The sequence below is a fragment of the Macaca thibetana genome, chromosome X, assembly GCF_024542745.1.
Source record: "Macaca thibetana thibetana isolate TM-01 chromosome X, ASM2454274v1, whole genome shotgun sequence".
In the NCBI taxonomy this organism is placed as follows: Eukaryota; Metazoa; Chordata; class Mammalia; order Primates; family Cercopithecidae; genus Macaca; species Macaca thibetana.
The window spans coordinates 36969636-37113814 of record NC_065598.1 but is presented as its reverse complement, the minus strand read 5'-3'; the positions used below and the strand labels follow the sequence as shown (position 1 = coordinate 37113814).

Sequence of the window (144179 nt, the reverse complement as noted above, 5' to 3'; positions counted from 1 at the left end):
TAGAGGAAGGTACAGGCAGTGGGGGATCAAATAAATGCATTTTAAAGAATCTAATAGGGTTTGTCCCTGAAACCTCAGCCCCTATACCGTAAAACCGGCTTAAAGAAGGGAACTGGCTTAGAAAAGGGAGAGAACTTTGAGGGTTTGAGATAATAACCTGCATAGAATTACACTGGTTTAGCTGACAGGAGGGAGGGAGGGCTGTCCTTCTAGTATAATGAATTTTATACTAAGAATTATACTATATAATGAATTTTATATTAATTCATTATACTATATAATGAATTTTATACTAGGTTTCAGGAAATTATAAAAACCAGTTGGGGCAGTCCATTCTTGCTCTTTAGTGGTCCACAGAATGTAGGACTAACTATGGCATAAAAGCTCTACACTGGGGAGCAAGACTCCTGGTTGACACTGGGATCTTTATCAAAATCTCCCCAGATTAAATGGTGCCAATTCACTAATGCCCAGTCTGAGGAGAGTCAGGAGGGACAGAGGTACTTTTCTGAAGTAGAGAGCTGTCTTTGACTTGGCAAGTCCCCACAGGGTATAACCAGGCAAGCATTAAATGCAAATAGTTTGAGGCAAAATTGACTTGGTTATGTTAATAACTAGATGGTCAGCAATAGAGCATAACTAGATGGTCAGCAATAGAGCAAGGAAAGAAGAAAGAGTAATAGAACAGATGAGAGTTAAATTTTTCTTAGCTTTAGTTTGGTAGGGTTTTTCCCTGGGACCATGGCCCACGACTCGGGAGGGGGCAACACTTTCTTGACTCGGGTGTGATGAGTCCATCCCCTTTCCACTGTACAAACAGCAGTCTCGGTAGTTAGCAGAACAAGGTAGGGTCCTTCCCAGACTGGCTTGAGTTTTCCTTCTTTCCACCCTTTGATGAGAACATGATCCTCAGGCTGGTGCTGGTTTACTGGAAATTCTAGGGGTGGTACATGTGCTAAAAGACTTTTAATTTTGAGGGAAAGGAAAGTGGAAGATAAACTAAGTATATAATTTCTAAGAAATTGATCTTTTGTTTTAAATGTGGGGACATCAGCAGTGGACTTTATAGCCCTTGGTGCTTTCTTATTGAGAAGTTTCCTTTAGCACCAATTTTTATTAGTTTTTAGACCAAAGAAAGCCAAACACCATTTTATATTTGACAGCGCTTCCTGTATGATCTTTATACCAGATAAGCTAAATTTCACCTTTACATTAGTGTGTTATTAATGTTAAACTCAATTTTAATAAAACCTTGTAGACATATTTATCCAATTTTAACATCTGACCATAAGGTAAGATTTCTATGGACTCTTTTCAACCTTTTATAATTTTTGTTAAAGAGCAAGTTAGTGCTTTAAGAAAAATCTGTTGTGCTTTTATTTTAATGTCCAGTTCACAGAAAAACCGGATGATACCTCTTTAACTTTAGCCAATATGTTTACACACAGAATTTCCTTTACAATTAATGTTTCAAAACTTGCTTAAACCTTTAAAACAATATATAGATATATTTTTAACCTTTTAATGTAGGTAAAAATCCACATTCTTATGCCTCCTTATAATCCTTTTACCAAAGGTATATTTTACTTTCCTTATACATCTTGCACATAAACTGTTTCTTCAATAGTTTTACATTCAGGAGGCCTAATTACTTTTAAATTATACAACATTTCTTGCATAAATTCCCTTTTATAACTTTTTTTCCCGACTTTCACAGATAATTCTTCAACATGTCTCAACTTTCTGACCTGTTGCAAACATCCCTTTCTTTAAACAACCAGTTGATTTATTTTAGGACAAGAATTTACCATATAACATTCTTTTTACATAAATTCTCCTCCTTTTTTTTTTTTTCCCCAAAGATGGTAACCATTCTTTTGCAAAGTGAACTTCCTTCATGTCTATGGACTAGACTGCCTAAGGCCACAAGATTAGAAGTTAGGATATTGTTACACTGTTAACTTTTAGCAAACTTTACTTTTTGTTGAAAACCTTGTAAGTTTGGGATTTCAATTATCCTTTGCTATTAATAAGATCTTGCTTAGTCCAACTTAAGTTATAATCGGTATAGATGGTTCCTTCCTGGTTCTGTAAGTACTTTAAGGCTTGGCTAAGTGCAAACAGCTCCCACGTTTGAGTAGACCAATTATTAGGCAATTTTCCTAATTCTGCTTTTACAAGAGTTTCCCTATTAATTACTGAATACCTATTGTGTCTTTTTCCCTCGATCACTCAGGAGGAACCATCTATCTTCCTGTCCTGAAGGGAGTTCCTCATAGGTCTGGTTGACCTTTGTATGGTAATTAATTAAGATTTAGATCCCCTGTTAAGAAACCTGCTGAGTTAAGGGAATTATCAGTGGTTAATTTTAAATCATCTTTTTCTAACAGAATAGCCCCATACTTTAAGATTTTTGAGTTAGTAGGATACCTTTTTGCTTTGTTTTTTTTCTTTCCCTTAGGATAGTTCTGAACTGGTGAGGTGTGCTCACAATGAGGTTTCCTCTAAAAGTTATTTTTCTACTTTCTACTTTCTTCTGCTACCAAAGCAGTTGCTGCTATAGATTGAATTCATTTGGGCCATCTGTTCGTTACTGGGTTAAGGATTTTTGATAGGAAGGCTACAGGTGTCAGTGGCCTCAGTGCTTTCGGGCTATGCCCTTGTTTACACTGACAACAGGTGGTATTGGAGTGTTATAGTGTCACAGAGAAGACCTTCAATTATCAATTGTAGGTTTTAAATTTACCCTGGCTTTTAAAGGAATAGGGTACATTGTTTTCTCTTTACTACTTCTCTCTCTCTTTCTTTCTTTCTCTCTGACTTTCTATTTCTCTCTCTCTCTCTGACTCCCTCTTTGTCTGCCTATCTCTTCCTCTCTCTCTCTGCCTCTCTCTCTCTCTCTCTCTGCCTCTCTCGCTCTCTCTTTCCTCTCTCTCTGTTTCCCCTCTCTCTCTCTCTCTCTCTCCCCCCTCTCTGCTGGTCTTTCCCTGCCTCTGCCAACCACTTATGCTGCTATTCTCCCCTCTCCCTTCCCTTTTACCCCGAGACTAAAAGTTCCTCTGAGGAGGAGACAACATTAGACCTTTAGACGGTGGGGAGGCGGGGGGAGGCGGGGGATGCCGGGGGGGTGGGCGTCAACAAACAGAGTAGTGAGCAGCCTATGAATCTACTAAAAAGGTGATAACCTCACGTTTAGGTCCCACCTCCAAATTTATCAAGGGCTCCTGGTGGGACTCAAGATAAAAGAGACAGAGCCCCTGACCCCTCTATTCTTCCTCGAAAGTTACGGGTGGAAGGGCTTCTTCTTTCTTAGTTCAGGACATCCTCTCTTGAAGTGGCCTTTTCTTCCACATCTATAGCACCTATCTTGTCCTTCCTCCCTCTTAGTTCTGGGATTATTTAACCCTGCTCCCCTATACTCTTTAGGGGGCCTGGTAGACGAGGACCTTGGTCCTCCAGGTGGAGGCTGGGGTCCTTTAAAAGAGGGTTCGGACCCTTTATAGTTTCTGGCTCCCTGGAAACTGTCTAGAAGTACCTGGGTTTGGAGCCATCTGTTGGAAGGTGGAAAACATAAGTTTTGTCTTTTGTTTCTGTTTTTCTTTGTCCCTTTTCATGTATACTCACGTATACTTTCTGAGCTTCCCTGAGAAGCTCACTTAGGGGACAGTCTTCCCAATTGTCTATCTTTTGTAATTTTTTTTGAAATGTCTGGCCAACTTTTAGTGACAAATTGGAGTTTCAACATTCCTTGCCCAAGGGGATCATCCAAATTGAGGCCTGCATATTGCCTCATTTGCTTCCTCAGTCTGTCTAGGAATCTCATAGGTCCTTCATCCTTTTCCTGTTGTGTATCAAATGCTTTAGAAAGATTTCTGGCTCCGGGTACTGATTCCAAATTACTTTTATTATTATCTCCCTTAGGTCCTGCATATTTTCCTGGTGATCTGCGTTGTTATTGTCCCACTGGGGGTCTCAGGCAGGGAATTTCTAGTCCATAATGGGAACGTTTTCACTGGGAGGGTGCTCCTGTTCCCAAACTACCATAGCAGTGCTACAAATCATACTCCTTTCTTCCCCTGAAAAGAGGATGCCCAAGATGGACATTAACTCGACCCAAGTGTATAACTGAGGTCCTAAGAATTGGCCAATTTGGTCTGCCACTCCATAAGTGTCATCTAGTAGTGGTTTAAGTTCCTTTTTAAAATTCTGGACTTCTGAACTGGTTAAGGGAGCATTTACAAAGCCAGTGCCCCCCCCCCCTTCTTTTCAAAGGGAAGAGGTCGGGGCTGACCTCTTAGGTACGGAGGGAAATGGGAAATTCTGAATATCTTTTTTACATTGTGCTACCTCACACTGGAGTCCTTTTAGAGAAGGGTCTTTAGGTTGGGAGGGAACGGGCTGGTGGGATGGTAATTCCCAAGAGTCACGGTTATAAGGAGGAGGGATAACGTGAGTAGAGAGGGAATTTGGAATGCGGTCTGAGGCGGCAGTGGCTGTCTGAGGGGAAAGATTGGGGACACTGAGTGGGGGAAGATAGTCTAGGGGAATCCCATGTGCTAGAGTCTTTAGCATGAGAGCTGGCTCCTCTGAGTTTTCATTTTGAGATGCCAGATTGGGTTCTTCTCTATTTGTTTTTAAGGGAAAAAGGAGGACAGGTCCTTGCCTCCAGCAAAGGGCATTCCTAGTTCTTCTTGAGACACTAGACTTTTATCATTAGCATATCAGATTAGAAGCTGACAGATTACATCCTTATTCGATCCAGACTTTGGCCAGAAGATTGAGGGTTTAAGGAAGGGTCCCTGAGTCCAAATAAAACAGCAATATTTTATCATTTGTTGCTTTTTCCTATGTTTAGTCCTTTCATTATCCTTCCAGTGTTTTAGCATGAGACCTAAGGGACTTTCTGGGGGGATATCTTTGTTATCATCTTTATCACCCCTTGCTCCCTCTCTTGCTTGGGGCATTTTCCATCTTGATGGTTTTGGGGTAAGGTTCAAGGTTCAATTTCCCTTACTGATAATTTCTCACCTTTTGGGGTGAGGCTCAATTTCCCCCACTGGAAATTTCTCGCCTTTTGGGGTGAGGCTCGATTTCCCCCACTGGAAATTTCTTGCCTTTTCTAATCCTGGAGGTTCGTGTGAGGTTCAATCCCCACCAATGGGGATGTCTCGCCTCTTTTTAACCTCTAAGCCACCCCGGCCAGGGAGTACTTCACCTCCCCCGCCCCCCCACCCAGTGGCTTTCTTACCTTGGTCCCGACCACCAACGGAATACTTTACTGGCTCCCGCGGCTTCTCCTTCCTTGGTCTGTGCACAGAGTCATTGCGGCAGTATGTGAGGATCCTTTAAGCTAGGTTGCTGGCCAGTTTTTTTTTTTTTTCTTCCACGTTGCTGAGAGCTCGGGTTATTCCTCGTACTGGGTGGGTCTTGATTTCTCACCCCTGAGGCCACCACAAGGGGGCAGGGCTTGCCTCCTCACGAGAGAGAACCAGAGACTGTCCCCAGAGGGGATTGTAATCACAGGCAAGCCCCCAAATTGTTATATATATAAAGCTTGGGTGCCGCAAAAGAAATAGCACTCGAATATAAAATTTGCTTTTAATTCTCAGCAAGGCAAGTTACTTCTATAGAAGGGTGCACCCTTACAGATGGAGCAATGGTTAACACACACTTGGACAAGGGAGAGGAAGGGGCTTTTATCCCTGACGCACGTGGCCCCTGCTGCTGTGTCATTCCCCCATTGGCGAGGATTAGACCACACAGGCTAAACTAACTCCGATTGGCTAATTTAAAGAGAGTGAGGGGGTGAGTGGTTTGGGGGGAAAATGGTTATGACAGAGCAGGTAATTGAAATAGTCAGGGTGGAGTAGGTAATCGGAATGAGGGTGGAGTAGGTAATCGGAATGAGTCAGGGTGGAACAGGTGATTGAAATGAGTCAGGGTGGAGCAGGTAATTGAAAAAAGTTGCTTTATGAGGAAGTTAAGTTTAAAAGTAGAAGGTAAAGAGTTGAACATACTGACATATTTATTCTTTGAAAAGAAATTTAGAACTCATACCTAACATAAAGTACTTTTTCAAGTTGCTTTTATGTTTGATGTGTTAAGGAAAGACAAAAAGAACTTGTAGGTTCCCTTTGTAAATATGAAGGTGTCTTTTGTGAAACTGATCCAGCCATAAATATATCCTAGGAATACTGATTCTTAAGAGTTTCATATTGCTGACCAAAGAAAACAAATCCTATATAAAGGAATGATGGAATGATTTTTTTTTTTTTTTTTTTTTTTTGAGACAGAGTCTCACTCTGTCGCCAGTCTGGAGTGCAGTGGAACGATCTTGGCTCACTGCAACCTCCACCTCCTGGGTTCAAGCCCCTAGATTCTGATGAGTCATATTTGCCAGTGGAAGACATCTCCCCACACCCAGTGAAAACAGTCTTCCCAACCTCAGCAGAAGTGGCATACCCACCCCCAGTGTCAATGACATCCTCACTGACAGTAGCATTAGCTTGTCCACCTTCAGTAGTATTGGACCTCCTATCTCAATCTGAGATTAACCCTGTATTGCCTGAGGAAACTATAATGGCCTCCCTCGAGGCAGTTGTCATGTAGACAATGCTGACTCTCCTTAGGCTCCACCTTCATCATTTATCTTTGCTTCTAGACCTATAACCAGACACAAGTCTCAGAACCCAGCAAAGGACAGTTACCCGTGAGGAGGTGTGATACAATCCAAATCACTACTTCTGTTTTCTAACTCATAGAGACAGAATCTGGGGAGCAGCTGTGGGAATAGATACTAAGGGTGTAGGATGATAGTGGAAGGACCATAAAGTTTGATCAGGTTAAATTTATTGCCATGGGCTCACAAAGCAGAGATTCTGCATTTAATGTTGCAGCTCATGGAATTAGAAAGGACTCTAATAGTTTGGCTAGTTGGTTAACTGAAATATGAATCAAAATATGGCCCAGAGCAAAGCTGAAATGCCTGTCTTGCCTTTGTGTAATGTAAAGGACCAGATTTAAAGTCTTAGAGAAATTGGAATATTATAGTGGATTTGTCATTCACCCACACTGGGAGGGTCCAGAAGACACACTTTTCACCTGTGGGGAAGAGCAAATTTTTCCCCTGTAGGTTTGACAAAAATGGGTCTATAAAACTAACTGATAATAGATTAATAACAGGTAAAAAGGGCATACAAATTTATTCACATGCATATGGGCATGGGAGTCACATAGAAAGTATGAAGCTCAAAGCAGAGATCAGTTGGTTGAAGGTTTTATATTATCCTGAGTTTACAGAAAGAATAGGGACTTGGAACTTGGCAAGACGGGTTATGGGAGGAAGACAAAAAGAAAGGCAAGAGGTAAACTCAGTTTTGTTATGCAGATGAATCCTCACAGGTAGCACCCCTCAGAAACAATAGATGGCAACCTGTGGTTGAATTAGTCTTCCCTATCTGTACAAGGGGAAGGGCCTCAGAGAAAGGCTGACTGTTTATTTCATTAATGTAGATTTTTCTCTACAGACGCAAATCTCCTCCACAAAAGATAGCTTTTCAGAAGTATCCCTGTCTGCATGCCTTCTGAATAACCATCTTGAAATATGTCACAGTATACTCTGGGGGTGAAATTTTTTTTGTTTCCTTTACACCAATTCTGTGATAAATTTTTATGAGGAGAACCCCAGCATACTTCAAGAGCTCCATGATTTCTCTTCTCTTTAGGCAATACATTACAGAGGGAGCTGCAATCACTGAGTTGGAAACTTAAATGCAATAGGAATAATTGGATCACAGGGTGGCAGGGGCCAAGTGGCAGTACTCCATTACCAAAGGCAAGGTGTACGTTGTTACCATAATGGACAACAGAGTCAAAGTCATAATCACAATAGTCTGATTTGCACAGAACTGTAGTGTTGGCTAATTGATCATGGTGCTCCTTGAAGTGAAATAGGTAGGAAGCCTACTAAATTCTTATTTGATCTGTGAAAATAGAAAAGTTCTAGCTTAAATAGACAAAAGCTTAACATGAATCATAAAAACAGAGACTCAGATTCCTCAATCAGTTTCCATACTGAAGCCAGTTTACAGACCCATAATCCCTTGAACGAAGAGGCCAGGTTTCCTTGAGGAAGGACCCCAGTTCACTACCAAAAATTTATACTTTTAGTTTTTCTCCCAGCCTTCCCCAAATGAATCTATGACCTTTTACCAGGCTAACTGTGCACTGGGGAAAAGGAAATAATCAGATCTTTCAGGGACTATTGTACACTGGCTCTGAACTGGCACTAGTTCCAGGAGACCCAAAACATCACTGTGGCTGACCAGTCAAAGTGGCGGCTTATGGAGCCCAGGTGATCAATGGAGTTTTAGCTCAGGTCCATCCCGCAATGGGGCTAGTGGGTCTCCAAAACCGTCCTGTGGTTGTTTTCCCATTTCCAGAATGCATAATTGGAATTGACATACTTGGTAGTCTGCGTAATCCCAACATTGGCTCTCTGACCTGTGAAGTGAGAACTCTTAGGGTTGGAAAGGTGAGGTAGAAGCCCCTAGAAATCCTCTACCAAGGAAAATAGTAAATCCAAAGCAATACTGCATTCCTGAAGGGATTGCAGAGATTAGTGCCACCATCAAGGACTTGAAAGAGGCAAAGGTGGTGGTAATTCCCACCACATCCCCATTCAACTTTTCTATTTGACCTGTATAGAACACAGAATGACAAGAGTACCAAAAGATTAACCAGGTGATGGTTTTAAAATCCAATTGTAGCTGCTTTACCAGATGTGGTTTCATTGCATCAGCAAACTAAAACATCATCTGGTCCCAGGTATGCATCTGGCTTGGTACGCATCTGGCAGATGTCTTTTATCTCCATCCTTGGTGTTGAACTAAAATAAGAGGCCGAGGCACAATAAATAATTTAAAGTGTTCACTTGAGCCAAAATGAAGACAGCTGCCAGGAAGACTGAGACACAAGTACACTTGGATATGAGCTCTGTCTGGCCTTTGTTGTAAGCAAATTTTTATTTTATTTTATTTATTTTTGTGAGTACATAGTATGTGTATATATTTGTGTAGTATATGAGATGTTTTGATACATGCATGCAATGTATAATAATCACATCATGGAGAATAGGGTATCTATCCTCTGAAGCATTTATATTTTGAGTTACAAGCAATCCAATTATACTCTTTTAGTTATTTTATAATATACAATTATTATTGACTATAGTCACATTGTTGTGAAATCAAATAGTATCTTATACATTTTTCTAACTATTTTTGTACCCATTAACCATCCCCACCTCCCCTCCAGACCCCAATACCCTTCCCAGACTCTGGTAACTATCCTTCTACTCTCTACGTCCATGAATTCAATTGTTTTGATTTTTGGATCCCACAAATAAGTGAGAATATGTGATGTTTCTCCTTCTGTGCCTGGCTTATTTCACTTAACATAATGATCTCCATTGTCTAGAGTGACACCCAGAGTTCTTGGTCTCACGGCCAAGGAAATCAAGGATGTGGACATACCAAAGATGAAGTTTAGAGCAGAAATTTAATAGGAGAAAGAGAACAGTTGTCTGGTACAGAGAAGGGCCCCGGAAAAAGGGTTGCCATCCCACAGTGAAATGCACGGCCTTTTACAGATGAGCTAGTGGGGAGGCGGTATCTGATCTACATAGGGCACGAAAAACCGGTTAGGACCATGTGTGCCATCTGCATAGGGTGGGAATCTCTGGCAGCCCCCACCCCAACCTTTTACTATGCAGGTGAGTCCTCAGCCTGAGCTAGCTACTCCATGTTACTTGTTTCTTACTGTGCATGTGCTAAAAAAGGGGCGGCGGAACTCCCATGGTGAACATGACTGGTCCCAGGTAGCCCCTTCTGTCTGTGCAGCTGCTGGCATACCCCTCAGTGCAAGCTTCCAGCCTCCTTATCCTTGCCTGCAGCCCAATCTTCCAGGCTGCTCTTTGTTAGAAAAGAAGTGATTTCTTGGGCTGCTTTTTGTTAGAAGGGAAGTTCTGCTGAGGACTATTTGCCCTCATTATCTGCCTAAATAATTTCTTTTTGCCTCCTGCATCATATGGATCACATTTACTTTATCCGTTCATCTGTTGATGGACACTAATGTTGCTTCCAAATCTTAGCTATTGTGAACAGTGCTGCACCAAACAAACATGCGAGTGCAGATATCTCTTTGCTATCCTGTTTTTTTCCCCTTTTGAGTATATACCCAGCACTAGAATTGCTGGATTACATGGTAGCTCTGAAAGGACACAAAGATAGATGTGTACCCGCCCCCCACCCGCTACACCCTTGTTCTGCTCTCTAATCTTTGCACATACCAGAGATTTCGTAAGTTCTGTGAGTACCTGGTTTTCTGCACGTACCAGAGATTTTGTTTTGCACATACCAGAGATTTTGTAAGTTCTGAGGCAAGGTCACAAGACGTGTTTAAGTAAGATAAACTCTTGCTGCCATAAACCTGCTCTCCCCGCCTCAAAGTTTGAACCAAAATATCAGAAATGGCAGGAACCAATCATAGTTAGCCAAATCGCCTTGTTCAAACACTAGCCAATCATATATCTGATTTGTATAATAACTCTATGCCCACTTTTCTTAGACTATATAACATTGTTCGGAGCTGAGTGGGGGAGCTCTCCTGCCCGTCTCGTTTCACGAGCGAGGGAGAGTTCCAGGTTCGAACCTGTAATAAAGATCCTTGCTGCTTAGCTTTGACTCTGGACTCTGGTGGTCTTCTTCGGGGAATAAACGGTCTGGGCATAACAGCTCTATTTTTAGTTTTTTGAGAAACTGCCAAACTGTTCTCCATAGTGGTTGTACTAATTTACATTCCCACCAACAGTGTAGGAGAGTTCCCTTTTCTCCACATCCTCACCAGCATTTGTTATTGCCTGTCTTTGGATATAAGCCATTTTAATTGGGGTGAGACGATATCTCGTTGTTTTGATATGCATTTCTCTGATGATCAGTGATGCTGAGCATCTTTTCATGTGCCTATTTGCCATTTGTATGTCTTCTTTTGAGAAATGACTATTCAAATCATTTGTGATTTTTTGATTTATGAGATTTTTTTTCCCTATAATGTGGGTTGAGCTCCTTATATCTTCTGGTTATTAATCCCTTGTCAGATGGGTAGTTTGCAAATGTTTTCTCCCATTCTGTAGGTTGTCTTTTCAACTTTGTTGATTGTTTCCTTTGCTGTGTAAAAACTTTTTAACTTGACATGATCCCATTTGTACATTTTTGCTTTGGTTGCCTGTGTACAAGCAGATTTTTAAAGGCAAAAAAGGGGGACAGAGACTGGGCTGATACAAAGTTGTTTGTCAGGAATTCTCTTTGGTTTATAGAAATAATATTGGGTAGTGATTGGCTATATATTGTTAATCTGTAAGGCTTGGGTTATCTTGTCTCGTGCAGTGTTGTTAGGTTCATTTATAGCTACTTGTGGCAATAGCAAGCAGTTTCTGTCATCAAATCCCAAAATTTAGGTTCATGTATTTAATACACAATAAGCCAAACTCTGACACATCCATGCTTAGGAGCAGAGGAAGGTTTATTCGATTTAGCCAAAGCAAGAGATCAGGACAGACAGTCTCTCAAATCTGATCTGCCTTTGAACATAATTGGAGGATTTTATGAATAAGGTAGGAATGTGGAAATTGGGATCATCAAACTTGTTTGTGCCCCTTGGACTCTAGATGTCATCAGTCCCGATCAAACTTTTGGATGCCATCAAGGAGGTCTGCATGACTTAAGGATCATTGTTCTTTAAAATAGAAACAGGTTCATCAATCTTGAGAGCAGGTCCAGGGTTCAGGATATGAAGTTAATCAATTACTAGTGATTACTCTCTACAGAAATGATTACGTACTAGCAAGCATGCATGGATGAGGAAAAGGACAAAGACAAAGAATAAGTAAAACAACCTGATACTTAAAATATAGGGCTTGGTTACAACATCCTCAATGTCATTGTTCCATTTCTCAATCTTGAGGAGTTGGTATGTTGATTCATTATAACTATTTGCTGCTGGTAAGGGACATTGCTAGGGGTCCAGGGAATGGCACTTATTTACCTGCAATTGAAAATATTCATGTGTTCCAGGACTTACAGAAGCAATTCTTTGTAATATCATTGAACAAGGTGTTAGGATCCTCTGAGAGAGGTGATTTTGAAATCTTATACATATAGTGCAGCAGCAATATAATCCACAACAAAGGAGTATGCCTATTCCTATAATCAAAGCTAGAATTATTTATTTTTTTTCCATCAAGAGAGTATTGAGTTGCACCAAGAAGATAACCATTGTTGTAGCAACATCATGGGGTCGGACATGGTATTAATTTGTTTGTGATATCTTTAAACTTTCCTGTATTGTCTGGGATATATACAAGACATTTGTTTTTGATTATGGCATAGGTTCCCCTTTGTGTAGCTGTGAGGACATTGAGGGTCATGTAGTTCTGCAAGATTGCCTTTCTCATCATGGTCATCTCAGAGGTCACTAAAGAGATGCCTGCAGGCCGGGTGCGGTGGCTCACACCTGTAATCCCAGCACTTTGGGAGGCTGAGGCGGGCGGATCACGAGGTCAGGAGATGGAGACCATCCTGGCTAACATGGTGAAACCCCGTCTCTGCTAAAAATACAAAAAATTAGCCAGGCGCGGTGGCAGGCGCCTGTAGTCCCAGCTACTCGGGAGGCTGAGACAGGAGAATGGCATGAACCCGGGAGGCGGAGCTTGCAGTGAGCCGAGATCGCACCACTGCACTCCAGCCTGGGCGATGAGCAAGACTCCATCTCAAAAAAAAAAAAAAAGAGATGCCTCTGAATGCATCCTTTAGCATATGCTGCACATAGTTTGTGAGGGTCCTGGTATGCCAGATAACATTTTCTAAACTAACTTAGGGAACAGAAATGGATAGGAAATGGTCATAACAGTGGAAACCAACCGGTCCATTGGTACAACACATATTGGAAATCTGCAGGCTGTCCATCTGTGTTTCCCAAATGAAACTGGACTGGACCCAGGGGAAACCCAGGGTGCACCATTCTATCCGTTCAATAAGGTAGTCAGGGCTAAAGATCAGTGTCACATAGCCATTTAGTTCCATGTGGGGCTAGTCATCGAATTCCTAGCCTCTGTGTCCAATCAGTAGAAAATCAGTCAGTTTGTTACAGCACTAGAGTATGCTGACATTGTTGTGGGGGCATCCAGCCCATATTATTAATATTTGGGCAATGATCATAAGAGTTATTTTTTTTTTGTTCCTTTTTGATTTAAGTAGCTGGTGGTGGGTGTCATCCAAAGGAAATCATCCCAAACTAAATAGAAACCTTCCTCAGTATAGTGAGGAAGGTTAATAGTTAACCTGTTAATAGTAAAAACTTTGGGGGTTGCCAAGGGAAACTCATTCAGGAGAGGAGCAGCATATTCAGAAGTTTGTCAAATAGTCTGATTTATAGTAAAAGGTTTTCTGTGACCTGGGTTTTGGAGGGTTACATTAATGACAGGCCATAACCTTTTATTTTCTTGTGTTAGAACACCAGGGACCTGATTTTCTTGTAAATAGTTTTTCATTAAGATTTGTAAATGTACTCAATCATTTTCTTGTAGAGGTGAGACCCACCAACGTAATCCAGAAATGCTAGATATAGGTAGCAGCCCACAAACCCCACAAGCTTCCTGTTGTAGGCTATCTGTATAATGCTGTGCCCATTGTAGGAAAAGATTGGTTTCAGGAGACACCATAAGCCCATATATTATTATGGGGATTAGCAAGAATCTCATAATTAAATGATAGAAGGCCTTACTTATTTGCAAAGTTTTTCTTAAAGAGCAGCTTCAAGTTTTCAGTTGGTTCACAGGTCCATTTAAGTTGATTACCTCATAAATCGAGCTGAGGGGGGACAGTCTTTACCTGTGGGTATAATGTACCCAAAGTTTAACCACAGCCAATTTGATAGATAAATGAGTGGTCAGGAGGACCTCATAGGGTCCTACCCATTGAGGGACCAGTTGATGATCCAGTCCAGTTTCCCTCCAGGTCTTGAGTAGGACTTGGTCTCTGGCCTGGAAAGGGTGAAGGGCACATCCATGGGGAAGGCCAACCTGTCAGAAGCAAACTCTTGAACAGAGGTTACTTTTTAATATGGCAATTTAATTTCAAAAGCACTCAGTTGGAGCCTACTTTAGGGAGCAACCTGAATTCTCAGCAGGGCAGAGGGCAGTACCTTGTCCCAAGTTAGATTGGTTTCTTGGCACATCTTAGCAATTGTTCGTTTTCTAGTATGATTCATTTTTTTCAGTCTTTCCTGTGGATTGTGGACACTATGCTGTTTAAAGCTTCTATTCACTATCTAGGATCTGAGACATTTCCTGTGCTACCTGAGAGACAAATGTTGTGTTGTTGTCACCCTGAATATCAAAGGGAGTCCATACCAGGGGATTATCTCTTTAAGTAAGCTGTGGGCCATTTTGGGTAGGGTATGCCTCCATCCATCCTGTAAATGTGTATACAAAAAAAAAAAAAAAAAGATATCTCTAGCCTTTGGGCACTCGCAGCATTGTTGTGAAATCAACTTGCCAATCCTCATATGGAGAATCTCCTCAAGAGTCCCTTGAACAGGGGGTAGGAGTCCAGTTTTAGGATGGTTTTGAGCACAGAGAGTGCATTGATGGATCATATTTTGGATTACCCATTGCATATTGGGACTAATCAAGTACTAATGTAGCCATTAAAGGGTTGCATCTTTTCTGTAATGGGTGCTTCGATGAAACTTGCTCACTATTATATATATATATATATATTTTTTTTTTTTTTTAAGGCAGAGTCCCGTTCTGTCACCCAGGATGGAGTGCAGTGGCGCAATCTCGGCTCACTGCAACCTCTGTCTCCCAGGTTCAAGTGATCTCACGCCTGGCTAGTGTTTTTGTATTTTTTGAAGAGACAGCGTTTCACCACGTTGGCCAGGCTGGTCTCGAACTCCTGGCCTTAAGTGATCCACCTGCATCGGCCTCCCAAAGTGCTGGTATCACAGGCGTGAGCCAATGCACCGGCCAACTCACTGTATCTTTAAGGAGGGCTCCAGAAACCAATATAATGCCTCCCAAATTGCATATCTAGCCTGGATGGCCTAGGGCTGGGGACGTAAATCCCCAATCCTTGGGCCACTTTAAATCTCCTTCAGTATAGCAAGGTTGAGACTTACTTAGTCAGATCAAACTGCGGTACAAACAGGGCTAAGAAGGCCTCAAGGTCCAGTGCTTTTACAGCCTGTTTTGCTGCCAGGTTGGCACAATGATTTCCCCTTTTTGATGGCTAGGATAGTGGATGATAGCCACCACTCTGGGGGCATTTACAGATTCTTATAAGGCCAAAATATCAGAGGCATATTTTATTTCCTTGTTATCACTAGTCAAAGGCCCTCTCTCATTCTAAATAGCCCCATGGGCATGTGCCATGGAGAAAGCATATTTAGAGTCTATATAAATATTCCCAATTTTATTCTCATCCAATTGGATGACAAGAGTAAGGCAATGAGCTCAGGCTGTTGAGTTGAGGTACTGAGGTGTCTGGCAATAAGGCTTTGGCTTTCACAGTGCCTTGTAAGGTACCGACCACACATACCCTGCATGATGACTTCCATGGTCCATGAAGCTGCTTTCATCTGTGAACAGTTTCAGGTCAGGATGTGCCAAGGGATGATACACCAGGTTTGGTCAGCTAGAAAAGATCTGCTCAATATTCTGAAGAAAATTATGTGTAGCCCTGGCAAAATTATAAACCACATAATGGTTTATAAACCACATAATGGTTTACCTTGTCTTATCTCCTGATAAGCTTGTCAGCAAGGTATAGGGATTAGGTATCACGGGGTGTATGTCCTGGACTAGTTCATGAATAACCCTGAAGTCTTGTGCAAGCCAGTAGTCATCTGAACAGGGCTTGTGAACTAGCAAGACAGGAGTGTTGTAGGGGAAGTGACAGGGCTGAATTAGTCCTTGTCCCAAAAAGGCTTTCAAGAGCAGCTGAATGCCCTTTCATGCTGCCTCCTTTAATGGATATTGTTTTAGCTTAGGTATTCTATGTCCCTCATTTATTTTTTACAGGTTTGGCTGTGACCATTCTCCCCAGCTTCCCTGAAGCCCAAATATCTTCCCTTACCCTTATGGGAATTTTCTCTGGAATGTCCTAAACTTCTGTATTTTCTGGTTGGAGCTGGAGCTTTTGAAACCTGCAAGCTTGTTCAGGAGGAACCCCCAGGTCTCTGGGGGAAAAGACAAATTGGGCACACAATTTGGCAAGCCAATCCAGGCCCAGGAGGGGCACTGGGAATCCAGGCACATACAAGAAACTATGTTTCAGGCTGGTCTCTCCTAAATGGCAATTTAAGGGTTGTAGAAAGGGGCAAGTAATGGCATCTTTCAATATCCCCATAACAATCTTGGTTTCTCCCATAATTGGGAAGAGCCAAGTGTTAATTACTGATCATGTGGCAACTTATCATTTAAGAAGTCAATCATTCTATTCCCCAATATCAATTGTATCTTGGGTTCCTGTGGGGATACATGTACTGGTCATGCAAAGGCTCAGGGACACCTTGGGCCATATCAACTTTCATCTCAGTCTTTTCCCCTTCCCATCATCTGATTCTGAGGAAGGGTTGTGCTTGACAGCCACTTTGGTCAGTTTGGGATGGCCCTTTTTCCGATGTCCTTCTTCCTTACAATAAGTGGACTGGTTCTTCCCTAAGGTGGGGTGGGACCCTCCTTTTGCTTTGATTTTTTTCATTTATTTTAGGTTGAAAGTCAAGCACCAGCACCAACATGGATACTTGTTGCTTTAACTTGTGCTTTTCCTGATCCTTATCCCAAGCATAGTACACCCTAAAAGCTAACTAGATTAATGTGAGTTTGGCAACACAATGGCTTCATCTATCTTTGGCAATTTTCTTTGAATATCAGGGACACTGTGACAGATGAAGCTCATATTAAATCATTCTCTGATTTTCCAGTTCCACCTGCAAAGTTTTGACATGTCTGGTAGTCTTTCCAAGAATTGCGAAGGCCTCATTTGGTTGCTGCTGTACCTCCTGTGCTTTACTAAGGCTCTTGGAGGGACCCCTTTCTTTAAACCTTCAAGGATACAATTTTAATAGTGCTCTAAGTGGGGAAGACCTCCATTATTTACATCCTAACTGGGTTCCATGGTGCGGACTGACTCCATTGGCTCAGGGAGATTATTTCCATCCTCAAGATGGAGCCAGGTTGCTTCCTCTTTAGTTTTTTTCTATGACAATGTACCTTTAATTTGCTGTGAGCAGTACATTTAACAAAGCCTGGATATCTGCCCATGTGGGATAATAGGTCAGACGTATGGATGAGAATTGTTCAGCCATTAACTTGGGGTCATCTTGATTGGAGGGATTATTGCTTTTCCAATTGAACAGATTTGAAGTGGGAAAAGTGGAGTGCACCCACATCATATCAGCCAAATGTTCATTCACATTATCCTAACAGAGGATTAGCAGAGAGGAAATTGTCCTACCTAGGGGCCTGTGGCTCCCTGGCCAAATTGTATTACCTGTCAGGTACAAGAAGAAGAATCCATAACAAATCCTGATTTTTCCCCCATGAGGGATTGGGGGTGTCCTCCTCCTGCTCCATATGTTCCATAAGGAGGGGGATGTGCTGGAGCCACAGGTGGCAGAGGAAAGGGCAGAGGAGCAGGATGATTATTTGGGGGTTTCAAGGTGCTCATCAGCACCTTGTCCTCTACATCTAATGGTGGAAAGTCTAAAACCTTAGGTTTGGGCTGTTCTTCCTTTTGCAGCATCAAGTTATACTACACCTCTTTTTTTTTTTTTTTTTTTTTTTTTTTTTTTTTGAGACGGAGTCTCGCTCTGCCGCCCAGGCTGGAGTGCAGTGGCCGGATCTCAGCTCACTGCAAGCTCCGCCTCCCGGGTTCACGCCATTCTCCTGCCTCAGCCTCCGGAGTAGCTGGGACTACAGGCGCCCGCCACCGCGCCCGGCTAGTTTTTTGTATTTTTTAGTAGAGACGGGGTTTCACCGTGTTAGCCAGGATGGTCTCGATCTCCTGACCTCGTGATCCGCCCATCTCGGCTTCCCAAAGTGCTGGGATTACAGGCTTGAGCCACCGCGCCCGGCCTACTACACCTCTTTTGAGCACGTTTGTTCTGACACAAAAGCATAAAAACCTGGACGTATGGGATCTCATCCCATTTTCTCTCCCTCTTACAAAACAGTTCTAGTTGCATTATAGTAACATAATTTAAAGACCCATTCACAAGCCACTTTACCCCAGAATCTAAGGCATATTGAGGCCAAGCAGTGTAATAATAATAATAATAATAATAATAATAATAATAATGAAAACATTTTCTTTTTCTTCATGGACTCCTAGCTGAAAGTGGCCCAATTCTGGAAAATACAGCCAAAGAGGGCCGCACTCTGAGATTGATCCTGAATTTCCCACATTCAATCCTTCCACACACACAAAAAACCAAACTACTGCAGGTACACAAACAAGCAAATCACTACAGGCTATCATTCTACTTACTCTCCAAATGGGCTCTCTTCAAAATACAAATGGAGAGAATGAGAGATTTGGTTGCGCATGTGTAACAACTTGCCCTTCAAATCAAAACTGAAAATTGAGGAAGCAGTCCAACGTTTCTCTGCTCCAAGCTTCTAGGGTGCCAAGGGCAGCTGATACCCACTGAGAAGGGTGACCCCAGGGCTTACCCCAAGCAACATACCCAGGCAGCTGTGTGGATGCCCATTCACCCAACCTGACTGGGACCTACAGGCCATGAGCACATGTGTCCCGCTGCAGTCACCAAAATCTGTTATCGATTCCTGAAATTTAGGCTCACATACCTGATGCACATTAAGCCAAACACTGACATATCAGCGCTTAGGAGCAGAGAAAGGTTTATTCAATTTGGCCAAAGTGAGACGGCAGGTGAGACAGTCTCAAATCTGACCTGCCTTTGAAATAACTGGGGACTTTTATGAGTAAGGTAAGAATGTAGGAGGTGGGATCCCCTGATGATCGAATCTCTTTGCACTCCCTGGAATCTAGATCTCATCAGTTCCAATCAAACTTCTGGATGTCATCAAGGAGGTCTGCATGACCTATGGATCACTGTTCTTTAAAAGAAAAACAAGTTCATTGATTCTGAGGGTAGCTCCTGGGGTCAGGATTTGAAGTTTATCAATAACTAGTGTCTACCCTCTATAGAAATGACTAGATACAAGCAAGCATGCACAGATGAGGGAAGAGGACAAAGAAAAAGGACAATAAATAAAACAAATATCTTATGATCTTTATAATAAGAGCTTGGTTACATTTCAAGAGATGAATACATAGCTCAGTGGGGGAAGTAGGATATGACTGCTGTCTCAATTTAATGCCTGTCTGGACCTGATAATTTAAAAGGGCTCACATTCCTCAGATAAAATTCCTTTTCTTTCTTCACTGTCCGTATGCCCACCAGAAGCAGTTTGCTTTCAGCTGGCAAGGCCAGCAATATACCTTCACTGTCCTAAATCACTATCAACTCTCTAACCCTATGTTATAATTTCATTCTCAGGGCTGTTGATTGCCTTTTCCTTCCACAAGATATCACACTTGTCCATTATATTGAGGACCTAGTGAGCACCAAGTAGCAACTACTCTAGGGTTATTGGTAAGAATTTTGTGTGCCAGTGGTTGGGAAACAAATCCAACTAAAATTCAGTGTCCTTTTACCTCAGTAAAATTTCTAGGGGTCCAGTGGTGTGGGACATGAAGATATTCTTTCTAAGGTAAGGGATAAGTTGTTGCATCTGGCCCCTAACACACGCAAATGATATTCCTCATTTGGGTGTGTTACTTCAACTCAATTACTGAGTGACCTAAAAAGCTGCTAGTTTTGAGTGAGGCCCAGAAAAGGAGAAGGCTCTGCCATAGATTCAGGCTGATCTGCAAACTACTCTGCTCTTGGGCCATATGATCCAGTAGATCCAATGGTGCTTGGTATCAGTGTCAGATAAAAATGCTGTTTGGATCCTTTGGCAGGCCTCTATGAGTGAAACACAGAGAAGACCCTTGGGATTTGGGGGCAAAACTCTGCTCTTTCACCCACTACTCTTTTAAAAGGAGAGTAGGTATCTACTCTCCTTTTGAAAAATAGCCCTCGGCCTGCTAGTGGGCCTTATTGGAAACTGAATATTTGACTATGGGTCACCAAGTGACCATGCGACATGAATTGCCTATCACAAACTGGGTGTTATCTGACCCACCAAGCCATAAAGTTGGGTGTGCACAGCAGCACTGCCTGCATCATCAGTTGGAAGTGGTATATATATGATTGAGCTGAATGGACTCTGAAGGCATAAGTAAGTTACATGAAGAAGTGGACCAAATGCCCATGTTCCTCACTCCTGCTACACTGCCTTCTCACTCTCAGCCTGCACTCATGGCCTCGTGGTGAATTCCTCACAATTAGTTGACAGAGGAAAAGAAGACTAGGCCAGGTTTATAGACGATTCTGCACAATATACAGGTACCACCCCAAACTGAACAGCTACAGGACTATAGCCCTTTTCTGGGATATTCCTGAAGGACACTCATGAAAAGAAATCCTCTTAGTCTGCAGAACTCCAAGCAACACACCTATTTGTTCACTTTGCTTAGAAAGAGAAATGTCCAGATGTGATTATATACTGATTTATTCTCTGTGGCCAATGGTCTAGTTGGATGATCAGAGATTGAAAGGAACATGATTGGAAAATTAATGACAAGAAAATTTGGAAAAGAGGTTATATGAATAAGCCTCTCTCAATGTGCAAGAAATGTGAAGATATTTTTGTCCCATGTGAATATTCACCAAAGGGTGACCTCAGCAGAGTAGGACGCAAATAATCAAGTGGATAGGATGACCTTTTCTATGGATACCACTCAGCCTCTTTCCCCAGCTGCCCCTGTCATTGCCCAGTGGGCTCATGAACAAAGTGGCCATAGTGATAGAGATGCAGGTTATACATGGGCTCAGCCATGTGGACTTCCACTCATCAAGGCTGACCTGGCTATAGCCATGACTGACAGCCCAATCTCCCAGCAGCAAACACTGAGCCCCTGGTTTGAAGCCACTTCCCAAGGTGATCATCCAGCTCCTTGGTACCAGGTTGATTACACTGGACCACTTCCACCAAGGAAGGAACAGCCTTTTGTTCTTACTGGAATAGCACTTACATTAGATATAGATTTGCTTCCATCCATGGATTTACAGAATGCTTTACACACTGCCATGGTTTCCACACAGCATTGCTTCTGATTTAGAACTTCACTTTGTAACAAAAGGAGTGTGGCAATGGGCCCGTGCTCATGAAATTCACTCCTATTACCATGTTCTCTATCATCCTGAAAGAGCTGATACAATGGTAGAATGGCCTTTTGAAGACTTCCTTACATTGCCAGCTAGGTGGCAATACCTTGAAGAGCTGAGGATAGGTTTTCCAGAAGGCCTCTACTCAGCATCCAATATATGCTGCTGTTTCTCCCATAGCCAAGATTCATGTCTCCAAGAATCAAGTCAAGGAAATGGGAGTAGCATGACTCACTATTACCAATAGTGACCTGCTAGCAACATTTTTGTCTCCTGTTTCCACCACCTTAACCCCTGCTAGCCTAGAGGTCTTAGTTCCAGAGGGAGAAATGCTTTCAACTGGAGACACAACAATGATACCACTGAACTGGGAGTTAAGAGTGCTTCCTGGCCACTTTGTGCTCCTCATTTCTCTGAATCTACAGGCAAAGAAGGGAGTTTCTGTGCTGGCTGAGGTGATTGATCCTGACTACCAAGGGCAAATTGGAGTACTACCCCACAATGGAAGTAAGGAAGAGTATGTCTGGAATGCAGGAGATGAAAATTACAACAGCCCAATTCAAGCAGGATTCCTAATGGCCCAGACACTTCAGGAATGAAGATTTGGTTTACCTTATCAGGTAAAATATGGCAACCAGAAGAGGTGGTTGTTGAAGGCAAAAGGAAAACAGAATGGGTAGTGGAAGAAGGTGGATATAAATATCATGCATAACCATGTGACCAGTTATAGCAATGAGGATTCTAATTGTCGTGAGTATTTTCTCCTTAGTTTGTTACAAATACATTTGTGTGTGTGTGTTTGTGTTAAGCAAATATCTTTGTTTTCTTTCCTCTCATTTCCTTATCGTGTAAGATGTATTATCTTTGTATCATAGCATTTAAGTATTGCTAATTTTATATCTTAGTATTTTAGTTATAGGATATCAGGGAGAAGAATAAATATCAATCAAGGATTTTGCCTCCTCTTTTGGGGAAGGGGTTATGGTATTTTTGGTTGTACCCAGTATAGTTGGATGTTAGATGGAATTATGACCTTGTTATTGTCTTTATTTAGAGAAAAACTATGGTTTAAGGAGATGTTTATGGGTGACACGCTGACAAGGGGTAAACTCAGTGATGATAGAAATGATATAAACAAAGAATCAGAACCATTAACATTCATGGTTCTTTCTTATATTAACATAATTATTACAGTGTATGTTGGTAGCCAGTGTGCTATGTTCTTGAGTCAGGAACAACTGGATTAAAAAGCACATTTTGAACCCCAAGCAGTATATTAGTGGAGGAGATTCTGAAGACTTTTTTGAAGTGTTAAGATGAGGAGCTAGGAAATTGGATACCAATAGGAGATGTTATATTACAGTGGCTTTTCAATTATGTTCATCCAATTTTACAATTTGGAGATGTGACTTGGACTGACTTGAAATAAGGAGAGTTGATGACAAAGGTCACAGATGGTGGGATTCAAGCTTCACACTTCTGTAGTCAACAACATTCCCATCTGTGTAATACATTAGAGTTCCATGAAAATTGTTTCAAAGTTAGGTCTCATCGCTAAAAACTTATAAAACTCGTAGCATAGACTAATAAAGATGTTAAGTACCATGAGACTTTAGGCAAGAAGAATCTCTGGGAGCTTAAGGTAAGACACCTAGTTAGAAGACTAGAAGGATACAATTTTCAGTCTGATTGAAAACTTCCCAAGGACAAAGGCTATAGACACTATTACTTTCTAATCTCAGTGTTTCACACAAAATAGGAATTTTATAAATATCTATCATCTGGACAGTAGAAAGAAACAAGGTTAGATAAACTCATGGTACAAGATTACAAAGGGTTTTGAAAATTACTGTCAGGCCTCTGAGCCCAAGCTAAGCCATCATATCCCCTGTGACCTGCACGTACACATCCAGATGGCCTGAAGCAAGTGAAGAATCACAAAAGAAGTGAAAAAGGCCGGTTCCTGCCTTAACTGATGACATTCCACCATTGTGATTTGTTCCTGCCCCACCTTGACTGAGTAATTAACCTTGTGAAATTCCTTCTCCTGGCTCAGAAGCTCCCCCACTGAGCACCTTGGGACCCCCACCCCTGCCCACCAGAGAACAGCCCCCTTTGACTGTAATTTTCCACTACCCACCCAATCCTATAAAATGGCCCCACTCTTATCTCCCTTTGCTGACTCTCTTTTCAGACCCAGACCGCCTGCACCCAGGTGATTAAAAAGCTTTATTGCTCACACAAAGCCTGTTTGGTGGTCTCTTCACGTGAACATGTGTGACATTTGGTGCCATGACTCAGCTCGGGGGACCAACCTTGGGAGACCAATCCCATCCTCCTGCTCTTTGCTCCATGAGAAACATCCACCTACGACCTTGGGAGACCAATCCCATCCTCCTGCTCTTTGCTCCATGAGAAACATCCACCTACGACCTTGGGTCCTCAGACCAACCAGCCCAAGGAACATGTCACCAATTTTAAATCAGGTAAGTGGCCTCTTTTTACTCTCTTCTCAAACCTCTCTCACTATCCCTCAACCTCTTTCTCCTTTCAATCTTGGTGCCACACTTTAATCTCTCCCTTCTGTTAATTTCAATTCCTTTCCTTTTCTGGTAGACACAGGAGACATGTTTTATCTGTGAACGCAAAACTCCAGCACTGGTCACGGACTCGGGAAGACAGTCTTCCCTTCGTGTTTAATCACTGCGAGGATGCCTGATTGATTATTCACCCAGGTTTCAGAGGTGTCTGATCACCGTGGGGACACCTGCCTTGATCCTTCACCCTTAGTGGCAAGCACCACTTTCCTGGGGGGCAAGCACCCTTTACCCCTTCTGTGTCTCTACCCTCTCTTTTCTCTGGGCTTGCCTCCTTCACTATAGGCAACCTTATACTCTCCATTCCTCCCTCTTCTCCCTTAGTCTGTGTTCTCAAAAACTTAAAACCTCTTCAACTCACACCTGACCTAAAACCTAAATGCCTTATTTTCTTCTGCAACACCGCTTGGCCCCAATACAAACTTGATAATGGCTCTAAATGGCCAGAAAATGGCACTTTCAATTTCTCCATCCGACAAGATCTAGATAATTCTTGTCATAAAATGGGCAAATGGTCTAAGGTGCCTGACGTCCAGGCTTTCTTTTACACATCAGCCCCTCCCTAGTCTCTATTCCCAATGCAACTTGTCCCAAGTCTTCCTTCTTTCCCTCCTGCCTGTCCCCTCAGTCCCAACCCCAAGCATCGCTGAGTCTTTTCAACCTTCCTTTTCTATAGACCCATCTGACCTCTCCCCTCCTTCCCAGTCTGCTCCTCCTCAGGTCACTGGTCACTCCCTGCCAGGTTGAATCAGGCTCCAATTCTTCCTCAGCCTCCGCTGCCCCCACCCTATAATCCTTCTATCACCTCCCCTCCTCACACCCGGTCTGGCTTACAGTTTGGTTCCACCACTAGCCCTCCCCAACCTGCCCAACAATTTCCTCTTAAAGAGGTGGCTGGAGCTAAAGACACAGTCAAGGTTAATGCTCCTTTTTCCTTATCCAACCTCTCCAAAATCGATTAGCATTTAGGCTCCTTTTCATCAAATGTAAAAACCCAGCCCAGTTCATGGCTCATTTGGCAGCAACCCTGAGATGCTTTACAATCCTAGACTGTGAAGGGTCAGGAGGCCATCTCATTCTAAATACACATTTTATCACAAAGTCGGCTCCTGACATTAGAAAAAAGCTTCAAAAATTAGAATCCGGCCCTCAAACCCCACAACAGGAATTAATCAACCTTGCCTTCAAGGTGTACAATAATAGGGAGGAGGCAGCCAGACAGCAATGCATTTCTGAGTTACAATTACTTGCCTCTGCTGTGAGACAAAACCCAGCCGCACCTCCAGCACACAAGAACTTCAAAATGCCTAAGCCACACATGCCTAAGCCGCAGCAGTCAAGCATTCCTACAGGACCTCCTCAATCAGGATCTTGCTTCAAGTGTCAGAAGTCTGGCCACTGGGCCAAGGAATGCCCAGAGCCTGGGATTCCTCCTAAGCCATGTCCCATATGTGCGGGATCCCACTGGAAACTGACTGTCCAATTTGCCCAGCAGCCACTCCCAGAGTCCCTGGAACTCTGGGCCAAGGCTCTCTGACTGACTCCTTCCCAGATTTCTTGGCTTAACAGCTGAAGACTGATGCTGCCTGATTGCCTTGGAAGCCCCTTGGACCATGACAGACGCTGAGCTTTGGGTAACTCTCACAGTGGAGGGTAAGTCCATCCCCTGTTTAATCAATATGGGGGCTACCCACTCCACATTACCTTCTTTTCAAGGGCCTGTTTCCCTTGCCCCCGAAACTGTTGTATTGACAGCCAAGCTTCAAAACCCCTTAAAACTCCCCCACTCTGGTGCCAACTTGGACAACATCCTTTTATGTACTCTTTTTCAGTTATCCCCATCTGCCCAGTTCCCTTATTAGGCCAAGACACTTTAACCAAATTATCTGCTTCCCTGACTATTCCTGGACTACAGCCACATCTCATTGCCATCCTTCTTCTAAACCCAAAACCTCCTTCACATCTTCCTCTCGTATCCCCCCTGCCCTTAACCCACAAGTATGGGACACCTCTACTCCCTCCTTGGCAACCGATCACATACCCATTACTATCCCATTAAAACCTAATCATCCTTACCCCACTCAATGCCAGTATCTCATCCCACAACAGGCTTTAAGGGGATTAAATCCTGTTATCACTTGCTCGCTACAGCATGGGCTTCTAAGACCTATACACTCTCCTTACAATTCCATTTTACCTGTTCAAAAATCGGACAAGTCTTGCAGGTTAGTTCAGGATCTGCACCTTATCAACCAAATTGTTTTGCCTATGCATCCCGTGGTGCCAAACTCATATACTCTCCTATCCTCAATACCTCCCTCCACAACCCATTATTCTGTTCTGGATCTCAAACATGCTTTCTTTACTATTCCTTTGCACCCTTCATCCCAGCCTTTCTTTGCTTTCACTTGGACTGATCCTGACACCCATCAGGCTCAGCAAATTACCTGGGCTGTACTTCTGCAAGGCTTCATGGAAAGCCCCCATTACTTGAGTCAAGCCCAAATTTCTTCCTCATCCATTACCTATCTTGGCATAATTCTTCATAAAAACACACATGCTCTCACTGCTGATGGTGTCCAGCTAATTTCCCAAACCCCAACCCTTTCTACAAAACAACAACTCCTTTCCTTCCTAGGCATGGTTAGGTACTTCCGCCTTTGGATACCTAGTTTTACCATCCTAACAAAACCATTATATAAACTCACAAAAGGAAACCTAGCTATCCCCATAGATCCTAAATCCTTTCCCCACTCATCTTTCCATTCCTTGAAAACAGCTTTAGAGACTGCTCCCACACTAGCTCTCTCTGACTCATCCCAACCCTTATCATTACACACAGCCAAAGTGCAGGGCTGTGCAGTCAGAATTCTTACACAAGGACTGGGATTGCGCCCTGTAGCCTTTTTGTCCAAACAACTTGACCTTACTGTTTTAGGCTGGCCATCATGTCTCTGTGCAGCAGGCACCACCGCCCTAATACTTTTTGAGGCCCTCAAAATCACAAACTATGCTCAACTCACTCTCTACAGTTCTTAAACTTCCAAAATCTATTTCCTTCCTCACACCTGATGCATATACTTTCTGCTCCCTGGCTCCTTCAGCTATACTCACTCTTTGTTGAGTCTCCCACAATTACCATTGTTCCTGGCCTGGACTTCAATCTGGCCTCCCACATTATTCCGGATACCACACCTGACCCCCATGACTGTATCTCTCTGATCCACCTGACATTCACTCCATTTCCCCATATTTCCTTCTTTCCTGTTCCCCACCCTGATCACACTTGGTTTATCAATGGCAGTTCCACCAGGCCTAATTGCCACTCACCAGCAAAGGCATGCTATGCTATAATATCTTCCACATCTATCACTGAGGCTACCACTCTGCTCTCCTCCTCTACCTCTCAGCAAGCTGAACTCATTGCCTTAACTTGAGCCCTCACTCTTGCAAAGGGACTACACGTCAGTATTTATACTGACTCTAAATATGCCTTCCATATCCTGCACCACCATGCTGTTACATGGGCTGAAAGAGGTTTCCTCACTACGCAAGGATCTTCCATCATTAATGCCTCTTTAATAAAAACTCTTCTCAAGGCCACTTTACTTCCAAAGGAAGCTGGAGTCATTCACTGCAAGGGCCATCAAAAGGCATCAGATCCCTTGGCTCAGGGCAATACTTATGCTGATAAGATAACTAAAGAAGCAGCTAGCATTCCAACTTCTTTCCCTCATGTCCAGTTTTTCTCCTTCTCATTGGTCACTCCCACCTACTCTCCCACTGAAACTTCCACCTATCAATCTCTTCCCACACAAGGCAAAGGGTTCTTAGACCAAGGGAAATATCTCCTTCCACCCTCACAGGCCCATTCTATTCTGTTGTCATTTCATAACCTCTTCCACATAGGTTACAAGCTGCTAGCCCACCTCTTAGAACCTTTCATTTCATTTCCATTGTGGAAATCTGTCCTCAAGGAAATCACTTCTCAGTGTTCCATCTGCTATTCTAATACCCCTCAGGGATTATTCAGGCCCCCTCCCTTCCCTACACATCAAGCTCGGGGTTTTGCCCCTGCCCAGGACTGGCAAATTTATTTACTCACATGCCCTGAGTCAAGAAACTAAAATACCTCTTGGTCTGGGTAGACATTTTCACTGAATGGGTAGAGGCCTTTCCCACAAGGTCTGAGAAGGCCTCCACGGTCATTTCTTCCCTTCTGTCAGACATAATTCCTCGGTTTGGCCTTCCCACCTCTATACAGCTCGATAATGGACCAGCCATTATTAGACAAATCACCCAAGCAGTTTCTCAGGCTCTTGGTCTTCAGTGGAATCTTCATACCCCTTGCCATCCTCAATCTTCAGGAAAGGTAAAACGGACTAATGGTCTTTTAAAAACACACCTCACCAAGCTCAGCCTCCAACTTAAAAAAGACTGGACAATACTTTTACCACTTGCCCTTCTCAGAATTTGGGCCTGTCCTCGGGATGCTACAGGATACAGCTCATTTGAGCTCCTGTATGGATACTCCTTTTTATTAGGCCCCAGTTTCATTCCAGACACCAGCCCAACTTGAACTACACCCCAAAGACTTGTCATCCCTACTATCTTCTGTCTAGTCATACTCCTATTCACCATTCTCAACTACTTGCAAATGCCCTGCCCTTGTTTACACTGCCAGTTTACACTTTTCCTTCAAACCATCATAACTGGTATCTCTTGGTTTTACCTCAAAGCGGCACCCTTAAGTCTCTCTTAAAGTGGATAAATGATCTTTACTGACAGGGTACACTCCAATACTTTCACCCTGAAGTCCTATTCTTTACTTTTATACTCACTCTTATTCTTGTTCCCGTTCTTATACCACCCTCTACCTCTCCCCAGCTATCTCCACCACACTATCAACCTCACTCACTCTCTCCTAGCTGTTTCTAATCCTTCTTTAACAAACAATTGCTGGCTTTGCATTTCTCTTTTCTCCAAAATCGCCAAGGCCTTGACTTACTCACTGCTAATAGGGACTCTGTATATTTTTAAATGAAGTGTTTTTACCTAAATCAATCTGGCCTGGTGTATGACAACATAGAAACACTCAAGGATAGAGCCCAAAAAAACTCACCAACCAAGCAAGTAATTATGCTGAACCCCCTTGGGCACTTTCTAATTGGATGTCCTGGGTCCTCCCAATTCTTAGTCCTTTAATACCTGTTTTTCTCCTTCTCTTATTCGGACCTTGTGTCTTCTGTTTAGTTTCCCAATTCATGTAAAACCGTATCCAGGCCATCACCAATCATTCTATGACAAATGTTTCTTCTAATAACCCCACAATATCACCCCTTAACACAAAATCTTCCTTCAGCTTAATTTCTCCCATTCTAGGTTCCCACACTGCCCCTAATCCCGCTCGAAGCAGCCCTAAGAAACATCACCCATTATCTCTCCATACTACCCCCCCAAAATTTTCGCTGCCCCAACACTTCAACACTATTTTATGTTATTTTTCTTATTAATATAAGAAGATAGGAATGTCAGGCCTCTGAGCCCAAGCTAAGCCATCATATCCCCTGTGGCCTGCACATATACATCCAGATGGCCTGAAGCAAGTGAAGAATCACAGAAGAAGTGAAAATGGCCAGTTCCTGCCTTAACTGATGACATTTCACCATTGTGATTTGTTCCTGCCCCACTTTGACTGAGCGATTAACCTTGTGAAATTTCTTTCCTGGCTTAGAAGCTCCCCCACTGAGCACCTTGGGACCCCCACCCCTGCCCACCAGAGAACAACCCCCTTTGACTGTAATTTTCCACTACTCACCCAAATCCTGTAAAACAGCCCCACCCCTATCTTCCTTTGCTGACTCTCTTTTCGGACTCAGCCCGCCTGCACCCAGGTGACTAGAAAGCTTTATTGCTCACACAAAGCCTGTTTGGTGGTCTCTTCACAGGGACGCATGTGACAGTTACAAGTTAACATAGAGGTAGATAAAGTAAATAAAATTACTGAGAACAGAATGTGATGACACAAAGTTTGAAGAAGTGGCAGGGGATAAGAATCACAGCAGAAATACAAGCATTGAGGCCAGCCAGAAAGCTAATGGTGTTTTGGTCGATTTGTAGGCAAAAAAAAAAAAAAAAAAAAAAAAAACAGCCCTCACTTTTTGATGTATTTAGGGGAGTTAAAAGGATTAAACACAAGTCTTGCCCTCAAAGAGCTTTAGGAATGTTGAAAAGTCTCAGAGAAAACAAATAGTTGAATTTAAGGAGGGCCGAGAGGTGGAAGAGCAGCTCTGGATCTTCGCTTGAACTTTTCTGAAATATGTTAAAAGAATTATTAAAAAAAAAAAAAAAAAAAAAGGCAAGTCCATATGGCCACAGCCAAGTATGAACTTTTAAAAAGTTATCTATTATGACAGATGTTAGAATCATGGTATCTTTAAGAAAGGGGAATGAGGAAGCCTTTTGGAGTGCTAGAAATTTCTTGATCTAGGTTTTGGGTTTTATGATTGTAGTCATCAATGTGTAAGTTATATAACTTTTAGAAATTGCTATAGATTTTTTAAAGTACCTTTTAAAGACTATTTGGACAACTCTTTGAGGACTTCTGCTTATTAAATGGATACTTAGGTTTGTAATTTATATTTAAAATTCATCCTTGAATATGGAGTAAATAATTTTAATTCTTTTTATCGTATCAACTCATATTCACATATGTTTGGTTAGTGATGTGACAAACCAGCTTTTTTTTTTTTTTTTTTTTTTTTTTTTGAGACGGAGTCTCGCTCTGTCGCCCAGGCTGGAGTGCAGTGGCCGGATCTCAGCTCACTGCAAGCTCCACCTCCCGGGTTCACGCCATTCTCCTGCCTCAGCCTCCCGAGTAGCTGGGACTACAGGCGCCCGCCACCTCGCCCGGCTAGTTTTTTGTATTTTTAGTAGAGACGGGGTTTCACCGGGTTAGCCAGGATGGTCTCGACCTCCTGACCTCGTGATCCGCCCGTCTCGGCCTCCCAAAGTGCTGGGATTACAGGCTTGAGCCACCGCGCCCGGCCGACAAAACAGCTTTTAATCTTTGAGGTAGCTCTACACATGGGAAGATGCCCTTTGGTCACAATGTTTTCATCTTGTGCTTTCTTTTCAAACACAAGCTGTTCTGCTAAGCAGGAAACAACTGGCTCCTTGGCATCTATAGACAACACTATTCCCAGGACTTGACAAACTACACTATGCAGGGAGCTCAGTCTATTCCTTTGGAGCAATTGCTTCCATTTTGTATCATGCCAAAATCATTCAAAAGTAGTATAGAAAATTCTATCTCGTGCTGAGAACACTCTGAGGTTTTGATCAGATGATTTCTGTTGTTTTACTGAGCTATATTCCCTAAATGTGTAAGAAAAAAGAAACATAAGCATTTTACCTTATTAAAAAGAACATAATTAATAAGAACATATGCAGCATATTTACCACCTAACCAAAATATGATTAACACATGGCAGAAAAAAACTCTTGGGTTTAAAAATAGCTTTATTTAGCATACCAAAAACACAGAAATATAAGAAAGACCCTACCTAGTATAAACATAAAAAGTTAAATACCATAATTTAATGTAAACCAAGCATCTTAAAATGTGAAATATTATAAGAAAATACATACTATTTACACAGAACCAAGTTAAAGCTACCTCCACAGTTACTGGATCAGATCATCAATCTTGAAGTCATCATTAAAAATGAAACAAACACAACATCTCTATCTGTACTGGTCAATAGGAAAAGAAGAAATCATTATATTTACTTTAAGCAAGTATAATTTATTGTGACATTTAGAGCAGAGAGGCAGAAAGTGCCAATTCTAGGATTCCAGACACAACTACTGCACATGCAGACGTGTAAACCATTCCACAAGAAGACCATTGAGCCTGTTCTTTTATTTAAATGCAAACTGGTTGATTCAATTCAGTTACTCCTTAAGAAAGGTACTAAATATATTCTGTAAAAATAAACTTTTAAAAAACAATCAAAGGTGAATGAAATATCAATCAGGTAAGAAAGGCAAAAGCATAAAAAATATATATTATTCCAAACAAACCCCTTAATTTTAACAAATGCTAAGAAACTTAGTTTATAAAACCAGATGGGGTAGCAAAAGGGATTTTAAAAAATATAAAAGCCAAATCAAACTCAAACCAAACAAACAAACCTAAGATAATGTTTCTTGAAGACAGTGGTATTTTGTTTATCCTATCATTATCATGCAGCAGCCACCATGAGATCTATGGCTGATAAAGCTGTTACTGTGAAGTAGTATGTTATTTGACCAACAGTCTAAAAAGCTATAGTCATTGATCAGTTTAAGCATTTGGCTTTTTGGCTTCAAACATCAACATTCATTCTGATACTGCAATTCAAGTGTCTCTAAAAGGCAGCATTATATCCAATATCAGGAGTTTAAAATGTAAAATAAAGTTGCAAGAAATCACACTTAGTAACAGAATATCCTTCTCCTATGTCTAATCCTGTAGCTCTAAAACTTTTGGTCTCTGGACCCCTTTATTCCCTTAACATTTATTGAGGATCTGGATGCCAAAGTGCTTTTGTTCATGAGGTTTATATCTATCAATATTTACCATACTAAAAAAAAAATGAAAAATTTTAAAGTATTAATTTATTTAAACATAATAAACCCATTACATGCTAACACAAATAACATTTTATGAAAAATAGCCATATTTTCAAAAACAGAAAAAGAGATTTGTGAGAAGATGGCAATGTTTTACATTTGCAACACTTTTTTTGAGATAGAGTGAAAAGCTAATGTCTTCACATTATAATAAAAATATTTTGATCTCATAGTCCCCCCTGAAAGGCTCTCAAGGAACCCAGGGGTCCACGGGCGATGCTTTGACAACTGCTGATCTAATCTAAAGCCTGACATTAAAGACAAAAAAATGTCCACACAAAAGGTGTCTTAATTTTTATTTAAAAATAAACAAAAAAATACCCCACACATACATACACAGTTCACTGGGTCAAACACTTCTACCTTTAGCTTTAAATAGAAGCCAAAGATTGATGTGTGCTCATGGCAAAACTAAAAATGCCATTTCTGAGACCAGGGTCAAGATATAATCAATCATTTTTAGTCCATGAAAGCTGCTAAACCTATTAACTAAGCACACATGCCTTAGTTCCCTTTCCAACATTTGCTTAAACCTGTTTGTGCTGCATGGGCTATCATCTTTCAGTTGGCACATTTTCAGAATAGACCAGAGCATGACAGGGATTCTCTAACAGCCCACTGAAAGATCTCATACAATTTAGGAAAACGGGAAAATTATCCTTGAAGCACAATAATAATAACATTACGAACTTAGTGTAGATAGCTCTTCACATTTTACAAATTTCTTACATATATACCATCTCATTTGATCCTTGTAAAGATGATATTATCCCCATTTTAGAGTTGAGGAGGTTGAGGGTCAGATATGGTTCTTGCTCAAGGTACAGTGGTGACAAGTATGTGATGGAGGAGATCTGAGTTCAGGTCATCTGACTCCTACTTCAGGATTCCCCTCAGTGTTACTCCTTCCTTTGGTTCCAGGGCAGGACTGGGGGAGGCGTCCGTAGGGATGGAGCTGGAAGCAGCAGGAAATGACACACCTGAAGCCTATATTCCTTCTGCCTGCCTCATCAATCATTTTATCCAACGCTGAAAAGGTTTGGAAGTGGTACAAACATTTCCCTTAACTGACCTAATGAATTTGCCATCAGTGCATACAAAATGAAACTTTATGATTCAACTGTCTTGTTTTCTTTTATTTCTCAGCCAGCTTATGTTGGCAACCCATTGACAGCCTGTTCTCTCTGCTCCAAGAAAAAAGTAAAAACCCTACAGTTAAAAAAATACCTGATGAAAATACAAAAGGAAGTCGCAACAATGATGAGATCTGTGTGGGGCTATTACTAGATTTATTGTGAACCTAGCATAACACGGACTTTGCAATCTTCTTATACCAATTGGAGAGCAATATAAAAATCACAGTTCATAATTTAATGGAAAATTACCTCTTAACAATCTTGAGGCAAAGACATCAGCCTATATAAAAATATTAAGAAAATAATTTCAAAAATTTTATTTTAACTAAACTCTTAAGGGCTTGAAAATTCTGTGGCAGTAGGAGAGAGTGTAGAACGTACAGTAAAAGGCAATAAAACAGTGAGAATAATTTTACCATTCATGAGTAAAGGAGTAATGGGTATCTACTGCCTATCATTAATCCACACATATATCCATTTTAGAAATTACTGCATTGCCTGGAAATCTGTCTCATCAAGATGTTAATATACACCACAGGAGATATTCAAGATGCTAAGAAAACACTGTTTAATTTTGGAAGTCGGGGGGGAGTGGTCAACCAAAAAGAAAATCCCTATTACAAAACAAGCGGAATGCTACCAAAGACCTTATTGCTATCTGCTGTAAGCAAGTTATCAGTAGCTTACGCATTATTGCTCACACACACTCTTTCTCTTTCTAACATCAAGAATGAGTATGTGTAATTTTTTTCTTTTTAAGGTAGATGAAGAATTATCAAGTTAACAAAAGCCAGTCAGAATTAGAAAACATGCTAAGTATATCCAGTTTGCAAAAATCTACAGCATGTCACTGGCTATTACACAAATTCTTGGTATCCTTGTTTTGCAATTTTGGTGAGTAATGCTCTCTTTCCAGGTGATTTAGGTAGAAGTTAATGGATTTTTAAGACAGTTTTACATATACTGTGTTGATACATACATATGTATATATGCCTATACACACATATATACACTTACATGTATGTCTCATCACATCACAGAAAGACCCCGTTAGTGTTTTCCCTCTTCATATATTTCCCCTAGCAAAAATGAGCATGGATAATGATTCTACAACAAGAAACAAAACTAAAGAAAATAAAACCAGAAAGTATGAAGTGGTATGCTGTAAGAGTCCAATAAAATAAGTCAATGAACATTTATGTAGTGGTAAAGTGCTAGAAAGTTCTTTCATTAGTATTTTAAAAATGATTAGAGTAAAAAGAAGTTTGCAGCTTCATTTGATGGTGGTGACCACAGGCACCATAGGAATGGCACTGGCTGAGTTGGAGTTGACTATGTCCTCATACTCCGGGGGTGGGTCTAAATGAGGTTCTGTTTCACTCCTCTGCAGGTTCACCTGGCCAGTGGCTTCCTCATAGGTTGGTGGGGGATCACAATTGGACAGGCGAGTAGAGACGGAATCTGAGCGCCCAACTACGTATCCCAGAAAGCCTGGAGACAATCCACTGCTGTCAAACACTTCATCTGGTGGGGGGGGTGGGGTGATAATATTAAGGTGCTGAGGGAAAGGAATGTGGCCTTCAGTCACTGTCTGTCTACGAGTTTTGTTTCTTAGGAAGCATCTCCAGATTAGGAAAATGACAAGGAGGATAATGAAGAGGCCAAAGATTAATGGAAAGGTAAGGTAAAATTGAAACCAGTCACTTCCTCGGTTACTCTCCCCTTGTTGCGCTTTTGTGTAGGTGCTCCAAAACTCCTTCTGAAAATACAATACAAAATAAATAGAAAATCAGTATGAATAAAAGATGGAAAATACCAGATGAATAAATGTCTGGGTTCAATGAACATAATGAACAAAAACCCAAAACCAAATTTGCTGAATCAAAGGACCTACAGTCTATATTTTCCATGTGACAAGAAATTACAAATACATTATTGTACTCATTCTGGATCCTCCATAAAATGGTCAATCAGAATCCAAGAGTGTTTTTTAAGACTTGGAGTTATTTATATTTTCAGCTATGACACTTTAGAGGGAAAAATAAGTAACGAGCGTTTTCCCCTTTACTAATTATACCAAATAATTTACTGTTAAAATATGTTAAATATCATCGCTCTCCATATCCAATTACAAGATTCTCATCTCATGATCCCTATAATCATTAACAGTATGTACAAGTTTAGGCTGTTGTAGTCTTTCAGTGCTCAAACACTCCAGAAACACCTTGTTTTCTAATGGTTCTGTTTAGGTCTTGCCACCAGACATTCCTCCTCAGCTCCCTCTCCGCCCCTAGAGTTTAGTACACAGATGGTGACTGAAGGTCAAAATTACATACTGTTCCTAGGAGAGACCTCAGGCTAGTGAAGAAACTGCATTAGGTTACTTCTAAACCTGGACCTTAATCCCAAATGAAAAGTAATCCAGTAGTTCAAGACTTTACCGTATGTAGGGGGAAGTATTTAAAAGATAAAAAAGAAACTTGACCCAATTACTAGTTATGAAACCTGGGCAAGTTACTCCTTTCAGCCTCGGTTTCCTCACTTGTAAAATGGTATAATACAAACCTACCTGATAGGTTGCCTGTGCATTAAGTGAGATAACATTTATAACACATCTAATTAAGCCCCTGGCATATAAATACTCAATACATATTAGTGATTATAATTAATTTTATATATTATAATCGAATCTCTGCTTCAAAATGACTGATTACCTATCCCTTACTTTGATACAAAGATCACCCACAATTGCAATGCTATTGACTCCATTTATCAAAGTGCTTTTCTCACAGTCATATTTATTCGCAGGTATTATGGGTCACTAATAATATTTGAAATGTCTTCCATTTCATATTATTTAATTATCTGGCATCAAGGGAGGGAGCCCTTGGAATGCAAATTGGAAAAAGAAGAGCTGAGGAGAGGAGTTAGCTCACTACACGAATGGACAAATGGAGTTGGATTACACCTGGAATTCTGAACTCAGATGTCCCATGGGGGCATGGAATTTAGATAAAACACCAAATCAGGTCCAAACTAATACTATGGGCACTAAAGCTGCTTGTTTTATAGTCATATATTTTACTTCACTTAGTCATATAACCTTTTAAAGAACCCTGTGGTCATAATAATGACTCCTGAATGAGATCTCTAAGGTACATTATTACTCCAACATTCTATAATTCTAAGAGGAACTGGACATGTTGTAAGAAATATTGTATGATTTACTAAAGGCTGTACAGGTTCGCAATGAATTTCACCTAAAAATCCAGATGAAAATATGCAAGATCCAATACTTTAAAAAGCCCAAAGAAGAAAAAGTAGAGTCTAGATACAGCAATCATCTCAGGAATAGTATGTAATAGCTGAAATTGTCAAAGGACTCATTTGTTTCACTAATATGGAAATATATTCACAGGTAAAAACTATTAAATATAGATATATGAAGACTTTTTACACAATAAATTTGCTCCTAAAATTGCACATCATTAACTTTTTATATAACTGTCACTTTTAGGATTGAAAAAAGTTAATTATATAAAACTTCACTCATGTAAAAACAGCAAAAATGGGGCCGGGTGTGGTGGCTCACGCTTGTAATCTCAGCACTTTGGGAGGCTGAGGCAGGCGGATCAACTGAGGTGAAGAGTTCAAGACCAGCCTGACCAACATGGAGAAACCTGGTCTCTACTAAAAATACAAAATTAGCCGGGCACAGTGGCGCATGCCTGTAGTTGCAGCTATTCGGGAGGCTGAGGCAGGAGAACTGCTTGAAACTGGGAGGCAGAGGTAGCGGGTGAGCTGAGATTGCGTCATTGCATTCCAGCCTGGGCAACAAGAGCGAAACTCTGTCTCAACAAAACAAAAACAGCAAAAATGAAAACAAATCACTTGTAGTTCCATCATAAAGATGTAAGCAGTATTAACATTTAGGTTTACATCATTTTAAAAATTGCTTTACATCTCTTTCTCCTGTACACTTGCCAATCACAGTTGCACTCCTAAAAAACAACAGACTCTTTTACAAATTTGGAATCAAACTGCACCAAATAAAATAAAATAAACTTATCAAGTATCTGATCCATAGTAAATTTTCCTTTATCTGCAGGTGAGACTTTAACCTCTCTCTTCCTAGCCTCTCAGGTCACCACTTTCTTTTACTCTATTTCAATTTATCCAAAAATACCAATAAATATATGTGATTTAAATAATTATATGATGCTAATCTTAGAAAAATATAATAAAATATGACTCTTTTATATTGTCCACATTACTTTGGAATACCCAAGGATTAATCTACATGAATCTTTTTTGCACGCTTGCTTGCATAATTCAATTTCTCTGTTTTTTGGCATTCTGGGAAATAAAATTTTAGTCTAATTCTTTCCACTTCGGAAAAAAATTACAGAAAAATAATCGGGCATTTATTTTCAATGGATAAAAACAAAGCTTAGGCAAAAACTGAATGAGTAAACCAGATTTTAATTTTACAGGTAGTAACTTACTTAATCCTTAACATATAAAATACTGTAGGCTCTGTTATCATCCTCACTTTGCAGATGAGGAAATGGAGGCTCAGAGAGGTTACATAATGATAAAGTCAAGGTCATTTAACATCTAAACATTGGAGCTGGGATTTCAACCTAAGAGGTCTGCCACCAGAGCAAACCAATAAGCAATCTGCTTTGATGTATAAGTAATTTGGAATCAGTTTGGCTACTTTCCTAAAATTCAGTCTTCCATCATTTTCAATGTGTAGTCAAAAGCAAGCTGCCTCATTTTACAGATTAAATGCTTTCAACTAAGTTAACAATGATCTAAATAAAAACACAATGACAGATTTATTTGGAAAAGAGACTGATATTATGTCCTTGAGGCCAGAGGGTCAGAAGAAAATTCATGTGAAATCAGCTCTAATAATTATCATTCAAACAAATAATTTCAAAGTATGTTTCTGTAAGCTATTTATACAGTTCTTTTTCTTTTCAAATCAGCAATAGATTTAGAATAAGCAAATGATTTCAAGACTTGGTAGAGCAGTGCTTTAGAAGGATTTAACATTAGTGGCAGGCAATAATGTGGCACAAACGTGTGTGCCTAAACAAGAATTACTATCATAATTGAATCATACTTTTATAGCAATCTTAAGCATGATGTAAAAGAGTGAATGAAGAAAAGAGTCATTATAGGGACTCTATAGTTTCAGCTCAGGAAAAAATTAAACAAGTGATAAACACAATCTGGAGCTGCCAGAGAGGTCCGACAACCGTTTCAGAGGGAAGAGTCGCAAGAGGTAGACGTTTCATCCTGTAAGCTGAGTGCTAGAACAAAATGCAGTAGGTGGAAGATTCTTACAAAGAATATTTGTTTCCCTTTTATAAAATGTGTGCTTTTTTGTTTTGAATGTTCTCATTGCCATTTACGAACAGAATTTGAGTGACTCAAGGCCTGACCTCAAGGCTTTCATAATTGGAAAGATAGTAGAGTGGGGCATGTTTTGCAATCTGATCAATCAGCTCAGAACCTACATAAAAAAGTTGGGAAGTGGATGATTTTCCCAGTGAGTTTGTATTGATGAGGAGGGCCTAGCAGCATTTATATACAGCTCTCCTACAGCTTCTCCCTATCCTTGAAAGAGAATGCCATTAAAGGGGAGGAAGGACCTTAGGAGACGAGGGACTAAAAACCAATCCTAACTCCAAAAGCTGCCTTGTTGAGAGTAGAAGGCAGAAATACACCCAACTTGGAAAATCCAAGCAAGTGTAGTCCAACGTTTTAAGATTCCTTACCAAAAGTGATACTCTAGGGAAAATGGCCGGACTTACAAGTCACTTAACATCTTCGGGTCAATTTCTTTGTCTCTAAGGTAGTTACATGTATATCTAAGCTATGAAAAAGTAGAAAAGGCAATTTTTAAATTGATACATAATGCGGAGGTGTGGTAGCACAAACCTGTACCCTCAGCTACTTCAGAGGCTGAGGTGTGAGGGTCCCTTGAACCCAGGAGTTAGAGACAAACCTGGGAAACATAGGGAGATTCCAGCTCTTTAAAAAGTATCTTAGGCCGGGCGCGGTGGCTCAAGCCTGTAATCCCAGCACTTTGGGAGGCCGAGGCGGGCGGATCACAAGGTCAGGAGATCGATACCACAGTGAAACCCCGTCTCTACTAAAAATACAAAAAATTAGCCGGGCGCGGTGGCGGGCGCCTGTAGTCCCAGCTACTCAGGAGGCTGAGGCAGGAGAATGGCGGGAACCCGGGAGGCGGAGCTTGCAGTGAGCCGAGATCGCGCCACTGCACTCCAGCCTGGGCAACAGCGTGAGACTCCGTCTCAAAAAAAAAAAAAAAAAAAAAAAAAAAAAAAAAAAAAAAAAAAAAAAGTATCTTAAAAGATATGTTTTGTGCCGGGCGCGGTGGCTCACGCCTGTAATCCCAGCACTTTGGGAGGCCGAGGTGGGCGGATCACAAGGTCAGGAGATCGAGACCACGGTGAAACCCCGTCTCTACTAAAAATACAAAAAACTAGCCGGGCGCGGTTGTGGGCGCCTGTAGTCCCAGCTACTCGGGAGGCTGAGGCAGGAGAATGGCGTGAACCCGGGAGGCGGAGCTTGCAGTGAGCCGAGATCGCGCCACTGCACTCCAGCCTGGGCGACAGAGCGAGACTCCGTCTCAAAAAAAAAAAAAAAGATATGTTTTGTATTCTTTTGTCAAAAAGTAAGGTATTATCTTGAAAACTGTCAGTAGAAGATGGTCAAGTTACTGGGAAACAATATTATGCTGGGCATGATAAGCATCAATTCAATTGACTACCAGTTGAAGATGATATGGCTGGGGGATGGAGAAGACCAAAGGTTGGTGGCATGCTGTTTCAATTAATTATGGGCACTATATTTTGCAAGGTGGCACACAGGTTACATAAAGAAAATTCTCATAATTTAGATGGAATTATTTGGAAATGGTTATGGTTTGGATTCAGGACACTTGAATGGAACTGAAGCAGGAGAATAGGGTCTGGAGACAAGGAGCTTTCACTTGAGCCTGTGACTGGTCACAGGCCAAGTCTTCATTTGCATAGGGTGTAACTCCACTTCAGCCTTCAATTGGTTGCAGGACAAGTCTTCATTTGCACAGGGTATAACTTCACTTCAGCCTCTGACTGGTCACAGGTCAGGTGTTCATTTACACAGGGTGTAACCAATAGGAAACCTCTAAAGGGTACTTAAACCCCAGAAGATTTTGCAACCGGTGCTCTTTAGCCACCTGTTTCTTCAGCTTCTGCTCTGTGGAGCGTACTTTTGCTTCGATACATCTATGCTTTTGTTGCTTCATTCTTTTGTTGCTTTGTTTGTGTGTTTTGTCCAATCCTCTGCTCAACACATCAAGAACCTAGATGACACGTCAAGACCCTACAATGGTAACGGAACCAAAGAAGTTGGGGGATTGGTACCTGTCCTGGTGTAATAAGCAAAAGGAGGAATCCCAAGTCCCAGAATATCACTAGTGACCAGTATGTAAATTGACTGCTGAAAACTCATTCTTTTATATCGTTAAGGAGAGAGACTAAGGTGCAGGATCCTGTGAATTATGTTACTATTTGGTATATATACATGCATGTGTACTTCTCCATAAAACAAAAGTTTGTAAGTGCTATAGTTTGGATGTGGTTTCTTCTTGCTAAAACTCATGTTGGTGTTGAACGTATCCAGGGATTTCTAAAGACATTATTGTTATGGCAAGCCAGACTTAAAAGTAATCGTCCTAGCTACTACATGTTTCCAAGATTTTTGCAACATATTGAAGAGAACATTATTAATGAAAACATTTTGAAAGAAATAAAATTAGAGATATTGTTGCATCTCACTTCTCTATCTCAAACTTGTAGCCATTTCTTTCCAGAAGAAAAATTTGAAACATTAAGGGAAAACAGTTGGGTAAAAGATGCATTTGCTTTTTGAAACCCTGAATCAATAATTGAGCTAAACTTGGTACCTGAAGAAGAGAATGAATTATTGCAGCTTAGTTCTTCATATACTTTGAAGAATGATTATGAGACCTTAAGTTTATCAGCATTTTTATGCTGGTTGAGATAGAATTGGTGGGGATTACCACAGAAAGCTATCACAACAAAACCTGCCTCCAGTCTTCAGCCTGTGTGTGGGACAGCAAAATCAGCCATGTACCCTCCTGAGTTCTGGTGGCACCTGACAACCAAACCAGGTTCTAAGGGTTTTCCCATCTCTGTATGCAGGGTGACATGATGGGTAGAAATGCAGTGCTAATGTATACAGTGAAGTCTTTCCCCCAAAGCATAAATAATACAAAGGATCTTAGAAGTGAGTGGAGGGTGATGATGGTGATTATGGTGGTAACTCACAGCTACCACATAATGTATTTATACCATGCCAGGCACTGCTGTAAGTGATTTACATACATTAACTTATTTAATATCAGCAACCCAATGAGGTTGATGCTTTTGTTATCTCTATTTTATATATGAAGAAACTGAGGCACAAAAAAATTTAATGACTTGAGCAAGTCAAGATGAATGGCTAAGCTGGGATTTGAACCCAGGCAATCTGAAATTAAGAAACCACTATAGCAAACTGTCTCTCCAAAGTACGAAAGTAAGAGATGAATTCTTTTAAAAATGTAAACAGTCATAAAGAGATGCTCACTTTGTTCTTCCTCATATCTAGGAGAGGAAATATATATATGATCTGAGACAAAGTCAGGGAGGGGAGAGATCCTCAAATCAGGCAGTAGATGACCCAACCAATTAAACATCATATTTCATTGATTCTTCAATCATTTATTCACATTTTAACTTCTCTGAAATTGAGGTGCAGTTTACATACTATGACATGGTATGGATTCATTGAAAGCAGTATTTTTTCCTTTTTTTTTTTCTTTTTGAGATGGGGTTTCGCTCTTATTGCCCAGGCTGGAGTGCAATGGCATGATCTCGGCTCACTGCAACCTCTGCCTCCCAGGTTCAAGTGATTGTCCTGCCTCAGCCTCCTAAGTAGCTGGGATTGAAAGTGCCCGCCACTATGACCAGCTAATTTTTGTATTTTTAGTAGAGACGAGGTTTCACCATGTTGGCCAGGCTGCTCTTGAACTCCTGACCTCAGGTGATCCACCCACCTCGGCCTCCCAAAGTGCTGGGATTACAGGCGTGAGCCACCATGCCCAGCCCTTTTCTCTTTTTTAATACATAAAAATGGTGTACTCTTTAATTTGTGCTATGTTATATTTGATAAAGTACAGCAACCAGTCATCACTGCTGCTCACTTCTCAGAGGTTTTGATCTGGATGGGGTGACTACTGTAATTCAATTATTGTTATAGTGGGTATCTGCTCATTTCCTTAGTAACGGGGTTTCACTAGTTCTTTCTTCCAATGTTAGGGTACAGTTCCCCCTAGGGCAGAATATTTGATCATGACTCTCATGGTTGGTATATCAGTAACTATAGAAATAAGATTCAGTTTAGCCATTTCCAAAGTACAATAAAAGGAATTGCAAAATAATTTGTAACTTTGTCATAGCCCTATGTTGTTAGCCCAAGTCTTGGGTACTGTCAAACTGAAACAGGAAATCTATCTCCTAGTGAACTACAACAACCAGTAGTTCCAAAGAAGGCTCTGGTTTTCCTTGAACTGTATATTTTAGAGGGTCATACTAATGCTATAACTTAAAATGGCATTATTTGAATATTAAGATAGTATCCAATTCCAAAAGCTAATATTTGATACCAATCACTGATCATCACGAGTAGGCTAAAAGCTGCCTTTTCATTCCATCCCATTGTTGAAGAATGGTTCCAAAAATGAGAACGCCACTTCAATTACATTTGCTAGATCAAAGGCTAGCACACCTTATCCTAAATGGGATTGTTTTAATGGCATGAACAAACTCAGATGACAAACTTTAAAGCACAAAGAAGGAAATAGAACAACAACATAATAAAAACCATTTTAAAGTCTATTATCTATCAGCCAACTTGGGAACAAGTTTTAAATCGGTTCTTCCCATAAATTAAATTTACTTTGTAATTTGCCGATCTATTCCTTCCTTCATCCATCAAATATTTATTTGGCCTCTATTATGTACCAGCACTGCTTTATATGCTAGGGACCATAGCTATGAACAAAACAGATGAGAAATGTTGTCTCATGGAGCTAACAATTTAAAAAATAAATAAATAAATAGATGTCAAATGATGTCAGTGCTTGAAAGAAAAAAGTCACAGAAGGGACAAGAGGTTGCAATTTAAGGTAGGATACTTTCTCACTGAGAAAGTGAACTTGAGTGAAGACTTGAGAGTGGTGAAGGAACTCAGACATATCCATCTAGAAGAGGAGAGAGCAAGTGCCAAAGTCATGAGGCAGGGCATGTGCTGTCTGTGTATGTGAGGAGGCACAAGAAAGCCACAGCAAAGGGGTGGAGTGTCATAGGAGATGTGGTAAAGAAATAACTATATATGGAGTGAAGGTGTGGGATGAAGATAGATGAGGACTGATCGTGTAGTACCTGGTGGATGATTCTGAGCACTTTGGCCTTTACTGAGGGAGATGGGAAGCCCTTGCAAGTAAGAGACTTTAAAGGATCACTCTAACCTGCTGTTTTGAGAATCAACTATGGGGCAGGGGCCAAAAAATACAGATGAGAGGGTGGTGGTGGCTTGGACATAAAGTGGTAACAAGTAGAAAGGTGGCTAGATTCTGAGTATATTTTCATATTAGAACCAACTATTGCAGATGGGGTGTGGGATATGAAAAAAGGAGGAGTCAGAGATGGCAAAAAGCTTTGGAGATCAGCAAACATGGTGGATGGACTTACTACTTATTGAGATCAGAGAGGCTGTAGTAAGTGTCAATATTTGGGGGAAGGGATGCAAATTTGTCTGTTTAGTTTGAGAACCATATTTGATTCTAAGATAACATGCTGAGTAGGCAGTTAGCCATACAAGTCTGTAGTTCAGTGTAGCCCTCCAGGAACTACAAATATAAATTTGGAAGTTATTAGCATTTAAAGTATGAGAAGAGGAAAGCTCACTAGGGGAGCAATTGTAGGCTGAGCAGAGTTTCAAGAAATGAAGTGGTTGTTGCATGGGGATGTCTTAAGAGAGGTTTTTTTTTTTTTCCTTTCTAAAGGCATGTAGGCTAATGAGATGAGAATGATTCCATAGGAAGGAAAAGGTGATGCTGGAAGTACAGAAAATTTCTCAAGCAATTCTCTCACAGTTGAAGGAATTTCTTCTACTTGCTTCAAAGATCGCTGACATGCAGCATCCTGTCTCTGTGGGTGGGAAATGATATATAGAAGCACTGAGACAGATAAAAGGCCAGAGAGGTAGGCATTAAAAACATTGTTCACCATGATGGCCAGGTATGGTGGCTCACGTCTATAATCCTAGCACTTTGGGAGGCTGAGGTGGGCAGACTGCCTGAGCTCAGGATTCCGAGACCAGCCTGGGCAACACGGTGAGATTCCATGTCTACTAAATTGTGTGTGTGTGTGTGTGTGTGTGTGTGTGTGTGTGTGTGTGTATGCCGGACATGGTGGCAAGCACCTGTAGTTCCAGCTACTTAGGAAGCTGAGGCACAAGAATCACTTGAACCTGGGAGGCAAAAGTTGCCATGAGCCGAGATTGCGCCACTTCACTCCAGCCTGGGCGACAGAGCAAGAATCTGTCTCCAAAAACAACAACAACAAAAAAACACTGTTCACCCTGAGACTCAATGATAAAACTTAAGCAATATGAGAGTAGTAGAATATACAATGAATATATAAAACTCAAATAGCCTAGAAACTATATATCTGAAAACAGATCCAAACCTAGGATAATAAAGAACTCTCAAAGCTCAATAGTAAAATAAAATAAAACATCCCATCAGAAAGTAAGCCAATGACATGAAGAGAGATTTCACCAAAGAACATACATAAATAGAAAATAGGCACATAAAAAGATGTTCAATATCATGAGCCATTAAGGAAATGCAAATTAAAATCACAAGAAGTTATCACTACACACCTAGCAGAATGGCTAAAACGAAACATAGTAAAAACACCAAGTGCTCATGAGAATGTAAAGAAACTGGATCTCTCAAACACTGTTGGTGAGAATGTAAGATGGCAATTTATACAATGACAAATTAGTTTGTCAGTGTGTTAAAAAACTACACATATACCATACAACCCAAGAATTGTACTCCCAGTGACTTACCCCACAGAAATGAAAATGTATGTCAATACAAAAACCTATTAAATGTTCGTAACAGCTTTATTTATAAAAGCCAAGAACTAGAAACAACACACATGTCTCTCAATAAGCAAATGGCTCAGCAAACCATGGTATATCCATACCATGGAATACTACTCAGAAACAAAAATAAATGAACTATTGATATAAATAACTTGGATTAATCTCAAGAGCATTATGATGACTCTAAAAAGCCAGTATCAAAAGGTTCCATATTATATTATTCCATTTATATAACATTCTTGCAATGCCAGAATTATAGAGATGGAAACAGATTAGTGATTGCTAAGGGTTAGGGATAGTTGTGGAAGATGGTAGGTGTGACTATTAAAGGGTAGTATGAGGGAAAACTTTGTGGTAATGTAATATGTCTGCTACTTGATTGCAGTGATGGTTACACAAATCTGTACAAGTGATAAAATGACATAGAACTATACATACAGACTGTACCAAGGTCAGTTTCCTAGTTTTGATCTCACAGTTATTTAAGATGTAACCATTGGGGGAAACTGAGTAAAGGCTACATGGGACCTCACTGTATTATCTTTGCAATTTTTTGTGGATCTATAATTATTTCCAAGTAAGATGCTAAAAAAATGCATGCATGCATGTATGAATGAATATAAAAGTTTTCCCTCTCCCCATTACATTATAGATATTACAATTCCAAACCCATTGTGTGTGTATTATACAACTAAGCAAATGAGTTATTAATATATTGATGTTATTGGGTGCCGGAATTCTCACTGTTAAAGAACATCTGTAAGGAATTTTTACATATCTACAAATATAGAATGGCTGGAAGAGTGCTGAGGGGTTGGATTGGAATTGGAGATCAGCATAATGAATTAGTTATTTCGCATATATGTCTACATGTATACATATGCTTACATGTCTACATATAGACATATATAGAATTTGTATGCATGTATACATATATGTGATTTTTTTTCCTAGCTCTATTGCTGAAAGATCCAGAAGTAATGACATTCTGGTAGCAATGAGCATATTCTAGCTCCCAGATCTCAGTTTCTAAATATTACTCCTAACTAAAAATAACCAAATGCCCACTGACAGATCACTGTATAAAGAAAATGTGGTATATATACATAATATAGTTTAGCTGTTTCCCCACCCGAATCTTGAATTATATCTCCCAGAATTCCCACGTGTTGTGGGAGGGGCCTGGGGCAGGTAATTGAATCATGAGGGCCAGTCTTTCCTGTGCTATTCTTACGATAGGGAATAAATCTCACGAGATCTGATGGGTTTATCAGGGGTTTCCATTTTGCTTCTTCCTCATTTTCTCTTACTGCCACCATGTAAGAAGTGCCTTTCACCTCCCACCTGATTCTAAGGCCTTGCGAGCCATGTGGAACTGTAAGTCCAATTAAACCTCTTTTTCTTCCCAGTCTCAGGTATGTCTCTATCAGCAGCGTGAAAACGACTAATACAGTAAATTGGTACCAGTAGAGTGGGGCACTGCTGAAAAGATACCCGAAAATGTGGAAGTGACTTTGGAACTGGGTACCAGGCAGAGGTTGGGACAGTTTGGAGGGCTCAGAAGAAGACAGAAAAATGTGGGAAAGTTTGGAACTTCCTAGAGATTTGTTGAATGGCTTTGACAAAAAAAGCTCATAGTGATATGAACAATAAGGTCCAGATTGAGGTGGTCTCAGATGGAGAGGAGGAACTTGTTGGGAACTGGAGCAAAGGTGACTCTTGCTATGTCTTAGCAAAGAAACTGGCAGCATTTTGCCCCTGCCCTAGAGATTTGTGGAACTTTGAACTTGAGAAAGATGATTTAGAGTATCTGGCGGAAGAATTTCTAGGCAGCAAAGCATCCAAGAGGTGACTTGGGTTCTGTTAAAAGTATTCTATTTTAAAAGGAAAACAGAGCATAAAAGTTTAGAAATTTTGCAGCCTAATGATGTAGTAAAAAAGAAAAACCCATTTTCTGAGGAAAAATTCAAGCTGGCTTCAGAAATCTGCATAAGTAACAAGGAGCCAAATGTTAATCCCCAAGACAATGAGGAAAATGTCTCCTGGGCATGTCATGGGTTTTCATGGCAGCCCCTACCCACCCCTATCACAGACCTGGAAGCTCAGAAGGAAAAAATGGTTTCGTGGGCTGGGCCCAGGGTCCCCACGCTGTGTGCAGACTAGGGACGTGGTGCCCTGAATCCCAGTCACTCCAGCCATTGCTAAAAGGGGCTAAGGTACAGCTTGGCCCATGGTTCAAGTGATTTTATGTTACTACATTTTTAAATTTCTCTACAATGAACATATACTATTTTTAAAAAGTAAAATGAATAAAATAAAACCAACAATGACTAAGCGGACGCAAAGGAAAAAAGCTGGAAGGGAAATAAAGGCCAACAGTGCTTTGTGATTGCATGATGCTATCATGGATGATATATTTCTTTCCCTATTTCTAACCCTGTGATTTGACTAAGATGTGACTTCTTCCTCTTACCCCTTTCTTTAAAACTTTTGCATCTGCTGCTCTTAAGGTATATTTAGTATCTTTTTAGCATTAAGTGACACCACTTGTTTGGCATCTAGGGTTATTTTCCTGCTGCCCAGGACTGAATCTTTACACAATGGCTACCTCTGGTAACAATTTCCAGCTGTGGAGCAGTTCTATAGAATTTTCACCCCTGCCTTGTGCTGTCCCATTCCTGCTCTCCTTGAATAGCATATAGTCTAGAGTAAAGAGAAGTAAAGAGGAGTATTCTCGTGGAGTGGGAAGGTATGTCTGGATGTCTTTTCTTTTGTAAAACCTTTTAAAACACTATCACCATCCATTAGCTTCCTCCACACTTTCTCTGTAATTAGGCAAAGTGATGTTATCTATAACCTTCTAGAACAAAGCTTGGTGCAAATCAAATCCTTCCTACTTGTCAAGATGATAAATCCTAGCTCAGCAGAGTCCTACAGAAACGGGGCTTTCAAAGACAGTCCAGCACAAGGGGAGGTGAACCTAGCTCTCCAACCCACAGAATATTACTAATTAGATGCCACTTCCCGAGCTCCTAACAAAGGAATTTTTAATTGCTAGCAATGTACATAATTCAGGGATGCAGATTTCAAATATACATCAAAAAGGTAGGCAAATTAGGGCAAATTTTTTTAAATTGCCAACATACTTACAGTTTTTTCATTATTTTCAAAAGCTTCTCTTGCTTCTTCAAATGTACAGAATTCTTCTTTGCACTCACGCTCAATGTTGCCCTGTCTTATTTCTTCAAAAAACCCATTAGCTCTTGGGTAGCGTTTTAATACGGAATTGGCTTTTTCTCCCGTGAGGAAAACTAAAAAGAAATATAATAAGAAGTATAAAAATGTAATAAAAAACCTATGTGGGAAGTTGATATACCAGATGAAAACTGCAAGATGCTCTTTAGAAAACATAGCCAACATCCTAAGCCTCTTTCGGTGAGTCAGCAATGAAGTAACACTCAGCTCCAAACCACTGTATCTGCTATCTTCTTCATCATGTGAGTATGTCCTTTCAATAGCAGTTGCCCTGGGCAGGGACAGTGACATAACGAACTATGTGATATTCAGACTTTAGCACATTCCTGCAAACCATGGGTATTTAAATATAGTAATAATGATAGCACTACTTATTCTCATTACTGTAAGTAGATACCCCAAGGCATTCTGCTGACAGACAGCAGCAGCCAAATCAAATCCAGTCTCTAGATTATCAGTCTTTGTCCGTCTACCTAAAAATAAATAACACTTCAGTTGACCTAGTAATATAAACCCAGAGAGCTCTTACTTGTATGAAAAGAATAGGTTTTTAAAAAAAAATTGAGAAGTTAAATTTGGCCATGATTCATTCTATGAAAATCCTAATAATAATTTTGTTCTAAATGTACTTGAGTTAAATACAGTGTGATGCTTTTTAACACATTCAACCTCATTTCACTGTCCTTTAGAAAAAGAAAATTCTTCTGCATGATTTACAGAGGCATTTCAATATAAACGTTCAAAATACATTTATGAAACCATGTAAAATAATAAGATTATTTTATTTTAATAATAAAATATAAAAATAAAAAATAAGATTTTTTATTTTTAAATACAAATAGATTTTAAGTTCAATTTCAATTACATTTTTCTAAAAGAGTGTTGCTTGTTTGGAGAGACAAATATTATGCCACCAGAATTTCATTTCTGTTAATGCAAGAGATTAGAATATTTCCTAAATTATAGAATTCTGACATGAGAAAAGGCATATTACGGATCTTTCAAGATGCTAAAAAAGTCTACATTTTCTGAAAAACATTTTGAAGGAAATGAAAAACTTTAAAAGAGTTATGTGCTCTTTTAAAAATGACAATGACAGCCAGCAATGGAGTAAAGTTTTGCTTTGTTATAGAAATGAGTATTTTACTTTATAGAATATATGGACTTATTATTTAGGATTCTTTAAAGTATCCAAATTGATACCAGCTAGATGGCACTTATACCAGGGTGAAAACCATGATAGGCCTTCAATGAGTATTTCCTTCTGTACCTCAGAAAGGGTTGCCTTTATGACCCTTTATGAGGTACAGAAGGAAGGAAATTCAGAGAACAGATTATGATTATGGAATATGAATTCACAGATTCATAGAGTATCATTAGAACAAACTTTAGAAAATACAAATTGTGGTAAGTGTAATGAAGGAAAGCAAAAGGTTACTGTTAAGTTGGAGAATAATAGTAAAATTTTCTAACAATGCTTCTTGCCTTTTAGCCGCATCAGAATCCCTGAAGGACTATCACACAGACTGCTGGGTCCCACTCCAGAGCTTCTGATGCCATAGATCTGAGGTAGGGCTATAAAACTACATTTCTACTCAGTTCCCAGGAAATGCTGCTGCTGCTGCTGCTCCCATTACCACAGTTTGAGAATCACTATCCTAATGAAAGTTCCTTGGAAACATTCTGAGGAAGTATTTATGGAATGCTAGGGTTAACAAATTTAAAGAGATCTTTCACTGAATGACTTTTTAGGGTCCTCAATATATATTTAGTATAAACAGTCATGCATCACTTAACAATGTGGATCCATTCTGAGAAATACGTTAGGCTGTTTCATCATTGTGCAAACAGGACGGAGTGTATTGTCGCAAACCTAGATGGCATAGCCTACTAGTCACCTAGGCTATATGATATAGCCTGTTGGTCCTAGGCTATAAATCTATTCAGCTTGTTACTATACTGAATACTATAGGCAATTATAACAATGGTAAGTATTTGTATATCTAAACATTGAAAATGTACAGGAAAAATATGATATAAAAGATAAAAAACGGTACTGTACAGGGCACTTACCATAAAAGGAGTTTGCAGGGCACTTATCATAAATGGAGCTAACAGGATTGAAAGTTGGCCTGAGTGAGTGGTGAGCGAATGTGAAGGCCTAGGACATTACTGTACACTACTGTAGACTTTATCAGCACTGTCCACTTAGGCTACATTAAATATATAAAAATATATTTCTTAAAAAAAATATTTTGGTTGGGAGCGGTGGCTCATGCCTGTCATCCCAGCACTTTGGGAGGCTGAGGTGGGAGGATTGCTTGAGCCCAGGAGTTCGAGACCAGCCTGGGCAACACAGTGAGACCTCATTCAAAAAAATTAAAATTAAATTAAAAAATAAAAAATAAAATGAAATGAAAATAAAAAGAAGGAAAATGTTTTTCCTTCTTCAGTAATAAATTAACCTTAGCTTCCTATAACATTTTTACTTTATACTCTTTTTAAATTTTTAACTTTTTAACTCTTTAGTGATAACACAACTTAAAACACACATTGTACAGCTGTACAAAAATATTTTATTTCTTTATATATATCCTTATTCTATAAGCCTTTTTCCTATTTAAAAATTTTATTGTATTTTTTTACTTTTTAAACTTTTTTGTTAAAAATTAAGACACAAGCACACACATTAGCCTAGGCCTCCACAGGGTCAGGATCATCAGTATCACTGTCTTCCACATCCACATCTTATCCCACTTGAAGGTCTTCGGGGACAATAACATGCATGGAGCTGTCATCTGCTATTATAACAATGCTTTCTTCTGTACTACCTCCAGAAGAACTCGCTTGAAGCTATTTTATAGTTAATTGTTTTCATAAGTAGAAGGAGTTTACTCCAGAATGACAATAAATAGTAAATACATTATTAGCCAGCATCATAGTCATTTGTTATCATTTTCAAGTATTATGTACAATATATAATTGTATGTACTATACTTTTATATGACTAGCAGTGCAGTAGGTTTGTTTACTCCAGTATTGCCACATACATGTGAGTAATGTGTTATACTGTGATGCTATGATGTCAATAGGCAATAGAAACTTTTCAGCTCCTAATCTTATGGGACCATCATTGTATACGCGGTCTATTGTTGACTGAAACATCATTATGCATGCATGTATTTGTAAGTCTCCTGAAACGGAACATGATACATGCATTTGTGATATTTGACTACAGTACCCTTTTTCAAGAGATATTTTACTGATTTAACAACTTCCTAGTCATTGGTCTTATTTATACCCTCTGAATTAACACGTAAGTCTCCTCCATATAACAGGCCAACTAATACAGGAAGAAAGACAGTAAATGGTTTCCCGTGGGACTTCTCTTTTCCAGAATAAACATGTCTTGTTTCTTCATCTGTTTGCCATAGAAAATGGATTTGAGTCTGCATCATCTTCCTCTGAAAATACAGTAACCTATGCTGAGTGCAATACTTTGTGTTTGGTCTGACAAGTGCAAAACTGATCAGGATTATCGGCTTCCTTGTTTTAAAGACAATACATATGTTAATGTGGTCTAAGATATCCCTGGGTTTTGAATCAGTTTTTCTGAGGATAAATCAAACAATCAACATTAATGTATTTTGAACTTTTTTTTTTTTTTTTTGAGACGGAGTCTCGCTGTGTCGCCCAGGCTGGAGTGCAGTGGCACGATCTCGGCTCACTGCAAGCTCCGCCTCCCGGGTTCACGCCATTCTCCCGCCTCAGCCTCCGAGTAGCTGGGACTACAGGCGCCCGCCATCACGCCCGGCTAGTTTTTTGTATTTTTAGTAGAGACGGGGTTTCACCATGTTAGCCAGGATGGTCTCGATCTCCTGACCTCGTGATCCACCCGCCTCGGCCTCCCAAAGTGCAGGGAGTACAGGCTTGAGCCACCGCGCCCGGCCGTATTTTGAACTTTTAAGAGAAGAAAGCTAAATGCTTCTAAGAGACAATTATTTTCTTATATGCTATCCAACTCAAAAAGGTGAGTCAAAGCAAGCCACTAACTCCAGTAACCGGAAAGCAGTCTAATTTAGAAGAATAAGCAATTGGAAGGTAATATAGCAGGACACAAAGCTTCTAATCCAAGTCTAATCAAATTACCAAGCATTCCATAATCATCTTCTATGTATTTCTTGTACTGGGCGGCAAGGTAATATAATACTGAGAACTCTACATGGATTCAGTTGGCAAGTAGATTTTATCTCACTTGCCAAATCCAGTCCATTAGAAGATATCACTTAAAGTAAGAATCTGACCTGTAGGAAAGATACTATTATAGATTAGTTATGTCTGCCACATATTAGGGAACAGGAAGTAGTGGCAGAGAATTTGCCAGTGCTCATCAAAGTATTTGGAAGCCTAATGGACCCTAAATGATGATACCAGAACTAAATTATTTTCTTTTTTGCCCATGACACAGCCCTCAGGAGATCCTGAGAACATGTGCCCCTAAAATTAGAATTTTTTAAAATGTGAAAACAAAATAAAGGAGAAGGTGGCAGCTTTGATCTCTAGGATGAAATCAGACTACCTCCTCTAAAAACATGGGGCAATTTCCAGGATGCAAGGTCTTGCGTTAGGACATTTAACTAAAGCCATGATGTTTGAAACTAAAGTTGATCACTTCCTTAAATTGAGTGATCACTTCCTTAATTGCCTCTTTCTCCTTAAATTGTGTGAGTTAAATTACAGCTATCAGGAATCATGTGCATGCCTTAATGAAGGATTACATGATGTGACAAGTATACAGAATGTAAATGTGCCTTGAGAACACAATACTGGGGTGTTATTTAACACACGAAGGTTTCCCATTAAAGGAAATAAAGAAAAACCTAAACTTTTTTTCTGCAGATTCAGTTAGGAAACACTCTTATTAAATATTTCAAATCCAAGGCATATTTACACATACATACACACAAAATAAGTATATTTATTCAAAAAATGTAACCACTTTTTCATAATTTCAAAATAAATAAGCTCTCACCCATGCTTTCTCTTCAAAAGAAAATAATAAAAATAAATGACATAAGTAGATGCAACAAGTCACAAAGATGAGTAGCAGGTGACCTCTGCCCTCAAGGTTCTTCAGTGCAAGAGGTAACAGAGATATAATAAAAGAGATACACAAAGAGTTCTATTGTAAGACTGAACATGATGGATGTTCAAGGTCAAAAGGCAGGCATATTTCTGGTGGGTGTGTGAGTTTGTGGTTTGGATGCCCTAATTTATTTATTTATTTACTTACTTACTTAACTTATTTATTTATTTATTTTTGAGACAGAGTTTCGCTCTGTAGCCCAGGCTAGAGTACAGTGATGCGATCTTGGCTCACTGCAACCTCTGCCTCCTGGGCTCAAGAGACCCTTCCACCTCAGTCTCCTGAGTAGCTAGGACTACAGGTGTGTGCCACCACACTCGACTTTTCTTTTCTTTTTTTGGCATAGACGGGGTTCTTCCATGTTGCCCAGGCTGGTCTCAAACTCTGGGCTCAAGCCATCTTCCCACCTTGGCCTCCGAAAGTGCTGGGATTACAGGCATGAGCCACAGCAACTGGCCATAGGTGCCCTATTTTTGATATAAAACTATGCACCAGCAACAGTAGCAAGAACATCAAGAACAGAGAATGAGGACTTTCTACAAATGAACCTAGCATTCCATGTCTCTTCTTCAATGCAAGAGTTAAGGCCTATTGACCTATTGTGCAACCCTGGAGTTATTGAATTTCTCATGGGAACAAGGTTAGTCAGAAAAGGAATAAAGACATTATGGCATTGATTGGGGGAGCCTTGTGGTTGTTTTGAGTAATGTATTTAATCTTACTGATATCCCAAGCTTGTTAAGTAGTGTGCACTAGTTAGAAAAAGGGTTGTCAGAACAAATAGTTATGTGAAGAAAACAAAAACCTAAGTGTCACTTATTCATCTGTAAAACTGAAAAAATAGCACCAATCTCAAGTTATAAGCTATAAAAAAGTGCTTTGCTCAGGGCTTGAAAAAGAACAAATTTACAATAAGTAGTAGTGTGACTCACTGTCACTACCATTGTGGCAGTTATTACGTGAAAGAAAAAAAAATGATATTTATCAAGTTGATAATAAAAATACACTTAGAAAATATAGAATAAATAGGATTAACTTGCCATGAGTCTGTCTCCTTAACTTCAGGAATGCCTGGGAGTTTGGTCTCCTTGGTCAAGTCTGGTATGAAATGTAGTAGCTTTACAAAGTGCTATTTAATGTCTCAAATTCGCTTGGAGGCACACTGTAGTAGCTTGTCTGAACTATTTTTGGAAAACATATAGGCTGATTGCACCTGACTAATTGATTACATAGTCTAGTTTCAGCTACATGACCAGTGGGATATCAAACATCTTCTGTAAATGTGTGCCTTAGCTCCCAATACCAAGGTTATCTTGCATATATCTTGGTGGTTCACAATTAGAAGACAAATGTGTCCTGTGCAACTAAAAATGGCCTTGTGAGTGATCTCTCTCCTGCTGTACCATACCTTGAGTCATTATTAAAGCCTTACGAGAATATACCCCGTAGAATCTTATAAGTCCTTTCAGTTAACCAATGCTGTATAGTTGCTACAATATACTTTTATGATTCATAAATATTTTGGGTATATCATGAGATTTTAAAATTTCAGAACTTCTTCTCAAGAAATAGTCGAGAAGTGGTCCTTATTATAAGAACTTGAGGCCGGGCGCGGTGGCTCAAGCCTGTAATCCCAGCACTTTGGGAGGCCGAGGCGGGCGGATCACGAGGTCAGGAGTTCGAGACCATCCTGGCTAACACGGTGAAACCCCGTCTCTACTAAAAAATACAAAAAACTAGCCGGGCGAGGTGGCGGGCGCCTGTAGTCCCGGCTACTTGGGAGGCTGAGGCAGGAGAATGGCGTAAAAACCCGGGAGGCAGAGCTTGCAGTGAGCTGAGATCCGGCCACTGCACTCCAGCCTGGGCGACACAGCGAGACTCCATCTCAAAAAAAAAAAAAAAGAACTTGATACTTGTAACAAACTTGTGAGGAAACAGCCTTTGCCATAATGTATATGCTTGCTTTTATTAACTTCAACTTTGGCCAAATATATGTTGATAGCTTATCATCACTGAAATTTTAACAACAGACCATAAAGAAGCTCTTAGAAAGGATAGATTATGGAAGAAAAATTACATACATGACAGGTATGTATGTTTAGATAATCATAAGTAACTATAACAAAATATGCTTTATTGAATTTTAGGTTGACAGTTTGGGTGGCTATTCAAGGTTTTACATAATCACTACAGATATGAATGACAGTAATACCTCATTTATGCAGAAATGCAAAAGTTGCTGAAATAAACCCATTCTCATGAACTTAGAAACAAGAGACAACCAAGGTCATGCATTACAACTCACCCGATGCTTTATCTACAGGGAAACCTCAACTTCTTAGACTAACCAAAGGTCAGTTTCCTCTATGCATGACTTCAAAGCCTCATTGCACATGAAAACTGGAAAGCAGAAGGGACAGGGTGGGCTGAACTAGATCAACATACTGAAAGCAAACAGAAGTGAAAGCTAATTAATCTGAAGGCAAGGGAGAAGAGAGTCAGAAGGTTCTTTGGGGGTTAGAGTAGGATCTAAACCCCAGCACACTGACAGCTCTCAAGGCTATAGACATCAATGATTATGTTTATCATGGTGAATGTGAATCACCAATAAAGGGCTATATGATGTTCAGGATAATGTTCAAGGAGGCAGTAAATTATACAATCTAATTTAGAACTATTTCTATAAAAATATGGTTTTTAAAAATATCTTAAATCATGTTTAAAAAGGTAAGCATCCGCAATCTGCAAAATATATTTGCTCAAATGGAAAATTTCTTCCCAGTGTTGTATAAATGTTGGTGTACTAGAGACTAAATCTACAGAGTCCACAAACTAACCAGGAAGCTGATTCCTTTTCTGAATAAATCTCTAGTAATCTGGCTTAACTGTAAATTTCTCATACAAGACTGTAGAACATGCAAAGCTCTCTGCTTATTCAAGCCTTCTGTTTGTCACATGAAAGCTGCCTTTTGAGATATGTTGCTGAAGTCTAAGAGAGCCAATATCTATTAACCATTTTCACCAACCCTGTATTGAGGCAAGTGAAAGTATAGGATAAGGAAAAAGTGTGGTATGGTAAAAAGACCCTGAATTTGTAGTCAGGATATATGGATTCCTGTTGCAGCTCTGGCAGTAAACTGGTTCTCTGATACTACATTTGTTGCTTAATTTATCTGAACATGTTTCCTAATTGATGAAGCAAAGGTGTTGGATATGATTTCTTAAGTACTTTCAGTTGTAACCATAAAGAGTTCTAGGGCGGGCGCAGTGGCTCAAGCCTGTATTCCCAGCACTTTGGGAGACCGAGACGGGCAGATCACAAGGTCAGGAGATCAAGACCGTTCTGGCTAACATGGTGAAACCCTGTCTCTACTAAAAAATACAAAAAAAAAAAAAAAAAAAAAAAAAAACCTAGCCGGGCGTGGTGGTGGGTGCCTGTAGTCCCAGCTACTCTGGAGGCTGAGGCAGGAGAATGGCGTAAACCCGGGAGGCGGAGCTTGCAGTGAGCTGAGATCCGGCCACTGCACTCCAGCCTGGGCGACAGAGCGAGACTCCGTCTTAAAAAAAAAAAAAAAAGAGTTCTATAATTGGAAAGAATTTCAGAAAGTGGGAGTAGTGTATTGGATCCAAATCCCTTTGGGATATTAATACACAATTATCCAGCCAAGCAATCACCATACCCCAAACCAACAATAGACAAACAGAGAAAATCAAAAAAGCACCCACCCCACCCAATCCTGTGCTTAGCTATATTTTTTAAAAATCTTATGAAGTGTCAAACTCATAAATCTTTGTTTTCTGGCTTCTAAGTCATTTTGATACTATTATTCAGTTGTGCCTGCATATAATGCCTTCAAGCTTTTTTTTTTCCCCTGCTAAAATAAGTGTTAAATAGGTACTTCTTATCACAGACTGATGGAAACAACTTTTCCTAGGAAATCAAAGTCTCACACTCTGAAGTGACATTTCACTTACTAAAAAACAAAATTAGGCAAACTAAAAAGACACTATTTAAATCATCCTCCTATTTTTACTTAGGAAGGTGGCAATACATACAATGTCCCCATTTATTTCACCATTGTTAAACTATTTCTGGAAATTAAAAGTTAACTTTTCATAGCTGATATGTTTATAATAATTCAGAATTTATTGTATGGTGATGTCCATGTGCCCAACCAGTTTTGCAAACTTTTAGTTTAGTATAGCATATAGTATATGTTTACACAGGAATGAGGGAACTGAAACCCATTCAAAAGCTCATATATTTAAAAAATAATTGGAAGTTGCAGGATTGAGCTAGTGGGAGTGGGAAGTCTAAGAGACTGAGAGGAAAAAAAATGATTATTAATATATTTAATACCTAAAATCTACCCCCTAAGGACCATATAGTAGTTATGATCATTACCTAAAACTTAAACAAATCTGTAGTGCCAGAGGCATACAATGAAATACCAGATAACAGGTAGGTTTCCTGGAAAAAGTGTGGATAATATGCCAGAAATGGATTTCTATATGACAGATGACAAAAGAGGTAATGTGTGTCTATAAAGTCAGTATTCTTTAAAAATAAAACAAACATGGTTCACACCAGAGTGACACTAACTATCTCAGTATGGTATTCGTAAAAGCCAAATTTCAGGGCATACATTCAGATGTCTCCCACCTAATGATTTCATGCTTTGTAAGGAAAAAGGACATAGAGAGAAATGGCACAATATATTCTCCCACAGAGGAAGGCAAAAGGCAAAGTTTTCTTTGAAGGGGTTTTAAAATTTATAACTACTTCTTATCAAAAAGAATTATTCATGAAATGGCAGATTACAGCAATCAAATTAATAGCAATTATGCAAATTGATTTAAAGGCATGGTATTCTAATACATATTTCTGAACCAAGAGCAATGCTTTGCCCACAAGAAACAAACAAATATGGAATTATTAGTCTAATTTGGCATGATTAAGCACACAATCAGGTGGAATCACCAAAACAGGAGAATTCCAAAGACAGCTAGTTCTACTCTTACTGGTGCCTCAATTGTACCAGCAGCAATATCAGCAGTCTTGATGTTTGCGATTGTTACAACCATAAGATTTCCTTTCTAGTTTATGGACCCTATCTATACTGATTACATTCTATCTCATATAGAAGACTATGGCAATAGCTGTGACTAATAATCACCATTTAATAGAAAATAAAGACAGGTAGATAAAACTCATAAGATGAACTATAGTTTGTAGTGCATAATTTTATGTTGTAATGATTGCTTTACAACTCATCAGTATAGACTGTAGGATAGGTATTATATGTGATAGTTGTAATCTAGACTCTAGGAGTGGATAACTGTCCTAGTAGGACACATATTACATTTAACCAAAAAGCCACATTTCAAAGGTAGCTACTACAAAAGCATTTGGCTATATTTCTCTCCAGCCCACAATAGAGCATAATGGATTTAAGAAATAGAGTTTCATTGATGAGTTTAGTGCTACTGTTAGTAAGCACTAACATGAATTTCACAAATGACTTTTCACTGGTGAAAGAAATGTTGTTTTTATGTGAATTTCCTCCAGAAATGACAGCAGCAGTCAAGGGTTTGCCTGAACACAGTATAAAAATCTAAAGCCTCTGCAGTTTGTACTCTTAGGAATGGTGGCCAAGACTTGATTCCTAAAAGGCCTCATGTTTAGCTGATGATGTGAAGGATTCTTGATTGCTTTAATCTAACTAGATGGGTTAGCTGAATACCATTGCTAGAATGCTGTCACATATGCCTTAGAGGAACTTTTTATCCAAGATATTGTGGGAGATCCTAAATGAGGAAAGAAATAGGATTTCATAGAGTTTATATAATAAGTTATATGGCAGAACTGTGCCATCTCGTTGATAAATGTCTGTGTATAGCAAAATTCGGCCTAAGACTTAGTTGTAACCTGGTAGTCAAATTGTGGGAAGCCTAGACCTCACATGCCTTTAACTATTGGCAGCTACTGACATTTGCCAAAAAGAATGTAGTAATTGTAAAAGCCAAATTGATTTTGATTATATTCAATAAACTCTTGCTATTGATTCTACATGTACATCAATCCCAAAAGAGGTGGTGGGCTGATGCGTAGAATTCTGGAATCTCATTTGCTTCCAAACTGGACTGTTAGCCACCCATGAAATCAGCACATTTTTATTTAGCTTATTTTTTTGAGACAGAGTCTCACTCTGTCACCTAGGCTGGAGTGCAGGGGTGTGATCTCGGCTCACTGCAACCTCTGCCTCCTGGGTTCAAGCCATTCTCCTGCTTCAGTCTCCCGAGCAGCTGGGACTACTACAGGGTGCACCACCGTGCCCGGGTAATTTTTGTATTTTCAGTAGAGACAGGGCTTCGTCATGTTGGCCAGGCTGGTCTCGAACTCCTGGCCTCAAGTGATCCACTCGCCTCGGCCTCCCAAAGTGCTGGGATTACAGGTGTGAGCCACCGCATCTGGCTGTGACACATTTTTAATTAATTCATTTATATATATACGAGCTAGATGCTTTAAGAAGCCTCTGAACTCAATGCATACTGCATTGATATTGGTTGAAGTACATGAAATTACAGTTTTTGAAGGCCAAAATCATGACTTCCAGCCATTTTACATGGTTCAACCTAATACATTGAGTGTAGGTTCATATGGTTAGGTTGACCTAAAACAGGCCACATTGGAAACACTGGAAGAATTATATACTTCAAAACCATGAAATAGAGAGTGAATGATTTGTCACCATCAGAGAAGCACATAATAGTAGCTATTCCACTAGTTCTTCTATCACTTTCTTTCCTATCTGTTCACACATTAATACAGCCTCAAAATGTGGATGGTAATTAATGGTCATGAGTCGCAGATTTTCAGAACTGAAAGAGATCTGGTAGCTTTCCAAATTTTATTAGTCATAGGATCCTCTGCAAATCAACCTATCATGAAATAAAAACAGATAAAATACAACGTAGTAGAGTTGTTCTGTCTGAAGGAGAGGTGTTATATACCAGGGGCACTTCCTTTTCCTCCCTTCCCTCATGGTGGCCCCTCGGGGGCCCCTTTAGAAGACCTGTGGCTTCACCAAACACATTGGAAACCACTGATCCATCTTAATCCCTTCATTTTACTGACCAGAACACTATACTGAAATCTATAGGTTAAGTGACTTACCCAAAGCCACAGCTACTTGATGATAGGACAAGGACTTTACCTTGGTCTCCAGAATCATACTCTGCTCTCCTTTAGACTCAACTTACTTCTATAAAAAACACCATTATATCGAGAGAATGAAAAGACAAACCACCCAGTGGGAGAAAACATTTGAAAAAGGTACATCTGATAAAAGATTGCTATCCAAAATGTATAAAGAACTCTTAAAACAGTAAGAAAACAAGCATATAAAAATGGGCCAAAGATCTTAACAAACACCTCACCAAAGAAGATACGTGAATGGCAAATAAACATATGAAAATATGCTCCACAGCATATGGTCATGTGTTGCTTAACGGCAGGAAACATTATGAGAAATGCATCGTTAGGTGATTTTGTTGTTGTGCAAACATCATGGAGTGTACTTACACAAGCCTAGATGGCATAACCTACTATACACCTAAACACCGAGGCTATATGGTATAGTCTCATTGCTCCTAGGCTACAAAACTGTATGGCATGTGACTGTACTGAATACTATAAGCAACTTACTGAATACTGTGAATACTGTAAGTAACATAATGTAAGTATTTGTGTATCTAAACATATCTAAACATAGGAAAGGTACAGTAAAAATGTGGTATATAATCTTATGGGACCACCTTCATATATGTGGGTCTGTCATTGAAGAAAACATCATTATGCAGCTCATGGCTATATATCATCAGGGAATTGCAAGTTAAAACAAGAAGACACCACTACACACCTATTTAACTGGCCAAAATCTAGAACACTGACAACATGAAATGCTGTCAAGGACATGGAGCAATAGGAACTTTCATTGCTGGTGGGAATGTAAAATAGTACAGTCACTTTAGAAGATGGTTTCATGGTTTCTTACAAAACTAAACATACTCTTACCATATGATACAGCAATTGTACTCCTTGATATTTACCCCCAAACAGTTGAGAATTTACAAGCATCAAATCATGGAAAGACATGAAGGAATCCTAAATGCATAATACCAAGTGAAAGAAGCCAATCTGAGAAGGCTTCTTTCTCTTCAATCTGAGAAGGCAAAATTACAGATAATAAAAAGATCAGTGATGGCCAGGCATGGAGGGGGAGTGGGCAGGAGGCATGAATAGGTGGTGCACAGAGGATTTGTTTTTAGGGCAGTGAAACTACTCTGTATAATACTATAATGGTGGGTACATGTCATTCTTTACGCATTTACCCGAACTCACAGAATATACAACACCAAGAGTGAACCCTAATGTAAATTATGGACTTTGGGTGATAATGACATGTCAATGTAGTTTCATTGATTGTAACAAATGTACCTCTCTGGTAAGGGAAGTTGATAATGGGAAGGGATTAAGTGACTGCTTAATGGGAATAGGATCTCTTTTGGAAGTGACGAAAATGTTTTGTAACTAGAAGGTTGCACAGCAACCTTTAGTACATTTTGTAACTATTTTCCTTACAGCACAGCAACCTTCTGGTTACAAAATGTACTAAATGCCACTGAATTATACACTTTAAAATAGTCAAGTCTATGTTATATAAATTTTGCCTCCATAAAAAAAAATCAATAGTGCTAAAGTTGAGAAACCTTTCTAAACTTATGTGCCAAAGGTTATTTTCTTCTTTAATAAGTAAATGGCAGAGAGGACTGCATCAAACACAAAAAGCATCAAGCACTATAATGAGTTTTTAAAAAGTAGCCTGACTCTCAGTTCTTTTCTTTTCTAGTGAGAAAAACTTGCCAAGAAAAAATTATGGGCCGGGCGCGGTGGCTCAAGCCTGTAATCCCAGCACTTTGGGAGGCCGAGACGGGTGGATCACAAGGTCAGGAGATCGAGACCATCCTGGCTAACCCGGTGAAACCCCGTCTCTACTAAAAAATACAAAAAACCAGCCGGGTGAGGTGGCAGGCGCCTGTAATCCCAGCTACTCGGGAGGCTGAGGCAGGAGAATGGTGTAAACCCGGGAGGCGGAGCTTGCAGTGAGCTGAGATCCGGCCACTGCACTCTAGCCTGGGTGACAGAGCGAGACTCCGTCTCAAAAAAAAAAAAAAGAAAAAAAAAAAAAAGAAAAAATTATGGCAGTTGTCAGCCACAAGCAGATCCATATTACTGTTATAAAATTCTGAAGATAAGAATTTATAATAAATTATTGACATCATCTAAACTAAAGAGGCCTGAATATGTCACCATAATAAAGAGACTCTCAAATCTAATACAGGCAGAAAAATGAAATAATTAATTGACTTTAAGTGGATACCTTCACTTGAACCATAAACCAGGGGAGGTCCCAAATAAAATTAGGCACTTCATTATAAGACAGTTACTTTACAAGGCTTGTCAGTTTGAAGGTTCATTCCCTATTCGACAACATAGAGCTGTACACTCAGTTGAAGTTTAGAATTGGTTTCAACTTAACAATAGTTCAGCAGTGAATCAAATAACTTACGTATTTACTGTGGTGGCTGTAAACCATTTTCCCTTCCACTAAGTCTTGACAACTAGGGGGATATGTTTGAGTTCCTTGGGATAAAGGAGCCCAGCACATGCAATGACCCAGAGGAATTATGCAGCTATGTTGTAATAAGAAACAAAGACTAACTGGCAACACTACCACTGTTTTGCTATAGCACAACCATAAAAATTCATTTATGCTAAGACATTAAGGTCATGTTACTATTAAGTACAGAAAATGAAAATGGAAACTGACTTTTCATATTAAGATTTTATAGACCTACAATTTTCTTCTAAGCTAGGTAGGTAAGACCTATTTCCAAAGACTAAATACTGGAAGAGGAAAAACAGAAAAAAAAAATGCTAAGTTATCTTCATATTTTATTTCGGATTATCCTCCACAAATAAGACCTGCCTGATTGCAATCATTAAGCTATTCCAGATATTGTTTTGTATATAACAAAGCAAAATTATTTTGAAAATTCATGGCTAAGTATTATTCCTATTTTGTGGAAGATGTGTACAAGCAGCTAGCTCATGGTTTGCTATTATCAAGACAACATGACGAACTTCTCCCAGAAGCTCTGTTTTTAAGGTAGATAGTGAAAATAGCCATTAATAACTTCATATGAGGCTAGCAGATACCACAAATTGCTTCCACAGCACTTAGAAGATTCAGTAATAGAAATGTGTGCTAAGATAGAAAAAAATTCAGATGGAAAGTAGCTATATCTTTAAAACACAAATTCTACTGAAACACTGTAAAAAAAACAATAATCACAAAATTTTTAAAGCAAGAAAACTGAAAAATATTCATTGTAGATAAAGAGAAGACTTACTGGGAGTACTGGGCCTTTTACCATTTTATCATGAATATACCAGTTGGTCAGAGGAGAAATGAAAAGGTAAAATATAGTTTCAATTACCATCTGAAGATGATTAAAGATAAATACCCTAGAACAGTCATCTGGTATCCATTGGGGATTGGTTCCAGGATTTCCACGGATACCAAAATGCTCAAGTCCCTTATACAAAATGGCACAGTAGTTGCATATAACCTATGCATATCCTTCTGTACACTGTAAATCATCTCTAGATTACTTATAAAACCTAATACAATGTAAATGCTATGAAAATAGTTGTTATACTGTACTGTTTTATTTGCATTTTATTGTTGTATTCTTATTTTTTTGTTTTTTTCTCAAATAACTTCAATCCACGGTTGGTTGAATCTATAAATGTGGAACCCACAGATATGGAGGCCTGATTATATTATAATATTTTGTGAGCCTATATATACACATTTGTAAAATCCTCACATTCTCTTTGTAAAAATGTTCTCTACTAGAATTTTACATATAGTTTTATTTATATATGCTGTTCATTTTTGAACCAGTATCTCATCTTGTCATCTCATGCTATTCTGGTGTTCCATGATGCATTATATTCCTTGTGTCAATGAAAACCACAAAGATAAAAACTCATCAGTCAAACGGGTGAGTTTCACATAGGCCAGGTAAGCAGCAAAAGGCCCTTTACTTTAGGCACCTTTCCTTGTGGACTGTGTAGCACAAGCTTCTGAACTGAATTGTTTTGTTACCTACTATGGTCACTGCCAATCAGTGTGGCTGCCTTTTGAATTACCGCAGACATGGACCACTGCTGCTCAGAGGATTTTCATCTTTGAGGCATTCCACCATCTGATACACATGTATTTTAGCTGTTACCCTAAATGTTGATGAACAATGAGCCATTTCCCTTTGCCTTTCTGTCCAGTCCCTCATGATATGTGAACACTGCAGATATTAAAAAATAATTTCTTCTATACCTCTCACAGCAACAGATAGCTCTTAAGTTTTTAATTGCCGGGCGCGGTGGCTCAAGCCTGTAATCCCAGCACTTTGGGAGGCCGAGGCGGGCGGATCACGAGGTCAGGAGATCGAGACCATCCTGGCTAACACGGTGAAACCCCGTCTCTACTAAAAAAATACAAAAAACTAGCCGGGCGAGGTGGCGGGCGCCTGTAGTCCCAGCTATTCGGGAGGCTGAGGCAGGAGAATGGCGGGAACCCGGGAGGCGGAGCTTGCAGTGAGCTGAGATCCAGCCAATGCACTCCAGCCTGGGCGACAGACCAAGACTCTGTCTCAAAAAAAAAAAAAAAGTTTTTAATTGACTTACACACTATTGATGATTAAGACATTCAGAATATGGTTTATTGGAAGAAAAAAACTGGACGTGACATAAGAAGACCTAGATTTGCATTTTGGCTCTCCATTAGTAGTCTGTGGATTATAGATAAGACTTTTTCTTATGAGCCTCAGTTTTATAACACATAAAATGAGGATAATAATTCCTATTTACATCATAGGGTTGCCTTGCAACTCAAGATAATGTAGAGGGAATATCTGTGAGTTATAAAGTGCTCTACAGTGTTAATATCAGAATAATTACAGATTCTTAAGAGTCCCAAAGACTAAGCCCTGTTTAAGAATTCATACATAGTAAATGGGATTTCAGTGTCACACACAATGGACACTGGTAGTAGTAGGCTAATAAAAAATTAAATATACAAGGCTGTTCTCATCTTCCCCACCTCAAGATTTAAATTTTGTTTATAATCCTTCATGTCACATAAACGAATGATTCTTCTAACACATATGTACAAATAACTTCTTCATCTAGTATCAAAGAATGCTAAAAGAAATTCACCTCAGTTTTAATTTCTCACCTAAACTGTACAGTTATCCAACCGTGTTTTTTGTTTTCATGCATCCTTAATTTATGTAACGAGGCTAGTGCCATATCTTTGCAATATTTTTCCTCTGTGTCCCTCTGCATGATACATTGGGCTACGTTTGTGAGAATCTTTGCCAAATGCAGGGAAAATTTCATTGTACAGTGCCAGAAAAGAGAAAAATGAGCATACAGTAGCATCTTTTTCTCCCCAATAACAGTGTCAGCAATTAACAAACGTAATCAGGCAAACTAAGCAAAGCTTAGAGAGTAAAGGATAGAGTCTCTTTGAGATTCAGGATATTACAAATGCTTTCAAAGTGGTCAACACAGTGAAAATGCTATCACAAGCTTCTGTAGTTGTAAAAGCAGCATTCTTTGAAGCACTTCCCTTATCTCATCACCAGCTTGGAAACATGCCTATCTTTGCAGATTACATTACCATGCCCTGTTCTTTAGCAAGAACTACAGTTGACTCTTGAACAACACATATTTGAACTGCACAGGTTAATTTATATGCAAATTTTCTGCAGTCTCTGCCACTCCTAAGACATTAAGACCAATTCCTCTTCTTCCTCCACTGATTCCATGTGAAGATGACAAAAATGAAGACCTTTATGATGATCTACTTCCACTTAATAGTAAATACATTTTCTCTTCCTTATGATTTTCTTAATAATATTTTCTATTCTCTAGTGTATTTTATTATAAGAATACTGTATGTAATACACATAGCATATAAAGTATGTGTTAATTGTTTATGTTATTGGTAAGGCTTTCAGTCAACAGTAGGCTAGTAGTAGTTAAGTTTTGGAGGCATCAAAAATTATACATGAATTTTTGATTACGCAACAGAGTCAGCATCCCTAGCCCCCACATTGTTCAAAGGTCAACTATATACTAATTGCCTGACCATTTGAACAAAAAGTTGCTGAGACATCTTCTAAACTAAGCACCTAATAGTCCCTTCGCTAGTGACCTGATGAGCAGTCTAAAAATGAATAGAGGAAATGAGAAAGAATGGGTTTCCTTGTCTCAGTGCAGCTCTCTCCTCTATATGGCTATGGCAGTATCCAACAACCACAGCATTCTCCAAATCCACTTGAAGCTTTTGGGATTGGGTGAGGACCAAACATGATGTGCTAATGTTATAGGAGTTACTAAGAAATTATTTTAGGCAGATAGATAGGAAAAGGGGTCCTTGGGAAGTTTTTCTTTCTTTTAAAGCAGCTCCAGAAACGTTTCTTGTCTAGCAGGAAAGCCCAGGCTCTTAGAGTTGGGCCAGCAAGCTTTGATATGCAAATGCAGGCCATTGGAAACTGGGTCCACGCAAACATGGCCATTCCCACCATCTTCTTCCCCTTGCCCCAACATGTTCCTGGCAACATGGCCGTCCCCACATATCCCCACGTGTGTAGAACATCACGGCACCCTACATTTGCACATTAAAAGGCTAGGGTGGGAGGGCCAGTTTTCTCACAGGCTATGTGAATGACATACCTGGTCAAACCAATCCCCTGAGCCCTATGCAAATCAGACACTGCCTCCTCCAGTCTCCTCATATAACTGGCTGTTTTCCACCACACTCCAGGTTTCCTCTCTCAGCTGGGAGCCCCTCTCCCTCTGTCTCTGTAGGCGGGAGCTTCTTCCTTCTTTGTTGCCTATTAAACTCTCCACTACTTAAAACCACGTGTGTCTGTGTCGTTTTATCTAACTCGGCGTGAGACTAAGGACCCTGGAGTTCCCCCAGCCATTGGAGCTGTATCACTACTCTGGAAGCTTCCACTGACAGCTGATTTGCGGGCAGGCCGTGGCATAGATTAGTCCCAGAATTCTGAATAGTGTTTAAAAATTTTATTTAGTTTTAAAAATTCCAAACCATCAGAGATTGCCATCTTTTGTGAAGATTTGGAAAGAACCAGAATAGCTAGGCCTAATCAATTTCCAAGGGAAGCTCTGGAGAAAACAGGAACAAAAGCTGATTCAGCAAGATTCAAGAAGATATTTTCCGTGATTGATCCATAATCCTTGGAGCTTCCTACCAGGGCCCATACAAGGGTGGGGCAAGCAAAATGCAACAGAAGGAGGAACTCTCAGTTGCTTATATGACTCAAGTCCCAGTCATGCTGCCTACAGAAGCATCTGGTCAAATAACTTCATTTTTACCCATTAAAAAAACAATGAAGATATAGTTAGTCAGTAAGGACAGTATGCCGGGCGCGGTGGCTCACGCCTGTAATCCCAGCACTTTGGGAGGCCGAGGCGGGCGGATCACAAGGTCAGGAGATCGAGACCCCGGTGAAACCCCGTTTCTACTAAAAATACAAAAAAAATTAGCCGGGCGCGGTGGCGGGCGCCTGTAGTCCCAGCTACTCAGGAGGCTGAGGCAGGAGAATGGCGTGAACCCGGGAGGCGGAGCTTGCAGTGAGCTGAGATTGCGCCACTGCACTCCAGCCTGGGCGACAGAGCGAGACTCTGTCTCAAAAAAAAAAAAAAAAAAAAAAAAAAAAAGGACAGTAATGGGCAGATACCACTGCTGTATTCCATTACACTTTAGAACTCTCAAAACACTTTTACATGTATTATCACATTATGCCAACCACAACTTTCTGAGGCTAGAAGTGCAGAATGTATTAATCCCACGTCAGGGATGAACAAACAAGTTTAGGGAGTTTCTAGGATTTGATCAAGGTAGTAGAGGTAGAGCTTGAATTCAGGTCTTTTGTATCCAGTATTCTTCTCACTATACTATACCACACCACACACCAAATCTTCCTCTGAGGTCCTTCATAGCATTCTAATTTTATGATTGTGAAAATTAATAAAATTTAAAAGCTGTTGGAACCCCCCAAAACACTTTAAGCCTTGGGAGAGATGTGACTGTGGTTTCAGTCACATAACATATTTTGCAATTCTGCTTCTTAGGTTATAGTTTAACACTCTTCCTCATTGCTGTTGTTTTGTAAATGAATAGCAAAGACCAGAGGCCAGACCTCCCCCTTTCAGTCACTGATCTTTGCTACTCTTCCTTTATTATCCTGTACCTAACTCAGACCAGATGGTGCCCCAAACAGAGACCCCATGACAATCACATCTTCATTGTGGAATGTTAAATATACCTTTCCTGAAAGAAAAGGACCACCTGGATCAATCAGGTCATTGTAACTATGCAGTAAGCCTTACATAGAAAGATGTTAAAATTCTGTTAAAATATCCTAAACTTTGTCTATTCAAGTGATCCCCAAACTTCTACAATTGGAAACAGTGATTTCCATTCTTTGGAATCAGTGCTTTCCAGATGAGTTCGTCCTCAACCTTTGCACTCGAATAAACTCTTTAAACTAGATTCTGACCCTTTTGATTATTTTAGGTTACCATGATATACATTAATCAGAATTATTTATGAAGTCCCTCTGGTGGCTGCTTAATATTAACAAGGAAATGAACTTAAATTTATCTGTTGTCCACTGCCCATAAGCAGCCTTATGAGAAGGCAAAAATAAACAAAAGGAATTCATCTAATGGTTTGTAATGCTGGGCTTTAAAATAAAAAAAAAAAAATTACAGATCAGCCTCACAGATGATTATTTTTACTACTTTCATTGGCTGCATAGTAGACTATTTTATGTTACTAGCATGAAAACAGAAAACAGAAAAAAGTTGTAAAGAAGCTGGGTTTGGGGAAGGTCAATATATAGAGTATATCTATATATACACTATATATTATAGTATATATATCTATATATACACTATTACATATATACAGACTATATATTAGTATAGATAGTATTATATAGTATATATACTAATATATATAGTATATAAGTATATATACTAATATATACTGTATATATAGTATATATATATTGATCCATCTCTCCCTGTACTGGGAGGTCTCTACAAAAGAAGAAAATCAAAGATCCAGAGAACAAATGTGGTTGATGGTCTTTCTCTGCAAAGCCCTGCTTCAGACAAAAACTTTTTAACACTAACAAGAAATACAATTTAGGTGTCCACAAATATACTATGAGTTAGAAATTTAATTTCCTGACTATAATAGCTACAGAGACAGTCTAAATTACTTAAAAGGGAAGAGAAACTTACCCCTCCCCATGTTTTCTTGTGGTTTCTGGCAGGTCCCTGGATGACGATTCCCTGTACAAAACAGAGCACATACACACAGTCAGATTGACAGAGGCTGAGTGGTTACATCAGATAAGCTCCAGTACAGCTGATGTGGTCAATGTGAGCATTTCATTTCAGTACATTCCAATCTTTCTCCCTTACATAAATGTTTTCTCCCTCACAAACAGATAATCTAACCTCAGAGGACAGAAGCACAATATTCTGGAAGCAGGGGCTCTATATCAACTAACTATGACCTTCTTTATCTGGTACTAGTTTCTGTCCGTGCCAAGTAACAATCTCCAAATTGGTCACACACTCATCTCTTCAGAAAACAGCAATATCAACACAAATGGCAGACAAAAATCCCAAAAGGCCCAATGCTAATAACCAGGCCAGCAAGTTACTAGCTCTCCTGTCTCTGGCTTCCCTTCAATATCATTCTGTGACAAATTCAATAGCCTTTATAGCGTAACATTTTCCCAAATGGTGTAAAACAACAGCATCCCTAATCAAATTAGCCCTGAGGCAAAGCAGCCCACAGAGTTATTTCCAATAAACAGTATGAATCAATGACCATAAACTACTGACAACAGAAACTTTGGAGAAACAAAAAACATACACTGCAATTACAGAGAAAGGGTGTACACAGGGGAACAGAAATTGTTTCCAAAAGATGGGAAAAAAACCCTCATACATACACAGAAACCAATTCATATCATAATGCTTCATATTCTCACAGGGTTCAATCATAGAGCTATCATGCATTTATTATTCACTTATCATGTTCCCAATATGAAACTAAGCACCTGAAAGGTAAAGCTATAAGACATAAACTATCAGTCCATTAAGGAATCTATAACCTACTTGAAGTTAAGCAGAGACCATTGAGGAATAAATATTAGACTGAGACCTGATAACCAACTGTGTGACACCTGATCAATCATTTTCTATCGTAAATTCTTTGCAAAAGGAGGAGGCTCAACTATATGAGTTTTCCCAAATTATTCTCCACAGTGTCAGGCCTCTGAGCCCAAGCCAAGCCATCGCATCCCCTGTGACTTGCACGCATCCCCTGTGACTTGCACATATACACCCAGATGGCCTGATGTAACTGAAGAATCACAAAAGAAGTGAAAAGGCCCTGCCCCGCCTTAACTGATGACATTCCACCACAAAAGAAGTGAAAATGGCCTGTTCCTGCCTTAAGTGATGACATTACCTTGTGAAAGTCCTTTTCCTCGCTCATCCTGGCTCAAAAAGCTCCCCCACTGAGCACCTTGTGACCCCCACTCCTGCCGGCCAGAGAACAAACCCCCTTTGACTGTAATTTTCCTTTACCTACCCAAATCCTATAAAATGGCCCCACCCTTATCTCCCTTCCCTGACTCTTTTCGGACTCAGCCCATGCACCCAGGTGATTAAAAAGCTTTATTGCTCACACAAAACCTGTTTGGTGGTCTCTTCACATGGACGCGCATGACACAGTATGTTAAAAACAGGGCTCTCTGATCTGGTAATAGGGCAGAAACTAGTCCCAGATAAAGAAGGTCATAGTAAGTTGAAATAGAGCCCATGCTTCCAATGTAGGAAATACTGACTTAATTTAATCAGGTTTCTTTATTATAAGACTTTTCAGAGCCTTTAAAATGCTACTGAGCAATGGGACAGAAGTACAGTCTCAAAGTATTTAGCTATATAGTCCTTTCTGTAAGCAACGGGCATTTCTCAGGAGTCTTGTTCTTTTGGAAAACTGGACAAGATAACTGCTAAAGTTTCTTGCAGCTCTGAAATTCTGTTATTTTCTAACAACGCATTAATCATATGGAACAAAATTAGCATAAAGTGAATCAAGAAAGACGTCAAGGGGGCTGGATTCTCAGATAATTTTGGAGTTGAAAGGAACTTTAGAAATCATCTAATGACTTCTCATCAACGCATCTTTTTTGAAAGCAGCAGACAGCCCTCAAAAAATTTTATGTGGACCACCAATATATAAAAAATGGGTTAGGGTGGAACTCTTCAGGCAGAATTGGGGTGGTGGGCTGTAGTCTCACCCATTGAGATTTTTTTCTGGAGGTGACCTGGACATACCTCATCAGAAACCTAGCACTATAGGAAGCACAATTTGAAATCCAGTGACTCCTGACCCTTCAGATAAAGCTAGTCTGGGAAACCTTTAGGGAAGTGTTAGAACTCATACCTTTTTACAGGAAGGTTCTCACCCTTCCCAAGTATTATCTCAACTTTAACCGTAACCCATTCAAATCACATAAATGAAATAATCATTATGTCAACATAACTATAAAACCATCCTTACTCCAGGAAATACCAAAAGAAAGTTAATATACTAAAATGTAATCCATGTACAAATGAGAAGCCATGAAAGAGTTAAGCAGGGCAGTGATATAGCTAAATTGGGATTTTAAGAAGACACTTCTGGCAGCAGTAGGGAAAGGAGATTTGAGGTATGAGAGTGGCTTGACCAGGGACAGTGATATCAGAGATGCTAGGTAAATCTGGCAGTACTTCTCGTATTTTATTTCTTGTTTATTCTTTAATATTTAATAAAGTCTTTTAGAAAAGAATCAAGCCTATTTCAGTTGTGTTAGAAGAAACCACAAAGGAAAGGGCTGTCAGGCCTGGGCCAGGATTTTCAAAGAGGAATTGCCGCTCCAGAGGTCAGCATGGTGTAAACAACAAGCATCATTGGAGGCAGCTATCTTCCAGGGGAAGATAAAACCAAGGAGGCAAAAATCAATACTACATGTCAGCCACCTCATCTAGCGTTTCAGTAATAAACCTCCAAAGATCAGCATCTTATTTTAAATAAGACAATTTTCTTACAGCGATAAAAGGCTCAAGGCCTATTACCCATATCACCTCAAACTGCAAACTCCCCCAGGCCCAGGTTACCTCCTTGCTTCTTCTGATGTCATGATCTTTCCATTCTGATCCTCTGCTGTTCTAGTCTCTGGTCTCTTCTTTCAGCTTGTGTGTGTGTGTGTGTGTGTGTGTGTGTGCGCGCGCGTGTGTCTGTGTGTGTGTGTTAGTTTTTAATACTTCTCTAAGCAGCAGTATTTATTTATCTTGATTCTTAGTCAGGTCCCCATCCCAAACTAAACGTTACTTCTAAAATAACGGCAATACACTTAAAAACAACAATAACAACAAAGTAGTTTTTAGCCAGACATTAGAAAATCAAATAATCTTTGTTCCATGGATTAACCCACCCTGGCATTACACACCCTCTACAACCAGATTCCACTTTCCTTAATAGCTATACTACACTCCAGCCAAACCAGCCTCTACTCATCCCTTAAATATGTTTTGAACTGGTCCAACTCTTTGCCTCTACTTTTTTCCTCCGTATTATCTACTACAAAAATTCCATTCATCCTTCAATATCAATAGTGATACTTTCCCTCATTACCTGAGTAGAAAGTAATTTCTTTTTCCTTTGAACTCTCATAATGCTACCTCATCCAGATGTTAATATCTTATAGTGTCTATCAGAGTAATTCTCAAAGGGTAAGCAATTTGTCATCAACACCTGTATCTAGCCTGGGCAAGGCACTAGATCATTCCCAAAGAGGATTCTAGTGGTGCACACAAGCCAGACTTAGGGGAAGTTCATTTGTGCTTAAGTTTCCCTTAGTATAAATGAGTGCTTCAAACTCCAGTAATTCACATACCACCTTAATCAATTTGATTAGTTGTGCTTAATGTATCTGTTGTGTACAGTTACTTAATGTTTCTTTCCATTAAGTTACTTTTTAACTTCAGTATCCACTTTAGCGCTGTCCTATAAAACACTACGCAAAAACATGGGTTTGTCGTGTTCTATATTTTCTAATGTATATAAAATACATAACTCTTAAGGTTATAGAAATGTTTCCAGGTCATACCTAGATATTCAAAGCATATCACAAGTGGTACATTTTGTGGAAGACTGTTCTTTCCTGTCTTCAGTCAATCCAAAAATATTTGGTGAGTGTCTTTTATTTGCCATATGCTATTTTATTCTTCAGAGTAGTGGTTCTCAAATGGAGGCAATTTTCCCCCGAGGGGGCATTTATCAATGTCTAGAGGTATTTTTGTTTGTCACAACTGGAGACGGGTGCTGCTGACATCTAGTAGGTTAGGGCCAGGAACTGCTAAACATCTTACAAATGCATGGAACAGTCCCCTACAAAAAAGAATTAACCAGTCCAAAATGTCAATAGTGTCAAAGTTAAAAAACCCTGCCTTAGAGAAAAAATTGGCAAACAAGAGAGACAAATTCTTTTTTTTTTTTTTTTTTTTTTTTTTTTTTGAGTTTACAATTCAGTAACAATGTTATACATGATACTCTTTCAGTATTGTATTAGTCTCTTCTCACGTTGCTGATAAAGACATACCTGAGACTGGGAAAGTTACAAAAGAGGTTTAACGGACTTATGGTTGCATGTGACTGGGGAAGCCTCACAATCATGGCAGAAGGCAAGGAGGAGCAAGTCACGTCTTACATGGATGGCAGCAGGCAAAAAGAGAAAGCTGTGTAGGGAAACTCCCCGTTATAAAACCATCAGATCTCATGAGACTTACTATCACAAGAACAGCACGAGAAAGACCTGCCCTCCATGATTCAATTACCTCCCACTGCGTCCCTCCCATGACACATGGGAATTCAAGATGAGATTTGGGTGGGGACACAGCCAAACCATATCAAGTATATATTCAAGAGTCAACAATCTACAGTTTTCAGGATTTCTTCTCTGTGTGCATTTCTTGTACATGAAAGTCATATTGGCACTGAACAGATTTCCAGTACCACAGCTTTAAAAATTGTAAGGGAAGACTTTATTGATCTTTATACTGTTCATACAGTTTAGAAATGACAACTTAACAATGCAGAAATGCAGTGTTCAGTACAGTACTTAGGTAGAGCAAGCTAATATCCACATTATTAGGACCCCAGCATCACTAAAACTGTCAAAGAACTACATACAGAAGTATGCATCCCCAAATACAGGCTGAAGATTGCAAAGTGGACACTATGTTTTAGATGGAGATCCAGACTGACTTTATATCAATGTCCTGGGAGCTGCTATCATTTCAGTTCAGAAAACACCAAACAAAATACCACTGTATAATATACAGTTGTTTGAATGTTGATTGAATAATTACTATGTTATAATATACTAGGGAAAATGTTAGGTTCTTTTATATATTACTTATCTTATTAGACGCTAAAATTTCCTTAATTTGGGACAATAATAGAATCTGTATCATATTTTATCTACCTTTTGGAAAGTATATCTTTTTTGAGAACCATATCAGGTTTCCTGTTGATTTTTCAATCTGAATTTTTTTTACTATAGTCTTCCTTAATTGTATATATTTAAGGTGCATAACTTGATGTTTTCATATCTTTTTTTTTTTTTTTTTTGAGATGGAGTCTCACTGTGTGACCTGGGCTGGAGTGCAGTGGTGCAATCTCAACTCACTACAACCTCCGCCTCCCGGGTTCAAGCGATTCTCCTGCCTCAGCCTCCTGAGTAGCTGGGATTATATGCACCCATCTCTACACCCAGCTATTTTTTTGCATTTTTAGTAGAGACGAGGGTTTCACCACGTTGGACAGGCTGGTCTCGACCTCCTGACCTCGTGATTCGGCCGCCTTGGCCTCCCAAAGTGCTGGGATTACAGGAGTCAGCCACTGTGCCCAGCCTTGATATACTTATCTTAATAGACACGTACAAGCATGACCTTTTAAATAATGACATGTTATATACATCCCAACAAAGAGTTCCAACAACAGGTAAGAGCATGGGCTTTGCTATCATACGTATGTGGGCTTGAGGCCTGGTCTGCCAATTACCATCTATCTGATCTTGGGAAAGTTATTTAGCCTCTTTAAGACTTAGTTTGTTCAACCATAATGGGGTTATTAATAGTAGCTCTAATTTCACAGGCTTTGAGGGAGGATTAAATAACAGTTTTAATAGTTATTAATAACAGTAAGCAGGACCTATGAGGATGCTAACAAAGATTTGGTATTTTTCCCCTCAAAATGTTTTGGTACAATCTGGTTCTTGAGGTTTATTTTCTAGTTGGTCAATATGGTTCAATACATTAAGTGTAACTATTACTACTTCAGACAGAGAAGAGAGTGACATAAGGTATATTTTGTGAGCTGAATGTTTTAAATTAAAATATGATTTGGCTTCAGTTGCTTTGATGTTTTAAATTTGGAATGATTTAAATTTGGAACTCTTAGAGAACTGTAGGTTCTCTAAGAGTTCCTTTGCCATTTTTGATGTTCCTTAAATGCACTTGCCCCTCTTTTCTTAGCCTTCCCATGACAATAGACTGGAAACTCCCATTCTTGGTAGTTATTCTTCTTCCAGTAATCCTCTGAGATTCAATTATATCTAGCTCTTTATTAGTTTTGAAACACTGCAGGCTACATTTTAATTTGTAGAGGACTTCTATGTTGACTTTACTTTTTAGCCACATGGCTCTCTCATGGTTGATTAGGCAGGTCAATCACTTCACTGTCTACCACGGTGCTTGGATACACCATGACTATAATCTCTGGTTACTCTCCTTAAGGCTTTACCAGTCCCAGGCTCTTGCTCTTCCCCAGACCCCAAGGCCCTTCTAATTTTTAAGGGTAAAAGGATCTAAGGGCCCTGTGGCATACTCTAGAGCAGGTGCTCCCTGGAGTTCATTCCCTCCTTGTGGTGTCTCTTAAAGTCACAACTCTCTTTGGCTATCTAAGAGTTCTTCTGTAAGTGAAAGTTTCATCCTATTTGGCCTCTGGGAGTTTCATCTCTGCATCTGCCTGCTTCTACATCCTTCACAGAATAGAAATTCAACTGGTATTTGTTGTATGTCTATTATGATAAGGCAGTTTCACTTTATGTCATCTTATCAGTGCTTGCAACAACTCTGAGATAGGTACAAAAAGACTTCTTGATAAATGATAAAACTAAATTTCAGAGAAATGGACTTACTCATGTTCGCATAGTAAATAGGAGGATCTTAGGATTGGGTTTTTTAAAACTTATCAACACATTTACATAAAAAATGCCAACATTAAAACTCGATGACTTTTGACAAACACAGTTGTGCAATTAGTACCTAGGTCAAGATTCAGAATGCATTCCCAAGATTTTAACCTAGGGTTTCTGACATCAACTCCAGTGTTCTTTTAATCACATATGTAGTCATTCAAAAAATATTTACTTACTGCTTATTACATTTTAGTTATTTTGCTAAACATTGGGTTGTTAATGGTGAATAAGGCATCTGTGATCCCTGCCCTAATAGAGCTTAGGGTCTATGGGGGAGTCATTATATTTTGTTTAACCATAAATAAAGGACCTTAAGGTAATAGAGTAACTTAAAGAAGTTCGGTTTGGGCCGGGTGAGTTGGCTCATGCCTGTAATCCCAGCACTTTGGGAGGCCGAGGCACTCGGGTCAGGAGTTCAAGACCAGCCTGGCCAACGTGGCGAAACCCCGTCTCTACTGAAAATACAAAACTTAGCCGGGCGTGGTGGTGTGCGACTGTAATCCTAGCTACTCAGGAGGCTGAGGCAGGAGAATTGCTTGAACCTAGGAGGTGAAGGTTGTAGTGAGCCAAGATCACACCACTGCAGTGCACTCCAGCCTTGGAGACACAGCGAGACTCTGTCTCAAAAAAAAAAAAAAAAAGTTCAGTTTGATTTCAGCATAACAAGCAAGGGAGAAGGTGGGAGACAAAGACAAATAGTCAAATCATACAAGGCTTTACTGGCTGGAAAACCATTTGGATTTCATTGTAAAAGCAGTGGGAAACCACTAAGCAATACCTCTGTCTTCATAAAATAACCTATTACCTAAGAGCTTGCTTAATTCTTCAATTATTTTAACCTTTAGGTATTTACTATGTGCCATTCACTTCACAAAGCCTACTGTTTCAAATGTATAAAAACAATAATTGATATAAAAGCTTGAGGTATAGATATATGTAAATTTATATTAACATTATGTATAATTAACATTATTAATATAAAATAATATATGATATATTAATATAATTATATAAAATACATTATAAAAGTATATTATTAAATACTTTTTAAAATGAATGTATCTAATATGTATATTTATACATGCTGTTCTTCAGTGCTATATACACTAGGGAACAGCATCAAAATGCTGTTAGATATTGCTGAAATTCAGAGATACCTCCTACAATCTCTAGAGCAAAGCTAGGCAAGCTATGCAAATGAACAAAGGATACTTTGTTTCTGTCGTCCAGTCATCCTCAGAGTTGGATACAGTAATATGTAGCAAATTCAGCCGTTCGTTTCTCAATTCAACAGATATATATTATGTAAATACTCAAATAAAATATACATTGTGTGTCTACTACATGCCTAGGTGCTAGAGAATCCAACAGTAAGCAATACAGACACAAACCCCTGCCCTCACTAAAGTTACAATCTAGAGGGAAGAAATAGTTAACCTGTGTCTGTTTATTTAAACAAGCAAAAGTATAGTATGTAAAACAGTGATAAATAGTGGTACCTATCAAGGAGAAAAATAAGGCAGGAAAAGATGTTATTTAAATAACTATTGCCTGTGTAAGAGAAATACTTCTGTGGGTTTATGTATTTTTGGGGGACACTGCCTCCCAGGCTCAAGTGATCCTCCCACCTAAGTCTCCTGGTAATTTTTGTATTTTTTTTGTACAGACAGGGCTTCACCATGTTGCCCAGGCTGGCCTCAAACTCCTGGGCTCAAGTGATCCACCCGCCTGAGCAAAGCTAGGCAAGCTTGAGCCTCCCAAAGTGCTGGGATTACAGGTGTGAGCCCACACCTGGCACTAGTTTTCTAATGATACAACAGTTGGTGTATATCAGGGGTCAATTGGCTTTTTTGGTAAAAAGCTAGAGAATAAATATTTTAGGCTGCGAGGGTCATATGGTCTCTGTTGCAACTACCCAACTCTACTGTTACAGCATGAAAGCAGCCACAGAAACAAATTTGTGTGTGGCTATATTTTAATAAAAACTTTATTTATGGACACTGAAATGTGAATTTTACAGTTTTCATGTATCATAAAATACCCTTCTTTAATTTTTTTAAAGCATTTAAAAATGTAAAACCATTCTCAATTCATGGCCACACAAAAACTGGCAGCCAGCCACTATTTAACAATCCCTGGTGTATACAATGAAATGGCTTACTGAATTTTCATACGTCAACAAGTCAAAGAAATAACAAGGAAGTCCAGTGTAAGTATTGAAACACAGAGATCCAGCACCATCAATAACAACAGGAAGAGAATTCTCTAACTTTCAAGTGAGAGATATTAATTTTATATGACAGTGGGACTTATATTTCTAGTGCACAATAAAATATTAAAGATAATGGTACAACCATCTAAATAAATTATGCTAAAACTATAGAAACACCTCAGTGAATAAAAAAGTCATTGCACACCACATCAAACAATCTAGATGCCCTATAAATCACTTCATAAAGTCAACTGTATTCTCTAACAGAAATAAGTTTATTTCATCCACAATGATGTTTGAATTTTACCTTCCATCCCAATAAATCTATACATTCAGCCTTGACCCATCCCTTCAGTTGCACAATTCTAAATGCCTCAGAGAAATCTACACCTGGATATCTTGCCACCACCTGAAATACCATGAATCTAAAACAAATATTTTCTCCACCACACATATAAACTCGTTTCTCCTCAAAATTTCATAATATTAATAATACTTTTATTACCTAATTCAACCCAAGTCTTATGGAATGACATTTTAAGATGTTTACTAAAGTTATGTTTCTCCCAATAGTTGATTTTTTTTTTTGCTTCTTTCTTTATTGTGTATTTACCATCTGCCCGACAAGTACCTAAGCCATTTTGTGTTCATTGCTTCAAATGAAAGACAATTATGGGTCAGAAAAAGAGAAAAAATAAGTTTTTCTGTCTTTTAAGGTACCTGGGAAAACCAAGAAGTCTTCTAGCAGATGAAATGATTAAATAAAATAATGACAGCAGAAGCTCCTCCTCCAATCCTACCCAACCAAACCCACCTTCCAGGCTAGAAAGGCTCCTCTGGATTGAAGGCAAGAGAGAAATCAGTGGGGCCTAGGTTGGAAGAGTCAGATCAGAAAGGAATCAAACAGATTAAAAATGAAGAAGCATTTTTAGTGAGGGGCATTTCTTGAATGCTCAGGAGCCCCTCGCGGGTGGGTTCAGCATCTACAAACCATAAGAGCAAGCACATGGTCAGAATCTTTCCTGGGGCTATATGCTGAGGGCTTCCCTTGGGCAGTAGCCACTCCCTTGCTGATGACCTCCCTACTGTAAGGATGCCTATCCATGCCTGAGGCTTTAGCCAGTTGCCATCCAATTTTTATCCATGTGTGAAGCTTTAGCCAGTTCCCATCCAATTTTTATCCATGCCTGAGGCTTTAGCCAGTTCCCATTCAATGTTTCCTTGTAGGTAGCCATCCTTGTAACTTCCCTGGACCTTATAAGCCCTGAAGAAGACAACCCTGGACACTCTGTGACACTCTGTGACAGTAAGAGTACTGGTGGTGGTTACAGTGATGAGAACAAGCTCTGCATTTGGAATTAGCAGAGTGAGGAAAGGAGTGGTAGGCACTAGGAATCACTAGCCTGATTTCTTATACCATAAATGAGTTTTACATTTTTGATCTTCATATAAACGAAATCATTAGTGTATACTTTTAGATATTTTTGGCTTCTGCTTAGCAGCTTGTTTGTGAGATTCATCCATACTGTTGCAGGTAATTGTAGTAGATTCATTCTTACCACTGGCTCTGTATATTATACGCACACACGCAGGCACGGACATACACACACACCCCTGTTCATTTTTTATTCTACCAGTGACAGACACTTGGATTGTGCTATGGTCTGAATGTTGGTGTCCTCCAAAATTCATATGTTGAAAGTTAATACCTAATTACGACAGTGTTAATGGGTGGAGCCTTTGGGAAGGGATTAAGTCATGAGGCTGCATTCTCATGAATGGGATTACTATCCCTATAAAAGAGGCTTGAGGGAGCTTCCCATCCCCTTTTGCCATGTGAGGACACAGCAGTAAGGTACTATCTTTGAAGCAGAGAGTAAGCTCTCACTAGACGCTAAATCTGCCGTCGTCTTAATTTGTGACTTCCAGCTTCCAGAACTGAGCAATAAATTTTTGTTTTTCAAAAATTACCTAAAGTATTTTGTTATAGCAGCCTGAATCAACTAAGACAGGTTGTTTTCAGTTTAGGGAAAGTAGTAAAACAAACTCCCATTACACAGGTTTAAAACAGTGGCAATATCCCTGGCTCAATCTAACATTACCAATCAGTAGGACCTACTCACTTCCTTTGCTGTAACACCAGATCTCAGTCTATTCTCACCCCTACAAATCCTAGCCACATCTCTTTAAATTAATAGTATGTGATATGGTTTGGATCTGTCCCTACCCAAATCTCATGTTCAACTATAATTCCCAATGTAGAAGGTGGGGTCTGGTGGGAGGTGACTGGATCATGGGAGCAGTTTCTCATGAATGGTTTAGGACTATCCCCTTGGTACTGTTCTTGTGAGAGTGAATGAGTGAGTTATTGCAAGATCTGGTTGTTTAAAAGTGTGTAGCACCTCTCCCCTGTACCTATTCCTCCTGTTCCAGCCATGTGAAGTGCTGGCTGCCCTTCACCTTCCACCATGATTGTAAGTTTCCTGAGGTCTTCACAGAAGCCAAGCAGATGCCAGCATTATGCTTCCTATGCAGCCTGTGGAACCATGACCCAATTAAACCTTGTTTCTTTATAAATTACCCAGTCTCAGGTATTTCTTCATAGCTCTGCAAGAATGAATAAAGAAAATCGGTACCAAGGATTGCAGCATTGCTATAAAGATACCTAAAAATGTGGAAGCAACTCTGGAACTAGGTAAGGGGCAGAGTTGGAAGAGTGTGGAGGGATCAGAAAGAGATAGGAAAATGCAGGAAAGTTTGGAACTTCCTAGAGACTGGTTGAATGGTTATAGTGATGTGGACAGTGAAGGCCAGGCTGAAGAGGTCGCAGATAGACATGAGGAACTAACTGGGAACTGGAGCAAAGGCCACTATTGTTATGCCCTTGCAAAGAATTTGACTGAATTGTACCCCCACCCTAGGGATCTGTGGAACTTTGAATTTGACAATGATGATTTAGGATATCTGGCAGAAGAAATGTCTCAGCAGCAGAGCATTTAAGATGTGGCCTGGTTGCTTTTAACCACCTATTCTAATATGTGTAGGCAAAGAAATAACATAAAACTGGAACACATTTAAAAAGGAAGCAGAGCATAAAAGCTTGGAAAATTTGCAGCCTGGCCATGTGGTAGGAAAAAGTCCATTTTCAGGAGAAGAATTCAAGAAAGCTGCAGAAATTTGCATAAGTAAAAAGAAACCAAACGCTAATAGCCAAGATGATAGGGAAAAACTCCTCAAAGGCATTTCAGAGATCTTCATGGCAGCCCCTCCCATCAAGGCCTGGAGGCCTAGGAGGAAAGAATTGTTTCATGGGCCAGGCCCAGGGCCCTGTTGCCCTGCTGTGCAGCCTGGGGACACTGCTCCCCACATCACAGTTGCTCCAGCTTCAGCCATGGCCCAAAGGGGCCCAGATTCAGTTCAGGCCGCTGCTTCAGAAGATGTAAGCCATAAGCCTTGGCAGCTTCCACGTGGTGTTATGCCTGTGGGTACACAGAGAGCAAGAGTTGAGGCTTGAGAGCTTCTGTCTAGATTTCTGAGGATGTATAGAAAAGCTTGGATGCCCAGACAGAAGCCTGCTCCAGGGGCAGAGCCCACATGGGGAACCTGTACTAGGGCAGTAATGAGGAGAAACTTGGGGTTAGAGCCCCCACACAGAGTTACCACTGGGGCATTGTCTAGTAGACCTATGAGAAGAGGGTCACCATCCTCCAGACCCCAGAATGGTAGATCCACTGGCAGCTTGTACCCTCAGCCTGGAAAAGCAGAAGGTGCTCAACATCAGCCCTTGAAAGCAGCCATGGGTGCTCAACCCTGCAAATCCACAGGGGTGGAACTGCCCAAGGCCTTGGGAACCCACGCCTTGTATCAGTGGGTCATGGATTTGTGATATGGAGCCAAAGGAGATTATTTTGGAGGTTTAAGACTTAATGACTACCTTCCTGGATTTCAGACTCGCATGGAGCCTAGCCCCTTTCTTTTGACTGATTTCTCCCTTTTGGAAGAGAATTTATTACCCAATGCCTATACCCCCATTGTATTTTGGAAGTAAGTTGTTTTTTATTTTATAGGCTCACTGGTGGGAGGGACTAGCCTTGTTTCAGGTAAGACTTTGAACTTTGGACTTTTGAGTTAATGCTGAAATGACTTAAGATTTTGGGGGAGTATTGGGAAGGCATGATTGTATTTTGCAATGTGAGAGGGACATGTGATTTGTGGGGGGCTAGGGCCAGAATGATATGGTTTGGATCTGTGTCCCCACCCAAATCTCACAATCAAGGAGGTGGGTCCTGGTGGGAAGTAATTGGATCATGCGGTCAGTTTCTCATGAATGGTTTAGCACCATCCCTTTGGTGCTTTTCTTGTGATAGTGAGTAAGTTCTCCCGAGATCTGATTGTTTAAAACTATGTAGCACCTCCCCCCTCTCTCTCTTTCTCCTGTTCCAGCCGTGTGAAGTGCGAAGTGCTGGCTCTTCGCCTTCTGTCATGATTCTAAGTTCCCTGAGGCCTCCCCAGAAGCTAAGCAGATGTCAGTATCATGCTTCCTGTACAGCCTGTAGAAACGTGACCCAATTAAACCTCTTTTCTTTATCAATTACCCGAAATGTGAGAACAGACTAATATAGTACCCTTCATAAAGACAATAAATACCTTAATTCTTAGGATCTTTCCTAGAATATACACTTAGTATGTGCTCAAGGAAAGGTTATTATACATGTGTAATCATTACCATCAAAGTGATAACAGCTTTTAATGTAGAAATGTAATTCATATTTTGACATCTTGGTTGATAAGGTCTTGGAATTGTTTTAAGTGTTCTATTTTGGGTATCTCTCACCTTATGAAATGTCCCTAAAGCCAAACTCTCCAATACTAAAACAGCCTATGATTAGCTACATACTTCTCCTCACCTTTCTCAAGATGCTCAGAGGGAGGTGATAGAGAAGTAGGAGTGGGCCGGGCGCGGTGGCTCACGCCTGTAATCCCAGCACTTTGGGAGGCCGAGACGGGCAGATCACGAGGTCAGGAGATCGAGACCATCCTGGCTAACACGGTGAAACCCTGTCTCTACTAAAAAATACAAAAAAAAATAGCCGAGTGAGGTGGCGGGCGCCTGTAGTCCCAGCTACTCGGGAGGCTGAGGCAGGAGAATGGCGTAAACCCGGGAGGCGAAGCTTGCAGTGAGCTGAGATCTGGCCACTGCACTCCAGCCTGGGCGACAGAGCGAGACTCTGTCTCAAAAAAAAAAAAAAAAAAAAAGAGAGAGAGAGAAGTAGGAGTAAAAAAGAGGAGATAAGTTCTGGTAGGCTATTTGAATACAAGGTCCTAGCAACTCATAGCTTTAACATCATCAGGAGAAACTGAAAAGAGGCTTTTAGCATAACAAACCATGGGAATAATAACAGAAGGAGATAATAACATAGTGCTTTGTTATCAGATCATTGTGTTAATTCCTTTAATCTTTGCAATTTTATGAGTTAAATATAAAACTATTATTATCCCCACTTTACAGGTAAGGAATTTGATACAGAGTGGTTAAGCAATTTGCCCAAGATCATAATGTCTGTAAAGTGGCAAGGCTAAGATTCTTACCTAGGTAATCTGGCTCAATGATGACATACAATAGCAGGTTCTTGACTGGGGTTGGGGAGTGCATTTCTTTCTCTAAATGGGGTGAGAGTTCTACAATTTAAACAAAATATTAGATTGAGCTATGTGTGAGCAAATGTAAGTATGGATTTTATAGACACTTTATATATGCAAATAAAGCTTTTCAGCCATTAAAAAGTATGAGAGGCCGGGCGCGGTGGCTCAAGCCTGTAATCCCAGCACTTTGGGAGGCCAAGACGGGCGGATCATGAGGTCAGGAGATCGAGACCATCCTGGCTAATACGGTGAAACCCCATCTCTACTAAAAATACAAAAAACTAGCCGGGCGAAGTGGCGGGTGCCTGTAGTCCCAGCTACTCGGGAGGCTGAGGCAGGAGAATGGCGTAAACCCGAGAGGAGGAGCTTGCAGTGAGCTGAGATCCGGCCACTGCACTCCAGCCTGGGCAACAGAGCAAGACTCCGTCTCAAAAAAAAAAAAAAAAAAAAGTATGAGAAGAGGATTACAAAGGGACAGGAGGAAACTTTTGCAGGTGACTGCTTGCCCATTACCTAGATTGTGATGATAAATTCATGACTGTACACATACATTTTTAAAAATCTCCAATTATACACTTTAAATATGTGTATGTATGCCAATTATATGACAATCATACCTCAATAGAGCTCTATGAAAAAAGAATGAAATAGATCTATAGATAAGCCAGTCAAAAAATAAAAAAGGATGTCCACAATGTATTGAGTAAACATTATAAAATATTCATGATATCATTTGTTACATATGTATAAACAAATATGAAAGAGTATATTTTTATATATATGTGTGTGTATGTATATATATATATATAAAATGTTATCTGTGAGGTTATTTTGTAGCCTCTGGCAATACAAAGAGCTTTCACTGAGGCATCCCTCCACAGGTACATGAAGAAGCCAACTTGGGCTGGGTGCCAGTAGCTCACGCCTGTAATCCCAGCACCTTGGGAGGCCAAGGCCCGTGGATCACCTGAGGTCAGGAGTTTAAGATAAGCTTCGTGAACATGGCAAAACCCCAATTCTACCAAAAATACAAAAATTAGGCAGGCATGGTGGCAGGCACCTGTAATCCCAGTTTCTTGGGAGGCTTGAGGCAGGAGTATCACTTGAGCCTAGTAGGCAGAGGTTGCAGTGAGTCTAGATCACGCCACTGCGCTCCAGCCTGGACGACAGAGCAAGACTCCGTCTCAAAAAAAAAAAAAAAAAAAAAAAAAAAAAGAAGAAGGCATCTTGGAAGCAGATGCTCCAGGCCCAGTCAAGCCTTCGGATGACTGCAGCCCCAGCCTACATCTTGATAGCAATGTCATGAGAGACCCTATGCCAAAACCACTCAGCTGAGTTGCTCCTAGATTGCTCTCAGAAACTGTGTGAGATAACCAATGTTTGTTACATGAAGCTGCTAAGTTTTGGGGTAATTTGTTATGCAGTGGTAGATAAATAATATAGCATATAGTATTGCTCTTTCGTGAAATTATATATATATATATACACACACACACACACACACACATATATATGGCATACACACAGAAAAGTATACAAATCATTAGTATACAACTTGTTGAATTTTCACAAAGTGAGGCCACCCACGTAACCAGCACCCAAATCAAGACACTTAGCAGAATAGTACTAGCACCCCAGAAACCCTACTTCTGCTTCCTGTCCAGTTACTACTTCCTAATAAGGGTAACTACTACCCTGACTTATTACACGTTTTGTGTGTTTTTGAATTTCATATAAATGGAATCACAGTATGTACTCATTTGGATCAAGCTTCTTTTGCTCAACATCATGTTTGTAAGATTCATTCATATTGTTGCATATAGTTGTAGCTCATTCATTCTCACTACTGGTTCCATGTTAGGTATATATCCCCATTTATTCATTCTACTGATAGAAATTTAAGTTATTTCAAGTTTAGGTTTACTACAAGTAGTGCTGTAAACATTCTTGCGTATGTCTTTTGATGAAACTATATATCTATTTCTTTTGGGTGTATGCCTATACTTCTATTTCTGTTGGGTGTAGAAGTAGAATTACTGGGTCACATGCTGCCCATATTCAGCTCTACTCATTACTACTAAGCAGTTTTCCAATGTGGTTGCACCAATTTACACTCCCAGCAGAGTTCCAATTATTCTACATCTGTATATTCTTACAAACTCTTGGTATTGTCTTTTTTACCTTTGTTACTCTTGTGGGGGTAATGGTATCACATTGTGCATTTTCCTGATGAGTGATGAAAATGAATACCTTTTTGTACACTGGCCCTTTGAATATCTTTTGTGAAGTGCCTGTTTCAAGTCTTTTGTCCATTTAAACATACATCACTTTTCAGATCAGCTAAAGGCCATAATTTTCTAAACTTATGAGTTTTGTATGGTATTATGAAAATAAGAGTCTTGGAGCAACAGAACAGTCATCAAAATAAAAGAAAGATAAAACTAATAGTAGGAATATAGTTAGGTGCCTCTTCTAGAAATATAAGAGAAATAAGAATAGCAATAAGGCAGAAGGAATCCTTAAGGTAGAAATGAGAAAAAAAAGAGAGAAGCCATTATGAAGACAATGCATCTGGACAGAATTTGCTTCTTTTTGGTGGGTGGGAAGTAAGCCACACATAGGAGATAGCTCAAGAATCTTATGTTAGCCTTAGCCACCGTCCAGAAAGTCTTTTCCATGGAATAGAAGGGACACGGATGAGTTTTAACCCTATTATATAGTAGTATATAACTCAGGGCAGTTCAGTGATAGTAGGCAAAACAGTAAATATTCTGCAAACGGGAAAGTATATCACTTGTAAGTGTGGTTGCATTACATCACACTTCTCAAAAGAGGAAAAATGGTCATTTACATATACCCTTGAATGGCCAATAAGTATATACTAACCTTCCTTTAACCTTACAAGCCTACATTAGGCTTTACTTTCTTTTTTTTTTTCTTTTTCTTTTATGAGTTACCAGAATGCACTATGGCATTAGGTGCTTATTTTTAGTTTACCGATTAAATTTTAATAAGATTCTTCAGATAGCCGAACAATCAGTTAAAATAGTTAATTTTGCTGGACAAGATCAATGCATAATGGACACCATGTATAAGTAAAAAAGTAGAAGAATAAACAATGTGGCTTTGGTTGTATTATCTTAGGCATAACACAGCACAGAATTTTAGCTCCAAATGTAACAATCTGGTGTTTTAAAAGTGATCATATAAGAAGTTCAGGTATTTTAATTTTTAAATAAATAAGGTCAGATATACTAAATTACTTCAAGAGGTCAATATAGACAAATCAACCAGAGAGAAATAGGTTATCATATTTTTAACTCTCACATTGTCATACTGTACAAGCATGTCACAAAAAGAATGACATTGAGAAATCATTGCAAATAGCATATGGGACAAATTTGATATGCCTCTGAGGCCTTAGAAGGACACAGTTATTTCTGTGACATGTAATACTGTTGCATCACTAGCTACTAAATCATGTCACTGTAGTGAATGTTCAAGAATATCACATTAAAACTACCAGGAGAACCAAAATGTAATGACTTGACACACATAATTAAAATATTAGCCTCAATTCTCAAGAATACATATTTTGCAGGATGACTTCTTAAATAAGATTTACATGTTCAATAAAGACTTTCTAAGTAAAGATCCATGTCCTATAAATATCATTAAAAATTATTCAAAGGAAATTTGTCTCAACAAAAAATCAAATTGATAAAGCTACATAATAATAAGAATTACATCCCATAAAAGCATGAGTGTGGGTTTCTTTGTAAGATAAAATTAAAAGGCACCTGCAGAAGCACTTTTGCCTTTGCAAACCAGTATCTTTTCCTGCAGAAGTAGCCCAGACAAAATTACAAGGATGGATTCCTGGGAGAAAGTGATGCTGTTGGGTTACACTAACTATGTAGGAAAAGAAAATCTAAAAATAATGTGGAATTCTAGGCTTGAATTATCCATTTCTTTTGCTTTTATACTCTTCAACTCAATCTAATTGAACTGGAGCACTATGAATTCTCAGACAGAAAGCAGAAGAGAAATGAAACGAGGGTCCTGGAAAGTCCATGAACTAGAAAATGAGCTTAATCACATTTGATTAAAAATTACCAATCCCCAAAGGGAGATTTGATTTTGTAATGATGTCCTATTTTAGTTAATGCTGTCAGAAATCATGTATATCTTATTTGATGCTATTTCTTCATATGCATCAAAATTTATTGAATTAAAAAGATATTTTAATGAATTGAGCTCATGTTATTCCAGTTTGTATTCTATGTTTTTATTCATACATTATAAGAATCTTCCTATAAACATGATTCTTAATAGTTGCATTATATTCATGTACCATAATTTAACCATTCCCTAAATGTTTTACCATTTGGAAATAAACTTTGTTATATCCATACACTGGAAAATTATGCAGCCTTTAAGATTTGATTATATTTTTGTAATTGCAAATAACATAGCTGTGTATATCTTAGTACACTGCTACATTATTTCCTTGGGGAAGAAGAGTGTGAAAACCTGTATCAAGACATCTGGAGACAGAGCTATCTTATTCTTTGGGGCAAGCATGTGCATACTACTGGGAAAATTAAACAGGGGGGTTATCAGCTCTTCACACGTGTCAATCAATTTAACCAGCTTGCCTCTTAATACTTAACTGAAATAAACTACAAAAATTGAAGCTTTCCTATAGTGAAGTGGAGATGGTATGGCAGTGAAAGAGTTAGATCACAAAGGGTGAGTGTGGAATAACTGATTCCGACCAGGCAATATACAACAGACAAGTCCATTTTGTTCCTTAACCAAATGTGAGATATTTTTAGGAGGATGTTTCCTCTCCTATAAAAGGCTTCCAGGTGAAATGTATGAAGACTAAGGGAAGCTTGAAAAGAAAGGGTCAAGATATAATCTGTGCATACTTTGTTTGTTCATTGCAGGGGTTACTATATGCATATGATCAATTGTTGTTTTACCTCACAAATTATCTTATATAAAATTTCAGTTGTTATATATTTCTGGATATCACTTAATTTTGTCCTAGATTATCACCAAATCATGATAAACAAAAAAGGAAATACGTACACCAATTCAACAAATTAAACTTAATATTTCTGTATCAAATTCACTTTATTTATTCACACTAGGTAGGCCTGTTCTGGAAAGAATTAAACATGATTTACATAAAATCATGTAATAAAAGCAGATAAAATAATAGTTTAAAAATAAGCATTTGAGAAAAACATGACAAAGGGAAAGATCAATAATAAGAGAGATAAGACAAAGACAGGATTCAGGTCTGTATACAAAAAAAAAAAAAAACAGTTATAGAAGGTTCTGTAATTTTGATAAAGGAAGGGGTAAACCTCCTAGTAGTCAATAGCAAAAAATAATGTTACATGAGCTATGGTATCCCTAAGATAAAAATAAACCAGTTGCCCAGAAATTTTATTACTTATGATTTTGAGATTAGACAGAAAAATTATCCAGTGTCCTCAAAAGAAGAAATGTAATGAACCATGTCTTCAACATCCATATAGTATATACAATAACACATTTAATGTCATAATTTCTTATAACTTCTTTCTTGTAAGTCAGCCAAGGGCAAGACAGCATAGAAGCAATGTACTCTATATTTGTATAACATATTTAGAAATTGGCCCACTCGAATGGCTTCTTAAAACAACTTAAACACAATCAAAAGCATACCTAGTGCAATGACCATGCCAAAGGAAACTCATTGCACCTGGGTGGTTCAGACCAACGTCTGATGGCCACTCTATAAACAAAACATAAAAGATCTGACTCACTCTACTGGCCCTTCTCCAAAAAAGAACAGCAGTCCTGAGAGAACTGCTGATAAGCAACCCCACGGGCCAAGATAATTCTGATTATTTTTCCATTCTAAAGAATTAAGGGCAAGGTATTATAGTTCATTTGAGGGTAGCCTTGGGTCTCTAAGAATTACTACTCTCCAGAAGCAGTTCGTGGAAATCCTGCCAAGTTGGTTTACAGAATCAGCGCAGCCCTGGGATCAATCAGCCACAAGAAAACAGGATGTTTGTTATTATATGGTTATAGCTAAAATGTATCCCCAAAACCTTATACTGGAGTCTAACTGTCTGGAAACAATGTACTAAAGGATCTGGTACTGGGTGGAGGGAACATTTTCTGGACTATTACCACTTTAGTACTCCATTTTCAGGTGGATTCAAATCTCTCTATAAATCCCTTCTTTCCCCTAGTTACATATCTTTTCATCAGAGTTGAGGTACAGGAACAGAGGTATGGAGGGAGTTCTGTCTGAAGAGTTTTTTCTCTTGCTCCCCCAGCTCTGCATCTAGAACATTTATACCATTTTACTTGATCTGCTCATTAAAAACCCAATGAGTCCAGAGAGGTGAATAATCATACCTGTTTTACAGATGAGGAAACCAAGGCTTAGTTTGGTTACAGAGCTACTACTTATTATAACCTGTAGTACCACATTCCAGGTCTGATTCTTAATCTAATGCTGTCTTCACTAAAGTACTGAACCAAGAATGGAAAATTTTCAGCTCTCAGCTTAATTTCATATGTCCTACAGATTTTCTAATATTAAAATGCCCATTTTTGAAACTTGCAAATATGAATCAGAGGTTCTAAGAAAGGCTCTTAGAGTTCTGGCCCTTGCTTTTCCACTACAAGAAGAATCTTAAAATTTGAGTCGAGTTAGTTCTCTGCAAATGCTGTCTACTTTCCCATTTCCGTGCCTTTGTTCACCCATTCTCCTTCGTTTAAATATGATATTCCTTCCATTTTTATTTAAATCCTAAAACCATCGTTAATGACAGTATAATTCTTCTCCTCCTTAGAAATGTATCTTCACCAGCCCAGGAGGATGTAATCACTCTGTCCTCTGAATTTCTATGGCATTCAAATCTGTAGTACTCACTTTTGTTTGCTCACCCATTTTCTGTGTGTGTATTATTCTCCCCAGATTGCAAGCTCTTTGAGGGATGTGGCCATGACTTGGCCTATCTGCATTTGTTATAGCATCCAACACTTAGCTGGCACAGAGAATACACTCAATAACTGATTAATAAGATACCAAATCCCCTAGACTGTCTAAACAAACCAGTTGCCTACTTCACTATCTTTATTTCATTGTAGATTTGAACAGTATTTTAATTTCCCATTTTCCTCTTTACTGCTCCTTTTCTACTTGATCTATAACACAAAACCAACATTGGGTTGGATACAGATTATTGTATGATATGGGTGAAGAATATTTTCCGTTCACCAAACTGAGGTATACTTAAGGCAGGCAATTTGGAAAATGCATAAATTTTAATTGTTACTTCATAGTTCCTTATATAAATATTTATCATTTATTTAATCAGTCCTCTATTGGTTTTAGTTTAGGATGGTTCTATTTCTTCATTATAAACAGCACTAAAACCTTTTAGCTACCAAGGAAAGTCACTCAGGAATATACCTACCTATATGTTATACACATTTCTTACTATTTTCTGAGATTAACTTCCTTGGCCGATAATTATTGCTGTTACTTGCAGTGGAACACTTTTCTACTAATATATATATCAGGAATAGACAGATGAATAATAATTGAACTTTCTACTATGGTAGAAAGAAGCAAATAAAAATGCAATAAACACATCTCAGATGCTATAAAAGCAGTAAGTAAAGGACACATTTTAGGAAGACTAGTCAGGTCAATTGCACCTAGAAAAGATAAGAAGTCTTCACAAACATGGTGACACTTGACAGTCTTAAAAAAAGAAGACTTGCCTGCCAGGAGCAGAAGGGAAAGAACACTCTACCTTGCATCCTGTCCAAAACTGCTACCTCTAATCCCATGCTAAAAAAAGAAAAAAAATTGCAAAAAGACATTGTAATTCAATATACTTCCCATTCTTCCAACAAAAATTAATAAGGACTTACTACAGTCAACTATTGTGCTAGGACTCAATGATTACCAAAATGACATAAAACCTGCCCTCATGCTGCCGACAGACTAATGATTTTCAAGGATACTTTAATGAACCAAGCAATTACAACTCAATGGCTGTATAACTATCTCTCAGATATAGCACTGTATCTGGCCTAAAAGAAGTCTGATTCTCCAAGCCTTTCAAACTAAAACCTAATTTTGTTTCTTACGTACAAATTATCTCACTCCCAGAATAAAGAGAAGGACATCATGTTGTCATTTGTGATCATTAAAAATCTCAGTGCAATTACAAACCTGGCAAAGATCCTAGGAGATCAAATCCGTCTATTGTGTAACTAACAGCTTCAAAGCCTCTGGAGACGATCAGAATCCAAGTACTTAAGAAAATTACCTCACTATCCATTCACTTCCTTGGAAACTGTTACTGAAATGTCTTGCTGCAGTTTTAGCTACCAAGGAAAGTCACTCAGGAAAGGCTGCTCCTACATATCAATTTAGTTACTAGTTTGAGGAGAAAATTCTCTTTGGCTAACCATTTCACCAAACTTCATATAAGCATTATAGGATTCTAATACCTCATGCTGCTAATTTTAAAACAGGCTTTCTCCCTGTACTTCTGATCACACAGATACAATAAAACATAAGAAAAGTCCTTTGAAAATATAACACCTTACCTCTGAAGCATTCGTCTACCTCAGAGATATGAGAGTAAAACAAAGGATAGTAACGCGGTCTGCTACAGAATCAACAGGATTTCAACTGGGTCCTCAGAAGAATAAAACAAACATCCATTAAATTATAATCTTTCAGAATCGTCTGGAAAAAATATTGAATTCTGTGGGTGACATTCATGAATATCCATAAAATACATTCTTTGGCCTTACTCACCTTGCTATTCTGGTCTAAAATTGTTTTTCACATTTTCAGTGCTCACTCATGCAATTAAAGCCTCAGAGCAGCTGGGAGCACTGGATTTCAACCCAACTTACCCGAAGGAGAAAAAGGCTGCATACAGCTTGATCTGTAGTTACAGGTCACTAGAGTCAACAACAGCAAGATGGCTACCCACAGCTCTGTAATGAACCCAGAAGTCTCAAGCCTTCTTAAGGTTTCCCAGTCTGCATACATTACTGAGTAAATGGAAACGTAGGGCAGATAACTGAAGGGAGTTTCTAAATTATGATACTGAATACTTGGATTAATCTCAGGAAACAGTTCCACACTACATCTCTTTTACAATAACACACTGATAAGTCAATGCCAAATACCTAGTTTTAGAGAAAGATCAACAAAGCTACTTTGAACTCATTCGTATTCAATACTGAATAGCACCTATAGTACAGCTTATAATTTGCCCTAATGACATAAAGACCCCACACAATCTCTTACATGTGCATTAACAAGAGGATAATGGGCCAAAAGTCAAAAGTCTTTCAAGTTGTATTTTGAGGATTTTATAATTCATACTCTGCTGAACATCTTAACCCCAATATTACAGAAACTCATTATTTGCTATGCTACACTCTTAATTACTTGAGAATTTCTACAAGCCTCCTAATTTTGATATATATCTTTAAAGTGTTCATGTTAATAATCTCATTTACTTTGGCTATCATATGAGGCAGAAACTACAAAATGAACTTTCTTTAATTACCTGGTCCACTATTCCCTACCGTCTTTCAACAAATGAGTTAAACAGAAGAAGTAGAAAACACCATTACAGGATTTATCCAAAAACAATTCATTTAAATAGCTTTATCTAACAAAGTATATCATGGACAGATTAATCTTTTATTTAAAATGACTTGAAATATATTGGCTGTGTATCAACATTAATGCAAGATGAAAAATATGCAAATATTTTTATTTAATCATCTTATTTCTGAGATAAACAAAACGTTCACACTTAGGTAATTTATTAGTGGTGAGTAATTTATGGTGAATTCCTAATTAATAGATTCAACTAGTATTTACTGAATACCTAACTTTGTGACAGGCATTGTAGTAAGAACAGTAGAAACGAGCATTTGGCTCAAAAAAGTCCTAACTACATTAATAAAAAATTTCCAGACTCTGTGAAAAGCTAGTCAAATTTCAGTATAACTGAGAGAGGTGGGATGACATAGGCTGCTCATAGCCTCCAAAGGTTTCTGATTATCTCCACAATGTCTCCCTCCCCCACTCCCTGTTATATGGAAATCAAGAGACTGGGACATCACAAGCTTCTACCTTACCAAAAGTTACTGAAGGAACACATGGTCCTGGTTTCTAAGAGATTATTCAGTAAAGCAGAGGATATTTTTTGCCCTCAAGGAAATATTCCTGAAAACTTTCCATTTCTGGGTATGATGAGCTCAGAATGTATAAGATCCTCTCCCCCTCAGTATGTATATGTGTGTGTGTGTGTGTGTGTGTGTGTATATATATACACACACACATATATATATCTCAGAGATATGAGAATAAGACAAAGGATAATAAAGAGATATGAGATATCAGAATAAGACAAAGGATAGTGATGTGGTCTGCTATAAAATAAATACATAAAATAGAACACATCTATATATAATAGAATATATCTATATAGAAAACATATCTATATATCTATATAGAGATATAGAGATATATTCTATTATACATATAGAATATATATGATAGAATATATCTCTATATATCTATATATAGAGAGAGAGCGAGTAACTATAAAACATGGATATAATACAAACAGAAATGAACTTAAGCTACTGGACAGTGAACAGAAACACACAGATTCAGATGAAGAACCCACAATTGCTATGAGGAATGGAGACTTAAATCTGGGCTAAGTGCAGCCCTTGTGGTGAACAACAGCTAGTGGAGAAGGGGGTACACATAGAAAAAAAAATCCTCTCATTTTGGTTTTTGTCTTAGGAAATCAGAAAAGTTGGAGAATGGGGAATACTAGAAGGAAGAGATCCAGGGAGGGAATTCCTAAACTCTGTTCACGCACACTGAACCTTGAACCATGTTCCTGTGTAACAGATACAAAGCAAAAGAACAATTCTAAACTGAGACTAAAGCTGCCACCCTGAAGATACTGGTGAGTGAAGAGAAAAAGATACACACTGGTGGAGTTGGTGCACTCACTTGCAGGAGAGGAGATGGTGTTAGTCTAGGACTAGACACAAAGTATGCACAGCAGAAGTGTAAAAAAAAAAAAAAAAAAAAAAAAAAAAAAAAGTCACTCAGGCCTAAAAAAACAAAACCAAAATCCCAGAAAACCATGAGCACTGATGACAAAGAGCTGAAGAGTGGATTCTTAAGCTCTGTCTACTCACATTTCTGACTAAACACTGAACCATGCTTATACAGTCCAGACTTTCAGCAGCCCCAAAAACAAAAGATCTGAATGAAGATAACAGCTGCTGCAAAAGAAACAGAGTTAGCTGTTCAAGCCCAGTCAACAAAACTAGATGCTACAACAAAGGAACCAATACTTTTTAGGTGAAAATGACATAATCCAGAATCTCCTCAATTTAACATTCGTAATATCTAAGATAGAACTCAAAAGAACCCAGCATACAAAGAATCAAGAAAACAGAACACATTATAAACAGGAAAAAAAAAATCAATCGAGTCCAACTCCATGATGAACCAGATGTTGGAAGTAACATAAGATTTTAAACTGGTTATCATCAATGAAATACAAATAGACATGTTTCTAATTCATGAAAAACTGACTTTCATTTTCTGGTTCAGAATGTAAGGAGCTTGGAAGTTATCACTCTTATCCTCACAAGAAAAATGCTAAACAAAGTGAAAATCAACAACTCTTCCTAGATCCATTAGAGGTTGCAACTGCAGGGCAAACCACTGCCCCCAAAACTATAGAGACTGACAGGCAGATATAGAAAATCCAACTTTCTGAAGCAGAAGCCTAGGAGAAAACTCCAGAACCAGTATCAGGCTAAGAAAACATAAACTGTAGTTTGAGAGTTAGAAACTCCAGGGAGGCCCAATCTTAGACCTATACCCACTTCTGTGAGTTTTAGCTCCAGGAGCCCTATCAGGTTCTTACAGTAAAGATAAAAAAAAAATTACCTTGCCGGGCACGGTGGCTCACGCCTGTAATCCCAGTACTTTGGGAGGCTGAGACTGGCGGATCACAAGGTCAGCAGATCAAGACCATCCTGGCTAACACGGTGAAACCCCGTCTCTACCAAAAATACAAAAAATTAGCCGGGCGCGGTGGCGGGTGCCTGTAGTCCAGCTACTCAGGAGGCTGAGGCAGGAGAATGGCGTGAACCCGGGAGGCAGAGCTTGCAGTGAGCCGAGATTGCGCCACTGCACTCCAGCCTGGGGCACAGAGCGAGACTCCGCCTCAAAAAAAAAAAAAAATTACCTTGGGCTTCAGGCAGGGAGAGTGAAAAAACAGCCATTTTATGAAGCACTCAAGAACATTCTCTTTCTTACCAAGGCCTGCCCTCAAGTGAAACAATAGCGGTTCCTGAAGGCCGGGCACGGTGGCTCAAGCCTGTAATCCCAGCACTTTGGGAGGCCGAGACGGGTGGATCACGACGTCAGGAGATCGAGACCATCCTGGCTAACACGGTGAAACCCCGTCTCTACTAAAAAATACAAAAAACTAGCCGGGCGAGGTGGCGGGCGCCTGTAGTCCCAGCTACTTGGGAGGCTGAGGCAGGAGAATGGCGTGAACCCGGGAGGCGGAGCTTGCAGTGAGCTGAGATCCGGCCACTGCACTGCAGCCTGGGTGACAGAGCGAGACTCCGTCTCAAAAAAAAAAAAAAAAAAAAAAAAAAAAAAAAATAATGGTTCCTGAGTATCCACGGATACCTAAATCCAGAGATACTCAACTCCCTTATACACAATGGTGTCGTATTTACACATAACCTATGCACATCCTCCCATATACTTTAAATCATCTCTATATTGCTTATAATACCTCATACAATATAAACGCTAGGTAAATAGTTGCTATACTGCAATTCTTATTTGTGTTATTTTGTATTGTATTGTTATTTTGTTACTCTTTATTGCTTTTTTTCCAAATATTTTCCATCTATGGTTGGTTGAATCCATGCATGTGAAACTCATGGATACAGAGGGCCATCTGTATTACTAGAACATAACCAACTGGGGATTTAGCAGACCCTAACTGACCTGGAAGAAGGAAATGCCCAATTCCTGTTCCCGTTTAGCCTTCCTAGTTCACCTAAGGTGGGAAAAACAAAGCAAAACTGAGAAGCACTTGCGAAGGTCACAGTCTACGGCACAGGCTCACTAAAAGATTGAGACCCAATCATAGGACCATAGAACATTTATCTCCCTACACCTTACTACATCAATAGGGATCCTGTATAGTAACAGGGGGATACAACAGAAAGAATTGCATATCTCAAATCTTAAGAAAAAGTTGCTAGAGGAACTCAAATATAACAGGGAAGTAAAAAACAAAGACAGCAGAGGAAATTTTATTTCCTGACACTTACAGCTACAGAAAACACTAAACACAGCCTAATCCCTAACCAAATAAATATAAAACCTTACATTAAAGGTCTATTCACCTCGGTTCCTTTTACCCAATACTCCAGCTTTTGACAAAAAAAAACACAAAGCATACTAAAAGGTAAAAACACACGGTTTGATGAGGCAGAACATCAGAACCAACCTCAATTATGACAGAAACCTCGGATTTATCAATTCATGAAAACCTCAGTAAAGAAACAGGAAGCCTCAGCAGAGAAATAAAGGCAATAAAAAAGAAAATTTTAAAATACAAAATAATTTCTGAACTTGAAGAAATAATAAATGAAAATTTCCCAAACTTGATGAAAGAGAGCAATTAATATATACAAGATACGAAATGATTTCAAAGCAGAATAAATAGGGAAGTCCATTCTAAGGTAAATAATAAACCACTGTAAGTCAAAGAGCCTTGAAAGCAGCAAGAGAAAAATGATATATCACAGTCAAAACAACAATTCAGTTAATGCTTAACTTCTCATCAGAAACTATGGATCGTGGACACTAAAAAAATAAAATTACAGACAAATATCCTTGATGAACACAAATGCAAAAATACTCAACAAAATATTAGCAAACTGAATTCAATAGCATATTTAAAAGATCACTCACCAGATCAAATGAAATATATTCCTGGAACACAAGGATAATTCAACATATGGAAAGCTATAAATATGACACACTACATTAACAGAATGATAGACAAAAACTATATGATCATCTCAATATATACAGAAAAGCATTTGATAAAATTCAACATTGTTTCCTGATAAACTCTCAACAAATTAGGTACAGAAGAACGTATCTTAACACAATAAAGGCCATATATGACAAGCCCACAGCTAATAGCATGCTTAGTGATGAAAAGTTGAAAGCTTTGCCTCTAAGATCAGGAACAAAGATGCCCGTTCTCAAAACTTCTATTCAAAATAGAACTGGAAGTCCTAGCCAGAGCAATTAGGCAAGAGAAAAAAAAAGGTATGAAATCAGAAAATAAAAAGTTAAACTATTTTCAGATAAAATGGTCTCATATAGAGAAAACCAGGACTCTACCAAAAAACTGTTAGAAGTAATAAACAGATTTGGTTAAAGTAGGTACAGGATACAAAATCAGCATAAAAAGTTAGTAGTGTTGCTATACACTGATAATGAACTACCTACAAAATAAATCAGGAAAATAATCCCATTTACAGTTGCTACCAAAAAAGAAACCCTATTTAGGAGTAAATGTAACCAAGGATGTAAAAGATGTGTACACTGCAAACTATAAAACATTGAAAAAATTTGGAAAAGTCATGAATAAATGGAAAGACACACTATTTTCATGGAATGGAAGAATTAATATTATTAAAATGTCCTTGCCACCCAAAGCAATCTATAGATTCAATGGAATCCCTATCAAAATTTCAATGACATTTTTCACAGAAATAGAGAAAACGATCCAAAAATTCATGTTGAACTACAAAAGACCCCCAATAGCCAAAGCAAGCAGCCTTGAGGGGAAAAAAAGCTTGACACATCACAGTATTCGACTTCAAAATATCCTACAATGCTAAAGGAATCAAAACTCCATTGTACTGGCATAAAAACGGACACATAGACAAATAGAACAGGACAGACAGCCTAGACACAGACCCATACATTTAATGGTCAACTGATTTTTCAAAAAGGGGCCAAGAACACATAATGGGAAAAGGAGGGTCTCTTCAATAAATGGTGGTAGGAAAACTGGATATCCACATGCAAAAGAGTAAAATTGGACCATTATCTCACACTATATACAATAATCAACTCAAAATGGATTAAAGGCCTAAAGGTAAGACCTGAAACTATAAATCTACTAGTAGAAAACATAAGGGAAAAGGTACACGACATTGGTCTGGGCAATCGTTTTTTGAACATGATACCAAAAGAACAGGCAACAAAGGCATAAAAATAGACAAATTAGATTTCATCAAACTAAAAAGCTTCTGGACAGCCAAGGGAACAATAAACAGAATGAAGAGATAACCCATGGGATGGGAGAAAATATTTGCAAACTATACATCTGATAAGGAGTTAATAGCCAGAATATATAAGGAACTCAAAGAACTCAATAGCAAGAAAACAAATAGTCCAATTTAAAAATGGGTGAAGTTAGCCGGGCACAGTGGTTCATGCCTGTAATCCCAGTACTTTGGGAGGCCAAGGCAGGTGGATCACTTGAGGTCAGGAGTTCAAGACCAGCCTGGTTAACATGGTGAAACCCTGTCTCTACTAAAAATACAAAAAAATTAGCTGGGCGTGGTGGTGGGCACCTTGTAATCCCAACTACTTGGGAGGCTGAAGTAGGAGAATCACTTGAACCTGGGAGGCAAAGGTTGCAGAGAGCTGAGACTGTGCCACCACACTCCAGCCTGGGCAACAGAACAAGACCCCATCTCAAAAATAAATAACTTAAATTTAAAATGGGCAAAGTACCTGATAGACATTTCTCAAAGACATACAAACGGTCTACAAGTATATAAAAAAAAAAAATGCTCAGCATCACTAAGGGAAATGCAAGTTGAAACCACAACTACATATACCCCACACTTATTAGAACAGCACTTATCAAAATGGTAAAAGACAACAAGTGTTGGTAAAGATATGAAGAAAAAGGAAACCTTCAACACCATTGGTGGAAATGTAAATTAGTATAGCCATTTTGGAAAACAGAATGGAGGTTCCTCAAAAAATTTAAAAAGTACTACCATATGATCCAGCAGTTCTGTCACAGGATTCTTGTGGTGGTGCTTCACCAGCCAGAAACCTCTGTGGCCAGTCTTTGCCTGAGTTTTGCTTGGGCCTGCTGAGCTCATTCCACCCACTCAGCCTGGCAGGCTACACTCGGCTCACACTACCAGCCTGGCTCCCATGCCTGCCAAGGGCAAGCCAGGCGTAGAGTGGTGAGGGGTGTGTGAGCAAGTATAGGGTCCAGCCTCTGTGCACAGCCAGACATGCTGACCGCAGTGGGGCAGGAAGCTCCAGATGCTGGCATGGGCACTGGCTCCCTGCAAGGCTGTGGCTGGACCAGGCGTACTGCAATCAGCTTCCACCAGGGAACACAGTGGTATCCAGACACCAGGGAACACAGTGGTATCCAGAAGCTTAGAAATGCTAGGAACCACAGCACCCCAAACAGGGTGTCACAGCCCTGGCTCAGGGAACTCCTAGGTCTGGGCTCTCTGAAGGGAAGCAGCTCTTCTCTCCTTCTCTCTTTTTTCCTTCTTGTTGCCTACAATGTGGTGAGCAAGGGGTGTGTTTCAGCTCTTTTTGCCCTGCCATTGATGGGTTCCAAGTTCTTGTCCTTCATCCAGGAAGAATGAGGTACATAGACAAGTGGAGGGTGAGCAAGGCAAAAAGGAGCTTTATTGAGCGACAGAACAGCTCAGAGGAGACCCACATTGGGTAGCTCCTCTCCACAGGCAGGGTGTCTTGATGAGTGTTCAGCTCTCAGCAGAGAGGACACCCTGGAGTGGGTAGCTCCTTTCCGCAGCTGGACATCTAATCCTTTCCTTGAGTATGGCTGAATCTGGGATTTTTATGTGCTTCAGAGGGGAGGAAGTGCATGCTGACTGGTCCATGAGTGGCTATGGGTGGGCTGGGAGAAGCACCATAAGTTCCCACTCCAGTCTGTGTGACTGGCAGCCTGGCTCCCAGGCTTCAGGACTTCCCTGGCTTGAAGGTGGGGCTTCACTGGTAACCTATCCCTCTCTACTCAGGAGCCTGTCTGCCTCCCGCTGCTGTTCATGGCATCCAGGCTGTTTGTGCTGAGGGGTGCCTGCACGCCAGCACCAAACTGCTCTCAGCTCCACCTTGACCTCCCTCCCATGCTCGTTGGCACCCACCTGGTCAGTTGCAACAGTGCCTGGGCTCAGCCTCAACTTTGCTCCGAGATCAGAGCGGGCACCAGGAGTGGGGAAAGGCCAAGCAGCAGGAGCAGGTACTTCTGAGCCTGCAGGGGCATGGGGGGCCTTCCCAGACCACCAAGAGTACAGAGATTACTGGGTCCACAGCCATGGCTGGGCAGCTACAGCTGCGCCTGGGAGGATGGAGCTCCTGTCTGCTCCTGGCCCCAAGGAGCACAGGGAGGCCTGGGTCTGCAGCCACAACTTGGGCAGCTGCAGCTGCACCCAGGAGGGTAGAGCTCCGGCCTGCTCCCAGCCCCCAACGGCAAAGAAAGGCCAGGGTCCACAGCCATGACTTGGGTGGCTACAGCTGTGCCCAGGAGGGCAGGGCCCCTGCCTAGTCCCAGCCCCTGCTGGCTCCATGGAGTGAGCAGCCCTGGCCCTACCTCCCCCACTGCAGCCAGTGTCATGGCAGCGACTGCTCTAGGTAGGCCACTGCTGCCATCAATTCCACTATGGGGTATATATGCAAAAAAAGATAAATCAGTATGTCAAAGAGATATCCTAACTTACATGTTCATTGCAGCAGTGTTCACAATAGCCAAGATATGGAATCAACCTAAGTATCCTTCAACAGATACATGGATAAAGAAAATGTGGTATATACTCACAATGGAATACTGTTCAGCCTTTAAAATGAAAGGATTTCCTGTCATTTGCAATGACATGGATAAACCTGAAGGGCATTAAGTGAAATAAGCCAAGCACAGAAAGTTATGTATCATATAATCTCACTTATATGAAACCTAAAAAAGTTGAACTAATAGAAGCAGAGAGTAAGTGGTAGTGTATTAGTTTGTTCTTATGCTGCTAATAAAAACATACCTGAGACTGGGTAATTTATTGGGGGAAAAAAAAAAAAAGAGGTTTAATGGACTCACAGTTCCACATGGTTGGGAGGCCTCACAATCATGGCAGAAGGCAAAGTAGGAGCAAAGGGGACGTCTTACATGATGGCAGGCAACAGAGGGTGTGCAGAGAAACTGCCCTTCATGAAACCATCAGATCTCATGAGACTTATTCACTATCAGGAGAACAGCACAGGAAAGACCCACCCTCATGATTCAATTGCCACCCACCAGGTCCCTCCCATGACACGTGGGGATTATGGGAGCTACAACTCAAGATGAGATTTAGGTGGGGACACAGCCAAACCATATCAGGTGGCTATCAGGAACTGGGTGGGGGAAGATCAAAGAGATGTTGGTCACATGATACAAAATTTCAGTTAGACAGGAGGAATAAATTCAAGAGGTATACTGTACAACATGGTGACTATAGTTAATAACAATGTATTGCATACTTGAAAATTGCTGAGAACGTAGATTTTAAGTGATGTTACCACAAAAATGATATGCAAGGTAATGCATATGTTAATGAGCTCAATTTAGCCATCTTACAATATATACATATTTTAAAACATCATCTTTAACAAATCTATGTAATTTTCATCAGTTAAATTTTAAATTAAAAAAGAGGACCGAGGCAGGGCGCGGTGGCTCAAGCCTGTAATCCAAGCACTTTGGGAGGCCGAGGCGGGTGGATCACGAGGTCAGGAGATCGAGACCATCCTGGCTAACATGGTGAAACCCCATCTCTACTAAAAAATACAAAAAAAACTAGCCGGGCGAGGTGGCGGGCGCCTGTAGTCCCAGCTACTCGGGAGGCTGAGGCAGGAGAATGGCGTAAATCCGGGAGGCGGAGCTTGCAGTGATCTGAGATCCGGCCACTGCACTCCAGCCCGGACGACAGAGCCAGACTCCGTCTCAAAAAAAAAAAGAGGACCGAAAAACCGTTAAAACATCTTTAAGGCCGGGCGCGGTGGCTCAAGCCTGTAATCCCAGCACTTTGGGAGGCCGAGACGGGTGGATCACGACGTCAGGAGATCGAGACCATCCTGGCTGACACGGTGAAACCCCATCTCTACTAAAAAATACAAAAAACTAGCCGGGCGAGGTGGCGGGCGCCTGTAGTCCCAGCTACTCAGGAGGCTGAGGCAGGAGAATGGCGTGAACCCGGGAGGCAGAGCTTGCAGTGAGCCGAGATCTGGCCACTGCACTCCAGCCTGGGCGGCAGAGCGAGACTCTGTCTCAAAAAAAAAAAAAAAAAATCTTTAAAGCGTGAAAAAAACGAAATGTTAACCCAGAATTTTATATTCAGCAAAAATATCACTGAAGTGTAAAAGTGAAATAAAGATATTTTCTTTTTTTTTTTTTTTTTTGAGACGGAGTCTAGCTCGGTCGCCCAGGCTGGAGTGCAGTGGCCGGATCTCAGCTCACTGCAAGCTCCGCCTCCCGGGTTTACGCCATTCTCCTGCCTCAGCCTCCCGAGTAGCTGGGACTACAGGCGCCTGCCACCTCGCCCGGCTAGTTTTTTGTATTTTTTAGTAGAGACGGGGTTTCACCGTGTTAGCCAGGATGGTCTCGATCTCCTGACCTTGTGATCCGCCCGTCTCGGCCTCCCAAAGTGCTGGGATTACAGGCTTGAGCCACCGCGCCCGGCCAAGATATTTTCACATAAAACTAAAAGCATTTGTCATTGGCCAACCTGCACTATAAGAAATGCTAGAAGTTATTTAGATAGAAGAGAAATTATACCAGATGGAATTGGGATACTCAAAAAGAAATGAAGAGAATCAGAAAGGGTAAATGGTAGAGAAAATGTAAAATACTATTTTATCCTTTTTTTCCTCTGTATAAACCAATAACTGTTTAAAAGTAAAATGATAATAGTGCCTTGTGGGCTGTGTGAGTAGAGGGGAGTTTGTTTTACATGTAATAACTACAATCAAAATAGGGGTGTGGGCCTGGAAATTTGTAAGATTTCCATATTTTACTTGAAGTAGCACATTATTAACTAAGTAAGTGGACTATGAAAGTTATAGCTGTATCTTATAATCCCTAGGGCAGCCACTATCAAAAAATTAGTGCAAAAAAAAAAAAAAAAAAAAAAGAATAGCTAGAGTATCAATAGGAAAAATAAAATAGAATTCTGAAACCATTTTCAAAAAAAAAAAAAAGCTGGAAAAGAGGAAGAAAAACAGAAGAGGCATGTAGAAAATTAAAAAAAAAACAGATCTTAGGTCTAAACCTAACTATATTGGCAGTTATATTAAAAATTACTGAACTAGATTTCAATTAAAACGGCAGAGATTGTCAGAAGGTAAAAATAAAAAAACCAAAGCAACTATATACCGTTTACAAGACATTCATTTTAAATGCAAGTATGCAGAGATGTGTCAACAGTACTTGGATGGAAAAGATACACCTTGCAAAGAGTTAAGCAAAAAGCTAGAATGGCTATCAGAAGACAAATATAAAAACCAAATGTATTATAAGAGATCAAGAGGAACAATTCATAATGATAAAAGGGTCAAGTCAATAGAAAAGATCATACCAAATGCATATGAATCCCATAACAGAATTTTAAAATACATGAAACAAGAACTGTCAGAATTGAATGCAGAAATCCATAATTCCACAATCCTAACTAGAGATTTTAACAATCTTGTCTCAGCAATTAACTGAACTAGAAAAACAAAATCAGCAAGACACAGAAGATCTGAACTCTATTAGCTACTTTTATATAATTGGTATTTATAGAATAATACATCCTGTAATGCCAAAATACACATTCTTTTCAGGGCATGTGATGTACTTACCAGAAAAGATCATATTCTAGGTCATGAAACAAGTCTCAACATTAAAAAAAAGGAATCATATGGAGTATATTCTCTGACCACAATAGAATTAAATTAGAATACAGTTTTGGGGAACCCAGGACCACCCTCAAGTTCGAGGTTCATCAGAAGGAGTCGATATTAGGTTATAATCAAGGCTAAAATATGTATTACAGCAAAAGGAGCAGAGTAAAAGCAGCAGGAAAAATATATGCATTGGGTAGAACCCAGAGAGGTCAGACACAGGCTTTTTATATGTGCTTTCTCTCTAGTAGTGCAATATAGGAACATATACAGAATATCTCTGTTTGAAGAAGAGCACAAGAGCATTTAAGTCTCAGCATTCATAGCTTTTATACAGGGCTGGTCATATAGGCATATCCAGCTATAGGACCAGCCACAATAACCAAGACTTAGAAACCAGGTATACCTTATCAATCTTGATGTTTGTACAAAGCAATTTTGACAAGCAGGTACCTACATGGTCCATTGCTCCAGGTGTAGAAGAAAAAAAAAAAAATCCACCATTTATGTAAAAGACATCCAGAGGGCCACATTCCCAGTGGCTGATCAAGAGTCAATAATGATTCCAAGTTCCCTTGGAGATACGAAGGAGATCTACTGAATGTTAACACAGATCTGCTATGTTAACATTTCCTCTCAAATTTACCTACATGAAAACCAGGAAAACCCTATATATTTGGACAGTAAAAACACAATTGTAAATTAATCACTGAATTAAAGAATAAATTACAAGAGAAAATAGACAAAATATTGAACTAAATAGTAACAAAAATACATATCAAAATCTACAAATACAGTTAAAATAGTGCTTAGAAGGCAAAAATGCCTTAAATGCCTATATTAAAAAAGAATATAATGCAAAATCAATAAGTATTGAATATTTTTTTACAAAAATGTATACTTTAGAGATTATTCTCCATGTTGCCTTCTATTTTTTCCAGATATTATGCCAAACTAGAAACGTTTTACAGATGCTTGTATGGTCAAACATTTGGTTTCTTTGAAACACAAAACACCATAGACTGAGGAGACCACAGGATTGATGAGCAGGAGGCAACCACATAGTCAAAGTGCACCATTCTGAGTAGGCCCAAACACTGTTATCATGCTTCCTTTCTTACCACACTCAGGTAGATGTGTGTGTGAGGGCAGCTTCAGAATTGGTATGGCCCTTCTAGTTGTGTAAATATGACTTTTCAACTAGCGGGTCTTGGTATCTTCCTTGGGCTGACAATGTGAGAAAAGCAATTCAGAGTAATTCTGATATACAGCCCTGGCCTCTGTCCACTTGCCAAACTGGGGGCTCCATTATGCCCAGTGACAAGTACAAGGCTCAAGGAATATCCCATAATACATATACTAGCTGGGTGTTTGGTCAGTAAGAGTCCCACTTTGTTACACAGTTAAACATTACCAAAGCAGCAATGTGGTGGCTAACAGGGCCACAAGTATTACTAATACAGCTGTTAGGTTGGCTTGCCACACTTCCATTGATTTGGCTGGTAAAGGAAATTGGGCCCAGATGAATTCAGACAACTGATTACTTACATAGACATCAAAAGCTAAATCAGCATGGTATCAGTTTCCCAAGTCCCTAGTCTCACATCATGACACCAAACTAGAAGATACAGATGACAAATGGTCCAAGCAATGGATCATGGTGCTGTTGAAGAGCCATCTCTAAACTAAACCCAAGAAAATTCATAGGCTTATCCCACACAGGGTATAAGGTGAAAAGTTCTGCATTCAACTGAAACTAGAAAATGGGTGAGAAATGGTATTTTGGCCGTTTCCTACATGATAGGGATGAGAAACTGTCTCACGGCAGCTCCTCACCAGGCTTCTTATCTTCCTTACTCTAGCCAGAATTGCAGGGCATTTCACCAAGACTTGGGTCAGACTACAGTCAAGTATTGCCCCCATATCCTATACTAAGTTGTGCAAAGTTGTCAGAGTGCTGCACAGCAAGGCTGTTCTGTAATATGCTGAACTTATTTGATTTTCTGTGAACCAGAAGTACTAGAATAACATTTAATTTCAAAATTTTTGAAGTCTCGGCTGAGACTTGAATTAGTTAAAAGAAAGTGGTAGTGGAGTAGGATAAGCATAAAGTTTTGAACCGAATATCCTGTCACCTACCATAAAGGCTAATGCAATTAATCACTCAAAATACAGGCACCCCTGAAGCAGGGTACCTATTTGTGGGAGGATATTGCTACGCACAGTGAAGGAAGCTCTTGTACTACCTAACCACACATTCTTGGTCCCACAGAAGGATACCCTTAAGGTCTGGTAATACTCCCTGAAAATAATGCTGTTGTTTCTGGTCAAATCAAAGGCAATGGTTCTAAAACAACAGAGGCACTACAATGAGAAACATCTACCCAAGAAAGTGCTAGAACCTAAGCTGTAAAATAAGATCAAGTCAGAGCTCTCTGAGATATTCTGCTTTAACCCTGGCTGGCTGGAGAACCTCCAACAAAATGAGTTTTAATCACATTTCTTTAAATGCAGATATGGACAGATAACAGATTATTATTAGCAACTAAGATTTACCTACACCAAAAAGGAGGTGAGAAATTTGTTGGGAGCCAAAAGCCTGAGGGTCGTGACCAACTCAGCATTCCACTAGAGGCAATATGATCAAACAGCAAACTGTTTATCATGAATGCAGGATGTGGGCAAACTCACATCTGCACCTGCCACCAGAAGGTATGCTGAGGGCAGTCACTTCCTGGTGCCATGCTCCTTGAGGTTATCTACTGGAATATCTAGAGAAAGCAGTCATGCAGGCCTGCACTAAATCAAGCAGCTGACCGACAACCACCCCCTTCTCCCTATTTCTTTTACTCAATAAATGTGAAGGGCTCTAGAAGCTCAAGGCTCTTGTTCACTAGAAGCAAGGAGCCCCCGACCCTTCTTCCAAACATACTCTTTTGTCTTTGTCTTTATTCCTGCATTCATCCTCCTTTGCTCAGTCCACCAGGGTCCATGGCAGAAGTTCATTAACTTTTGGCCATCTTAATAGAATTCATAGTTTCCATCAATACTACATATGGGGCTATATTAAACATTTTTGGAATAAAAAGAATGCAATGCCTCATAAAGTTCTATTTAATATGACTATATGTAGGAAGGGAATGCTTAAGATTTCTTTGCCAATGTTTTACAGAGACAACATCTGACTTAAATAAGGCTGTTTGGAGACAATTCACATACTGTTTTAGACAAACTGGTCCTGCCAAGTGTGTGATGATGGAAAAAAAGAGAAGCAAAAACCACATGCCATTGCAGCAATGTAACAAGAAAAAACATTAATACCATCAGTTGAAGTCCAGTAACTACAGCACAAGAAGGATTAAACCATGGATAGGCCCAGAGAGGGAGGTGAGAGTCAACTCTACCTTTGTGAAGATGGAAGTAACAGGAAAAGGAATTCATAAAACAATTTGTGGCCTATTATCCAGCTAAGAAAGAAATGGAGAATGGGAAAAAATCCACACAAGCCCTGAGAGAGTTCTGTGGACATGAAACCACAATAAAAATTCAAGAGAATATTATTGTCTTCACTAATTATGGGCTACAGATAGACATCGGGATATCTAAACCTACAGTGCAGTATAAATTCTCAAAGTGATCTACAAAATCACATGATTATTGCAGTCAATCCAATGTTAGATAAAAGACAAAATGGTTTTAATCTCAAGATTTGCATTTAAAATAAGTTTGGGATGAGAGCCTATAAATGATAATCAGATTGCATTCTCCCACATATGCTTGAGAAAAGGAGGTAATGAGAAAGAGGGCTCAGTTTCTTACCATCCCTGCTTGTATCAGCAAGGAGGAGTAGATGGTTAACAGAAAAGCAATAAAAAGCAGAAACTTTTTTGGAGGGGGTGATATAGACTACCATTAGCTCCTTAATATAGGGGCCTTAACTCTAGCACCAGGACTGTGATTGCTCCAAAGGAGTGGCGAAGGGAACCCCATGTGGTCACATTCCTGTTTATACCCAGGATCCAGAAGTCTTTATCCTGAATACAGGGCCTCCTTCCTATTTAACAAAATGAGAAAAAAAAGGAGAAAAAGCAGACATATAGGTGGGGTGTTAGGCAGGGGGAGAAGTTCTGTTTTTGGACAGTTTACTTTAAGGTAGGCAGTCAAGTATATGCCTCTGGATCTTCAGGGAAAAATTTTGACTGGATACAGATGTGAGAATTTTCAGTGTGAAGAATGAGGTTGAAGTTGTGGGAATTAATGGCATTATCCAGGGAAGAGGCAAAAGTCAAGGAAGAAGTTTTGGGGGTGAATGAGTGAAAGGTCAAGATGAAGCAAGTAAGTGACAGCCTTCTTTTGGAAGTATGATACCAAGTACACTTTCAGGCATCCAAAGGAAAAAGCATCCATTTAAACTGATCTTTTCCTTTACCAGGCAACTGGATCAATGGCTCAACTACTTAAATTCACTGCCATCTCTTTTAATGGAAAGGTATAGTGGATAATATCGTTAATTCAACAATATTTGAGTAGCTGATCTCATCAATTCAACAAATATTTTTTAGCACCTACCATATGCCTGCCACTGTGTTAAGCACAAGGAGATTACCCTTTCTAACAAATTTACAGAGTCTCCACTCATTCCTTTAGTTAATATTCATTAAGCACTAATCCATGTTAGATCGTAATGCTAGATGCATGAAATGCATGCACAGTGAATCCTCAATATATATTTTATCTTCATAAACACAAAGTCTTACTGTGTGAAACTGAGAATGAGAAGAGACAGCCCAAAACTATGCTTCATGAAATGGGTCTCCTAGCCGGGCGCGGTGGCTCAAGCCTGTAATCCCAGCACTTTGGGAGGCCGAGACGGGCAGATCACGAGGTCAGGAGTTCGAGACCATCCTGGCTAACACGGCGAAACCCCGTCTCTACTAAAAAATACAAAAAACTAGCCGGGCGAGGTGGCGGGCGCCTGTAGTCCCGGCTACTCGGGAGGCTGAGGCAGGAGAATGGCGTAAAAACCCGGGAGGCAGAGCTTGCAGTGAGCTGAGATCCGGCCACTGCACTCCAGCCTGGGCGACACAGCCAGACTCCGTCTCAAAAAAAAAAAAAAAAAAAAAAAAAAAAGAAATGGGTCTCCTAAAAAAAAGCTCCATGCTTTAATGTCAGAGAAACCTGATTTGATTATTTCAGTTCTACTATATACCTCCAAAGTGAGCTTGGGCACTTAAACTCTTTTTTTTTTTTTTTTTTTTTTTTTTTGAGACGGAGTCTCGCTCTGTCGCCCAGACTGGAGTGCAGTGGCCGGATCTCAGCTCACTGCAAGCTCCGCCTCCCGGGTTTACGCTATTCTCCTGCCTCAGCCTCCCGAGTAGCTGGGACTACAGGCGCCAGCCACCTCGCCCGGCTAGTTTTTTGTATTTTTTAGTAGAGACAGGGTTTCACCGTGTTAGCCAGGATGGTCTCGATCTCCCGACCTCGTGATCCGCCCGTCTCGGCCTCCCAAAGTGCTGGGATTACAGGCTTGAGCCACCGCGCCCGGCCTACTTAAACTCTTTGAACTGCAATGTACTTACTAGAAAGTGGAGATAAAAGCCATATATCTTACAGGGTAAAAAAACAATAAAAATAAAATATCTGGTGCACCACAGAATGGTTATTATTATTGTTATCATTCGTATTATTACTAAGGAAGATAATCTATATGGCCAGGAATTGCTCAACAGATGAGAGGAGAAAATAATTTGGGCAATCTTCTGAATAATGAACACTCACTATACTCTCATGTGAAGAACAGAACTGTCAAGAGTGGGTTTGGGTCCCAGAGGAAAAAACAAAATCCCATTTTAACACAGGATTTGCTCCAGGCCCCCTCCCAGTCTGCTGAGGACTCAAACATCCTTTTCCTCTTGACAGTCCCAGTCTAAGTAGACTAGAGTCTACCCACTCCAATGGCAAGGATTCTAGGGATATTCAGCATCCTGATTCCTGGTAGTGGGAACCAACCAGAAACCAAGTAGACAAAGACAATATGGATGCTCTGGCCCCTGGTTAAATGGGGCTGAGATTCTGGCAGAGAACTAGCCTCAGTTAAAAGGTGAAGAACTGAAATGCAAATGAGAAATGCAAACAGAAAAAAATAGAAGAAAGGTTAGGTACAAACAAACTTTGAAAGTGAACAGTTTGATCTGTAGGGTTAGATGGGGCTTTCTAGGAGTAATGTGAAGGGTGGTTCCTGAAGGTTGGAAGCTTTCAATATCTGTAGATGGGCAGACTTGGGTTAAGGACAGGCAAGAAATGACTGGGGAGAAAAGTTAAAAAAAACGACTACCATATTAGGAAGGAAATAATGCTAGGACAACAGCAGTAGAAGTGGACTATTCAAAACTTTGCAAAGGTCAAGTATATAAACCGTGTTAACATTCATAGTTTAGAGAATGAAATATATAAAAAAGTACATGTTAATATCTACTATTTGCATTATAAGTTAAAGGAATTTTAAAATTCAAAGAACACATGTATTTATTTTATACTATAGTCATATTTAATGCAACAAAAATATTTGCATTTTTAGACAGTTTATAAACCTAAATAATTAAATTTCTTTATTTCTATAATTTTTTTGACAAATCAAAGGAAAAACGACTAAGATACTGAAGCAGGACAAAATTACATAGGAAATTAAATATATCCTTGCCAAAATAATTATTCTGGTCCCATAGGTAATACTAATACAGAAAAAGAAACTTGGAATATATTCTATTCACTTTTTTGCAGTGACAGCAAATTTTAAAACTAGGCTTATGTTTCTGACTTTTCTTGCTTTTTCCCTGAAGCAAACATGTCAGAAAGGATTACTGTGGCAAGTTACTCATATAGATTTTTTTTTACAAAATTGGAATGCATAATATTAGAAACCAAACCACAAAGAACAAGCACACTGGAGACAGATTGGATGAGATTCACTGAACATAAAGTGCTTTCAATAACAAGGCACTGAAAAAGGAGGTGTTTGGTTAGCTAGGACTCCAGAAAACAACACACATCTCAGACACAGTTTTGAAAGAAGAGAAGAAATAGACCACAGACAACTTACTCAAATTCAAAGATTAAAATATAACACATTCTCCCAAAGACATCATAGGTTACGAATTCTGAGGCACTGAAAAAATGTACCTGAAAGTTCAAATTGTGAAATTGTTATTTCAATTCTAGTGCATTTAATTGCCAAGCCTTTCAAGAAGATAACAAGTGCTATCAAAAATTCATCATCGGTATTTGAATGAGGTTGAAAATAACTATACCAATTATTACCACACAATAATGGAGAAAGCAAAGCAATTATTGAGCTTTTTTTTTTTTTTTTTTTTTTTTGAGACAGAGTCTCGCTCTGTCACCCAGGCTGGAGTGCAGTGGCGCAATCTCGGCTCACTGCAAGCTCCGTCTCACGGGTTCACGCCATTCTCCTGCCTCAGCCTCCTCAGTAGCTGGGGCTACAGTCGTCCACCACCACGCCCAGCTAATTTTTTGTATTTTTAGTAGAGACAGGGTTTCACCGTGTTAGCCAGGATGGTCTCGATCTCCTGACCTCGTGATCTGCCTACCTTGGCCTCCCAAAGTGCTGGGATTACAGGCGTGAGCCACCGTGCCTGGCTTTGACCATTTTTAAGAGCTATGATTACCCCAACCCTGTGGCACTTTGATTCTCATTTCATTATTCCCAATGACATCTTGAGAAGTAATTATGTCGCTAATTTACAAAAGGTAAAGCTAGCACACACACCCCTTGCATGCCAAAGGTGTTCAGTAAATGCTGAACTAAGGTTTGACATACAGTTATTTTCTTAGGAGATTCAAAAGGCAACTTGCAATGATAACATTATTTCTATGGTCCCTCAGGTTTTCAGGATAACCAAATCACTTTGCCATTGTAGGAAAGGTGTTGCAATACAAAGAGGTTGTACCCATGAAGGGGTATAGTGTTATTTGAAGACAAGCAGTAAGGAAACGGCTGAACTCAACAGCTTCGATAGTACCATCAATTAACTGGATATTACTGATATATATAAACTACTTCATCCAACAATAGACATTGCACATTTTTCTCAAGCTCACGTGGAATATTCACCAAGACAGATCACATTCTGGGACATAAGACATATCTCAGCAAATTTAAAAGAATAGAAATCATGCAATGTCAGCTCTCAGACTATAGTGTAATTAAACTAGAAAACAATTAACAGAAGGATAGCTGGAATTCCTCCACATATGTAGAGATTAAACTACATACCTTTAAATAACACATGGATTATTGAAGAAGAAATCCCAAGAGGAATTAAAAACATATGTTGAACTAAGTGAAAATTAAAATACAACTTGTCACAATTTGTGGGATGCAGCAAAAGTAGTGCTTAGAGGGAAATTTATAGCTTGAATGCACACATTAGAAAAAAAGAAAGATCTGAAATCAATCATCTAAGTTTCCATCCTAGGAAATTAGAAAAAGAAGAGCAAATTAAACCTGAAGTAAATAGGAGAAAAGAAATAATACAATTAAAGCAGAAATCAGTGAAACTGAAAACAGAAAATCAATAGGGAAAAATAAATGAAACCAAAGGCTGGTTTTTTGAAAAGATGAATGAATTCAATAAACTTCTTGCCAGGGTAATTAAGAAAAAAGGAGCGGGGACACAAATTATTATCAGAAATAAAAGAAAGGACATCACTACAGATCCCATGGACATTAAAAGGCTAATAAAGGAATATTATTAACAATTTTATCCCCACAAATTTGATAAGCTAGATGAAATGGACCAATTCCTTGAAATGGACCAATTCCTTGAAAGAGACAATGTGACAAAACTCACGAAAGAAATAGACAATGTGAAAAGGACTATATTTATTAAAGAAATTGAAATAATAATAACCTGCAAAACAAAAAGCACCACACCCAGATGGGTTTACCACTGAATTCTACCAAACATTTAAGGAACAAACTATACCAGTTCTCTACAATCTCTCCAGAAGTTAGAAGCCAAGGCAATAGCCATGAGGTCAGAATTACCCTAAAACCAAAACCAAAGACTTAGTAGAAAAGAAAACTACAGACCAATATCTACCATAAACACAGATTGAAAAATCCTCAGCAAAATATTATCAATTGTATCCACCAACCACATACAAAAAAACTATACACTATGATCAAGTGAGATATATGACAAGTATGCAAGGGTGGTTCAATATTCAAAAACCAATTAATGTACTCCAGAACATCAACAGGCCTAAAGGGAAAATATACACAATAATATCCATATATGCAGAAAAAGCACTTAACAAAATCCAACACTGATTCATGAATTTAAAAAAAAAAAACAAAACTCTCAACAAACTAGGAATAGATGGGAACTCACTCAAATGGAAAAGGGCATCTATAAAAACACTACAGTTGACATCATACTTCATGGTGTAAGACTTGAAACATTCCCTCTAAGCTCAGAAAAAAGGCAAGGATGTCCCCTCTCACCACTCCTTTTCATAATCATACTGGAAATCCCATCTAATGTGATAAGACAAGGAAAGGAGGCCGGGCGCGGTGGCTCAAGCCTGTAATCCCAGCACTTTGGGAGGCCGAGGCGGGTGGATCACAAGGTCAGGAGATCGAGACTATCCTGGCTAACATGGTGAAACCCCGTCTCTACTAAAAATACAAAAAACTAGCCGGGCGTGGTGGCGGGCGCCTGTAGTCTCAGCTACTTGGGAGGCTGAGGCGGGAGAATGGCGTGAACCCGGGAGGCGGAGCTTGCAGTGAGCCGAGATCACGCCACTGCACTCCAGCCTGGGAGACACAGCGAGACTCCGTCTCAAAAAAAAAAAAAAAAAAAAAAAAAAAAGACAAGGAAAGGAAACAAAAGGTATACAGATTGGGAAGGAAAAAATAAAACTGTTTTTGTTCACACATGACATGATTGTCTATGTAGAAAAATTCCAAAGAATTGATTGTTTTAGACTGGCAAACTGGATAAAGAGTCAAGACCCATCTCACGTGCAGAGACACACACAGGCTCAAAATAAAAGGATGGAGGAAGATCTACCAAGCAAATGGAAAACAAAAAAAAGGAAGGGGTTACAATCCTAGTTTCTGATAAAACAGACTTTAAACCTACAAAGATCAAAAGAGACAAAGAAGGCCATTAAATAATGGTAAAGGGATCAATTCAACAAGAAGAGCTAACTATCCTAAATATATATGCACCCAGTACAGGAGCACCCAGATTCATAAAGCAAGTGCTTAGAGACTTACAAACAGACTTAGACTCCCACACAGTAATAATGAGAGACTTTAACACCCCACTGTCAACATTAGACAGAAAGTTAACAAGGATATCCAGGAATTGAACTCAGGTCTGCCCCAAGCGGACCTAATAGACATCTACAAAACTCTCCACCCCAAATCAACAGAATATACATTCTTCTCAGCACCACATCTCACTTTCCAAAATTGAACACATAGTTGGAAGTAAAGCAATCCTCAGCAAATGTAAAAGAATAGAAATCACAACAAACTGTCTCTCAGACCACAGCACAATCAAATTAGAACTCAGGATTAAGAAACTCACTCAAAACCGCTCAACTACATGGAAACTGAAAAACGTGCTCCTGAATGACTACTGGGTACATAATGAAATGAAGGCAGAAATAAAGATGTTCCTTGAAACCGATGAGAACAAAGATACAACATACTAGAATCTCTGGGACACATTTAAAGCAGTGTGTAGAGGGAAATTTATAGTACTAAATGCCCACAAGAGAAAGCAGGAAAGATCTAAAATTAACACCCTAACATCACAATTAAAATAACTAGAGCAAACACATTCAAAAGCTAGTAGAAGGCAAGAAATAACTAAGATCAGAGCAGAACTGAAGGAGATAGAGACACGAAAAACCCCTTAAAAAAAAAAAAAAAAAAAAATCAATGAATCCAGGAGCTGGTTTTTTGAAAAGATCAACAAAATTGATAGACCACTAGCAAGACTAATAAGAAAAGAGAGAAGAATCAAATAGATGCAATAAAAAATGATAAAGGGGATATCACCACTGACAACAAAGAAATACAAACTACCATCAGAGAACACTATAAACGCCTCTACACAAATAAACTAGAAAACCTAGAAGAAATGGATAAATTCCTGGACACATACACTCTCCCAAGATTAAACCAGGAAGAAGTTGAATCCCTGAATAAACCAATAACAGGCTCTGAAATTGAGGCAATAATTAATAGTCTACCAACCAAAAGAAGTCCAGGACCAGATGGATTCACAGCTGAATTCTACCAGAGGTACAAGGAGGAGCTGGCACCATTCCTTCTGAAACTATTCCAATCAATAGAAAAAGAGGGAATCCCCCCTAACTCATTTTATGAGGCTAACATCATCCTGATACCAAAGCCTGACAGAGACACAACAAAAAAAAGAGAATTTTAGACCAATATCCCTGATGAACATCGATGCAAAAATCCTCAATAAAATACTGGCAAACTGAATCCAGCAGCACATCAAAAAGCTTATCCACCATGATCAAATGGGCTTCATCCCTGGGATGCAAGGCTGGTTCAACATATGCAAATCAATAAACATAATTCGGCATATAAACAGAACCAAAGACAAAAACCACATGATTATCTCAATAGATGCAGCAAAGGTCTTTGAAAAAATTCAACAGCCCTTCATGCTAAAAACTCTCAATAAATTCGGTATTGATGGAACGTATCTCAAAATAATAAGAGCTATTTATGACAAAGCCACAGCCAATATCATACTGAATGGGCAAAAACTGGAAGCATTCCCTTTGAAAAGTGGCACAAGACAGGGATGCCCTCTCTCACCACTCCTATTCAACATAGTGTTGGAAGTTCTGGCCAGGGCAATCAGGCAGGAGAAAGAAATAAAGGGTATTCAATTAGGAAAAGAGGAAATCAAATTGTCCCTGTTTGCAGATGACGTGATTGTATATTTAGAAAACCCCATCGTCTCAGCCCAAAATCTCCTTAAGCTGATAAGCAACTTCAGCAAAGTCTCAGGATACAAAATCAATGTGCAAAAATCACAAGCATTCTTATACACCAATAACAGACAAACAGAGAGCCAAATCATGAGTGAACTCCCATTCACAATTGCTTCAAATAGAATAAAATACCTAGGAATCCAACTTTACAAGGGATGTGAAGGACCTCTTCAAGGAGAACTGCAAACCACTGCTCAATGAAATAAAAGAGGACACAAACAAATGGAAGAACATTCCATGCTCATGGATAGGAAGAATCAATATCATGAAAATGGCCATACTGCCCAAGGTAATTTGTAGATTCAATGCCATCCTCATTAAGCTACCAATGACTTTCTTCACAGAATTGGAAAAAACTACTTTAAAGTTCATATGGAACCAAAAAAGAGCCTGCATTGCCAAGACAATCCTAAGCAAAAAGAACAAAGCTGGAGGCATCACACTACCTGACTTCAAACTACACTACAAGGCTACAGTAACCAACACAGCATGATACTGGTACCAAAACAGAGATATAGACCAATGGAACAGAACAGAGCCCTCAGAAATAATATCACACATCTACAACCATCTGATCTTTGACAAACCTGACAAAAACAAGAAATGGGGAAAGGATTCCCTATTTAATAAATGGTGTTGGGAAAACTGGCTAGCCATATGTAGAAAGCTGAAACTGGATCCCTTCCTTACACCTTAAACAAAAATTAATTCAAGATGGATTAGAGACTTAAATGTTAGACCTAAAACCATAAAAACCCTAGAAGAAAACCTAGGCAATATCATTCAGGACATAGGCATGGGCAAGGACTTCATGTCTAAAACACCAAAAGCAACGGCAACAAAAGCCAAAATTGACAAATGGGATCTAATTAAACTAAAGAGCTTCTGCACAGCAAAAGAAACTACCATCAGAGTGAACAGGCAATCTACAGAATGGGAGAAAATTTTTGCAATCTACTCATCTACAAAGGGCTAATATCCAGAACCTACAAAGAACTCAAAGAAATTTACAAGAAAAAAAATCAAACAACCCCATCAAAAAGTGGGCAAAGGATATGAACAGACACTTCTCAAAAGAAGACATTTATGCAGCCAACAGACACATGAAAAAATGCTCATCATCACTGGCCATCAGAGAAATGCAAATGAAAACCACAATGAGATACCATCTCACAGCAGTTAGAATGGCGATCATTAAAAAGTCAGGAAACAACAGGTGCTGGAGAGAATGTGGAGAAATAGGAACACTTTTACACTGTTGGTGGGACCGTAAACTAGTTCAATTGTTGTGGAAGACAGCATGGCGATTCTTCAAGGATCTAGAACTAGAAATACCATTTGACACAGCCATCCCATTACTGGGTATACATACACTCTCCATACACACACATACAGAGTCTACTGAACACATATACTCTCATGTGTAAATCATGCTGCTATAAAGACACGTGCACACATGTTTATTGCGGCACTATTCACAATAGCAAAGACTTAGAACCAACCCAGATGTCCATCAATGACAGACTGAAGTAAGAAAATATGGCAAGTATACACCATGGAATACTATGCAGGCATAAAAAAGGATGAGTTCATGTCCTTTGTAGGGACATGGATGCAGCTGGAAACCATCATTCTCAGCAAACTATCGCAAGAACAGAAAACCAAACACCACATGTTCTCACTCATAGGTGGGAATTGAACAATGAGAACACCTGGACACAGGAAGGGGAACATCACACACCGTGGCCTGTTTTGGGGTGGGGGGAGGAGGGAAGAATAGCATTAGGAGATATACCTAATGTAAATGATGAGTTAATGGGTGCAGCACACCAACATGTGGCACATGTATACATATGTAACAAACCTGCACGTTGTGCACATGTACCCTAGAACTTAAAGAATAATAAAAAATAAATAAATAAATAAAAGAAAATCTCCTGGAACTAATAAGTGATAATAGTAAGGTTACAGGATACAAGGTTAATAAATAAAAGTCAATTCTTTTCCTATACATCAGTGATGAGCAAGATCTCCACTGGGAAAAAAATCAAGACTAAATAAATGGAAAGATATCCCATGTTCATGGATAGGAAGACTCAGTAGTCTCAAGATATCAGCTCTTTCCAACTTGATCTACAAATTCAATGCAACCCCAATCAAAATCCCAGCAAGTGATTTTGTGAATTTTTTTTAAAAACAACTGATTGTAAAGTTTATATGGAGAGGCAGCAGATACAGAATAGCCAAGACAATATTGCAGAACAACAAAGTTGCTGGACTGACACTACCCAATTTCAATAATTACTATTAAACTACAGTAATAAAGACAGTGCCAAAGAATGGACAAACAGATAAATGTAACAGAATAGAGAGATATATCCACATCGTCAACTGATCTTTGACAAAGGAGCCAAGGCAAAACAATGAAGACAGACTTTTCTTTTTTTCTTTTTTTTTTTTTGAGACGGAGTCTCACGCTGTTGCCCAGGCTGGAGTGCAGTGGCGCGATCTCGGCTCACTGCAAGCTCCGCCTCCCGGGTTCCCGCCATTCTCCTGCCTCAGCCTCCTGAGTAGCTGGGACTACAGGCGCCCGCCACCGCGCCCGGCTAATTTTTTGTATTTTTAGTAGAGACGGGGTTTCACTGTGGTCTCGATCTCCTGACCTTGTGATCCGCCCGCCTCGGCCTCCCAAAGTGCTGGGATTACAGGCTTGAGCCACCGCGCCCGGCAAAGACAGACTTTTCAACAAATGATGCTGGAACAACTGGACATCCACATACAAAAAAAAAATGAATCTAGATGTGGCCTTACACCCTTCATAAAAAATCTCAAAATGGATCATAGGCCTAAATGTAAAATACAAAACTATAAAACTCCTAGAACATAGGAAAAAATCTATATGACCTCTGATATGGTAGTGAGTTTTTAGTTATAACACCAAAAGTATGATTCATGAAAGGATGGGTAAGCTTGATTTAATATTATAAACTTCTACTCAGCAAAATACACTGTCAAGAATATGAGAAGTCGGCCGGGCGCGGTGGCTCAAGCCTGTAATCCCAGCACTTTGGGAGGCCGAGACAGGCGGATCACGAGGTCAGGAGATCGAGACCATCCTGGCTAACACGGTGAAACCCCATCTCTATTAAGAAATACAAAAAACTAGCCGGGCGAGGTGGCGGGCGCCTGTAGTCCCAGCTACTCGGGAGGCTGAGGCCGGAGAATGGCGTAAACCCAGGAGGCGGAGCTTGCAGTGAGCTGAGATCCGGCCACTGCACTCCAGCCTGGGTGACAGAGCCAGACTCCGTCTCAAAAAAAAAAAAAAAATATGAGAAGTCAAGCCACAGACTGTGAGAAAATATTTGCAGAAGACATAACATATAAAGTACTATTATCCAAAATATACAAACAATTCTTAAAACTCAGCAATGAGAAAAAAAAAAAAAAAAACCTGATCTGAAAATGGACTACAGCCGGGCGCGGTGGCTCAAGCCTGTAATCCCAGCACTTTGGGAGGCCGAGACAGGTGGATCACAAGGTCAGGAGATCGAGACCATCCTGGCTAACCCGCTGAAACCCCGTCTCTACTAAAAAATACAAAAAACTAGCCAGGCGAGGTGACGGGCGCCTGTAGTCCCAGCTACTGGGGAGGCTGAGACAGGAGAATGGCGTGAACCCGGGAGGTGGAGCTTGCAGTGAGCTGAGATCCGGCCACTGCACTCCAGCCTGGGCGACAGAGCAAGACTCTGTCTCAAAAAAAAAAAAGAAAGAAAGAAAGAAAATGGACTACATATGTGGACACCTCACCAAAGAAGATATACAGATGGATACAGATGGCAAATAAACATATGGAAAGCCCAACACCGTATGTCATTAGGGAATTGCAAGTTAAAACAACAATGAGCTGGCACTACACATCTATTAAAATGGCCCGAATACAGAACACTGACAACACCAAATGCTGGCAAGGATGTGGAGCAACAGAAACTCATCCATTGCTGATGGGATTAAAAGTGGTAAGTTACTTTGGAAGACACTTTGTCAATTTCTTGCAAAACTAAACATAAAAGTACTCCTCCTTTAACCATGGGGAATACATTCCAAGACCCCAAAGGATGCCTGAAATCTTGGATAGTACCAACTCCTATATACGCTATGTTTTTTTGATCTGACAACCTAGATGGCTACTTAGTGACTAATGGGCGAAAGGCATATACAGCATGGATACACTGGATAAAGGGATGATTCATGTCTTAGAATGTGGTAGGCTGGTGCGAGATTTCATCATGTCAAAATGGCACAAAATTTAAAACTTATGACATTTATTTCTGGAATTTTCCATTTAACATTTTCAGACCATAGTTGACCTTTGGTAACTGGAAATGTAGAAAGTGAAACCATGGATGGGGATATATTCTCACCATATGATCCAGCAATTGAGCTCCTTTGTATTCAAATGAATTGAAAATCTATGTCCACATAAAATACTGCACACAGATATTTATAATAGCTTTATTTATAATTACTACAACTTGGAAGCAACCAAGATATTTCTTAGTAGGTGAATGAATAAACTGAAGTACATCCAATGGAGTATCATTAAGCACTAAAAAGAAATAAGCTATTAAACCATGAAAAAACACGGAGGAAGCTTTCAAGAACGTTACTAGGTGAAAGAAACCAATACGAAAAAGCTGCATATTTTATAATTCCAACTATATGACATTTTGAAAAAGGAAAAACTATGGAGACAGTAGAAGGATCAGTGGCTTCCAGGGACTGGAAGGAAGGGCAGTTGAAAAGGCAGAACACAGAGAATTTGGGGGGTAGTGAAACTATATCATATCATAATATTAATACAGTTGTGGATATGTTATACATTCGTCCAAATCCATAAAATGTACAATACCAAGAGTGAGCCATAATATAAACAATTAGCTTTAGGTGATTATGATATGTCAATGGAGGTTCATGAACTGCAACAAATGTTACCACTGTGGTACAGGATGTCCTGACAGTGCAGGAGGTTGTGTATGTGAGGAGGGGGCATGTGAGAACTCTCTGTACTTTCCTTGTAATTTTTCCATGAACCTAACACTGCTCTAAAAACTAAAGTTTTTAAATTTAAAAACAAAGCAAAGGAATGACCCCTTCTCTTCCCTTAAAATGCTGTGATTCATTCCTAGAGTTTCCTGTTTACCCATACCTATCCCATGAATTCTACCTGGAGTATCAAATAATCATCTCAAATTCAACACAGGCAGTACGTAGTTCCTGATCTTCCCACTCAGAAATTTCTCCTCTTGCAAGCTTCCCACCATTCCCACAATCCTTCTTGCTTATCTGACTCTATGCCTTATTATTCACCCCTTCTCATTCATGCTACTCCAGCCGCAAAAACTATTTTGCTATTTTTAGCTAAAAGGTCTCAAAAAGAACCCACCTCCAGACTTTTACAATTGTTGTTCCCTGTGCTTAGGAAGCTCTTCCTCCAAATAAATGGTTTTCTTATCTTCTACAAGTCTTTGCTGACAGTGAAGTCTTCCCTGATTACCTCCCTCCAACATGCTCTATTCACCTATAGATGAATACCTATGGGTCCCCCCATTCACCTTCCGTGCTTTGTATTTCTCCAAAGAATGCAGCACCATGTCACTTAACATATATGTATATTTGGCCGGGCGCGGTGGCTCAAGCCTGTAATCCCAGCACTTTGGGAGGCCGAGACGGGCGGATCACGAGGTCAGGAGATCGAGACCATCCTGGCTAACACGGTGAAACCCCGTCTCTACTAAAAAATACAAAAAACTAGGCGGGCGAGGTGGCGGGCGACTATAGTCCCAGCTACTCGGGAGTCTGAGGCAGGAGAATGGCGTGAACCCGGGAGGTGGAGCTTGCAGTGAGCTGAGATTCGGCCACTGCACTCCAGCCTGGGCGACAGAGTGAGACTCTGCCTCAAAAAAAAAAAACAAAAAAAACAAAAAAAACATATATGTATATTTATGAGTATATATGTATACAAAATTATATATATCTCACATTTCTTATATTTTACTCATTTACTTTATTATCTGCCTCCCTCAAATACGATGCAAGCGCCTCAAAGGCAGAAATTTCTAATAAAATACAACTGTTTTATATACTGCTATATCCTCAGTGTTTAGAAGAATGTATGGTCATTGACAATCATACAAATACTTGTTGAATAACTGAATGAAAATCATATGAAACTTATGGCAGTCTTACAGCAAGGGCTAGGGCAATAACATTACAACACAGCATGTCTAGACTTAATTTCAAAAAAATAATTATTCGAGCTAAGTTGAAGAAAAATACACTTGTAGCCATTAGTGGTAGCTGGAACAGTTGAAATTATTGATTTATTTGCTAGCATTATTAAACTTGAAAAAATCCATTTTACTTAAGAGTTCAAGACTACTTAAGTTCCACTGAAGAACAGTAGTGTGCAAACAAACCTTCCTTAAAGAGAGTTCTTTCAGCTTCTCCCACTTCCAGCTTTAAATTTGCTCTTTTTCACTCTTTTCTCCTCTCTTTTTATGGTACCCACTAATTCCATTCTCTCCTGCTCCAGTACCGTATTCCATCAATTATATGTTCCTAATATTACACATTCAATCGCTCCTTGACTTCAGCAGGCTTTTCACCTCTCTTTTACATACTCCCATTTTCTTGAACTCTAAAAATCTTCAAACTCCAGTCTTTTTCTTCTATTCTCCTTTCACCACAATTTACCAATAAAACTTTTATTTTCCGTGCTTCCATATTCTGCCCACCATTGCTGAAGACATGACTCTTAACCAGGGAATTTTTTCATGCCTAGATCCCACACCCTGAAATCCAGATTTTATGAGTCAATACTGTGGGGAGGGGCACTAAACTTAAGTGTATTGTTTGAAACAGCTCCCTACGACAGTCTGATGCACACACCAGATTAAGAACCATTACCTCTATGTCTGAGTATGGTGGCTCACACCTGTAACCGCACCGCTTTGGGAGGCTGAGGTGGTAAGATCACTTGAGCCCAGGTTTGAAACCAGCCTGGGCAATATAGTAAGACCTCATCTCAAAAAAAAATTTTTAACTTAAAAATTAGCTGGGCATAGTGGCACACACTTGTTGTCTCAGCTACTCGGGAAGCTGAGGTGGGAGGATTGCTTGAGCCCAGGAGGTTGAGGCTTCAGTGAGCCGTGTTTGTGCCACTATACTCCGGTCTGGGCATGAGAAAGGCCCTGTCTCAAAAAACAAACAAACAAACAAACAAATACCTGTGATATGTTCTCCTGGTCATAATAATAATTATATAATACTAACTGAGAAGTATAATTAAACCAACAATCTGCACCTGAAACACACCAAAAACAAAAGAAAACCTGGTGGTCATGAAATCCAAGCATCTTCCGTCAGTCCTATCCTCTCCACATTTTAGAGGACACTCTAAACTCCAGTCTTAAAAGCACTACCGGCCGGGCGTGGTAGCTCACACCTGTAATCCCAGCACTTTGGGAGGCCGAGGCAGGCGGATCACGAGGTCAGGAGATCGAGACCACATGGCTAACATGGTGAAACCCCGTCTCTACTAAAAATACAAAAAAATTAGCTGGGCATGGTGGTGGGCACCTGTAGTCCCAGCTACTCGGGAGGCTGAGGCAGGAGAATGGCGTGAACCCGGGAGGCGGAGCTTGCAGTGAGCTGAGATTGCGCCACTGCACTCCAGCCTGGGCGAAAGAGACTCTGTCTCAAAAAAAATAAAAAATAAAAAATAAAACAGGGACTAACTTGAAGTGTGTTGGGAACAATGACTAATGTTATTTTTAAAAGTGAAATTTTTAAAAAGTGCTTTTGCATTTAGATGAATAAGGGAAAAATGAAGAAAAATAAGGGTTACTAATGGTCATAGTTCTCTGTCTGCTTTGCATGCACAGAAGGCTAGACTAAGCAGGTAGCCAATCCTGACTTATTTTTAAACTAAAGAACCAATTCCATTCTTTTATAAAGTAAGTGACCATCTGCTCACGGTATTTTCTCAAATACATAAATCCACTCAGGAGAAGAAGGCTGGAGGTGAGGAGCAGGGGGAAGATAATTCCTGTTAGGAGCCGGAGGTAACTGGAAGGCCAGTGATCCTGGCGGAGTTAAGAGAGATGTCAAAGGCAGGTTGACAGAAATGGTTAGACCAAGCCTATCAGGGAACTATAACATGAAGAGACCCATTAGCCAAAGGCTGAAAATACTTTAAGATTTTAAAGGAGTATAATACAACTGGTTAGGTCACAGCTTGTTTTAGTTATATCACCCTTCAGAGAATACCATCTGGCAACTTGATTCATTTGCAGTACTTCCTAAATTCCAGCAGCAACCTATTTGTGTCTTTCTACAAATAGTTAACTTCACTAGTTTTAGTATCAGAAATTGGCCTTTTTAAAAACTTCACCTTTTTCTGATCCCTATTTTCCCTTTATCTGTAGAGTTTTTGCACCTCTTTTTAGAAGGATAAACTATGACTAATACATGAGAACATATTTCCACACTCAGTGCTTATCCATATTCCAAATAATGCTGCTCAAATATTAAATATAATTTCAGAATTCTGAATTTCTTGTATTATCCCATGAACTTTACGCAATATGAATTACTATCTTTCTTTTCTTTTCTTTGTTTTTCTGAGACGGAGTCTGTTGCCCAGGCTGGAGTGCAGTGGCGCCATCTCGGCTCACTGCAAGCTCCACCTCCCGGGTTCACACCATTCTCCTGCCTCAGCCTCAGAGTAGCTGGGACTACAGACGTCCACCACCGCGCCCGGCTAATTTTTTTGTATTCTTAGTAGAGACGCAGTTTCACCGTGTTAGCCAGGATGGTCTCGATCTCCTGGCCTCGTGATCTGCCCGCCTCCGCCTCCCAAAGTGCTGGGATTACAGGAGTGAGCCACTGCGCCCAGCCTATGAATTACTACCTTTCTAACAGCATTTATTAATATATATCTGTAAGTGAGTATATTAGGTGCTTACCACATGCCAGGCAGCTCTAGGTATAAGTGTAACATAGAAGACCGAGGGTCTAGTAGTAATGGAGAAAAAAGGCAAGTGATATAAATTTAACAGAAAAAGGTGTGATTAATTCACTCTGGAGTAGATGGCAAAATTTTTCGAGAAGTGAATTAGGCTAAGTCTAGAAGGATGAATAGGAGTTCATCAGGCACTAGAAAAGAGAAAAGGCATCCCTAACACTCCCCGTCCCCCACCTGCCCCAAATTTGGGAAAATTTAAGAAAGAATAACATAACAAAACCAGAAGAAATCCTGTTCACCTCATGCCTGGGGTTGGTGCAGGGGTAGGGGTTAGGGGGGTAATTGTGTTTTTAAGTATACTTCAGAAAGTAAACGTTTATAAAACAGGATTTACAATCAAGGGAAAGGGGTGGAGGAGGAGGAAGTTCAGTTTATTTTGTTGTATTAACTTAAAACAAATGAGGAAAAATATCAACATCTATGCTTGGGAACACATATACTATCTTTCATGAAAGTCCCTAAGTTTGAAAATGAAAGCATATGGAGCTTTATTCAATATTACAATATTTGCCCTAGTGTTTTGTATCCTTAATATTATTTTCAAAGGTTCTAAAGTGAGTCGGCCCAAGATATTGACAGCACATCCACACACATGCCCAAAAATCCACTCTTGATTGAAACAATCAACAGTAGCCTAACCAACTTTTCACTTACCCTGACTTGGACACCTTCGCATCCTTCAAAGTCTGGCTTTATAGTATGACCATCAACAGACAAATAATTAAGCTCTAAGTTTTGTTACTCCACCTCTTCATCCTTTCATTCAATTATTTCCTCTCAAATCCCATTAGCTTCGCTTTTCTCCTAAAGGGACTCGTAGAAAATACATGCACAGCACAATCACAAAAACCAGTGGCTGGAGCCAGAGTCCAAACGCGCACACACTAATTTCCAGTCTTATCCCTCTTGGGGCTGTTCCTACCAGTGATCAAATTCAGCGGACCAGGAAGAAGGAAAAAGCTGAAGCAGGAAGACTCTTCTCTTCCTTCCACTTCCCCCCACGCCGCCTCCGCCTCCCCCTCCCCCCGCTCTCCCGTCCCCCAGGGCCGCACCGCCACCGACCTCGCACGCACCCCCTCCCACTGTCACCCGCCACTGCCTACAAAACAGTCATAGCCTTTGTTAAAATGTCCACGGGCACAATGGACCAGAAGAGGGACACATTCCCGGGGGTGGGTAAAGGAAAGTCACACGAACGCCACGCCCTCCTTGGGACTAGCCCGGGCCGACAGCCCACCGCCTCCAAATCCTCTCCCCTCCGACGGGGAATGTTTCTAGCAACTCGGCACCAGAGAAAGCAGCGCTGGAGGAGGGGATGAGCCTGGGACGTCCCTCAGAGGCACCAAGCAGGGAACTGAACTTGAAGCTGGGACACCCTCCAGCACCGTTGGCAAGCCTCGCGGTCCTGCCCAGCCTGTGTGCGGACTTCCAGCCTCTGAACCCTATTCCTTCAATTTTTTTCTCGTCATACCCACCCTCACCCACTCCCGCTACCATGCACTCCGCTCCCCACGCGGCCCTGGCCGGACGCCCACAGGCAGCGTCGCTACCAACGCTACCGCACATCTGACGGGTTTCTCCTCGCAGAACAGAAGTCACCCACACACACCCCAATCCTTCCTGGGGCGCCTCGCCCCGATCACGTTTCCCCAGCTAGGAACCCAGCGCGGCCACCACACTCACAGCGGGTCCGGCTCCGCTACTCGGCGTTCTGCGATCCGCACGTCGCGCCTGCGCGCTCCTATTTCTGCTGAGCCTAGCCGGAGCCAGGAACCGGGAGCGGACTGGAAGGGAGGTGGAAAGAGGCGGGGGCTGGGCTGGGGCGGGGTTAGGAGAGAAGGGGCGGGAACGAGCTGGGGCGGAGGGTGGGAAACGAGGGGCGGATCCTCCACCGCTTCTGCTGGGAAGAACCAGCGCTCAGGGCATCCTGCTGGAGCTTTCCACTCTTGGGGTTTATTTATAACACATACAGAAAAGCCGTCGAGACCCGTCTGTGCACTCCCACACGCACTATGGAGAAAGCCTGGCTCAGCGCGGGCCCAAGTAGTCAGCTCTCGGGCCGCCACGTCTCTCCTTCTGGCCACCGCGGGTCCCTGCCAGCCTTTTTCTCTTTCGCATACATACCTCACCACACATTATTCCTTTTCCTAGTCGTTTCTCCTCATCGCGTACTCTTCAGCCCTGGTGAAGTGAGGGACATAAGGATTTCTCGTCCACAGACCGCCTGTGTAGGGCATCCTAGTTAATATACCTCTTTGCTATGTGTGAGCCCAGATCGTGGTTGGTGACTATTCGACCATTGCCCACTGTTAAAGCTCAGAGAATTGCCCTTTCTTTGAGAAATAATTCCCTTGCCACTGTTTCCGGACAACTCTTGGTGACAAGTATCTGCTTTTTCTTAAAAAAAAAAAAAAAAAAAAAAAATGTCTTGTACAAACTTACCCAAATATCTTGAGAAGAAAACCCATCTTTGATCTCGTTTTTTAGGTAGAGCTGGAGCTATCTTAGAACTTGAACCTTAGAATTCTACAGGCCCCTCTAAGAAACAGAATAAAAGGCTTTTGCTATTGTGTAAACTTTGACCTAATGCTTGGAGGTTTTCTGGCATTTTGCATCATAAGGAGCCTAGCTTGATTATTATTCCATGCTGCATGCGTGCTTGGTTTTAAGTTGTATGCTTTTCTGTTTACAGTCTGCTCAGCTGCGGCATCTCACATGCCTTCAGATCAGCTATTAAAATAAACACACACCTGAGTGAATGCAAAGTGAATTGGGCTGTGGGCCTGAAGTGATTTATTCCAAACTAACTTCCCCTTCTTTTTACTTTAATTGTGATGGAATTAAGAAACATTTGGCTTATTAAGAATAAACGAATTGCCACAGGACCACACCAATAGTCTCCCCCAGCAAGTATTTTAACTGTGATGGGGACATTTTATGGGAGAATTTGGTAATTGCCCTTAAAGATCTGAATATCCCGAAATTCTTCCATTTAATCTTTCTTGTCTTCCATTGATATATTTTACAAATCAGATTTTCTAGAACTCATTTCTATCTTGCACTTGTCAAATAAGCCTAGGGAGGATGTAGAGAAATCTATTGCCAAAAGGTATATTGGTAATGTAGACACAAATTTTGCACGATTAATAGATCTGTAGCAGGACTTTGTCCTATTCACTTCACTAGTAAAATATTTCACATACAGGTTCTTAAAAAAAAAAAATTCTGGGTTAATAAAAGATTTGCATCCTTAATAGATGTGTATATGTGTTGTTGTTGTTTTTAAACTTTTCACTTGATTATTATTTTTTCTTTTTTGTCTAAATTTTTCAGGATATTTTGGTTGAAATGATAAGAACTAGATTGAAGTAGATTGGGCAAAAAGAGGAAGTTATTGTGTAACCCAAGTTGTGAAAGGGTAGTTCTATGATTGGCCATAGGATTGAATGGAACCAGCAACAGGAATGCTTCAAATTCCAGCTCAGGCTCTCAGTCCAGACAGGGTCATTCTAACAGAACATCTCAAAGTCATGTTCTGCTGGTTTGGCACCATAGCCTCTTACAAGTTGCTCACACCTACCAAGTTGCTACCAGACAGAAAGTATTTCTCTTCTCTCACTTCCAGTTTTTAAAGCAACAGTTAAAGCATCTGATTGGGTAGGATTGAGTACCATAACCACTCCTGAAAAGAAAATGCATATGTGACACAAGAATGGGACCCAAGTATAACCACATGGTTAAAGAAAAAAAAAATAAAGAGAAAAATTCCTAAATGAAAACAAACAGTAAGAGGGAGATGCCATTTTCAGAAGAGACAGGCATTGGACAGACCAAAAAAAAAAAAAAAAGTCCACCATAGAACATCTGTATTTAAGGAATACAGCCTTGGAATTATCTTTGACCCCTCTTTCTCTCCCTCTCCCTACCTCCCCAAATATTCAAGTATTAACAAAGCTGGTTAACGGTGTCTATGTATTAGTTTTCTGTGGCTACTCTACAAAAATTACCACAAACTTCATGGCTTAAAACAACACAAATTTATCATATGGTCCTGGAGGAAGTCTGACAAGAGTCACACTGGACTAAAATCAAGGTGTTAGCAGAGTTGAGTTCCTTTATGGAAACTTTTTGGGATAATCTTTTTTCTTGCCTTTTCCACATTCTAGAGACTTCCCACATTCCTTCATTCCCGGCTCTATTCCATTTTCAAAGCCAACAATAATATTACTCTGACACACTGACACTTCTGCCTACCTCTTCCACACGTAAGCACCTTTCTGATTATATTGGGCACATTAAGATAATCCGAAACAGTCTCCCTATCTGAAGGTCAAATGATTAGCAGCCTTAATTATATCTGTAACTTTAATTCCCTTTTGCCATGTAACATATTTTCACAGGTTCTGGGTATTGGCACATGGGTATCTTTTGGGGCACATTAATATCCCTACTACAGTCTTTCTTTTCATAAAGGTAACAAAGCCTAAGCCACTGGTTTTGAAACTGAAACACTTGTAAAAAAAAAACTACTGATAAGGCCGGGCGCGGTGGCTCAAGCCTGTAATCCCAGCACTTTGGGAGGCCGAGACGGGCGGATCACGAGGTCAGGAGATCGAGACCATCCTGGCTAACACGGTGAAACCCCGTCTCTACTAAAAAATACAAAAAACTAGCCCGGCGAGGTGGCGGGCGCCTGTAGTCCCAGCTACTCGGGAGGCTGAGGCAGGAGAATGGCGTAAACCCGGGAGGCGGAGCTTGCAGTGAGCGGAGATCGTGCCATTGCACTCCAGCCTGGGCGGCAGAGAGAGACTCTGTCTCAAAAAAAAAAAAAAAAAAAAAAAAAAAAAAAAAAAACTACTGATATCTGGATCCTACCCCCAGATATTATTATTTAATTGACCTGGAGACCCTTGGCCCCTCTAAACACACACAGAATTAGTTGGATCAGGGTGGAGCATCTCTGACCCATTCTGGGCCAGAGAACTTCCCTGGGGATTTAGAATAGCGGCAGGGAATTGGTAACACTGGGTGTCTGAAACTATAATGTGTCAATTTAGGAACTATAACATAAGGAGAATCTTAGGAAAACAAATCTGGATTGGATGGAAGAGGAGAGAGACAGAAAGAGGTAGACACAGTGGAGCTGAGCCTGGATCCTCAATGGTTGTCTGCCTCATAGTTACAATGGCATTCTTATCATTTGCTTCTGTGAGGGACCACTGAATCCTCATAAGAAGGTATCTTATTTTGCTGAAGCTAGCTCAAGTTAGTTTCTCTTGCATACACTGTAAAATACTCTAATTAATATAGGATGAGAGCTTAACTTTCCTCCAATTACTTTTTTCTGATACATTTTTTGTTAAATAAATAAGGCAGGCTTAAGAACCAGACTTTAGAGTTGGTATTCCAGGTCTTCTGTCTACTTCACCAGCATCCATCTCCCAGTTACCCCATATTATTCCACTCCTCCTTTCACTTTATAGTTACTCAAAAGCCCAGAAGAGGCCTCATAAATTATCTCAGCCTCATCTCCATCCAATAGTCCAAGTCTCCCTTAGACACACCAGTTAGGTGTAAATCCGGTTCTCTTCTTGACTGATGTCAAGTCAATATTAATGACTTGCAAATCAAATCTCTAGCCCTAATCCTTCTCCTGATTTTCAGATCTCTAGTTTCCTGGCTAATGGATTATTCCTCCTCGAGGTATAAGAAATGAAACTCAATTTCTCTTCCAAAATCTGCCTTCCTTCTTGCATTTTATTTTCTTCATAATGAAAATACTATGCACCCCGTCAAACACATTAGAAGTGGTAAATCCCTCATGACCAGTTTTTCTCTGTCCTCAGTTTTCTCTTCATTCTACCTCCTACATGTTTCTCATATTAATTCATCTTTCCTGCCTCACTTCAGATGTATCACCAATCACCTGAGCTACCACATGATCTCCCAGCTGGTTTCCCTGTCTTTAGTTTCTCCCGAATCCAATCCACCCTTCCCAGTTCTGCCAGATAGCTTTATACACACAAATGTGATCAAGCCACTGTACTAGTTAAAGACATTTCATGACTCCTGTCCACTTTACCATAAAATACAAACTTTTTCAGCACAATCAAATCTTGTTATCTGGCTGCATTGCACCTTTGCAAACTCATTCCCCTACCCATCATATGCACCCTAAGCTGCTAGCTATATTTGCCTTATACTTTCGTGCTGTGAGGACTTTCCTGTTTTCTCTCTCTGGCGGACACGTTCTTACAGATCCAGCTCAAAGACAGCCACTACATAAATTCTTCCTGGTGCCATTCAAGGCAAAGTAAATCAGCTATTGATACTCTGCTTGCTATCTCTGTACTTGCATCCCCCTTCTTAAGGCTTATGCCTTAATATATTTATGCCTACATCTTCCTCTTCACTGAGAGATCTCTGCGTGGAGAGACAGACAGTGTAGCTCTAGCGTTAATCACAAAGCATGACATATACTGGGTTGGAAAAAAATCTTGTGAAAAAAGAACAAAAGGAAGGAAGAAGAAGACTCCATGTTGTCTTCTGCTCATGATTTGCCAATGCTTTTTAAAACCCCTTGTGTTACTAATCATTTCACCAACTTCCAATTCAATAGTTTATGCCAAACACCCATTTCAAGACTCATGTCTAAAAATATTGGAGGGGTGTATACTCTGAATGATCCCCTACTTTGATAAATCTTTTCTTTTCAGACTTTTAATCACTTATGTATTCAATTCATACTAATGATGTAATTTTAGCCCTTCCTGAATGTCATATTCTTTGGCACTTTTACATTTTTAACTCCCATGTGGTTGGTTACCTGCAGGAAAGCAGGGTTTAATTTTTGTATTTCTTTTTTTTTTTTTTTTTTTTTTTTTTTGAGACGGAGTCTCGCTCTGTCACCCAGGCTGGAGTGCAGTGGCCGGATCTCAGCTCACTGCAAGCTCCGCCTCCCGGGTTCACACCATTCTCCTGCCTCAGCCTCCCGAGTAGCTGGGACTACAGGCGCCTGCCACCTCACCCGGCTAAGTTTTTTTTGTATTTTTAGTAGAGACGGGGTTTCACTGTGTTAGCCAGGATGGTCTCGATCTCCTGACCTTGTGATCCGCCCGTCTCGGCCTTCCAAAGTGCTGGGATTACAGGCTTGAGCCACCGCGCCCAGCAATTTTTGTATTTCTTTTGTATCTTCTCAAAAATTCTTAGTAAACATTCATGTAGTAAGACATATTATATGATAAAACCAGGGTAATAAATTTAAAAAGATTGAAATAAAAAGCATGTACTCTAACTACAATGAAATTAAATTAGAAATGTGTAACAGTATCATACCTAGAAAAATGTCCTATATTTGGAAACTAAATAATGTAAAAAAAAAAACATGTTTTATATACTAGCAAACAATTAGAAAATAATTTCAAAACAATGTCAGAACAATTTGATTTATAATAACATCAGAAACTATAATATGGCTACAAGTCAATTTAATAAAAATATGCAAGACTTCTTTATTATAAAACACAAAACACTGATGAGAGAAATTTATCAAGACCTAACTAAATGAAAAAAATATATCATGTTCATGGATGAAAAGCCTCAATATTATTAATATATCATTAATCCCAACATTAGTTTTAGTGTCAACACATTCCCAATTATAATCCAAGTGGACTTTTAAGGAAATAGACCAACGATATAAGGCATATAGGAAAATAAAGGCATATAGACATACAAAGGAAGAACCTAGATTATGCAAAGTAATTTTGAAAAAGAACAAACTTAGAGGATTTACAATAATTGCCTTTTAAGATCTACTATAACGTAATGGCAATCAAGACAGTGTAGTGTAAAAATGAACAAACATCAATAGAGTTGAATAGAGAAACTAGAAATGTCTCTCCACTTATATGTTCATTTGATTTTTTGATAAAATAGCCAAGGCAATCCATTGGGGACAGAAAAGCCTTTTCCATAAATACTGCTGGAACAACTGGGTATCTATATGCAAGGAAATGAAACTCAATCCCTGCCTCATGCAATAAACAAAAATTAATTTGAGATAGAACAATAGACTTAAATGTAAAAAGTGAAACTATGAATCTTTTATATGAAAACATAGACTATCTTTGTGATTTGGAGATAGACAAAGGTCTTTTAGAAGAAAGAAAGCAATAATTGTAAATGAAAAATAATGAAAAATTAAACCTTAAAAATTTAATATATTTACTCATCAAAAAACACCATTAAGAAAATTAATAAACAAGCCTCGGGGTGGGAGAAAAATTTGCAAAACATATATCTGATAAAATACTGGTATCAAAATACATACAAAATTTTTGCAACTCAACCATAAATAAATTAAAAATTAACAAAAACTTTGATAGAAAATTCAAAAGGGAAAAGATACAGCCAATGAATATATGAAAATGTGTCCAACATCATTAGTCATAAGGGAAATCCAAAATAAAACCACAATTAACTAACATAGCACACTCACTAGTTTGGCTAAACTTGAAAAGACTAACACCAGCAAATGTTGGGGAAGATAAGGAGTCATTGGAACATTTATATGTTGTTGGTGGAAGTGAAACATACAAGTACTTTGAAGAAAGATCTGAAATTTTTTTCTAAAGCAACACATATACTTACTTTAAAATCCATCAATTCCCCTTATCAGTATTTACTCAAGAAAAATGCATACAAAAAATTACTAGTACAAGAAGGTTCATGGCAGGTTTATTTATATTAGGCCATAATCTGGAGAACAATGGATTAAAAAAACAGATATCTTTACACAAAGGGATACTACTCAGAAATAAAAAGGAATGAACTGCTGAAATAAGTAATAATGTGGATGAATCTGAAAATAACTATTGAGTGAATAAAGCCTTACATGAGAGAATATGTGTTGTTCTATTAATAGGAATTTCTAGAGCAAGCAAAAATCATCTATAGGGGGAAAAAAAGAGGGATATTTTCCTGTGGAGTGTTGGGAGATTGGCTGGGAAGTAGTACAAAGGCTTGAGATAACTTTCTGGAGTATTATCAATATTCTATATTTTGGTTATACAGATTTGTTCATTTGTAGAAATTCATTGAATGATACACTCAAGGCATTATGCATTATTTTGTGTGAAAATTTTATCTCAAATGAAACACACACACACACACACACACACGCACACACAAATACGAGGTGGGCAGATCGCTTGAGGCCAGGAGTTTGAGAACAGCCTCGGCAGCATGGTGAAACCCTGTCTCTACAAACAATACAAAAATTAGCCAGGCATGGTGGTGCACACCTGTAGTCCCAGGCCTAGGTGGGAGGATCACTTGACCCTGGGGGTGGGGCAGAGGTTACAGTGAGCCAGATAGCACCACTGCAATCCAGCCTGGGTGACGAAGTGGGACCTTGTCAAAACAAACAAACAAACAAACCACCACCACACAACCATACACACACAAATAAATATAGTTGTTCCTTTGTCTCTCAGTATCAGCAAAGATTGTTTCCAGGATCCCTGCAGATATCGAAATCTACCCATGTGATCCTCTGTTGACCCTGTGGAACCTGTAGATACAAAAAGGTTGGCCTTTCCATGCCTGGTAATTACTGAATTTTTGATCCATGGTTGATTGAATTCATAGATGTAGAACCCATGGATACATAGGGCAGATTGTATTAAACTGTAGTTAATTCTTAGGTATTTTAAGAGAAATATACTGATTTATCAACCTACTTTCAGATGCATTAAAAATAAGTTGAACTGATGTAGAAATAGAGAAATGGACATATGGATGGAAAAATGTGATAAAACAAGTGAAGTTAAATGCTATTTGTAGAATATAGGTGGTGAGTGTTCACTATACAATTCTTCCCACTTTTCTGTATGTTTCAAAAATTTTATAGTAAAACGTTGGAAAAATACTGAGCAAAATGTGGTGTACTTAGGAAATGTTAAATAAATGAACTGTTTTTGCTATCCATATTTACTAAGTCTCATCGGAATACAGGGAATTTCTTTTGGCTACAGAATACAGAAGTTAGTTACATAATAACGATGATCATCGTTTAAATAATGATTAAATTTTTTAAATCTTTAGAATATCCAGGGAACCAATATTCACATATCTTAAGATGTCTTAAAGTGAATTTGAAATTCCAGTATATATCTGTATCATCAATCTATCTGTACACATGTCTCTGTAAAAATATTTGTGAGAGAATATCTCTGGTTTGCTGTTACAATAAATAATCAGAGTATGGCTTTTCATTTCTTTTCTTTTTTTTTTTTTTTTTGAGACGGAGTCTCACTCTGTCCCCCAGGCTGGAGTGCAGTGGCCGGATCTCAGCTCACTGCAAACTCTGCCTCCCGGGTTTAAGCCATTCTCCTGCCTCAGCCTCCTGAGTAGCTGGGACTACAGGCACCCGCCACCTCGCCCGGCTAGTTTTTTGTATTTTTAGTAGAGACGGGGTTTCACTGTGTTAGCCAGGATGGTCTCGATCTCCTGACCTCGTGATCCACCCGTCTCGGCCTCCCAAAGTGCTGGGATTACAGGCTTGAGCCACCGCGCCCGGCCTGGCTTTTCATTTCTAACGTCCCTGGCACATTTTGATTACAGCTTTCATTATATTGTCGAGTAATACAAAACCATAGCCTATCATCCTGAATTTGGTAAAATGTAAGGACATGTATGAAACATATTTCATCTTCAATGAATTATTTATATGACACACAGATGTGAAGGGTATATTATAAATACTCTTTTATCACATTCTGAAAATGTGCAGTGATTCTTTGTTCATTACAATTGCAGCATAGAACTTCTTAGAATATACTTGGAATATACAGATACAACTTCTCTTCTCAAACAACTGGAAAACTAATAGAACATGTTGGTTTTGCATCTAAAATGAGCTTGCAATAACAAAAATATTATTTCAAAATCATGAATTTTAATTTAATGAAAAATATGGATGAAATGTTATGGTTTGGTATCTCAGCATTTTAAATGCCAACTCTATTGTTATATTTGAGAATACAGGAAAGAATATATTACCTAGTTGCCTTAAAAATAAAGTAAATCAACTTTAAATACATATTTTAAACTCCTCTACTCTAATTTGTAATTTGTTATTTAAAATTAACAACTCAAGATTTTGGTAAACTATATACAAGAAAATATATAAATGCTTTAAATTATAAAATTTAAAATTATGTCAGGTATGAAAAATAGAAAAAACTCTTATTCTAATAAAATATATTGAAGGTATATATATTACAGGAAACTCTCTTTGGCACTCATTCAGGTACACCACTCAGCTCTTTCGTCAAGAAAGAAAACTGCTGTTTAGTTACAAGGAGTAGAATTAGCTGGCAGCCTCCAGTGATACCATCTTCAAAGTATGCATTGAAAGCCAATGCACACTTTTTGGACAATTTCCACCAACTGACTGAGCACCATGAGGTACTGATGCCTGGCCATTTCTGCCTAGTGCAGCACTTCTCTAACATCAGTCTTTGCTCCTGAGCTCTCTCTTGGGTTGGCTGAGACTTTATCAAATTTGCACCTGTGTCTGAGGTTTTCTTTGACTTGCTTCCTCCCCACTTGCCTTTCAAAGGTATCAAATCAACATCTCAGGCTTAAGGCTTTCTCTGCCCAATCCTGCTTCTTCCCCCATTTACCTTTCACAGAAGTTATTTCTCCAGCATTCCCTGAAACCTCTTCTAATCCTCATTTAATCTGGATCATCTTCTTGGTGGGTAAACAGTTCTGAATTGTTGTGGGATAGTAACTAGTATTAATACAGTATAGTTAATATTGGAATGAAAGCTAAAATAATAACCACACATATAAATTGTGTTTCTGCACATTCTTGTATTCCCAAGGTTGTTTTTTTGTTTTTGTTTTTGTTTTTTTTTTTTGAGACGGAGTCTCGCGCTGTCACCCAGGCTGGAGTGCAGTGGCCGGATCTCAGCTCACTGCAAGCTCCGCCTCCCGGGTTCACGCCATTCTCCTGCCTCCGCCTCCCGAGTAGCTGGGACTACAGGCGTCCGCCACCTCGGCCGGCTAGTTTTTTGTATTTTTTAGTAGAGACGGGGTTTCACCGTGTTAACCAGGATGGTCTCGATCTCCTGACCTCGTGATCCGCCCGTCTCGGCCTCCCAAAGTGCTGGGATTACAGGCTTGAGCCACCGCGCCCGGCCTCCCAAGGTTAATTGTTTAAAATTAGACAGAATGGGTACTATGAAAAAGCTAGTCACAGACTCTGGATCTTCACATAAAAAAGTAAGATTTGTGATCAGAAATTTGATTGATTGACTAGGGTGTAGTCACTCGAGGACTTGCTCTGGAGTACCAACATTTCTTCAGAGGTTGATAAAATTATAAATAATGACTTAACAATTGCTCCCCTTTAATCACCTAATGCCATCAATTCTGACATGTGTTCTTTTTTTGTCAGTCTCTCTGACCTCATCTGTAACAAATGGATAAATAAATTACAGCTAATATATTTGTTTAGATGCCAGACACGGTGCTATGCTCTTTACATACATTATTCCTTCTAATCATCACTTCTACCCATAATAGTTTGGTTCTATTATTATCCCCATTTTACAAATAATGAATCCAAAACTAGGAAAGGATAAGCACTGCATCTAATGTTCTAGATTAAAGTCCAATAAATGTTTGGTCCCAGTTAACTCATCTCTGAAAGAGTAAGAGATTTCATAAGTTTCACCTTGATACATAGTGGAGCTGGAACTAGAATCCAGGTCTTCTGACATCTCACTTTGTGCTATTACCTCTAAACCGTTACTTTCACTTTTAATGCTAAAAGCTGTGATTCTTCTTTTTTTTTTTTTTTTTTTTTTTTTTTTTGAGACGGAGTCTCGCTCTGTCACCCAGGCTGGAGTGCAGTGGCCGGATCTCAGCTCACTGCAAGCTCTGCCTCCCGGGTTCACGCCATTCTCCTGCCTCAGCCTCCCGAGTAGCTGGGACTACAGGCGCCCGCCACCTCGCCCGGCTAAGTTTTTGTATTTTTAGTAGAGACGGGGTTTCACTGTGTTACCCAGGATGGTCTCGATCTCCTGACCTCGTGATCCGCCCGTCTCGGCCTCCCAAAGTGCTGGGATTACAGGCTTGAGCCACCGCGCCCGGCCAAAGCTGTGATTCTTCATCTAAGATATTTGAATCCTGAATTCCTTTAGTCAAACAAACATCCAGCTTTCAGAACACAAAAATAAAAAGTGGCAATATTTAGTCATTTTCTCTTTTCTTTCTACTTAGTCTGAATGTTTGTTGGCCATTCTGTCTTCAGCTCTAATGTATCTTAAATTTCATCACAATCTGAATTGATTTTCCTAAATCTATTAGTGCTGGAAGAAGGAGCCAAGTCTCATATAATCCTTGGGAAGAACCCCAACAAAGCCTGACCTTAATAAATATTTTTGGATGATACTTTCTTCCTTCCCTTTTGATAATCAGCTGTAGACTTTAGGGTATTTTGCACTAATTCAATCCAAAAAGTAGGGAACAATTTGTTCCCAAATAATTACAAACTTCCAATATAAAACATTTGAGTAAAGCCCAATTCCTAATTACTAAAACATTGAGATGATTTTATCAGATGCAACCTGGGATCCCACTACTCTTTTCACTTCAGCCCTTTATTGTCTAACCATAAGTAGTTATTATTATCCCAAAGAAGAAAAAAGAAATTCTGTTTATTTTGTAACTTTCCTGTTTCCTGTTTCTGTTCAATAGGCATCTCCGAGTCATCCCGGGCAAAACAGCAAGCTAGGTCTCAGGATAGCTCTAAAAGCATCTATTTCAGTATGGTTCTGTAAGGTAAGATAACAACAGAGATTCAACAACATTGAAATGTTTGAAAGCAGATACAAAGGGAATCCTTTTGGTCCAGCAGAAGGCAATTTCAGCTTGAAAGGGCTTTGAGCCTTGTATAAGATGAGTGGTACATTGAGACAGTAAGGGAGGAGACTACCCCTTATATTGTCTTGTGCCCAATTTCTGCCTCCAAAGAAAGAAGAAGTAAAAACTAAAAGGCAGAAATGAAATCCACAGGCAGACAGCCCGGCACGCCGCACCCTGGGCCTGGTAGTTAAAGATCGACCCCTGACCTAATTGGTTCTGTTATCTATAGATTACAGACATTGTATAGAAATGCACTGTGAAAATCCCTATCTTGTTTTGTTCCGATCTAATTATCGGTGCAAACAGTCCCCAGTCACGTACCCCCTGCTTGCTCAATCAATCACGACCCTCTCACGTGCACCCCCTTAGAGTTGTGAGCCCTTAAAAGGGACAGGAATTGGTTACTCGGGGAGCTCTGCTCTTGAGACTGAAGTCTTGCCGATGCCCCCGGCCGAATAAACCCCTTCCTTCTGTAACTCGGTGTCTGAGGAGTTTTGTCTGCCGCTGGTCCTGCTACAACAGAAGAGAAGAATCAAAGTGAGATGGGGTGTTATGGGCTGCAGGCATATTGTTTCATTGTTTTAGACTATTAATCTTAAAAAACAAGGATGAGAAGAAAAGATTGGATGGAGTGATGCTTATTTGCCACAGGAGCTTTGAATTTTCATAAAATTTGTGTCTTATATATGTGTTTTTAAGCTAATAATTTACAGAAATTTAAATCAGTCTATAAGAAAACCCTTCATCAGAAGTGATTAGGACTGGAACTGGTTTGTTAATTGGCAAAGTTGGCCAAATAAGAGAATAGAAAAATTTAACATAAAGATAACATGTGCATTTATTTATCAGGTGTTTTTTTTTTTTTTGACGTAAAGCCCAAGCCTCTTCTTTGAGTATGGCTCCATCAATAAATGTTCCAGGTAGTCATTCTTGAATTAACCACATCAATGGTAGCAGTAATAATATTAATATTAATAATTGAGCACTACTATGCACTAGCTATTACTAATCCTCCCAGTATCTCTTGGAGGTAGCAACTATTATTATCCTCATTTTACATATGAGGGTAAGAAACTTGCCTAAAATTTATGATTAGTAAATGGTAGATATAAAATTAAAGCACAGGATGTCTGGCTCTTAAGTTGTACTCTTAATCAGGACAACAGCATCTCTGACTTCCATTTTTGGATGTCTTTAGAGGAGGAACTTTAAGAAACTAAAGACATTTGGGAAGCAATCTAACTATGGAATCCTTCCAGATTTTTATGATCACTTTCAAAACTTTTAAGTTGTCTCCCCCATACATACTTTAGCAACAATTTTTTTTTTTTTTTTTTTTTTTTTTGAGACAGAGTCTCGCTGTGTCTCCCAGGCTGGAGTGCAGTGGCGTGATCTCGGCTCACTGCAAGCTCCGCCTCCCGGGTTCACGCCATTCTCCCGCCTCAGCCTCCCAAGTAGCTGAGACTACAGGCGCCCGCCACCACGCCCGGCTAGTTTTTTGTATTTTTAGTAGAGACGGGGTTTCACCATGTTAGCCAGGATAGTCTCGATCTCCTGACCTCGTGATCCACCCGCCTCGGCCTCCCAAAGTGCTGGGATTACAGGCTTGAGCCACCGCGCCCGGCCTAGCAACAATTTTTATTAGCTATTCATTAGCATTAAATCTTTCCAAAGCATTTTTAAGGAAACAAGAAATTTCTTTTTAATTTGTATCTATCATTTTAGTCAAATTACTTAATTTGACTGTCATTTAGTCAAATTATGTAATTAAAACTGTGTATAAAGGATCACAATAGTTATGATCAAATTACAGGTGTACAATGAAAGTAAATAGTTTAAGGATAAAATACAACTGTTTTTAGAACACAGCACTTAAGTGGAGGAATCAGAAGTAAGCAGGAGTATTATTGTCCAAGAATATTCGAGGTGCTGTGAACGTAAGTTTCTATGTGTTACAGTTGAAACGGAGATCATCAGTTAATCTACAACTACTTTAAGAGAAGGTCAGTTAAGACAGTTTTTGCCGTATTTATATTTCATTTGCGTTTTACCACTATCACA

At 39.6% G+C, this 144179-nt stretch overlaps 1 protein-coding gene across 3 annotated transcripts; it reads right to left on the bottom strand.

Moving 5' to 3' along the window:
- Positions 1-31520: 31520 nt before the first annotated feature.
- PRRG1 (proline rich and Gla domain 1) lies at positions 31521-129950 on the bottom strand. 3 transcript variants are annotated; one of them, XM_050776511.1, is made up of 4 exons: positions 129861-129950; positions 70969-71019; positions 49244-49404; positions 31521-35588 (listed from the first exon to the last, which is right to left on the bottom strand). In XM_050776511.1, the coding sequence occupies exons 2-4, from the start codon at positions 70976-70978 to the stop codon at positions 35103-35105; spliced, it is 657 nt and encodes a 218-aa protein (XP_050632468.1). In that variant the 5' UTR covers positions 70979-71019; positions 129861-129950; the 3' UTR covers positions 31521-35102. The 3 variants fall into 3 exon arrangements, with proteins under 3 accessions (XP_050632468.1, XP_050632469.1, XP_050632467.1); XM_050776512.1 differs by lacking the exon at positions 129861-129950 and adding an exon at positions 129787-129843; XM_050776510.1 differs by lacking the exon at positions 129861-129950 and adding an exon at positions 85852-86027.
- Positions 129951-144179: the final 14229 nt, after the last annotated feature.

Bases quoted from the DNA above. Each gene is read 5' to 3' on its own strand.
- PRRG1 (XM_050776510.1), bottom strand. From the start codon at position 85,915: ATGCACTCCCCAACCCCAGTCAAGAACCTGCTATTGTATGTCATCATT. The intron at 71,020-85,851 runs GTAAGAATCTTA...TGTTTTGTACAG, and splicing joins CATTGAGCCAGATTACCTAG to GGAATCGTCATCCAGGGACC. The intron at 49,405-70,968 runs GTAAGTTTCTCT...ATTTCTTTTTAG, and splicing joins ACAAGAAAACATGGGGAGGG to TTTTCCTCACGGGAGAAAAA.